This window comes from Diceros bicornis, chromosome 18 (assembly GCF_020826845.1).
Source record: "Diceros bicornis minor isolate mBicDic1 chromosome 18, mDicBic1.mat.cur, whole genome shotgun sequence".
In the NCBI taxonomy this organism is placed as follows: Eukaryota; Metazoa; Chordata; class Mammalia; order Perissodactyla; family Rhinocerotidae; genus Diceros; species Diceros bicornis.
The window spans coordinates 13,450,982-13,572,877 of NC_080757.1; the positions used below are offsets into that span (position 1 = coordinate 13,450,982).

The 121,896-nt window shown below is 38.6% G+C and overlaps 1 protein-coding gene across 1 annotated transcript; it reads left to right on the top strand.

Annotated features, from left to right (window-relative positions):
- The first annotated feature begins 14,272 nt into the window (after window positions 1-14,272).
- UBE2G1 (ubiquitin conjugating enzyme E2 G1) lies at window positions 14,273-121,575 on the top strand. The gene is made up of 6 exons (XM_058560028.1): window positions 14,273-14,619; window positions 84,922-85,024; window positions 95,591-95,688; window positions 101,595-101,773; window positions 106,095-106,217; window positions 118,534-121,575. The coding sequence occupies exons 1-5, from the start codon at window positions 14,574-14,576 to the stop codon at window positions 106,179-106,181; spliced, it is 513 nt and encodes a 170-aa protein (XP_058416011.1). The 5' UTR covers window positions 14,273-14,573; the 3' UTR covers window positions 106,182-106,217; window positions 118,534-121,575.
- Window positions 121,576-121,896: the final 321 nt, after the last annotated feature.

Below are 121,896 nucleotides of genomic sequence, written 5' to 3' on the forward strand. Positions count from 1 at the left end.
GCTAGGCTACTCGCAGGCAGGAGGCAGGACCACAGCACCCCTGGACACTTGCACAGTTAGCTCGCTTAGCAGTTTCTGAGCATTGTCACTATTGCTAGGATCTCTGCCGCTACTGCCTCTGAGGGCCTTGCCACCCTTGCCAGAAAAAGGGATTCTGCAAGGCCAATGCCTCCTTTCTCACCGCACTGTATCCTGAATTGAGGCCTGATGCGGGTGCCTCTGATTGGTGGTCAGGTTACACTACGCTTCTGGGTCCTGGCTGCAAAGGAGGTTGGGCAGGTAAGTCCTGGCATCTACCTTTGGGAAGTGGGAAATTACCAAACTATAAGAAGTGGGTTCAAATGATGCTGGGTGGCTACACAAACCACAAATCCATTACATGCACCAATCACCATTCTGAAACAGTTTTTGCAGCATGTGCATCACCAGATCATGAAGTTTCTAATCATGGTATATGCACACACACTTGAAGAACCTTATCTGAGCTTTTGCATCAACCTGGAAGAATGATGCCAAAAAACCGATTCTTCTGTTTTAGAGAGTAGTGATTTTTTCAATAACAAGAGTCTCTGGTCCATCACTTCAACCCTTTCACCAGTATCCTCAACTCTCCTGCCCACTTGTTTTTCTGTCATACCAGCCCTTAATCATCGCAACTTGCCATCTTCTCTGTGTCTACGTCTGGGCAAGTGAGCGCTGTTGAAAAAAATCACACCTCTGGGCAGATTTGTACCACTGTAAATTTATTCCAACATCAACTGGTCTCTCAAGGCTGCCTGGCCATCCGTCCTCGTTTCCCTAGTCAACTCTCTCTACTGTTCTCCTCAGTGGCTATTTCTTAGCCCCTCCCCACCCCCTTCCCAACTTACCCCCATGCTCAGCAAATGGCCTTGTTTCCCATTTCACCGAGCGCACAGAAGAGAACTCTCCCAGCCTCCTGCCCCCACACCTACAAACTCACGGGCATCCACATTAGTTCCTTCCTCCTTCCCTCTAGTTATGAAGGAAGAAGTATTCCCCTTCCCGTTTGAAGCCTACTTCTCCACCTGTGTCCTGGGGCATGCTTCCTCCCATTCTTGGGGACCCTGCTCAATTTATTACACCCTTGTTCTCCTGAATCTTTATCATCTTTCTTTATACTGACTCCTTACTATCAGCATTCCAGCTTACTCTTTTTTTTTTTTTTTTTTTTTTGTGAGGGAGATCAGCTCTGAGCTAACATCCATGCTAATCCTCCACTTTTTGCTGAGGAAGACCGGCTCTGAGCTAACATCCATTGCCAATCCTCCTCCTTTTTTTTTTCTGCCCCAAAGCCCCAGTAGATAGTTGTTATGTCATAGTTGCACATCCTTCTAGTTGCTGTATGTGGGACGTGGCCTCAGCATGGCCGGAGAAGTGGTGCGTCAGTGCGCGCCCGGGATCCGAACCCGGGCCCCCAGTAGCGGAGCGCGCGCACTTAACCGCCAAGCCACCAGGCTGGCCCCCAGTTTACTCTTAACGCCCTCATCCTGAAAGACAAACACAACCGAAACCCAACAACAAAAACTTCTCCTTTTGCCCCACTTTCTAGCCACCGCCTTCTATCTTTCGACTCCTTGATAGTCATATTTCTTGAAAAAGTCACCTATGGTCAGTCATTCCACACTCTGCTCTGGCTTCTACCCCAGCAACTCCATTATCAGCGTGCTTACTAAGATCAACAACAACTTCCTTGTTGCTAAGGCTGGCAAACACCTGAGACAGGTGAGAGGACCAGGGCTCAGAGGTGGGTGGCACCTGAGACAGATAAGGACTTCCTGGAGTCCTAAATACCCAGGACAGGTGAGGAGAGGTCAGGTTTTCAGTGAACTAGATCTTAGCAGGCTCTGAGACTCAAGTTCACCATTTCTGGCTACAACGTGCTTTGTGAGAAGAGCAGGAAGTGAGAGCTGAGGCCTGGGTTCTAGCTCTGGATTTATCTCCTCCTCCTTGGGAACTTGGCAGGCCCCTTCCCCTCTCCAGGCCTCAGTCTCTCTGATGGGACCATCAGGGTCACTGCGAGGAACCCAGCAAGCACTGAAGGTGGGTGGGCTGCTCTGGAGCCTGCAGGAAGCTTGGAGTCCTGGCAAACATTTCCTCTGTGGGACCCAAAGACCTTACACTCAGCACTTTCTGAAGGGACATAGTTCTCATCCCATTTTACGGATGGCAGAACTAAGGCACCAAGGGATGAAGAAGCTAATGATCATTTAGGGGGAATTGCAGGCATCTATGCATGCATTGTTACTCCACCACGGTCCAGAAAGGAACATGTTTGCTGCTCAAACCTGTGAGAGCAACTGGGAGGGTGGAGAGCAAGGTGGGGACATCAATAAAACTTAAGACCAACGCTGGCTTGCTAGCGATGCATACAGATCCCTCCCCCGACCTATTGCCCTGCCTCTCTTCTCTTTCAGTCAAACTTCTTGAAAGAGGAGAGACTCCTCTTTCAAACTCTGCAATGACTTCCCACTGCAAATAGAATAAAATCCCCTCCTTGCCTTGCCTACACAGTGTCTCCCCTCACTTCCTCTGACGTCACAGCCTGCCATTCTCTCCCCTCATTCATTTTGCACCTATCCCACAAGCCTTCTTTATGCTCTTACGTCACTTTGAGGCCTTCTCACCTGCTCTGCCCTGAATCATTCTTCCCCACATCATCACGTGGTCGCCTCCTTCTCACCGTTCAAGTCTCAATCCAAATGTCACCACCTCAGAGAAGCCATTCCTGACCGCCTTAGCTAAGGTAACTTTCTTGGTCATCCTTTCCTGATACTCTATTCTCTTCACAGCACTTGTCAATATGTGCAACTATCTTTTCAATTTGTTGACGTGTCTACTGACTGACTGTCAGATCCCACTAGAATGTACACTCCTTGAGGATTGTATGTTGTCTTTTTAATTCTCCACCGACTCAGCAGTGCCTAAAATAGTACCGGCACATAGTAGGTCCTCATAAACATGTGCTGTCTCACCTCCTCCACTACCCATGTGCTCCTCTGGCTTTGGCCTGTGTCATTCCTGACCCTGCGCTCACCAAGGTTCCTGATGATCTCTGTCACCAAAGGACATTTTAGTCCTTTCAATCTGTTTCATATTTAACCCCTATGTTGACCACTTTCTCTTTCTTGAAAACTCTCCTTCCCTTAACCTTTACTACCGTCCATTCTCCTGGTTTTCACCTTCTTTAGCTTCTCTTGAGACTTCTTGCACATTCCTTTCCCTCTACCACACCTTTCGAGGTTCATCTTCCTCAGGCCCTTTTATACTTCATACTCTCCTTGAACCACCATGTTCTTCTCTGCTCCACCTGTTTTTTTTGTATGTGAGGAGGATCAGCCCTAAGCTAACATCCATGCTAATCCTCCTCTTTTTGCTGAGGAAGACCAGCTCTCAGCTAACATCTACTGCCAATTCTCCTCCTTTTTTTTTTTTTTTTTCCTTTTTCTCTCCAAAGCCCCAGTAGATAGTTGTATGTCATAGTTGCACATCCTTCTAGTTGCTGTATGTGGCACGCGACCTCAGCATGGCCTCAGCATGGCCGGAGAAGCGGTGCGTCAGTGCGCGCCCAGGATACCAACCCCGGCCGCCAGTAGCGGGGGCGCGCACACTTAACCGCTAAGCCACGGGCGGGCCCTGCTCCAACTGTTTTGAGTATCATCCAAGTTTCTTCCATTTGAAACATCGTTTTTCTTTTATGCCTTACTGAGCTGGCCAGGATCTCCAGCAGAGTTGAATAGAAATGGTGATAGTAAAAGCAAAATAAACAATAACAATAAAAAAATAAATGGTGATAGTGGTGGACATACTTCTCATGCTCCTGTTCTTAAGGGAAATGCTTTCCAGGTCTCACTGTTTAGCCTTATGCTGAGGATTTTTCCGTAGCTATCATTTAATAGGTTAGGGAAGTTCCTCTCTATTCCTAGTTTGTTAATATTTACTGAAAAAAAGTGGAGGTTGAATTCTATCGGATGCTTTTTCTGTACCTACATGCCTCTCCTTAATCTTACCCTACCTTAATCTATTAATGTGGCAAATTACGTTAATTGATTTCCTAATGATAAACTAAACTTACATTCTTGGACGTATCCAACTTGGACATGATGTACTATTTTTTATTTGTATTGCTGGATTCAATTCACTAATTTTTTCCTTTAAGATTTTTGCATCTGGGGCCAGCCCGGTGGCTTAGCAGTTGGGTGGGGGCACTCCGCTACTGGCGGCCCGGGTACCGATCCTGAGCATGCACTGATGCACCGCTTGTCCGGCCATGCTGAGGCAGCGTCCCACATACAGCAACTAGAGGGATGTGCAACTATGACGTACAGCTATCTACTGGCGCTTTGGGGAGAAAAGAGGAAAAAAAAAAAGGAGGAAAATTGGCAGTAGATGTTAGCTCAGGGCCAGTCTTCCTCAGCAAAAAGAGGAGGATTGGCATGGATGTTAGCTCAGGGCTGATCTTCCTAGCAAAAAAAAAAAAGATTTTTGCATCTATATTCATGATTTATACTGACCAGCAATTTTCCTTTCTTAGAATGCCCTTTTCGGGTCTTCATATCAAGACTATGCTAATCTTATAAAATATACCATCTATCCTTTACTCTAGAATAGCTGTGTAAGATTAGAATCATTTGATTTTTGCAATTTAGTAAAACATATCAATAAAACCATCTGGGCCTGTAGTTTTCTTTGTAGGAAGACATTTACTACCAATTCTATTTATTTAACAGTAATGGAGGGCCGGCCCCGTGGCTTAGTGGTTGAGTGCACGTGCTCCGCTGCTCTCGGCCCGGGTTCGGATCCCGGGTGTGCACCAAGGCACCGCTTCTCCAGCCATGCTGAGGCCGCGTCTCACATACAGCAACTAGGAGGATGTGCAGCCACGACATACAACTATCTACTGTGGCTTTGGGGGGGAAATAAATAAATAAAATCTTTAAAAAAAAAAACAGTAATGGAATTATTTAGGCTTTCTGTTACTTCTTGAGTCACTTTTGATAAATTATATTTTTCTAGGAAGTTATCCATTTCATCTAAGTTTTCAAGTTTTTGGCACAGAGCTGTTCATAATGCTCTTATTATCTTCTTAATCCATGTGGTTTTGCTTCTTTTCATGCTTAATTTTATTTGTGCTTTCTCTTTTCTTGATCAAGTTTGCCAAAGGTTTGTCAACTTTGTTAGACTTTTCTTTTCTTTTTTTTTTTTTGGCTGAGGGAGGCCGGCTCTGAGCTAACATCTATTGCCAATCCTCCTCCTTTTTTTCCCCCAAAGCCCCGGTAGATAGTTGTATGTCATAGTCGCACATCCCTCCAGTTGCTGTATGTGGGACGCCGCCTCAGCATGGCCAGAGAAGCGGTGCGTCGGTGCAAGCCTGGGATCTGAACCCCGGCCGCCAGTAGCGGATCATGAGCACTTAACCGCTAAGCCACAGGGCCGGCCCCTGTTAGACTTTTCAAAGAACCATTTTTTGGGTTTGTTATTCTTCTTTACTGGGTTTCCTGTTTATTGTTTATATTCTCTGTCTTGTGCTCTTGTTTTTATTATTTTCTTATTTTGGGGGGTATATTTATTATTTTTTTATAACAAATTTATTAAGATATAATTTACATATCATGCAATTTACCCATGTAAGTGTACACAATTCAATGGTTGTTAGTATATTCACAGAGTTGTACAACCATCACCACAATTAATTTTAGAACATTTTCATAATTCCAAAAAGATTCTGTACCCATTAGTAGTTCCTTTCCATTCCCTTCCCTCTAACTCCATGGCTAGACAACAGCTAATTTGCTTTCTGTCTCTATAGATTTGCCTATTCTGGGTATTTTGTACAAATCAAATCGTATAATATGTGACCTTTTGTGTCTGGTTTCTTTCAGTTAGAGTAATGTTTTCAAGGGTCATCTATGTTGTAGCATGTATTAGTACATCATTCCTTTTTATGGCCGAATACTATTTCATTGTATGGATATACCACATTTATTTATCCTTTCATTAGTTGATGGACATTTGAGTTGTTTCTATTTTTTTGTATTATGAATAAAGATGCTACGAACATTTGTGTACAAATTTTGTGTGAACATGTTTTCAATTCTGTTGGGTATATACCTAGGAGTAGAACTGCTGAATCATATGATGATTATATGTTTAACTTTTTGAGAAACTGCCAGACTGTTTTTCACAGTGGGTGCACCATTTTATACTTCCACCAACCATGTATGAGGGTTCCAATTTCTCTATATCCTCCCCAACACTTGTTATTATCTGTCTTTTTGATGTTATCCATCCTACTGGATGTAAAGTAATGTCTCATTGTGGTTTTGATTTACATTTCCCTAATGGCTAATGATATTGACATCTTTTCATGTGCTAATTGGCCATTAGAGTATCTTCTTTGGAGAAATGTCTGTTCAGATCCTTTGCTCATTTTAGAATTGGGTTATCTTTTTATTATTGAGTTGTAGGAGTTCTTTATATATTCTAGATACAAGTCCCTTATCAGATACATGATTTGTAAAACTTTTCTCCCATTTTTGGGGTTTTCTTTTTACTTTCTCAGTGGTATCCTTTGAAGCAGAAAAGTTTTAAATTTTGATGATGTCCAATTTATCTATTTTTTCTTTTGTTGCATATGCTTTTGGAGTCTTATCTAAGAAACCATTGCCTAATCCAAGGTCACAAAGATTTACGCTTATGTTTTCTTCTGAGAGTTTTATTATTTCAGCTCTTATATTTAGGTCTTTGATCCATTTTGAATTAATTTTTGTATATGGTGTGAGGTAGGGGTCCAACTGCATTCTTCTGTATGTGGATATCCAGTTGTTCCAGTACCATTCTTTGGATTTATTTTGCTATTCTGTTTCTAACTTTTTATAATAAATGCTTAGCTCACTAAGTTTTCAGTATTTCTTCTTTTCTAATATGAGCATTGAAAGTTATACATTTTCCTTTAACTATTTTTTACTTTTTAATCTAAAAAAAATTAGTAAAATTAACCATCCAAGAGAGGCTTATTCTGTGGCTTCAAGAACACCTTGGCACACCACCCTGTATCACCGTCTGCCAGGTACGCAAACCCAAATTTAATAAGCATGGGCCTGTACTAGTCTTGAAAGGTTATCCTATTATTAATTTAATAGGATTCACTCGTTCATTCAACAGATATTTGTTGAGTGCCTACTGCATAGCATCATGACATTAAATTCTGAGAACAGAGAAGTGAAATAGAGTCCTGCCATGACAAAGCTTACTGACTTTTGAAAAGAAAAAAAAATTGCAATACTGCATGATAAATGTTAGGGGAGGAGATGTAATATCTGCTGGAAATGGGAAACATAGGAGTAAGATTAATTTTGAGATTGAGAAAGGTTTTCTGGAGGAAATTGCTTCTTTCAGGGATCTGAAAGATGAATTAGTAGGAGTCTGCCAAGTACTTAGCAGAAAACAGTGTTCTGGGCCATTGGAACAGCAAATGGAAAGACCCAGAGGTGTAAAAAAAAACTTGACCTTTTGGAGGAAGGAAAAGAAGTGTAGTGTGTCAGGACCAGAGAGCGTCAGGAAGAGGCACAGGATGAGCAAGTCAGGATGAAGCTGGAATTCCCAGAGAGTAGACTGTGAAGGGCAATTAAACTGTATCAGGGAGCTTGGACCTCATCCCAAAACAATTGGGAGGCCGCTGAAGAGTTTTTAGTAGGAGTGGTACAGCAGCAGATTTGCATTTTGAAAGTTTTGCTGTGGCTGCAGAAAATAGATGAGGAGAGGGAGAGTCAAGACCAGTGAGGTCTGGGCCGGCCCCGTGGCTTAGCAGTTAAGTGCGCGGGCTCCGCTACTGGCGACCCAGGTTCGGATCCCGGGCGTGCACCGATGCACCGCTTCTCCAGCCATGCTGAGGCCGAGTCCCACATACAGCAATTAGAAGGATGTGCAACTATGACGTACAACTATCTACTGGGGCTTTGGGGGGAAAAAAAAAAAGACCAGTGAGGTCAAGCCAGGAGACCCTTACGGAGGTTGTGGCAGTCACTCAGGCTTGGATTAAGGAGTGTCCACAGGAATGGAAAGGAGGGAATATTTAGGTCAGATGTGGGGGTGAGAAAGGGGGAGCACTAAGGATGACTCTCCCAATCCTGACCTTGGTGCCTGGGTACCACTGGTTGTGACAAAGCAGGTCTGGGGAGAAGACAATGAGTTCCTAACAGGGTTGTATGAGGTGCTCATGGGACACATCTCCACGGCCTTATCTGAACCTGGCTCTCTTCTAAGGACTTACTTTTCTCAAGGGAATGCTGTCTTCTCTCACATTCCATTGATCTCAGGGCCACAGGCTTAGTATCTTCTCTTGTTCCCCATTGCTGCTTTTCTCCTTTTCTACTCCTTTTCCTTCCTTAACCTCTAGTTCTTGTGAGGTTAATGCAATCTGCTGTACCACTTGTTACTCCCTTTATTGCTATTATCTGTGGATCCATTCACCAATGACTTTGGCTCCTGGTTCCAGCCAGGAGCTTCTCTTCTCTTCATCCTACTCCGGCCCTCATCCTTGGGGACTTAATTACCCATGTGGATGACTTATCTAGTGTTCCTACCTGTCCCTGCTTTGGCTGCCTCTCCCATGGTCACATGAGACCACCTCACCACTCATAACCATACCACAACCGCATTCTGGATTTCAAGCCACTCACACTGACCACCATTTCCTCCTTCCAGCTCACTTGCTTTAGTGTCTACACCAAACAATTCTTCAACCTCATCAAGACCCGGTATTTGTATCACTTTTTCACTATCCAACCCTATCCTCCTGTTTTCACTTCTTTCTCTTCTTAGCTTAGAAAATATACCATTACAACAGTCACTCTCTTCATACACTCTCAACAAACTTGCCTGTCTCCATCTCTCTCTCTGTTTACTTGACTGGCTAACCTTCAACCCTAAATGTACCCAAATATCAGCCTACTCCATGCCTGCACCTGAGTAGCTGAACACTACCAGAAGAAAAATTTGCTGAACTAGAACTACTGGTCCCAGTTTCGATTGATGGCCACAAACCTCATATAAGCACTCACCCCTGAGATCTCTATTTCCTTACCTTACATTCAGTCTTCAGCCCACTCTGCTCTGCCTGCTGTCAGCACCGCTCCATCAGAAGCCTTCTATCAAGGTCAACAACATCCCAGTTTCAAAATTCAGTGCACTCCTCTCAGCCCTCATCTTTCTCTGCTTCTCAGCAGCAGGTGGCAGTTGACCATTCCTTTCTCCTGGGAACATTGTCTCCCACCTTGGCTTTTGCAACACCACACATTGTTTTTTCTCCTTTTTCTCCACTCTTTCTTAGCCTCCATTGCTTGACCCTCCTCCTCTACCTGACCTCCAAATGTCTGGGTGCTTCTGGGCTCATTTTTAGGCTTAAAAAGAAAAATCTTATTACACTCTCTCCCTAGGAAACCTAATGCTGATCTCTCCAAAATTGTTGTCTATAGCTTTGCCTCTTCTCTGAGCTCTAGTCTTATGTACGCATGCGCTAATTTGACATCTTCGCTTGGATATCTAATAAACAGCTAAAATAGAACTCATCCGAAATAGGTCTCCTGATACTTCCCCAGACCTGTTGTTCCCTTCTCCCTTTTTGAAATCAAGCCAGTTATGCCAGGAGTCATAAACCTAGGAGTCATCTTTCCCCTTCACCCACATTTAGTCCGTCAGCAAGCCCTTTCTATTTTACTTCCAAAATTTATCTCAAATCCGTTCCTAATGCCCCATCCCCACACCTGCTTTACCATCCCTGTCCCCACCACCAGCTTCTGCCTCATCTTCCACAACAGCCTTCTGACTGGTCTTCCAGCAAACTCTTCTCTTTTCTATAAGCAGCAAAGGGAGTTTTAAACAACATAAATCAGATCACCCCCCTCAAGGCTTCCAGTGCAACTAAACTAAAATCCATACTCGTCGCTGTGGTCAACAAGGCCCCTTATAAGATGACCCCTGCCTGCCTCTCCAACCTCTTCTTAGCCCCCTTCTCCTCAGGCTCCAGTGGAGCCGCCCCACCCATGCTGACCTCCCTTCTAGTCTTTGGACAAGCCAAGCCTTTTTTTTACCTCAGGGCCTTAGAAGTAGCCATTTTCTCTGCCTGGAATGCTCTGCCCCAGAATCCTCAAATGGCATCTTCCGTTTCAGACCTCAGCCCAAATACAACATCTTGAGAGAGGACTTCCCTGACTACTTCATCTAGAATAGACTCTTTTCCTGAGTTATTCATTCACCCTATTTATTTCCATCATATCACTTATCATAATCCAATGCTGACTTGCATAACATTTGTTTACTTTTTACTGACTGTCCTCTCCCACTGGATGTCAGTGCCACGACGGCAGGGACTTGGCCTGCCTGGCTTACTCCCAGACCCCAGGTCTCAGAATCGCCTCTAGCTCATAGCAGGTGCTCAACACACATTTGTTAATAAATGAATATAGGGTTAGACAGTTGGGTGTGCATCTGGGCTGGAGATAAAGATTTGGAAATTATTATAAAAAATAAATCTTGGGCCGGCCCGGTGGCGCAAGCGGTTAAGTGCGCGCGCTCCGCTGTGGCGGCCCGGGGTTCGCTGGTTCGGATCCCGGGCGCGCACCGACGCACTGCTTGGTAAGCCATGCTGTGGCGGCGTCCCATATAAAGTGGAGGAAGATGGGCACCGACGTTGGCCCAGGGCCGTCTTCCTCAGCGAAAAAAGAGGAGGATTGGCGGATGTTAGCTCAGGGCTGATCTCCTCACAAAAAAAAAAAATAATAATAAATAAATAAATAAATAAATAAATCTTAATAAGCAAGGAATAGAAGGGAGCTTTCTTAGCCTGTTAAAAGGATCTATGAAAAAATCTACAGCATGAGACTTAATAATGAAACAGTGAAACAGTCCCTTTAAGAATGGAACAAGACAGGGGGCCGCCCCGTGGCTTAGTGGTTAAGTGAGCGCCCTCCACTGCTGGAGACCCGGGTTCGGATCCCGGGCTCGCACCGACGCGCTGCTTCTCTGGCCATGCTGAGGCCGCGTCCCACATACAGCAACTAGAAGGATGTGCAGCTATGACACACAACTATCTACTGGGGCTTTGGGGGAAAAATAAATTAAAAAACAAAGAAAATAATCTACAGATAAATGATTAATTTAGAGTTTAGTGAGGTTGCTGGATCAACATACAAAAGTCAATTGCTGTTTAAAATAATTTTTTATACACCAGGAAAATGCAGACTATCTCATTATTCCAGGCTTATCTCTAAATGTAAATGAAAACAACCATTATATCACCACAAAATTCACTTTGAGCATAGTGAATTAAAAAAAGAAAACACCACAGGCCGCCCCGTGGCTTAGCGGTTAAGTGCTCGCGCTCCGCTGCTGGCGGCCCAGCCCCGATCCCGGGCGCACACCAGACATACCGCTTCTCTGGCCATGCTGAGGCCGCGTCCCACATACAGCAACTAGAAGGATGTGCAGCTATGGCATACATCTACTGGGGCTTTGGGGGAAAAAAAATAAATACATAAGTAAAATTATTAAAAAAAAAAAAAGAAAACACCCTATAGACATACCAAGGCATGTTATCATGATCTTTAAAATATCAGATATAACAAGAAAATCCTAAGAATATCCAAGAAGAAAAAAAAATAGGCTGGGGGTGCCAGCCCGGTGGCATAATTGTTGGGTTTGCATGCTCCACTTCAGCGGCCTGGGGTTCACAGGTTCAGATCCCGGGCACAGACATATGCACTGCCCATCAAGCCATCCATGCTGTGGCAGGTGTCCTACATATAAAATAGAGGAAGATGGGCACAGATGTTAGCCCAGGGCCAATCTTCCTTAGCAAAAAAGAACATTGGCAACAGATGTTAGCTCAGTGCTACTCTTCCTCATCAAAAAAAAAAAAAGCCAGCTACAATGGAACAAGAATCAACAGCAACGTTGGATGCTAGAAGACAATGGACCAATGATTTCATATTCTTGAAGAAAAGTTATTTGATTTTAAACATAAAATTCGATACCCAGATAAAGTGGTATGAAATTACAGATGTTTAAAATTTTGGCATTTTTAGACATATAAGGACTTAGAAAATTTGTCTCAAATACACTTGTCAGAGTCATCTGATAATATGCTCCAGCAAAAGAAGGGAGTTAAAAGAGAATTATACTTGAGATCCAGGATGCAGTAGACTTAGCCCAGGAGAGCAGTCAGAGGGAATCCTAGGAAAACTTCTATGTAGGAGGCATGGCCCAAAGCAACGAGCCCAGATTAGAGAGGTAATATAGAAGCTTCCAGGAGAGAGATTTCCAAGAAAAAGGGCTTGATAGAATACAGTAGCAATGGGGTAGGATTGGGAGGGGAAAGATATTGATTATAATCAAGACACTGCAAGACAAAAAGTATAATTAGAAACTCTAGGCCAGAAAAAAATCTGTGTAAGGAATAAATATTATAATCCACTATAGTGTTTGGTTCTCCTATTCAACATTTACAAAGTCACAATAGTGTAAAAACTATTCATTGATATAACTAAATATGATGATTTAATGATATTAGGAAAATAAAGGATGGAAATAAGATAGTTAAATTCTTATTGGTTACAGCAAGAATAAATATATAAGGTCTAAACTGGATAAATCAAGACAAAGTACTATAAGTATGTCATTTAGAATAAATGAAGGTAACTACCGGAAGAAACTGCTAAAAGAGTAGTTAAAAGGGATTGCCTCTGGCAAGCAGGATTTAGGAATGGGGAAGGGGTGTGACAAAGCATGTTTCTTTTTTCCTGTAAGCCTTAATACACTGATTATTATCTATGTGTATTTACGACTTTGATAAAATCAAAAATTTATTTAAAAAGAAAGACTTTTGGTCCAGAAAGGAGGGGAGTTTGGTCCAGAAAGGAGGGAAATGGATTTTTTAATGGTAAAGCTAAGGAAGCTTCAGAGACTGCGTGAGCGCTGGAGTTTGCTTTGGGTGAGAGAGGAAGCTGTGTGGCAACCAGGCAGCATTTCTGATGACCCGGCTAAAGAGATCTCAGAGAAAGGGACGAATTACCCAAGCCTATTTGTGATTTATTTTCTCATTCTAAATAAATAGTCATTTTTGAACTTTATTTTTTCTTTTCCTTAAAGAGAGTCCTTCAAATTCCATAAACTTTAGGCTTCACAAAACCTAGGTTAACTCCCGAGGCGGGGGTGGGGGTTGTTATTCCAAAGAGTTCAGATTCACTCACAATGTTTATTTGTTCCTTTTAATTCTCTTTCTAGGGGGAAAGTGAGGGCAGTTTTTTCAGAAATTTTTATAATAAAAAAACTGTATTGGAACCTCTTCCTCCTCGGGCTTTTTCCCTTACCTGGAACTCACAGAGACTGTAAGCCCTTTGAGGGCAGGAACAGAGCTGTATTTCTCTGTGTACAAAGTTAATACATGTTTCATAAATATTTGTTGAAGAAAGATAAATTTGAGTGCCATGAGGAATTAGTCTCCCTTCTGCTCCATCTCTTTTTTGAGACTCTGTTTTATCAAACAGAAGGCTGCAGGAATGAGGAAAAGAGGAGGTAGAGAGGAGAAAGGTTGCTTCTCCCAAACCCTAGATCCCACACTTTGACTTGACATAATAGACGCCTTTCTGGACGACATTCTGAATTGTGTATACTGTACCCGATTTTGCTAATCTCAACTTCCCCTACTAATAGAGATTATTACTAACGATGCTTAAACATCTAGTACTATGAGATGCCGAACATTTTGCTTATTTCAAGACTCTTTGTGCATTCTTTCTGCAAAGTGAATGAACAGCATATTAAGCCTATTTTGGGGGTTTGCCTAAAACGGGACACACCAGGACTAAGTTCGGCTTTAACAATGACTAGCTCGCACACCATGTGTGGAGGGTTAGACCTTGTCGAGCGCTGGCCAACAGCTAGACATCTACTAGTTCTTTCGGCCCCTTCAGTGTCAGACCACCTGCTTCAACCCGGAGGCGGCGTCTTGACCCTGCGCGACCTCTTTGTCATGGCGTCTGCGGGGCGTCTACCACCAGAGGCCCTAGCACTCAGTCGGGCGTCGACCTTCCCAAGATGGCGGCGGTCGGGGCCACTGCGCGTAAGGGGCGGGACTCCGCCGCCGGGGGCGGGGCAGGGAAGCAGAGGGGTAGGACTTGCGGGCGGGCCGAGGGCGAAGTAGGCAGCCCCAGCGCGCCTGCGCGGAGCGTCCCTCCGCGCAGTGAGGCTGTGGCGGGGGAAGGTACCGGTGGGGCCGACGGGCGGGCTGAAGGAGGGAAGCGGACGAGCGAAGTCCCAGTGCGCGCCGCGGCGGCCCGGGTACCCTCCCCTTCCGGGCGCTGTGAGGAGAGCTGAACGGAGCGGACTCGCGCCGGCAGCGAGGCAGCGCTCCCGCCGCCCCAGCCCGGCCTCCCTCGGCTTCGGCGCTCCCGTCGCGGGGGCCCGGGTTCCTCAGCACACCCAGCTCCGGCAGCCCCCAGAGCCTGTCCCCAGCCCTTCGGAAGTCCCGGCGCCAGCCCGGGCCCTTGGCGGGGAGGATGACGGAGCTGCAGTCTGCACTGCTACTGCGAAGACAGCTGGCAGGTGAGCGGGCGGGCGGGCGGCGGGGCGCCGGCCGGGCCGCGATCGCGCGAGCCGCTGCCCGCCACCTCCTCCCCTCCTCCCGGGCCGGCGGCCGGACGGCCGAGGGGGAGCGGCAGCCACCGGCCAGGCCGGGTGCGGGCCTGCGAGGGTGGGGAGCCCGAGGCGCCGGTCCCGGCCGGGCCCAGCACTTCTTCCCCGGCTTTCGGAGGGCATTGGGGGCGGGGACGGGCCTGGCGCCCGGGGGGAAGGAGGGGAGCCTGCCCCCTCCCCCATTGCTCGGTGGGACATGGCGGGGGAGGGGCTGTGGGTCCCCAGCCCAGCCGACCCTCCTTAGAGGGGCGGGTCCCGGCTCAGGTGCGGCCGAGGCCGCCGGACCCTGGGGCTGAAGGGAGGTCTGGGCCCGGCCCGCGGTGAGCCCCCGGCGCGGGTGTCTGAGCGTTGGGCGGGCAGCAGGGCGAGAGTGGGCGGCGAGACGGGCCCCTGGCCCGGTGAGGCGCGCAAAACTTCTGCCCGGGCGGCGCCGGGTCCGAGGAGTTGTGGCCGACAACAAAAGCGCCGGCCTCCGCGGCCTCGTCGCGGGCTCGCGGGGTCCGAGAACCTGGCGGGGTGCGGGACGGCGCCTCGCCTGCCTCCGCCTGGCACGGGCTCCGGCTGCGCCGCCGGCTGGGGGAGGGTAGGAGCGGGCAAGAGGGGACGGCCGCTGGCTGGCCGGCGCCGGGCTTTGTGCTCGGAGCGATTCCGGCCCCCGCGCAGGCCTGCGGAACCGCGGGGCTGCGGCCTGCGGGCCCCGGTTCGGGGCGGCGGCCGGGCCGGCCTCCCCAGAGGTGCCTGCGTCCCCCTCCCCCATTGTCCCAGCCTCCGGCCGTTTGCGGCTTCCAGGTTGACTTTTTAGGGGGTTGGCTCCTACTCTGCTAGGACTGTGTGCGCGGAGCATGCGCACTGGAGACGTACGTGTGCGGAGTGTAAGGGGGGAGGCGGGTTGGTGGCTTCACAATGCCGCCCCACGTGCTGCCAGATTTAAAGAGAAATGAACCCGCAGTTACCCCTGCTGTCCAACGCCCAGTGTGTGTCCTTCTCAGTTCAGGCTTATCTTCACCTCCCCACTCTCTACGGACAGCAGTCCTAGCCCTCGGGAGAAGCCAAAGGCTGCAATGAAGAAATCTATTTTTGAAATAGATTTACTAAGAGTTTGAGGTGTTAGTTAAATCACCTTTATGGCTTCTTAAGGAAAAGGTTGTCAGCGGCTGTTCGAGATTGTATAATTAGGTTTATTATTAGACCATGAGCAAGCAGGTTTGGACAAGTATTAAAGTTCTAGATGCTCAGGGGGAGCGGCTTGACATGAAAAGAGAAATACTAGTGATACCTATGTCCATCAGGAATAATATATTGGAAAAGTAAAGTTTTAGATGCTCAGGGGGAGTGGCTTGACATGAAAAGAGAAATACTAGTGATACCTATGTCCATCAGGAATAATATATTGGAAAAGCAATGAAAGAATAACAACTTTATTGCGCCTTGTATTTGCAAACACATCTTACTTTTCTGTGTATTTTTTAGTTTGTTTTGGAGGAAGGAGTTAAAATGTTCTTTTGTCTCCCTGAGAATTCTTTAATCAGAATAAGTTTTTATTTTGTGGTGAACTATTAAACAGTATTAAAATACTAAATATTAAAATAGTACTCAACTCTTAATGGGAAAGATACACATTTTAAAAGGTGTAAAAGAAATTACGAAGTTACTAAGAAAGTATGACTAATAACAGTGTTAGCAGTAGCAATATTCAAAACTGTTTCCTACCCGTTTGTGAACCAGCTATAGACTTTGATAAGTCACTTGGTTCAGTTTTACACTCTTTTTTTTTTGACAAGATTAATCCCAGATATTGATGAAACGTTTCCCAAACCTCTTGATTAATGGTTGACTTTTTGATAAGGCACACTAAAATATACTTTAAGGTTGGAGGAGAGAATGATTTAGTTTGTAATTTTTCAAGCCTCATTATAAAGTTATTTAGCTGCTGATTAATTTTTCTTGCCTTCTTGATCAGAAACAATGGACTGTTCTTAATATTTTCTTAAAATTGTGAAGGATTTTAATTAACATACTGAAAATGTACAAAACAGTAGGCCAAGGCAGTGCATTAAGTGAAATGTAAAAATATCAAGTTTATTGGAAAGACTTAATAACTACATACTAAAAAAAAAGGCCCTGTTATATCTTCGCAGTACATTGTTTGAGCTTTGTGATTCTTCAAATATCATTTGAAAACAGGAAAGAATGGTAAACTGTAATCTCTTGAAAGCATTTAGAGTGAACTTTTGGAAGGCTTAACAATAAATGCTTTAAAAATCTTGAAATGTATTGAATTGAGTAGACCCACAAACCTGTAAGCCATTCTAACTGCTAGAATTTCAGAAACTTCCAACAGCAGTGGCCAACAATGGTTACATTTATTGAGCCCCTAGTCTCCCAGTCCTTAAGGATTTTACTAATTACTTGAGGGGAGAATTTATTGTGTGTGTTTTGTTTTGATGGTAACTGTAATGAAGAACCTGGTTACTTTCAGAGTTGAGCAGAATGGTTCCTTGGGTTGCAGAATTTCTCAGCCTCGGAAATACTGACATTTTCGGCCAGTTAGTTATTGCTCTGTGGGCCTATAGTGTGCATATAGAATGTTTAGCAGCATTCTTAGCTTCTACCCACCAGATGCCAGTAGTACACCCCCTCAGTTGTGACAATGAAAAATGCCTCCATTACCAAATGTCCCCTGAGGAGCAAAATCATCCTAGGTTAAAAAAATCACTGGTTTAAGGTGTTTTAGTTAAGATCATTATGGCTATTGTGAGGCAAGAAACACCCAAGAGGTTGATGAAATCAGATAGGTTGTGTATTTGTTTGTGGATATTATTAGACTCTGACTTATTCCTTTGCGAATTCAGCAGTGATAGTTCACCTTTTGCAGTGCATTATGCTGGATGCTAAGAAATGCCACAGCACAAGAGATAATTTAAACAATTTTTATTTTTTGAGAAGTTATTATAAGCACTGGTTAGGAATGCAAAGAGTACAAAAAGGTATAGTCTTTCCCCTGACCCCAAGTTCTATTCTTGGAAGCAACTATCATTGATAATTTCTGTGTGTCTTTTCAGAGATTCTTGTGTATATGGGCTGAGGACTGACATGCACCAGGCGCTGTGCTGAGTGCCTGACATGTATTATCTCATTTAATCCTGCCAAAAAGGAAATGGAGGCTTAGGGAGGTTAAGTAACTTGCCCAAGGTCACACAGATAGTAAGTGGTGCTGCTAGATTCATATTCAGGACCTTTTTTTTTTTTTTCTTTTGAGGAAGATTGGCATTGAGCTAACATCTGTGCCAATCTTCCTCTATTTTGTATGCGGGTCGCTGTGTCAGCATGGCCGATCAAGTGGTGTAGGTCCACCCCGGGATCCAAACCCTGAACCCAGGCCTCTGAAGTGGAACATGCTGAACTCAACCACTACATCACAGGGCTGGCCCCTTATGTTGTTGTTTTTGGTTGGCGTATTGCCTTCCAGGGAGCAGTAATTGATGCAATCACGTAATAGGGTTTTATAAATTTAAATATTCGAAGTTAATTTATCCAGTAACTACCAAAATGATTGGGAAATGTTCTCATCTTAATAAAATTTATTGTACAAAATAATACACATATCTAAGTGATAATTTTTAAACTTTAAAAAAATTTTTGAGATCATATTGGCTTATAACATTGTGTAAATTTCAAGTGTACATTATATTTCAGCTTCTGTATAGACTGCATCGTGTTTACCACCAATAGTCTGGTTTTCATCCGTCACCATACGTATGTGCCCCTTTACTTTGCCCTCCCCCCATAAGTAATATTCTTAAGGTAATCATAAAAAGATATTTTAGCCATTGGCAACTTAAGACCAACATTCTGCACTATCAAGGAAAGTATCTTTGAATTTAATGTCACAGACTGAAAGTAGTGCAAAGCTTCTTGGTGTTGGTAGTTAACTCTGAGAAAAAAAATTGGACTAATTGGACTTATTCCCTACTCTAACCATACTAAATTCTACTATATGACAAACATTTATAAGGAATAAGAGGAGGTTTTTTTTTTTTTAAAGATCACTTGAGGTTTTTTAATATTGATAACATAGATTTTCAGTAGTTATGTTATTATCAGCACCTGTCATTCCAGAGCTAGGAAGAAAAATCTCTTTATGCAATAACAGTAAAATAATTGAGCTTCTTTTACTGTAGAAATTTTGATTGTGTATTTTAAAGTTGTCTGGAAAATTCCCAAATCTTTGTCTACTTGGCTACCCATATAAGCAAGTTGTTGTGATTAGTTAGTTGTGTGTGTCTCAGACTTAATGTGCAATAAAATCACTTAAGAGTCTGTTAAAAGTACAGATTCCCCTGGCCTCATTTGCACAGAACATTAGTCTGTATGTCTTGACTTGGCCCAAGAAAACCCAGGTTTTTTTTTTTTTTTTCTGGTGCTAATGAAGATTGGCTCTGAGCTAACATCTGTTGCCAATCCTCTTCTTTTTGCTGAGGAAGATTAACCCTGAGCTAACTTCTGTGCCCATCTTCCTCTATTTTGTGTGTGGGACGCTGCCACACATGGCTTGAAGAGTGGTGCGTAGGTCTGTGCCCAGCAGTCAGCCTGCAAACCCTGGGCCACTGCAGTGTAACGTGAGCACTTAACCGCTACACCACTGGGCCGGCCCGGAAAGCCCATTTTTAAAGCAGCACTTTTGGTGACTGGGAAGCTGGTGTTCTGAGCCGAACTGCGATAGGTGCTGTAAACTATTTTTTTCCCCTGGAGGACCACCTGCAGGTAGCCCAGTTCCTAGTTTTTGTGATGTTCTGTTTCATTAGCAGCCCTGGTGTGTATAGGATATTCAAAGAATACTCTTTAAAAGGAAGAGTTAGAAAGATTTAATATTTCTTATTGGCCTTTCTAGAATATATTGACACTCTGACATACAGTTCCATTAACAATCTTAAACAAGCAGAAATAGAGTAATTAATTATTGACAGGGACCACCCTAGTGGTAGAAGATTCTGGCTGATGAGCATAATATTAATATTCTTAATATTAATAGTTGTTAACCCACATATTTAGAAATGGGAAGACAAGTCTAAAAGTAAATTTACATTGTATCAACCCGTTAATCGTTTAACAGTTTGGGAATTTTTATATCCAGAAATCATTACGCTATTATAGAAATAATGAGGCTACTACATATTGTACTGAATACACTGTCAGAAAAAAACACGAAGTAAACATTGTAGTTGAGGGAAAGGTGTTGGATAATTTATAATCCCTGTAGTGGAGGGAGCATCAAGGAATTATGCATCTGATGTGTTGTGTTACAGAATCTAAAGTACATAGTCTTATTTTGCAGTATATACGTATATCAAATCATTACATTGTACACCTTAAATGTACACAGTGTTATATGTGAATTATAGCTCAGTAAAGCTGGAAAAAAGTCTTAATTTTTTAGTGGATATGAATTGCCATTAGGGAGTAAATGATTTTTAAGTTGTAATTTCTCTTATTCAGTGACTATATTTGATAATACATGATGAAATTTAGTTTTTTATAAATAATGGTAGTTTAATTTTTGTAAATAAACTACTTCAGAATGAAATGTACTTTCTACATTAGTCTTTTATAATGGGTGACCTCACTTTCTAAAATACTGCTGAATATATTAAAATGTTGGAGTATATTCTACAATTTGTGGGTATTAGTATATTAGTATAATCTACTGCATTTACTGTAAAGTAGTACCAAAATATATAGTTTATATAAGTTAATACACATTATATTTGGTGAATGTCTGCATATAATTGTGAAATTTGATGCCTTGATTATTAATAGAGTGATCTAGTGTGGAAAATCTGAAAATTCATTCACTACCACTATATTATTGTTGCCTTTTGACTTCTTTTCTTAGGTGAAGAGTGTTTGCATTATCAAGATGAGTTTCAATCCTTGGATATTTGATCTTGGGTACTTCAGTGCAAGTTTTTTTTGAGGAGTGGTACGCTGAGTTGTGGTAAACTGTAGTGTGAATGTGCTCTTGGTTCAAGCAAGTAAAATACTAAGGATTCTTTTGTTTTAATGGACTCTGTTCAATTTAGGATGAAGAATTTTGTGTTTCTTAATTATTGAGAAATACTTTTGTTAGAGTTTAAAACACTAGATAGATGACCTCCAATGGTCTGTTTAATGCCGTCTTTAATCGGTTTGTAGGAAATAACTTTTCAGAGAAGAAAGCATAGTACAGGTATATGCTTATGGAAACAGTCTGGCAAGGTAAACGTAGTGTAGTTAAATCTGGTTGATGGCATTTCAGGTACAGAAAAGTACAAATAACAAAAAGCAAATACTTTACAAATTTTGGTAAGGAACGTGAATTTTTAGTATAAACAGATGAGAGTGTAAGAATAAAATGCATTTTTAGGAAATAAGATACATACATGTTAAAATATAGCATTTTAAACTTTTTCCTCTAGTGCAAGATAGTATTAGGCTTATTCAAGTAAATCAGAAATTTTTATCAGTGCTGTTCCATTGATAGATTTTGGCCCTCAGAGAAACTGCTGGGAAAAATACTGTAATTTATTGCTGTTGCTGTAGAGATGTATACCTCTTTTTATATTAAGCTCTAGAAAATTTGTGAAAAGTTAATTTTTGTAAGTGGAAATATTTTCCTTTTATTTATGCTTTATATCAATGTCTAATCACTTAGAAAAACTGCTACTGCTTCTTCTCTGCTTTTCTTAGACTTCTACACCTCTCCATTGGGTAGGGAAGGGATTTGTTAAAATTATAAACAATAAAGAACCTATTTAAATTTCTACCTCACAGCTGTTTTTGCTTTAATCTTGTAAAGCAAGCAATGCTTTTAACAAGCAATTTATCAAAAAGAAATCTTTATAAAATGTCCTTTATGTTAGAAGACACAGTTTTGATTTGCTTTTGAATGTGCTTAACACTTTAATTGTATTATCATTGTCTTATTCTTATGTAAGGTGTACTTATTAGAGTTTCTAATTCAAGACAAAGTAGTGCTAGGTGAAGAGTTTTTGGACATGGTGCCATAAGTGTGATTTATAAAAGGGAATATTGGTAAACTGGACATCATCAAAATTAAAAACTTTTGTTTGTGAAAGACAAATGAAAAGACAAGCTACAAACTAGAAGAAGATATTTGCAAAGATTGATCTAGAATATGTAAAGAGCTATCAAAACTCAGCAGTAAAACAGTCCATTTAGAAAATGGGCAAAAGATGTGAACATATTTCAGATGGCAAATAAGCAAATGAAAAGATGTTCAACATCATTAGACATTGGGGAAATGCAATTTGAAGCCACAGCAAGATAACACCACATACTTATTAGAATAGCTAAAATTAAAGAAAAATAATAACACCAAATGCTGACCAAGGGATGTGGAGAAACTTGATCTCTCATTCGTTGCTGGTGGGAATGTAAAATGGTACAGCCATTGTGGAAAATAGTTTGCAGTTTCTTATAAAACTGAATATGCACTTACCATACAATGCATTGGGTACACATTTGGGCATTTATTTCAGAGAAACGAAAACTTATGTCCTCATGAAAACCTATATGCAGGTGTTCATAGTAGCTTTGTTAGTAATAGCTAGGAACTGGAAGCAACCCAGATGTCCTTCAGTGGGTGAATAAACTGTGGTACATCCATACCATGGAATATTAAAAGAAATACACTGTTGATACAGAAAACAACTTGGATGATTTCAAGGGAATTATGCTGAGTGAAAAAAAGCTAATCTCAAAAAGTTACGTAATGTATGATTCCATTTAAATAAAATTCATTTTTTTTATTGTGGTAAAAAACACATAACCTGAAATTGACCATCTTGACCATTTTTAAGTGTACAGTTCAATAGTGTTAAGTATAGTCACATTGTGGCGAAACAGGCCTCCAGAACTTTTTCATCTTGCAAATCAAACTGTATACCCATTAAGCAACAACTTCCTTTTCCCCCTTCCCCTAGCCCCTGGTAACCACCCACCATTTTACTATTTCTGTGAATTTGATTCATGATACTTCATATAAGTAGAATTTGTCTTTTTGTGACTGGCTTATTCATTTAGCATAATGTCCTGAAGTTTCATCCACATTGTAGCATGTGACAGGATTTCCTTCCTTCCTTTTTTTTTTTTTTTTGAGGAAGATTAGCCCTGAGCTAACATCTGTTGCCAATCCTCCTCTTTTTGCTGAGGAAGACTGGCCCTGAGCTAACATCCATGCCCGTCTTCCTCCACATTATATGGGATGCAGCCACAGCATGGCTTGACAAGTGGTATGTTGGTGCACACCTGGAATCTGAACCCTGGGCCGCTGCAGTGGAGCGGGCGCACTTAACCGCTAGCCCACCGGGCCAGCCCCCCTTTCCTTCCTTTTTAAGGCTGAATAATATTCCATTTTATGTATATACCACATTTGATAACTCCATTCATCCATAGATGGACATTTGGGTTGCTTCTACCTTTTGGCTATTGTGATTATTACTGCTATGAACATGGGTGTGCAAATATCTCTTCAAAACCCTGCTTTCGCTTCTTTTGGCTACATGCCCAGAAGTGAGATTGCTGGATCATGTAGTAGTTCTATTTTTTTAAAATAGACTTTATTTTTTGGGCCGGCCCTGTGGCTTAGCGGTTAGGTGGGCGCGCTCTGCTACTGGTGGCCGGGGTTCAGATCCCGGGCGCGCACCGACGCACCGCTTCTCCGGCCACGTTGAGGCCGCGTCCCACATACAGCAACTAGAAGGATGTGCAACTATGACATACAACTATCTACTGGGGCTTTGGGGAAAAAAATTTAAAAAGGATGAGGATTGGCAATAGATGTTAGCTCAGAGCCGGTCTTCCTCAGCAAAGAGGAGGATTAGCATGGATGTTAGCTCAGAGCTGATCTTCCTCACAAAAAAAAAAAAAAAGACTTTAGAGCAGTTTTAGGTTCACGGCAAAATTGAGCAGAGGGTACAGAGATTTCCCATATACTCCCTGCCCCCACCACACACTTAGCCTTGCCCATTATCAATATCCCCCACCAGAGCGGTACATGTGTTAACAATTGATGAACCTACATTGGGTAATTCCATTTTTAATTTTTTTGAGGAACCTCCACGCTGTTTTCCATAGTGGTAGCACCATTTTACAATCCCACCAATAGTACACAAGGGTTTCTGTTTCTCCACATCCTTGTCAACACTTCTTTTTATCTGTTTTTTTGATAGTAGCCATCCTAAGGGATGTGGGGTGATATCTCATGGTTTTGTTTTGCATTTCTTTGGTGATTAGGAATGTTAAGCAACTTTTCGCATGCTTGTTGACCATTTGTATATCATCTTTGAAGAAATGTCTATTCACGTCCTTTATCCATTTTTAAATCAGGTTGTTTAATTTTTTTGTTAAGTTGTACAAGTTCTTTATATACTCTGTTTTTTTTTTTGTGAGGAAGATCAGCCCTGAGCTAACATCTGCCTATCCTCCTCTTTTTTTGCTAAGGAAGACTAGCCCTGAGCTAACATCCGTGCCCATCTTCCTCCACTTTATATGGGCCGCTGCCACAGCATGGCCTGACAAGCGGTGCGTCGGTGTGCTCCTGGGATCCGAACCCGGGCCACCAGCAGTGGAGCGCGTGCGCTTAACCGCTACGCCATGGGACCGACCCCTATATACTCTGGATATTAACCCTTTATCAGATATATGGTTTACAAATATTTTCTCCCATTCCATAGGTTGCCTTTTCACTCTGTTGATTGTGTCCTTTGGTGCAGAAAAGTTTTTAAGTTTGATGTAGTCCCATTTGTCTATTTTTGCTTTTGTTGCCTGTGCATTTGGTGTCATATCCAAGAAATCATTGCTAAGTCCAGTGTCATAAAGCTTTTCTCCTATGTGTTCTTCTAGTAGTTTTATAGTTTTAGGTCTTGTGTTTAGATCTTTAATGCATTTCGAGTTAATTTTTCTATATGGTGTAAGATAAGGGTTCAGCTTCATTCTTTTGCATGTGGATATCCAGTTTTCCCAGCACCATTTGTTGAAGAGACTCCCTTTTCCCCATTGAATGGTCTTGACAACCTTATAAAATTATTGAAATGACAAAATATAGAGATGGAGAATAGATTAGTGGTTTTCAGGGATTAGGGACAGTAGTGGTGTATGGCTATAAGGTGGTAGCATAAGGGATCTTTGTGGTGATGGAACAGTTTTGTATCTGACAGTGGTTACACAAATCTGCAGATGTGATAAAATTGCTTAGAGCTACAAACACACACACAGATGAGTGATGAAATCTGAATAAAGTGTATGGATTGTACAAATGTCAGTTTCTTCGATTTGATATTATAGTGATGCAGGATTGTATCATTGGGGGAACTGAGTAAAGGGTGTAGGAGACCTTTCTGTACTGTTCTTTCCATTGTCCTATAAATCTATGTTTTAAAATAAAAGTTTTTAAAAAGTCACTTGTAGCCAAAGCATTTTTATCAATCTTTTCTCTTGTAGAGAACTCCTTCTTTGAACAATTTCTTCATAGTTACAAACATAGCAACATAGTTGCCTTATTAACACTTTCAAGGAACAGGAAGTTGAAATAGAGAAATCTGTAGTTTGAGCTAGAAATTCTGTCTTAATTTTAAATCCTCATTTAAATGTTTTGTGCTGTTATTTGGAAAATGGAAGAAAGGATCAGTATAAAAGTTCATTTATTGAGCTCTTGTGTGCGGTTGCATTGAGAAATGCTGGACAAATGCAAAGATAATTGGTCTGGTAGTCTTACCTTGAGGTGCTACAGTTAGTAGGGGTTGATGGACATGTGAACAAAGTTATAATGCAGTGTGGTAAATACGTATATACCCCTTGAAGGAATAGAAAGGAACACTGAGGAAGGAGTGATTAGTTATGGAGGAGTACAGTGAGATTAGGAAAGTTCATAGGAAAAGGACTATATTTGGATACAGCAGAATCAAGATAACAGTTCTCTTAAGAGCATTAGGTTATATACTTTTAAAAAAATCTTTGCATTTATCAGTGTAGAGAAAGCAGTAATTAGAATTACTTGGCATGATAGAAATCTAAAGTTGACAGATTTAAAACAAATAAGTGTTTCTGCGAGACAACTAACCCTCTTGAAGATTTCCAAGAAAATAGTCTGAACATAGCTTTCAAGGGATGACAGCAGTTGGTAATTAAAAAAAAAATTATAAAGGACATAAGCCTGCTCACTTCATGGATATATAAACTTACTTAAAAGAGGAAGGAGGGCAGAAAGGAAAGTTAAATCATTGAGTGCCTGTCACATATTCTTCATGATCCTAGGACTTTCCATATGTGGTCACATTTCGTTCTCACAGCAAATCTTTGAAGTAAATATTACCACCTTTTTGAGATAAGGAAATTGAGGTTTATATTATATCTGGTAATTTCCCCAAGCTAACCCTGATGGAGCTCCCTGCCAGAAATAGGTCTGTTTGCTGATGAAACCTGAGCCCTTTCCTTATCAGTGGTTTCTTTAACATTTTGGGGGTTCTTAGACTCCTTTGAGAATCTAGTGAGAGTTAACGACCTCCTGAGAAAAGTGCACAAACACAGTTTGGGGTATAATTTCAGAGGGCTTTCTGATCTCTTGAGTGAAGCTCATTTATGCACATGTAATGCTGTCCCTTACATCATTCAGCGAATTTGATGCATGTTTAGTGTGGTAGAGGTAGAGTGTGCCGAAAGAATAAGATACTCTTCTTGTATTCCAGGAACTTGTAGTCTGCAGAAAATCCCATAAGGGGGCTGCTTTAAAGCGTGTATTAGAGAAAGTCAGGGAAAGCTTGCTTTTCTCTGTCTGGTTCATGGAGGGCTTTGAGGAGTTGATGGCATTTATGCCTGACTTTAAAAGGATATGTAAAATTTGATCACATAGAAATAGGGAAGAGGCCAGCCTGGTGGCGTAGTGGTTAAGCGCGCGCGCTCCGCTCTGGCGGCCCGGGGTTCGCAGGTTCGGATCCCAGGTGCGCACCGACACACCGCTTGTCAAGCCATGCTGTGGCGGCCTCCCATATAAAGTGGAGGAAGATGGGCACGGATGTTAGCCCAGGGCCAATCTTCTTGAGCAAAAAGAGGAGGCTAGGCATTGGGTGTTAGCTCAGGGCTAGTCTTCCTCACAAAAAAAAAAAAAAAGGAATTGGGAGAGTATTTAAGGCTGAGGAAAAAGAACAAGCAAGGCAGAAGGCTTGTGTGGAAAACAATTCAGTGTAGTTGGAGTATATGATAAACTGAATTAGTGGGAAAACTATTTGGAAAGGCTGGTATTTTTGGAAGACTTTAAAAATGTTGAAATATAGAGTTCTGTTTGAGGAGTGGGGGGAAGTGATGTGATCAAAGTGCCTTGGACTAGTGCTTCTCAGATTATCTGCAGTGAAAGACCAGTTTTAAAAAAATTTCCAATTCATTATGTAATGGTACTTTGAAAAACAATAAAAATGAATTATTAGAAAAACTGAATAAAGTAGACATAAATTGGAACCCATACTTTATGCTATTAGGTTCATCATATAAAATGACTATCAAATTGCTGTACAAGCTTTTAAATGCTTACTCTAGGCTTGCTGTGTCATGGACCAGAAACAGTTTGGTGGATTGGCACCAGTTAATGGACCACAGTCTGAGTAGCACTGCTGTGGACAGGGGGGAGAATGACGTTTAGACTACATTCTCTCTGTGAGGCAGAGATTTTTTGTTTTTGCCTGTGTGTTAGCTGACATATCACAGATGCCTAGAAGGGTGACTGAAACATAGCAGGCAATCAGTAAATATTTATTGAATGGATTAAAACTACCATATTTGGTTTTTTTCCCCTGAGGACTTAGGCACATGTGAACTAAATCTTTTAGGATAGAAAGTAAAACAATAGGAATACTTGCATGCAGTAAACATTTAATTCCTTCTATATGCCAGGCCCTAGGGATACAAGGATTCATGATACCATCCCTGGCTTCCCCCTCTCGTGGGGAAGGTAGACTTTTATAAACAAATATTGGTTGATAATTAGAATATAGATACTTTACCACAGTAGTATAGACATTCTTGCCCTTTTTTTGTGTTTTTCCTTCATTTACTTGTTTAAAGTATAGCTTTGACCAAATGACACTTGTGGGAGCACCTTCAGTGTCTCAGCAAGGTCCTTATTTTTCTCTCAAAGCAGTTTCTTTAATGGACAACTCTATCTACTATGACTAGTTTTTCTAACTCTTTATAATTTGTAAATTAAAGTTTTTTTCTCTCACCTTTTTAGCTTTTTTTTTTTCGTGGCTTCACAGTTTCTCTCTGGTCCTCTACATTAGCTACCTTAGGCTTCTTACCCAGGTGGCTGACCACATTTTCCAGAAGAGGAAACTAAGTTTAGCTTACTCACAATACCAGAACCAAGACAACCAGATTTCATTAATCTCTGAGCCTGTCCTTTAACAGTATTTAAATTAGACCTACATAGAGAATATAAAAATGTGTTGATTCAATTATCCCTTTCCTACTTAGGTCCTAGGGTGTCTGTGGGGTTGTATGTTCCTTTGATTTTCTTACTTTTTTGAGAGTGAATCAAATGTATTTAAAATACATGTCAGGTAACCTAAATCAAGATACGCTAGAGGAAAATGGCATATGCATGTTTTTTTTTCGTGAGGAAGATCAGCCCTGAGCTAACATCCATGCCAATCCTCCTCTTTTTGCTGAGGAAGACTGGCCCTGGGCTAACATCCTGCCCATCTTCCTCCATTTTATGTGGGACGCCGCCTCAGCATGGCCGGAGAAGCGGTACATCAGTGCGCGCCCGGGATCCGAACCTGGGCCGCCAGTAGCGGAGCGCGCGCACTTAACCGCTAAGCCACGGGGCCGGCCCTGGCATATGTATGTTTTAAAATAACTTTTCTAATTACAAATGAACATGTTGGTTGTAGATTTGGAAAAGATAAAACATATACATGATATAAACATCAGCCATCATTTTGCAGCCTCTGTTAACATTTGATTATTTTTCTTTTCACTGTGTTTTACCTTTTTAGTAAACTGAAATTCTGAAAGGAAGAACCTTTAGTGTTAAGGAGTTCAGTGAAAAGCATACTCTTTGAAGTTGAGTTCGTTCAAGTTTCTTTTACATACTTGATTCTCTTTAACAAACCTAATACAAGATTAAGAGTTTATTTTTTAAAATTTATTTAGCAAATAAATGACAGAAGTAGATTTGAAACCCAGGTCACCTTATTAACAAGACTACTGCTTTTTATACAGTAGCACACTGTTCATTAAACTCTGAAAACTTTGTGACTTTTGGAAGAGGAACTATTATTGCTTATGGTCTCACCTGATATTTTTAGCTCGTCTGTTTTTCACCTTCTGTGCTATAGGATTCTAAACAATTATTTATTTATTTTTTTTTCCCCCCAAAGCCCCAGTAGATAGTTGTATGTCATAGTTGCACATCCTTGTAGTTGCTGTATGTGGGTCGTGGCCTCAGCATGGCCGGAGAAGCGGTGCGTCGGTGCGCGCCCGGGATCCGAACCCGGGCTGCTAGCAGTGGAGCGCACGCACTTAACCGCTAAGCCATGGGGCCGGCCCAGTGCTATAGGATTCTAAAACTAAAATATCTATTTCAAAGCTTGTGTAGAGAGGGGTGTGACTCTGAGACCTTCCTTAATACTGTTTTACCTTGGGTAGGTAGAGGATAATATTTATCTTTTTTTGGTCTTTAGCAGTGCACAGGTGGTTTATAGTGTCATCATTAGAAGAGTGGGACTTGAGGCTGTGTTAACCTCTTTTTTCAAACTGCTGTGAACATTATGGTGTGGTAGTTCCCCAGGGAAATACTGTATTTTCAGTGTCTTCTCTGGTTGTTTTTACATCTCTCTTAGGATTATACCTTTGCTGCTGCTTCTACCCTTAGCATTTGCCTGGTGGAATCAGAACAAAACTGTTGTTATCCAGTTGGGTTTGTATTTAACTCTTGCAGGTGCAGCCGGGGCACGGGTGAGGGTACTGTGCTTCCTGCTGCCCTCTTCAGGGTCTAAGGCATATGGTATGGCTGTTGGGGAAGCAATGCCGCTATGATAGGCTTTTTTTTTTTCTTTTTAAAATAAGCTTTTAATTTTAGAACAGTTTTAGATTTACAGAATTGTAAAGATAATACAGAGAGTTCCTATATACCTGCTTCCAGTTTCCCCTGTTAACATCTTACATTAGTATGGTACATTTGTCAGAATTAATGAACCAGTATTGATACGTTATTAACTGAAGTCCATACTTTATTCAGATTTCCATAGTTTTTACCTGATGTCCATTTTTCTATCAAGGAGCCTATCTAGGATGCCACATTGCATTTAGTTCTCATGTTCTCTTAGTCTCCTCTGTCCTGTGAGAATTTCTCAGGCTTTCCTTGTTTTTTGTGTCTTCTGGTTTTGAGGAATATTGGTCAGGTATTTTGTGGAACATCCCTCAAATTGGGTTTGTCTGATGTTTTTCTCATGATTAGACTGGGGTTATGGGTTTTCAGAAAGAATACCACAGAGGTGAAGCGCCTTTCTCATCACATCATGTTGGTGGTACATGGTAACCACATGACAACCCTGGTGACGGGAACCCTGACCACTTGATGAAGGCAGTGTTGGTCAGGTTTCTCCACTGTAAAGTTACTGTTTTTCCCTCTTTCTACCCATTTCTTTGTAAGCTACTCACTAAGTCCAGCCCACAGTCATGTGGGAAGAAGGAATTAGATCCCGTCTCCGGAGGGGAGAATATTTACTTAAATGTTATTTGGAATTTTTCTGTAAGGGAGATTTGTCACTTCCCCCCAATTATTTGTTAATTCAATCATCTGTTCAGTGTGGACTTGTATATTTTATTTTATACTTTGGGTTAAAATCTGTATTAGTCAAGGTTCTCCAGAGAAACAGAACCGATAGGATGGGTATATATATATGTCATGTGATTAATTTGGACTGACAAGTCCAAAATCTGCAGGATAGCCTGGCAGCGTGGAGACCTAGGGAAGAGTTGATGTTGCAATTCAACTCCAAAGGCAGTCACCGGGCAGAATTTCCTCTTGGGGGAGGTCAGCCTTTTTTTTTTTTTCTTTTTTTTTTTAATTGTGAAATTTTTGTTGTACATCATTGTTTGTCAGTCATCAGTCTTTTTTTTAAATTAAGGCTTTCAGTTGATTGGATGAGGCCCACGCACATTATGGAGGGTAATCTGCTTTATTCAAAGTCTACTGATTTAAATTGTAATCTCATCTAACAAACACCTTCACAGAAACATCTGGAATAATGTTTGACCAAATACAAATATCTGGGTATTGTGGCCTAGCCAAGTTAACACATAAAATTAACTACATATTTATTTTGTTCCTTATGTCATTTATTTTATTCCTAAATTGTTCCACCTTTGGTCATTGAGAGTTCTTTCAGGTTGGCTCCTGTGCACTCATCCTTTTAGTTCTTGAGCACTTCCTTATTTTCTGATGACTACAGAAGTCTCAGACCTATTTTGTGTTTTCTCTATCCCAGCCCTAGAATCAGCTATTTCTCCATGAATGGTATCTAGAAACCAAGATCTGAGCCTTGGAAGTGCTTGTTGCTACTGGAATGTCATTACTTGTTTATAGGACAGAGGTAGGCAGTATGTGTATTTATACTAACCCAGGTATATACACATCTGTAATGTTTCTATGAAGTCATGTGTTGCTTAAGATGGGGATACATTCTGAGAGATGTGTCATTAGGCAGTTTTGTTGTTTTATGAACATGGAGTGTACTTACACAAACCTAGATGGTATAGCCTACTACACACCAAGGCTATGTGGTGCTACTCTTATGGGATCACCTTTGTATATGCGGTACATCGTTGCCTGAAATGTCAAGTGGCACATGACTGTATATCCATCTGTATATATATTAAGCTACACCTAGTTTCATGCTGATGTCTCTGACTCTAATAAAAGTACTGGAGTGTTCATTCTAGCCTTTCTTTCTTGTTTTTCTGTAACTTCCCTCTGACAGTGAGAAGCCCGACTCTACCATTTATTTAAAAGCAGTTTCAGAATTGTTAACCTAGATCCTTGTGGAAAACAAATTTACAACTAGAGTACAGCATTTATATACAGTTCTTTTTGTCCCTATCTTTTCAATTTATAGTCAAAACATTGATTTCCAACGTTACTTAGGTCAGCTGCTTCCCTCCACCCCCCAGCAACTCCTTCAGTGAGGTTATGTCATGCATTTGTAATACAGTTAGATTCATTTATCGTAGTCTTCATTCCATCCTCATTGATTTAAATTTATTTTGCATACATCACAGTTTATTCTTTGAGATATACATTTTTATGGGTTTTGACAAGTGTGTGTAATCATGTGTCTGTCACCACAAGACCATACACAATAGTTCTGTCACCCTAAAATTTCCCCTTTGTGTCCCCATTGCAGTCGACCACTCCCTCTTCCACCAATCCCTGGCAACCACTGATCTATTTTCTGTCCCTGTAGTTTTTCCTTTTCCAGAATGTCATTATGTAGCTTTTAGGGTTTGGCTTCTTTCACTTAGCAAAATGCATTTAAAATTCATTCACGTTGTTGCATGAATCAGTAGCCTGTTCCTTTTTATCACTGAATAGTATTCCATTGTATACTTTCCACAGTATGCATTCCATTGTACCACAGTTTACTTATCCATTCCGAAGTTGAAGGATATCTTGGTTGTTTTCGGTGATTATGAATAAAGCTGCTATAAACATTTGTGTACGGGTTTTTGTGTGAACATAAGTTTTCAGTTCACTTCGATAAATACCTAGGAGTATGATTGTGTGTTAAGATTGTATTTAACTTGATAAGAAACTGCCACATTGTCTTCCAGAGTGGCTGTACCATACATTTTATTTTAAACACAATACCATCTTAATGTATTGTTCTTCATCTTGCTTTTTCACTTAATATGATGTAGACATCTTTATGCATTGGTACATAGAGACTTATTTTATTTTTTTCAAACACCTACACAGTATTCCATTGTATAGCTAAAACATAATTCACTTTTTATTAAAACGGTCCTTTAAATTATAAAAATATTACATATTTACAGCAAAATATATAAGTTCTACCAAAGAGAGTAAAATGAAAACTAAGTCTCCGTCCACCACCATCCCTCCTTTTTCTTTCTCTAGAGGGGAATTTATAGTTCATGCTTATGGTTACCACTGTAATTTATATAATACCTCTTAATTCATGAATTTATTTAACTTCTCACTGTAATTTTTGTTATGTATTCGTAGCTTTACTAATGGTTGTCATTACTACTATTAATAAAATGATTTATCAGCCTTACATAGGAGTTCCTGCTATGAAAGATAAAGAAATTAGCTCACTTACCCTTCAGCAATTCCCCCCTTCTACAAATTTTAATTATTTTTATATTGTCAGAGTTTATAACCTTTCTCTTCCCTTTTATAACTGAAATGTCTTCTGTGTTTTGTCTAGTCTCAAAAAAGGAAAACCAGAAAACAACGTTTATAAGATTATGTTAATGTATTCATTATAATACCAAATAATGATTTTGGACCTGAGGATGAGCCGTAATTCTCATCATTGAAACTTTGCCTGTTGAAGGTAGAATCTTTAAGTATTCAAGTCTTACTTCCTTTTACTTTCTCTTAGTTATTCTGGCTCGTACCCAACCACCGTTTTTCTCCTATCCCATGTTGTCCTTTTTCTAGTATTTCTTAATTGGTATAAAGAGTGTGTGGGTGGTAAATTTTGAGTCCTTGCGTATTGAAAAATGCCTTTATTTTGTCCTCACATTTTCTGGGAATTGAATTCTGGATTGAAAATATTTTTCCCATGGAACTTTGATGTCATTGTTTCATTGTCTGTAGTGTCCAGAATTTCTTATGAGAAGATAGTGAATGAAGAATGACTCGTCTCAGTCTATTTTTGTTCCTGTGTAGGTACTTTTTTTGAAGTTCTAAAGGATTTTCTGTGTATTTGGAGTTCTAAAATGTTACCCATATATGTCTTTTAAATGTAAATTTTTTTCATTCATTGTTTTAGACTCTCAGTGGGCTTTTTTAGGCTGAAGGCTTAGTTCTGTCTTTAGCTCAGAAAGTTCCTCTTTTTATTTTTTTGTCATCCTCTACATTCCCCTCTGTTGTCTTTGGAACTTCTGTTAGTCAGGTGTTTGAACTCTTTAATCTCTTTTCTTTTCCTCTTTATCTTCATATTGTCCATTTTCTGTCTTGTTACTATATTGTGGAGATTTCCTCCACTTTTTTATTAGTTACTTGGTCTTCAGCTATGCCTGCTTTGTTATTTAGACTGGCGATTTAATTTTTCATTTTGTCCATTGTATTTCTGACTTCCAAGAACTTGGTCTCTCCTTTTTTTTTCCATAGAAGTCTATTTTTAATAACAGATTTATTGAGGTTTAATTTGCATACCATAAAATCGGTTCATTTTAAGTGTATTAGTCACTGTTTTTAATATATTTAGAGTTGTGCAACCATCATCACAATGTAATTTTAGAGCATTTCCATCATCTCAGAAAGTAACCTTGGGCCCATTAGCAGTAACTGCCATTTCCTAGCCCCACATCCAGGCAACTACTAATCTACTTTCTGTCTCTATGAACTTGCTTTTTCTGGACTTTTCAGATAAATGAGATAATACGATATGTGTTCTTTTGTGTATGGCATCTTTCCCTTAGCATAATGTTTTAAGGTTAATCTATGTTACAGCATATTTTGTTCATTGTTCCAGCAGTATTTGTTGAAAACACTATCTTCTTCCTATTGAATTGCCTTGGAACTTTTGTTGAAAATTCATTGACCGACCTATTGTGTAGGTCTCTTTGGGGACTCTGTACTGTTACATTGATCTTTATGTCTATCCTTATGCCAATAACATAGTTTCTTGATTATTGCTGTATAGTAAGTATTGAAATCACTTAGTGTAAATCTTCCAAATTTGCTTTTCTTTTTAAAAATTGTTTTGGCTTTTCAAGGTCTTTTCAAGTCAGTTTGACAATTTCTACAAAAAAAGTCTGTTGTGATTTTGAGTGGAGTTACAGTGAATATATAGAGATTAATTTAAGGAGAATTGGCATCTTAACAATGTTGAGTCTTCCATTCCAGGAACTTGGTATATCTCTCCATTTATTTAGGTTTTTTTTAAATTTTAGCAAAGTTTGTAGTTTTCCGTATATAGATCTTACACCTGCTTTGTTAAATGTATCCCTAAGAATTTCATATTTAAAAAAAAAATGCTCTTGTAAATTATTTTATATAAAAATTTATTTTCTAATTATTCATTGTTTATATGTAGAAATACAATTGGTTTTTGTATTTTGACCTTGTATCGTGCATCCTTGTTAAATTGAGTTATTAGATCTAGCAGCTCTTTTATATTTTCCTTAGGATTTTCTGCATACACAATTATGGTCTGCAAATAAACTTAGTTTTACTTCTTAGATCAGTATGCCTTTTGTTTCACTTATTACATTGGCTATGATCTGCAGTACAACGTTGCATAGAAGTGGTGTAGTGATTTTTTTCTTGATTTCATCTTTCTGAATCTGGATCATTACTGTACTCTCTTCTTGAACTCTTAGCTCCAGGGCTGCTGGTGGGTCAGTTCTGTATTTTCTGGTTGTCATACTGGAAGTTCTTTCTCTAACTCATTCTTTTAGCCCTTCCAATAATTTTGTAAGCACCCAATTCCTCATTAAGTTTCTTCTCCTTAAAACACCTAATGTATTTTCTGTTTTCTCCCCTGAATGTTGACTGATACACTTCTATTTACCATATGGATCTTTTTTTTTTTTTAAAGATTTTATTTATTTATTTTATTTCCCCCCAAAGCCCCAGTATATAGTTGTATGTCATAGCTGCACATCCTTCTAGTTGCTGTATGTGGGACTCGGCCTCAGCATGGCCGGAGAAGCGGTGCGTTGGTGTGCGCCGGGGATCCGAACCCCGGGCCGCCAGCAGCGGAGCGCACGCACTTAACCACTAAGCCACGGGGCCGGCCCATATGGATCTTTCTGAGGGTCCTTGGAGACAACTTCTTTATGGGTCAAGTAATAATTAACATTGGAGTAAAAAAATGAATGTGTTCTGGCAGTCTTCTTTTTAATGGTTTCTTCATGGTCTATACCATTTTGAATGAGCCAGATAGAAGCATTTTCTCCGTAGAGAATGGGAAGGCAGCAATACCATGAAGATGATATGGTTGTATTTTCTAAGAGTAGTTTAAACAAACAACAGGGGCCCTGCCGTTTAATTGTAAGTGCTTCTTTTAGTCCCTGGGTGTACATTTTTACAAATAGTTTAATTTGGAGAGTACAGCAGAAAGTAACACTGCTCAGGGCCAGCCCTGTGGCTTAGCGGTTAAGTGCGCGCGCTCTGCTGCTGGCGGCCCGGGTTCGGATCCCGGGCGCGCACCGCTTGTCGGGCCATGCTGAGGCTGCGTCCGACATACAGCAACTAGAAGGATGTGCAGCTGTGACATACAACTATCTACTGGCGCTTTGGAGGGAAAAAAATAAATAAATAAAATCTTTAAAAAAAAAAAAAAAGTAACACTGCTCAAAGCCAGACATTCTGTGGATGCTTTATTGTTTTATTTTGAAATGTTCAAGGTGGCATTTTTTTTTTTTTTGTGAGGAAGATCAGCCCTGAGCTAACATCCATGCTAATCCTCCTCTTTTTGCTGAGGAAGACCGGCTCTGAGCTAACATCTATTGCCAATCCTCCTCCTTTTTTTTTTTCCCCAAAGCCCCAGTAGATAGTTGTATGCCATAGTTGCACATCCTTCTGCTTGCTGTACTTGGGACATGGCCTCAGCATGGCCAGAGAAGCGGTGCCTCGGTGCGCACCCAGGATCTGAACCCTGGGCCGCAGCGGAGCATGCGCACTCAACCGCTAAGCCACGGGCCGGCCCCGGCATTTGGTTTTAACTGTCTTGACAGTGTTCTCAGCTAGTTACCTGAGCTGGGCTATGTGGGATAGAAATTTGCTCATTTATATATCGGAAAGGAGATTCAAAAGTTTCTAAGGCTAAATCGCTTTTTATTAGAAGTAGTCTCATTCTTCAGGTAAATATTTGAATGCTGACTTTAAATACTGTTGGGTTTAGGAGATGCTGGAAAAATTGCTCCTTATAGGAAGTACATTTGTTTAGCAGGGAAGACAGTCAAATTTGTAATTGCCGTAATATACAAGAATCATACAGCAGGAGGAGTTGGGGAAAACATCACTGAGGAGGTGATATCTAAGCTAAGACTAAAGGATATTTAATGGGAACTGGTTAGATGTTTGAAAAGGCCAGAATACTGGGGAAACTAAAGGAGGTCCAGAATGGTTGAGGGTGATGGTGGCAAGAATCAGTGAAGGGGGGTATTAAGCCATTTTAAGTATCCACTGGGATAGTCTTCTCTTTAGTCATAAGACCTCATTAGGGCTCTCAAGTGGATGTCTGCTCTATCCTAGGTTTACTCTCAGTTGGCCACATAGAATATACGTAACCACACTGTAGGTACTTGGCAAGTGAGTACAGTCTGCCATTTGCTGCTACCATATTCAATTCTGCCTAGATTAAACTATATTTTTTGAGGATTGACTAAAGGCTTTGCAGTTAATCCTTTCCTCTGGGGGTTCTTGGATAGATATTGTAGTCTGGAATTTCTTGAAATTATATTCAAAATTGTGTGTTTGGTGGAGGGAATGGAGGATCTGTCCGTTAATTTAGATTCTCTTAGGGTTTTGAAACCACCTACCTGCTGATTTCCCTTTACCCCCTCTCCCTGCAACAGATTAAGTATTGTTGTCTTGGATACCCTTAAATGCTGCTTCAGACTGCAGAGCCCTGGGCACCCACCCTACATAGAGGTGTCTTGACTGAATTGTGCTGCTGTCTCCACCTGTGGAGGTATGCTATCAGCAGCAGCCGTGTGAAACTAATTTTGGGTGTTGTGAAGATGTTACATTACAGTGTCCTTTTTAAGGGGACCTTTAGGAGTAAATTCATTTTTGTTGTTGGCAATGCAAATAATCAGAAAAATAATTTTTTCAACCTTAGTGGCACTTATTTCCTTTTCCATATCAGCAGCTAGAAATCTTGAATACATTGAACTAGTCCTTGATCAAAAATTAAGCTTATAGCTGAAATTGTAGGCTATTAACCTTGTGAATGTAGAAGACTCTAATATGCATTTTTATATTACCCATATTTCTGACTCCATTTAATGTCCCTACTTTGTTTCTCTTTTTCTCATCCATTTCTTTTTCTTTGAAAGTCTTGCTTTTTTCTTTCCTTTTCCACCTTGTTCTTGAGTTTTTGTTTTTTCTTTTTTCTCCCTGAAGCCCCAGTACATAGTTGTAGAGTTATAGCTCTTCTATATGGGACACTGCCTCAGCATGGCTTGATGAGCGGTGAGTAGGTGCGCGCCCAGGATCTGAACTGACAAGCCCTGGGCCGCCGAAGTGGAACACGGGAACTTAATGGCTAGGCCACTGAGTCGGCCCCTCATCTATTTCTAATTTATGTTATTTCATATTTTTTGTATCTCTGTAAAACATTTTATACTTGGGGGCAAGATAGGATATTTAAGAACAAACCATAAACCCTCTGTGTTTAGGAATTTCCCCTTTGGAAAATTTTCTTTTCTCTCTTGTTATGTGTTCCTTTCCCTGTAAAACATACTTTTTATTTGGGGGTTTTCCTTTTTCTCATCTCTGCTTAGTAAAATAAACTCATCCTTTAAGTTCAAATGTTTTTGCTGCTTAGGAGTCTTGTTCGGCACCTTGTCCCTTGCAAAATAGTTGTTCAAGGTTGTTGGCATTGAGAATATGTCTAGAGTAGGGCCTGGCATATTTTTAGTGAACTTTTTACCCTCTCTACTCAGTATTTTCTTTATCCTTAAGGCATTCATCATTTTGTACTTGACTGTGATTTTTATGTATGTGCCTGCCCTTGCCCCTTTGTCTGATATTAACTGGTCAGTCTACTGTTAGTATCCTATTTCTTAATCCCCATTTCCTTCCTTCATTCCTTCCTCAGTCATGTATAATCCTTTGTGGTGATTCTATTAAGACACTTGACAGAATGGTTCATGGAAGCCATGTGGAAGACTGCATGCTTGTATAGTCGAACAGGTATAACCATAGTGGTGTTTGATTGGTTCATGTTAGCCAGTATGGACATTCTGCTGGTTTGCATCAGGGTTCTTGAACTTAACTGATCCAATTCCAAAAAATAATCACTTGGATGAAGACATTAGTGTATATACTAAGTTGGTAGGAATCACAGAAATTGAATAATCATTAGGTTAGTTGATAAAATCAGGATTTAGAAAGTTTTCCAAAGTTGGGCAGAAAATTTGCTAAAATAATAGATAATAGTATTTGTCTTAAAAAAAAATAAAAAACTTTGCCGACGTGAAGTCAGGGAGACCTAGCTGAGCATTAGGTAGCTTGTGAGAAAAAGACCTGTATAGATCACCTTTTGTGTTAGTCAGAATAGACTAGATTATGCTGTGGTTAAAAACACACGCATGCAACCCTGAAATCTCAGTGGCTTAAAACACAAAGGTTTATTTCTCATTGACTCAGGTTGGCAGAGTTCTCTGCTTACTGAAGCTTATTCAGTAATAGTGCATCCACCATTTCAAACATTGCCAGAGAGAGGCAGTGTTTTTCTGGAGGCTTTGTTTAACCAACAGTTAAATGCTGTAGCCAGAAGTGAATGGAGGCACTTCCACTTACAAGTCATTGGCCAAATCTAGTCACATGGTGCCTCGCAACCACAAGGGGGCCAAGAAATGTCATCTTAATTGTGTCCTTGCAAGGGGGAGAACCAGAAATATTTGACAACAGCACTAATGACTACTACACTGTACTTGTTTGACGTATAGTAGGCACTCAGTAGATACATGTTGAATGGATGGCATTGTTTAAGTAGCTACTAAATTTAAATCTCTGTAAGGGATGTTAGAAAGGAAATTGCTGGCAGATTATATTAGAAGAACTAAGCAGTCTTTTTATTCTTGAATTTCTGCAGTTGTATTTGCTTCTTCATTAGTACCTTTTTCTCAAGCATCTTTATTTCTTTTCTCTGTTCCACCTTTCTTGACTCCTATTGAAAGTATAAGTTGTATAGATGAGACTGCAGTATCTTAACCTACTTTGAAGGACCATAAAACTGTTTGAGTTCATTGGCTATCTAATCCATATATTTAGGATTATTTCAGTTTAGGTCTGAATACAGTGTTCATACTTATTGTTGACTAGCATTAATATGTGATGTTCATTGGATTCGTATAAAGAATAACCTATATGCTACACGTAAGTAGGTAGAAAATATATCTAGGATGAGAATTAAAATTGGTCTTCACATTAATTGCAGTAAATGATATTTGTATTTTAAAGATAGTCATTTTTATAAAGAGAGTAAGTTGTATAGCAGTTCTGAATACTATATTGTTGAAATATCAATAGCAGATGTTAGCATCCTATTAGTAGTCCTAATGTAAAACTAGTTTGAAAAGTGTTCAAAGTGCCGTCTTGAATTATTCAACACCTTGTATTCAAATTATGGGAAATACCCATTTTATGATTTTGAATAGAACCATAGGTTGTTTTCTTAAATAAGGCTTGCTGTATTCTTCCTCCCTGTTCTCAATTTGAGTCTCTGAAATCTGTTCTATTTTTACTTGTGGATCTACATACTGAAGCCGTCTCTGATTTCGTGCTCTGAAGATCAGCAAGAGATCTTCTCTTGTAAGATGGGAATTGTGTAATAGGTGACTATTAGAAGAGTAAACAGGTCTTAGTAAGTCGGTAAACATTTACTGAGTGAGGTTTTCTCAGTAAAAGCAATGTTGTAACAAATGTCTCTTGGTGACTAAAGATATGACTAAAGATAATTCAATAATAAATTGAGAGGACTGGCTTTATTCCTGATAAGTAATTGCCAGAAGTAACTTTTTGTAGTATTGTTGAAACTTTATTTTCTCTATGTTTAATTTTTTAACTCTGTTTAAGGGGTCAATAAAAGTAATATATATGGAATATTTACAAATTGTTGGAAATATGCCAGGACTGTTGAATTAAAAAAACATTTTGCAAATCAGATTTTATCTGCATTTTCATTATAAAAGGAAAGTGAAACAGTGCTGTTTAAAGTTCAAATTGAGCAACATTTATATTTGTCAAGGCATTAGAATCTGCCTGGGCTTGGGTTGGAAAGATTATTTGATTATTTGTTAGAAGATTACCTTTGCTAAACATTGTAGGGAATACCTAAAGACACTTTTTTCCCCTCAAAGAAAGTAATGAACATTAAGTTGCTTGTTATAAGGCTGGGGCTTGTTTTTGTGTTTTTTTTTTTTTGTGAGGAAGACTAGCCCTGAGCTAACATCGGATGCTGATCCTCCTCTTTTTGCTGAGGAAGACTGGCCCTGAGCTAACATCCGTGCCCATCTTCCTCTACTTTATATGGGACGCTGCCACAGCATGGCTTGACAAGCGGTGCTTCAGTCTGCGCCTGGGATCTGAACCTGTGAACCCCAGGCCACCGAAGCAGAGCGCCCGAACTTAACTGATAGGCCACTGGGCTGGCCCCTGGGGCTTGTATTTCTGGCTGTCCGTCTGGTGCTATCCTTATACTTATTCTTTCTGGGTCTCTGGCCTAAAATGACATTATATCAGACTTTAATTATGAATCAATTTATTTTGCAAATCTGATGTAAAATTTTCAGGTAATTATGTTTTCAAGTTGAAGTTTGATTTACTTCTTGGGCACATGAATGCATATAATAAAGCAAAACTTGTTTGAATTTTGAATTGTAGAAAATTTCTAAAGGCAGGTAAAATGCTCATTCAGTATTTTTTCCCACACCTTAAAGTCTCATCACTTTTACTTTTTAAATTCTGGTTTGTCTGTATATTCATATTTTGTTCTTTGAAATTGGTATGCTTAATCCTGTATTTTTACCTAAGGTTTTCTTTTTTTTTTAAGTTATAGCATTTTTTTCCTCTGAGTTTTGCCTCTTCCCCACTCCCCCTTTTCCCCCTTAATCTGTGGCAAGGTAGACATATTAGGCTTGAGTGGAAAACCATCTGGAACTTTGATTATTAGTTGGATAGACAGTCGGGAATACTTTATATTGACAGTAGAGTAATGAGGAGAAAAAGGATAGATGGGAGATTTCAGGAAAATGGGCCACAGGATATGATAACATATTTATTACTATTTACTACTAAAGGAACCAGAGCTCCATGGAGAAATGGCTGATTCATCTGGGACTGGCAGTGTTTAGAGCATCTTGTTATACCAGAAAGAAAGAAAGCTATCAGAGATCACTGGGCAGGGTTCCCGTTGGACAAATTGCTCACTAGGACAATTTGGGTGTATAAAAAGAGTAATAATTGTGGATTAAAACATATCAACTGTGTTAAAATCTATGACTTCATAATACTAAAACCAATAACAACAACAAAACATCTTAATGGTCACCTTTGGAAGATGCAGTGGAACCAGTGTATTCTGAGGGCAAGGGAAAAGAATCAAGCATTCATCTTTCAAGACTTTTCTGGATAACCAAATAGTTGGTAAAGAGTTTTTCTTTATAATGGTATTCCAGCTAATAAATGAAGGAACAAAAGAATTAGAATATCACCATTGCAACCTATAATGAAATAGATCTAGGCAGTGATCACTAACAACTGCTAAAGCCGATAGGTGAAAGACTGACAGCACCTGAACCCACAGCTCGTGGGAAGAGGGACAAACCAGATATGTGCCTCCTGATGTGATGCAGTGGCACCACCTGTGAACTTTTCTTGCAAAAAATTCAAATCTGAATCTGATCAAGCCTCCAGATCTACCAATTTATAGGAAATAGAGGGTACAGAAGAACATTTCAAAGACACCATGGGAGGGATACAATCAGTAAAATCTAGAAGGAATTTCAGTAGGACAAGTGTCTTGGTTTCTTCAATAAGTGAGTGACAAGAAAAGAAAAAGGCTCAGAAAACCTATAAATTAAAAGAGACACATTAACCAAATACAATGTGAGGATCTTGTTTGGATGGATATTGATTCTAACTAACTAATTGTAAAAATAGTTTGTGGATCAAAAGGGAAACTCTGAACACTGGATATCAGATACTAACAAATGATTGTTAATTTTTCTTAGGATGTGATGATAATATTGTGGTTATGTTATAGAACTTAAATATTGACAGATAAAAGTATGACATGTGGAATTTACTTTAAAATCTAGGTTGAGGGAGTATGGGTGGGGATATAGATAAACAAGATGGGCCATGTGTTAATTGAATCTGGATGATGGGTACATGGTAGATCATTTTATTCTTCTACTTTTCTGCTGAAAATTTGGTAAGTTTTAAAAAAGGTCATGAAATGAAAATTTTGCCTTAATCTTTAAGATAAAAATGAGATTTGAAAGAAATTTTTAAATTTCTTTTTCTTTTTCTTTTTTTTTTTTTGCTGACGAAGAGTCACCCTGAGCTAACATCCATGCAGTCTTCCTCTGTTTTTTAGTATGTGGGCCGCCAGCACAGCATGGATGCTAACAGAGCGGTGTAGGTGTGCATGCAGGAACTGAACCCAGGTCGCCAAAGTGGAGCATGCTGAACTTAACCACTAGGCCATCAGGACTGGCCCTGAAAGAAATTTTATTTGGGGCTATTCATGGTTCTCTGTAGTTAGGATTTTTGGTTTTGTCAACTTCCTAGTTTATTTGTGTGCCTTGTGGTTGGCCTATGGATTTTTTTTTTTTTTTTTGTAAATAGCATTAAAATAATTTCTGAGACCCATTTCTTTTAATTTGACATTTGCCTCAGTATTAGGGCAAGCTGTACTGAGAATCTTTTTTCATATTATTGATTGGGCTTCTTGGTTATAGATTCTGTAAGGTACAAACTGTTATGTTGTTGCGTGCTCAGTGTTAATAGCAATAACCTGCTATTCTTTATTGCTTGCTTTCTTGTTATATGGTTTATTCCTCATATTAACTTGCTTTACTATTTAGGATAACCTTGGCTCTGCCTTCAGTAAAGGAAGGACTTAGTACTGTTTTATAAACTTGCTGGGGTACTCATGTATTTGTTTGCCTTAATTTTCTCTTTTGGCCAGTAGTCATTGCTATTTTTTCCCAGAGGCATCCCCAGAGCTTTAGTCTCCAGAGTTTATAGCTGTTGCAATCGAAGAGAAATTTACCAGTAATATATTTTTTTTCCTCTGGAAAAAAGGTTTGAAGAAGAGTATAGTGAAATCTCTCACCATCTTATATAGGAAAAGAGGGTTTCACCTTGTTTTAAAATTTTATAGCTTTTAAGTGATAGGATCATGTAAAAATTATCTTATATAGCACTTGCAACTTAAAAGGCTGACATACCAAATTTAATCTTCAAATTTAATTTTACAGTCATTTAACAAATATTTAAGTGCCTTCTTTTCTAAGCATAGTAGTACTTTGAAGAACAGAACATAAAATTCTTGCTGGCACAGAGTTTACATTTAGTGTGGGAAGACAGATAATAAACTAGATAATTAAGTTAAAATGTGGTGTGTTAGATAGTAGTAAGTGCCCTGGAGAGAAAAGAAAGCTGGGAAAGGGAATGAAAAGTTGGGGGTGGAGCATTGATGTCTGGGGGAAAAGCTTTCCAGGCATAGGGAATAACAAGTACAAAGGCTCTGAGGCCGCAGGAGAGGCCTGGTTTGTCAGCAGGGCAGCAAGGTAGGGGGTGGCAGTGTGATCTTTGTAGGTAGGGACTTTGGCTTTTACTCTGAATAAGACAAGCCAGTAGAAGCTTTTCAGCATAGGAGTGAAATAACCTGATTTACATTTTAATAGGATCACTCTTGGCTTGTGATGCTGAGAATATAGACTGCAGGGAGACAAGGGCAGAAACACATAGACTGGTTACCATTCTGGTGGCAGTGGAGACAATAAGTGGCTGAATTCTTGGGTTTATTTTCTAAAGAGTTTTCAGGATTTACTGATGGACCAGATTTTGGGGGGAGGGCTGTGTGTGTGAGAGAGAACATGTCCAGGATGCCTTCATGGTTTTTGGCCTGAGCAACTGAAAGGGTGGTGTTGGCATTAACTGAGATGGAAAAGACTGCAGGACAAGGAGAAGAGATTACCAGGGGCTCAGTTTTGAATATACTAATTTTGAATTGCCTATTAGACATTGAAGTAGAGATTAAGGACTGAGTCTTGGGGCATACCAGTATTTTTATTTATTTTTTTGTGTGTGAGGAAGATCAGCCCTGAGCTAACATCCATGCCAATCCTCCTCTTTTCGCTGAGAAAGACCGGCTCTGAGCTAACATCTATTGCCAATCCTCCTCCTTTTTTCTCCCCAAAGCCCCAGTAGATAGTTGTGTGTCATAGTTGCACATCCTTCTAGTTGCTGTATGTGGGACACGGCCTCAGCATGGCCAGAGAAGCGGTGCGTTGATGCGTGCCTGGGATCCGAACTCGGTCCGCCAGCAGAGGAGCGTGTGCACTCAACTGCCAAGCCACAGGGCCGGCCCCAGGGCACACCAGTATTAAGAAGTCAGAGAAATTACCAGAAACTAGGGAAAGAGTATGAGAGGGAGTGGTCAGGGAGGTAAGTGAAAAATCAGAATATGGTAGCCTGTAAGCCAAGTGAAGAAAGTTTCAAGGAGGGAGGGAGATCAGCTGTGTCAAATAGGAGGTCAGGTAAGATAAGGACCGATGACTGACCACTAGAGGTGAATGGTGACTTTGAAAAGTCAGTGGTAGGGGCAAAAGCCAGATTGATGTGAGTTGAGAGAATGGGAGGAGAGGAATTGGAGACAAGGAATGCAACTACTCTTAAAAGTTGTGCTGTAAAATAGGGGAGTAGAGAAATGGCACAGTAACTGGAGCAAGTGTGGGCTTGTTTTTTGTAAAGGTTGAAGAAATGGCACCGTGTTTGTTGATGGGATTGAATTCAGTAGAGAGGGAAGAATTGATGACACAGGAGAGGGTAGGAATTTCTAAAGCAATATCTTTGAGTGGAGGAGACGAGATGGGATCTAATTACTGCCCAGTTTGGAAGTCTTAGCTAGGAGCATGGGCAGTTCATCCAGAGTAACATGAGAGAAGGTGGAGTAATAAGTGTCATGGGCAGAGATTCAGGGAAGAGGATGGATCTGCGTAGAGTGTGGAAAATTTTAGTACTTACCTCATAGGATTTTTGTGAGTATTAAATAGGTTAATACTTGTGAAGGGATGATTATAGAATATAGTAAGTGCTCAGTAAGTGTTGGCTATTATTGTTATTATCACTTGTAGAGGTAACTGTAAACAATTTGGTATATGAAATTGTTAAGGTTTGTAATATTTGTTTATAAAGTTACAATGTTATTTCCATGACCAGTTTCCTTAAATCACTTGTGTGTGTGTAATATTCTGGAAATACTGGCTTTTCACTTGAGCCAGATGGATCAGTCAGTAATTTCTGGTTATGCCGTCGGTTGTTTGCAAAGATGCTGGCCACCAGAGGTGCTGGTCTCACAGAATATCAACTTAAAGCACATCCCAGAAAGACAAGATTTTCATAGTTCTAATCAGAAATATTGTAATTTTATGTGTTATGGTTTTGAAGGTGTTTGGTTTTCTTTAATATGTGAGTAAAAGTCCCTTTAGCAAAATTGTAACATTGTTTAATAGAAAATAGAATTCTTTTTTTTTTAAATTATTTTATTGAGCTCATATTGGTTTATATAGAATTCTTTTTATACTTTGTTAGGATAGAAGTAGCAGAGAAATCCGTATATATTCATATAAATTGTAATTGCAGTTTTGGGAGCAGTTGTAAAGCTAGGGCAGTTAATGTAGGAATATTAGAAGGAGAGTTGGAACTTGGAGATAACTTGGGAAATCTATTCAAACTCTCACTGGCTTTAGGTATATTCATATTTTGAAAATGAGATGGAGATTATTTAAAATCTGTATGTACATCAGTATCATTTTAGGGTGATATGGGGAGCTGCAAGGTGAAGGGAAGGTATGAATGAAGTCTGATCAGAGAGCCCAGAGCTTCTGTTAGAGACGTGGTTTCTCTGACGGAGAATCAGATTTGGTGATACAGAATCCTAGGTTCTGACTGGGTTGTTGGGTAAGAAGTAACAGAACTAAGGCAGATTTCGTAAGACAAGACTTAGGATGTAAAAACCTTTAGGAGGCCCTTAAATGATCTGGGAAAGTTGGAAACTAGAGAGAGGAAAATTAAAGAGGAGTTGATTTGAATCAAAGGCTGGTAACTGAAAAGAATTTAAAATGTACTGTTTGAAATACCTTTGGACCTAAATTCTTTTCATAAAATTATGCTTTCCAGCAACTGTCATTTGATAACTGAATGTTCAACATTTGAATATTCTAAGATATAAAATGTTTAGACATGGATCCTATAGCCTACGAAAACACATCAAACTAAGAGAAGTAATATACTGGGCCGGCCCCGTGGCTTAGCGGTTAAGTGCGCGCGCTCCGCTGCTGGCGGCCGGGGTTCGGATCCCCGGCATGCACCGACGCACCGCTTCTCCGGCCATGCTGAGGCCGCGTCCCACATACAGCAACTAGAAGGATGTGCAGCTATGACATACAACTATCTACTGGGGCTTTGGGGGAAAAAATAAATAAATGAAATCTTAAAAAAAAAAAATAAGAGAAGTAATATACCATAAGAAAGATAAAAGTTATGATGTTTGTGTTTTTGTAAGAGGAAGAGACTACCTTCGGTGAAAAGGCTTCATGGAGGAAGTAGCATTCTGGGATGGCCCTTGCAAACAGAAGATGGAAATGTTGGTGAGGATATTTCAGGTAACACAAAGAGTAGTGTCTGTACATGGTATAAATAATTCGGTTAAAATTAAATCCAAATAAATTTCTCAGAGCAGTTTTTTTCCCCCAAATGAATCCTTTGGAAGTTTGTGGGTGAGGTGGGTGGGAAAGGAAAAAGAGTGAGAAGGTGAAGCAGAAATAAGCTATAGTAGAGTAGTCAACCATATAAAGAAATTAATTTTTTTAATTATGAAAGAGAATCTGCTTGAAAAGCACAGGAATATAGAAATGAAGAAAGAAGCTGTAAGCACAGAGAAGAATACTGTGAACAATTTGCTATGTTCTTAGTTTTTATTTTATTTTTTTTAATTTTATTTATTTTTTCCCCCAAAGCCCCAGTAGATAGTTGTATGTCATAGCTACACATCCTTCTAGTTGCTGTATGTGGGACGCGGCCTCAGCATGGCCGGACAAGTGGTGCATCGGTGTGCGCCGGGGATCCGAACCCGGGCCGCCAGCAGTGGAGCGTGCGCACTTCACCACTAAGCCACGGGGCCGGCCCTGTTCTTAGTTTTTAAAATTAAAATTAATTTTATTAAAAATTGCGAGAAGACAGGCAAAGTCAAATTTTCTTGAAATAAAATTTCGTAACATAAATTTCTTAAAAATAAATGAGCACAGGACCCAGTAGAAAAATGGACAAGGGCATGAACAGTCTATTTATGGAAAATTGCAGATGGTTTTGAAAAATATTGAGGATGCTAGACTTCACTCATAGAAGCACAAATCAAACAAGTACATTGAGATACTCTTTTTCACCCAAACACAAGCCAGACCATCTTAATAGTGAATGAAGCTACCAATCCTCAAGTTCTACCCACAGCTCAGTTTCCATCTAGCCCCCCATTCCCTTCAGTCCTCTTTTAAATATGGACAATCAGGTTCTCTCAGATAAGGAAAAGAAAGCTTTCTCATATGCAAGAAATCAGTAGAGATAGAAAACAACTAGGAGGAAATATACCCCAGACAAGGAGAAGAAAATACTTTAAAAAGAAAAAAAAATTAAGTTAATAATGAAGATTAAGTTTGTAAACAGGAACAGAATTCTATAAAAAAGGAAAGGAGCCCTAAGAAGATAAAATTGAAGAAATCTTCCAGAAATTACAGCCCAAATAGGACACTGTAAAAGAGGAACAAGTACTTTCAAGAGGAGTGAATACTGCAAAAGTATTTGCAAATACTATGTGTGAATATAACTGATGAGAAATTTTTGAAAACTTTAAAAGTGTGGTGCATTAGGAGAAATTGAGTGGTAATTTTCTTAGTCATGTCAGTTTTTCTGCAGAATAAATTCCTAAAAATGTAGTTCAAATGAAAGGGTGAAAAATAAAGTTTAATTATGCCAAATTGCCTTCTATAAAACCTGTATCAATTGACATTTCCATCTATAGCTTGTTGGCTCATATCTCTGCCAACTCGGGTTAAAATTGAAAATCACTTTCCAATCTTAAGATATAAGTGATTTATTTGCATTTAGTAAATAGTGAGGTTGAACAATTACTCATGTATTTATTGGACATTTGTATTTACTCCTTTGTGCAGATGTTGGATTTAATCTCTCTCATTAATTTGTCAGTGCCCTTCACTTACTTAGGGATTAACCTTGTCGTGAGTGCAAATGTTTTCCCCTCAGTTTGTCTTTTGGGTTCCTCCTTCTTCCCCTTTTAAACCTTAAATTTAAAGTTTTTGTATGGTCAAGGTTCAGTCTTTTCATTTGTGGCTTCTGGGTTTTGTATCTGATTTAATACTTTTCCTAAACCAAGATTATAAAAATGTTCCCACTCCATCCTCTCATATTTTCTTCCTATACTTTTATGGTTTTGTTTTCTACATTTATTTATTTATTTTTATAATTTTATTTATTTATTTTTTTACCCCCAAAGCCCCAGTAGATAGTTGTATGTCATAGCTGCACATCCTTCTAGTTGCTGTATGTGGGACGCGACCTCAGCATGGCCGGAGAAGCAGTGCGTGGGTGCACACCTGGGATCTGAACCCCGCCACCAGTAGCAGAGCGCGTGCACTTAACTGCTAAGCCACGGGGCGGGCCCATAATATTTTAATTTAGGAAGGCTGTATAGCATTAGAGGTTAAGTGCCTGATCTCTGGAGCCACGTTGTGTGGGTTGAAACCCCAGCCGACATGTCTGTTATCTAGCTTCTCTGGGTTTATTTCCTCAGCTGTAAAGTGGAGATAATAAATAGTTCTCAGCTCACAGGCAGGAGTGGTAATAAGTCAGTAGGAACTAACACTCATGTTGTGATGTACAGGTTGTGAAAATATTTACCCCTTCCTTGGCTATTACCCTTCCTCCTTGTGATCTAGCCACTAAGGGGTAATGTGTACCGCCAAAAGAGGGCGTTTAGGATCATGCTCTGGCATAGCCTGGCTCTGGCATCCTTCTGATGGGTTGGTGACTGTTCTATACCTGCTGTTAAATATTTTGATCCTCCAGCTCTTCAGATTGTTTTGAGAGTAAATGAATTGGTGTTACGTACATTGCTTATTCTAGATCGGTGTCTGGCATATAGTAAATAGTGTATAATAGTGTTTGCTATTATTATTTAAAATTTTTGTTGAGAGTATTTTCTATGCTATCTATGCACCGTTGGCTTCATGAAATGTAGGACTTTCTTTTCTGGATAGAGTTCAGTAAAGGAATTACCTTTGAAATGACCTGTGAATTACCTTTTGAATTTACTATGAAAATGTTTGGTGCTGGTGTTTGGAGTGGTTGGGGAGATAACTCTGACAACTTAGTTCTTTGGAGGTTATTGAGGTGTTTTGTTTGTTTTTTTTTTTTTGCTCAGAAGGATTAGCCCTGAGCTAACCTCTGTGCCAATCTTCCTCTACTTTATATGTGGGTTGCCACCCCAGAATGGCTGATGAGTGGTGTAGGTCTGCACTCGGGATCCGAACCCGTGAACCCAGGCCACCAAAGCGGAGCCTGCCGAACTTAACCACTATGCCACAGGCTGGCCCTGAGGTGTTTGTTTTTTAATTCTACTTGATTTCATTTGACAATTTGTATTTTTGTAGAAAGCCATCCATTTTACCTACATTTTAAAATTTAATAGCTTAAAATTTACTGGAAACTTATTTTATACTTACTTTGGTTTACTCTGTATCATCTTGTTTCTTCTTTTTCAGTTCTAATTTTATATAACTGTTTTTTTTAAGTCCAGCTAATGGTTTATCTGTTTGGTTTTTTTCCTTCCCATCAAAATGCAAGATTACTATCTATAAAAAAGATATGTTTATAAAACTATATATACCAAAACCTTCAAAATATATATTTGAAGCCAAAACTTTAAAGAAATACAAGAAAACTTTTCGGCATAAATAAAAATAAAAATAGAAGCAATCCTATTTATGCTCCTAGGTTTTATTTTATTTTTATTTTTTTATACATATATTTTTTTCCCCCCAAAGCCCCAGTAGATAGTTGTATGTCATAGTTGCACATCCTTCTAGTTGCTGTATGTGGACGAGGCCTCAACATGGCCGGAGAAGCGGTGCGTTGGTGCACGCCTGGGATCCGAAGCAGGGCCGCCAGTAGCGGAGCACAAGCACTTGACTGCTAAGCCACGGGGCCGGCCCAGCTCCTAGGTTTTAGAATTAAATCTACTACTTCAGTTTTCTAATTGAGTGACTTATGAATTTCTTCTTTTATTCTGATTTTTTTTTAGTTTATTCTGTTTATTTTCTAAACTTGAGTTGAATGCTTAATATATTTAATTCTTGATCAGTTGATAGTGGGTCTTCCTCTGAGTATAGTTTTATTTGTGTACCAAAGGCTTTTATATAGGCTGTTTTTATAATTGTTCTAGATAATCTGTATTAATTTTGATTTTCATCTTTGAATGCAGTAGTTTGTGGAGAGAGAGTACATAAATGGTCAAGTCTCCTCCACTAAGAGGAGTAGTTTAATTTCTTCATTATCAGATTGTGGTCTCCACTATTTCTACTTTCTTAAATTCTGAGGTGTTATGGCCTAATAGATGATCAGTTTTTAAATTTGTCCCATAGGGATTTGATCTTATCCTGTCGTATGTTCAGCCATTTTATTATTTTGTCTGTTTGATCTTTTGGGACTGAAATGGTGATTGCCTTCTATTTTTATTTCTGCCGAGTTTTCTTGTATTTCTTTAAAGTTTTGGCTTCAAATATATATTTTGAAGGCTTTGGTATATATAGTTTTATAAACATAACTTTTTTATAGATAGTAATCTTGATCATTACGAACAGTGATCCTTTTTGCTACCTTTAATGCTTCTTTACTTTGAATTCAGCTGGCTTTAGAAGAGTGTTTATACTTGCGTTGTATACTCTTGTCTAACTTTTTACTTTTTTTTATTATAATTTTTTTTTTCCCCCCCAAAGCGCCGGTAGATAGTTGTATGTCATAGCTGCACATCCTTCTAGTTGCTGTATGTGGGACGCGGCCTCAGCATGGCTGGAGAAGCGGTGCGTTGGTGCGTGCCCGGGATCCGAACCCGAGCCGCTAGCAGCGGAGCGCGCGCTCTTAACCGCTAAGCCATGGGGCCGGCCCATAACTTTTTACTTTTAACCTCTCAAAGTCTTTGTTCTAGGTTTGTCTCATGTAGACCCCATGTAGTTGGATAAAGGTTAGTCTTTTTAGACCTAATCTGAGATGCTTTTAATCATTTACATTAATGTTGTATGTTTGGTTTTGCTTCTGTTAATACTCTGCTTTTTTCGTTGCCTATATTTTTGCTGGGTTTTCTTTTTTCTTCTTTAAATTACATGGTTTATTTTCTTTATTTGCCCTCCCTTCTCATTTTGGAAGTTATGTATTGTATTACATTATGTCTAAGGTACCATTGATTGTAAGATGCCTCATTATTTTGACAATCACTAATATGGTTAAGCTGTGTCAAAGAAACTCGGACATGCTGTCGATTGTAATATGCATGCTGACTTCAAATATACTAAAATGTGAAAAAAAGTGCATCTTAGAGTAGATGAAATATAGTAGTTTGTTTAAGCTCTGTGGCTATTATTATAAAGCTGTAGCTTTAATATATTTGAATCTATTATGTTTATCAAATATATTTTTCTGTTTGAGGAGTGGTTGTTTGAATGCTCTGTTGTTGGGGTCCTTGTACATTTAAAAAGGTCTGTCAGTGGCTTTCACAAGTGAAGTGATATTTCGGCTGGTTATAGAAATTTTGAGCTCCATTACCTTCACCTTAATAGCCAGTAGACATTATTCCATTATCTTCTGGCATCTAGGGTTACTCTAGAGAAGCCTGGGGCCAGCCTGACTTTTTTTTCCCTTTGTAGGTGACCTACTTCTGCCTGAGTATTGGTAGAATTCTTTCTTTATCCTTGAAGTTCAGTAACTTCATCAGGATATATCTGGGTCTTGGTGTGATTCTCTATTATATTTTCCTGTTACATGGTAAGCCATTTCAATCTGTGATTCAGGAATATTTTCTTATATATCTTTTAATATGCTTTCATTTTTATTTTTCTTTCCTCAAGGAACATCAGTTTTATGATTGTTCATCTTCATTTCCTGTCTTTCATTTTATTATTTTTCAAAATGTTTCTACTGTGTTCTTTGTAATTTTCTTGAGATTATCTTTCATTTCATAAATTTGTTTTCATCAGTATCAGATCTATTACTTCTTTAGTAATATGATATAGTTTTCATTTTACCAGTGACTTCAGTACTTCATTCAGTTTTATTTATTTATGTCTGCGAGCTGCCCTTTCAACTTGTCTCGTTTATTTCCCTCTTTTTAAAAAAGCCTTTACTTCTTGTGGTAAAAACAGGTAAAACCACATTGTTTTTGAGATGACTAAAACCAGTTTCAAAGCAGCTAATATCAAAATTTATTCTCCAGGAACACAAAATAAGTGATTAATAAAATTGTCTTTATCAAGTCATGCTGTTAGATGTGTTTTATTAATGGCAGGAAATATGGAAAAGCCATTATTCATTTGCAGGCTTAAAGATATTTCTTTTTGCAGTTGGATAAGCTTTTGTATGCAGTAGAAATGTTTTTCCCATGTATGCTTTTGTGTATGAGGGAGAAGTGTTCAAGGACCCTTTTCCTGTTAATCATTGAAAATCTATTGAAGTTTTTTTTTATTCAGTGGGTTGTAATGTAGCCTGGAAAAAAAAAATTCATTGAAATCATGACCGAAGAGGCTCTGTCATCCACGTGTGCCACAGTAGAAGACTTGCTATGTGAATTTCCCCGAATGCCAATTTGCTCCTTGTTTTATTCTGAAGAAATGAGGGTGATCAACAGTTGCCCCTTGATCTCCATTCAGGGTTGAAGGAAATAGTGAAAATTGTGAATGTTACAAATTGTGGTCACTGAGAATGAGACTTTCACTGTGACTTATAAAAAAAGGTACAAGACTTCTACATTTTAAAGTATCTTAGCTGTTTAGGGAATAGATTCTCTCCCTTTTTTTCCAAGGATGGCTAAGATACAGGCATTCTTTATGTTACTGTTATGTTAATAAAGGTTATTTTAATTATTTCAGTGGGCGTGCATGTTCAGTATGGCACAGTATGTCAGCAAAATAATTCAGTTTTGTGAATAGCCTGAAATTACTACTTCAGAGTCTAAATCATAGCTTATCCTTATAATTAAAATTACCAGAATTTCTTAAGGGTTCTAAACTGTTATGCCTGATTACCAATAATGTGGCATCTTCCTGAGATGATATATATATGTATATTTTTAACTAATTCATTGATTAAACAGAAACTTACTTGAGGGCCTACTACATGCCAGGGACTGTAACAGGTGCTGGGGCTGCACCAGTAAACAAACAGGAATCCATGCCCTTTTAGAGGTTGTATTCTAGTAGGGGTGGGGGAGATAAACAAAATTAACAGAAAGTTGTAGAGTGCTGGAAGTAAAACAGGGAATAAAATAGGGAGTGGGTAAGAGTGTGGGGTTGTAATTTAAAACAGAGTGGCATTTGAATAATTGAGTTAGGTGAGGAAGTGAATCATGCAGAGGGTACAGCAAGCACAAAGGCCCTGAAATGGCGACAGACTCCAATGTTGGAGGAAGATGCAGAGCAGTTAGCTGAAGCTAAGTGAATGAGGAAGCAACTAAAAGGTTGAAGAGATATGTTGGTTAATTCTGAAGGACATTTTAGGCCATCGTATAGGCCATTACTCTGAGTGAGAACTCAAAGCCCTTGGAGTAGCAACATGATCCGAATTCACATTTTCACAGATCACTCTGGCCTCGGGGTTGAGAGAATAGATACAATAAGAAAGAGATTTTATCTAGTACCTTAGGACACATTTATGTAAACATTTATAACTGAAATGAAAGCTTCACCAACAATATCTATTTTACTTTTCCTTTATATTAGGAAAAAGAGGTGCTGCTGATGTCCCACTAGATCTATTTCATGACTGCATCACTTACACTTCAAAAACACTGCTAAATGAGATACAGCCTCTGCCTTAGTGGGAAGGAAGTAAAACATAGAGTGTTGTATATTAAAGGAAAAAGAATAAAAACTTAAAATCAATATTAAACACACGCTTAGCTTAAAAAAATTGAGTAATCAAATATCAGTTATACAAAAGGCCTAGTAATGAAGAGCCCCACTCCCCCGAGGCAACTATTTTAAGAAACCTTGTCGGTTCAGATTTCCTGGGGCTTAACTCCATGTTTCTAAATAATATGCTTATAGTGTTTATTTTTTGGTTTATCAACTTTAGACATTCTCTGTTGACTTCTTGCTATGACAGATGTTTTCAGTCCCACTTCTCACTACTGACCTTCCTCGTACGACGGTCACTGAACTGGCGCCTCTCTGGGGTTCTGCCCAGAAGATTAGCCTTCCTCCGCTGCAGCCCCCTCTGTGAGTATTCTGCTCTTCTGCTCCCTCCACTCTGCTTAATCAGTTCACATATTTCATCTGTTTTTCATCTTAGAAACATGGGCAATCTACCTACTCTTTTTAAAAAATATTTTTAATTAAAAAGTTATTTTAAAATTTCTATAGAAAAATTTATTAAGTTGTTAGGAAGGAGAGGAGATAAACACCTGCTCATACTGGCACCTTGAACTGGAAGATAGATTAGAGGTTTAGGCCAAAGATTTTTGTTTTTTTTGAGATTTTATTTTTTTATGTGTAGTGTGTGTTTTCTAAGAGTTAAATATTATTTATAATATTTTATCATTTTAAAACAAATTGTAAATATTTTTCCGTGTCACTAAAGACTCTTTCAAGGCATTTTAAATAGATGTATAGCATTCTTTCATATGCTGGCACTATAATATTCCCCAAATTATGATTTTTAGGTTGCTTTTGAATTATAAATAATTATAAATTATTTAAATTATAGCTACTGCTTCTGTGGATTTTTCTTATGAAAAATATTTACACATAATCTTTGATTATTTGTCTTAGGATAAATATCTAGGATGGTCATTGCTGAATCAAAGAAGATAAACATTTTTTGAGGTTCTTTTTTTTTTGTGTCAGTTTTATTAGGATATAATTGACATACAGCACTGTACAAGTTTAAGATGTACAGCACAATGACTTGACTTATTGTGAAATGATTACCACAGTTAAGATTAGTTAACATCCATCACCTTATGCAGTTACAAAAAAAAAAGAAAAAAAATGAATTTTTTTTTCCCTTGTGATGAGAATTTTTAGAATCTATTTTCTTAGCAACTTTGAAGTATACCATACAGCAGTGTTAACTATAGACATCAGGTTGTATGTTGCTTTCCCAGTACTTACTTATCTTATGACTGAAAGTTTGTACCTTTTTGAGGTTCTTAATAAACATCAGCAATTGCTTTCTAGGAAGGTTGTGCCAGTTTTTATTCCCACTATCATTGTATTAGAATGCCACTTTTTACTATGTTCTTAATACTGTCAGGGACTTATAAAAATGTTTGATTCTGCTAGGTAAAAAGAGAATAATTTTATTTTAAAAATCCCAAAAAAGTTGAACACTTTTTGACAGTTTTGAATTTTTTGTGTGTGTGCTGGTTGTTTTAAAGGTTTGTAAGAGCAGTTGTTTGCCTTTTAATTTTTTTATGGCTATTTTGACGTGAGGAAATTTTTTTTAGTTGTGCAATCTATTAGGCTTTTCTGTGTTTTCTTCCTTTCCTTTAACACTTAGAATGTTTCCTATTCCTCAAATCAGATAAGACTATGGAAAGTTTGAAGATAGCTTTGAAATGGGCAGTGAGGAGAGAAACTTGTGACAACAGTTGCTTTAGAAACAGTTGGACTTTGGCCTTTGGCTTGTGTTGAGAAAAATCCATCATGATAATTTAGATTTTGGATTGTTGCTGCCCCTAAGTATGATCAATTGTCTTTTGCTATAGGGGTGTTAAATTATTAGGCACTTCCATGAAAGTACTTTATAATGTGCAAAGCTTTTTAGATAATGAGATATTGTTAGTACTAGTAACTCATTGCTCTGGGTAATCTGGCTAAACTAGTCTTCCCACTCAAAAAGCCATGATACTTAAGCTTTCTTTTAATGTGTCATGGAATGTCACCAGGGAATTTGTCACTATTTGGCATAATTCCATTAGGAACTTCTACTAGTGATAGTTTTAGTCCTCTTTGAGGAAAAATTAACTTAATTTTAGACTAAGAGAACTTTACTGACATTTTAAGCTATTTATAGGTAGCAGTATATTATAAAAATGTTTTTAAAAAATACCTTTTAAAAAGCCTAAATGGCAGTGGACCCAGGCATCATATTAAAAAAAATGTTATATTGAGAAGAGAGAAATTGATTTGTGAATTGGCTACGAAAGATAGATCAGTATTATTTTGAAGGGATCCCTGTTTTTTATGGTTGTTGAAATCCTTAACCATTACAAAAATGTCTTGAATTTCAGTGTATTTAAACTCATAGAAATAAATTCCTATTTATGAGAAGCTGATTAATTGTAGAGAGAGAAAAATCTGTTTCATTTCACCTGAACACAATTACTTAGGGTTTTGGTGTATTTTTTTCTACAACTTTTTTTTTTTTTTGTGAGGAAGATTAGCCCTGAGCTAACATCTGTTGCCAATCCTCCCCTTTTTGCTGAGGAAGATTGGCCCTGGGCCAACATCTGTGCCCATCTTCCTCTACTTTATATGTGGGATGCCTGCCACAGCATGGCTTGATAAGTGGTGCGTGGGTCTGCATGCGGGATCCAATCCCGTGACCCTGGGCCGCTGAGATGGAGCGTTTGGGCTTAACCACTACACCACCAGGCCCGCCCCGTCTCCAACCTTTTTAATATGCATTTGTTTACATATTTCGTAATCATATGTATGTTACTCAGTAATATAAACATTTTCCATTTTGCTACACCGTTGTCTTGTCATTTTTAAGGTAGCACAAGAGCTCATCAAGTGGCAGTCCCATAATTTCTCAGACTCTTTTTTGAAAAAGTGTTAGTTCTGATTTTTCATGTAGGTGCTTAGGTTCCTTTATAAATATGAGTAAATATGTAAATAATTTCAGAGTTGTCTCATGGGTTCTTGGTACCTCAAGCAGATAAGTTGTTCTGTAGCAGGAGGAAGAGTCGGCATTGATATAGAGGAATGAAACTGAAGCAAAGAAGTAAGCCTGACAACACCCTTTTATTTTGTTTCACCACCTTCCCCTCTGGCTAGTAGTCAGGGCACAAGGCAGTGAATTCAGACCAAAATCTTAGGCTTTACTGTATCTCTTGTTAGCTAAAATATTTGTTAATTCACTTGACATTTATTTTGTTCGTTAAACCACCCAGTACAAGGAAGAGTTTTTTGGTATGCATAAGGTACTAAAGTGCTTTTGCAAAAAAAAAAAAAAAAAAAAAAAATTCAGTATGTCAGTATTTTGAAGAGTATAAAATAATTGCAGCTTGTATGTTTACTTAAAAAGTTATTTTTTTGTGAAAAGTATTTCTAGTTTTCTTGGTTGTTTTTTTGATCAAGACTAATTTACCTTCATCTTCTGATTCTCAGCTGGGAGAACCAAACTAGCCATTATTTTTCTAGTCCAGGCTTTGAGTTCCCACTCTGTAAAAATGATGGCTCACAACATGGTGGAATTTGATATTCTGTCAAACCTAGGAAGTCTGTGGTGATCCATTTGGAGATTTTTCTTATATCTGTCTTTAACAATGACCATGAGGGTATTGGCTTACTTGTACCTCACAAGACTAAAGTGAGCCATTCATCTAGGAGAAGCTCTATAGCAAACAAAGGAGAAGGGATTCTCACGTAGGAAGAGAAGGGAAGATTTGTTTTCAAAGGTCACTTATATTAAGGCAAGTATAACAAATGTCTCATCATGTGTTTGTTTGGCTGGACTGGCTGCTGAGTAGTATATTGAGAAGTTTAGAGATTGATTATTAATGGTGTCTTCCTTGGGAGTGATTAAGAGCAATGATATCCTCAATTTGTACTTGAGGATCTGTCACACAAGGAAGTAGGAAGATGCTTGGCTTCCATTTGATGTGCTCCACATTTAGCTCATTTGTATATTGAACTTTTTTTGTTGTTGTGATAAAATACATATAACAAAATTTACCATTTTAACCATTTTCAAGTGTATGGTTCAGTGGCGTTAAGTACATTCAGATTGTTTTGCAACCATCACAATTTCCAGAACTTTGTCATCGTCTCAGACTGAAACCATCTATCCATTAAACAATTATTACCCATTCTCCCCTTCCCCCAGACCCTAGTAACCACCATTCTACTTTCTGTCTCAATGAATTTGACTACTCTAGGTACCTCATACATTATAAGAATCACACAATATTTGTCCTTTCACTTACCATAATGTTTTCAAGGTTTATCCATATTGTAGCATGTAGCAGAATTTCTTTTTTAAGGCTGAATAATATCCTATTGTATGTATATACTACATGTTTACCTATCCATCTGCCAGTGAATACTTGGGTTGTTTCCACATTGTGGAACCTGTGAATAATGCTGCAATGAACATGGGTGTACAAATATCTGTTTGAATCTCTGCTTTGAATTCTTTTGGGTGTATACTGAAAGTGGAATTGCTGGATCATATGGTAATTCCATTTTTAATTTTTTGAGGAATTGCTTGCTATACTGTCTTTTAAAGTGGCTACACCATTTAACATTCCCACCAGCAATGCACAAGGGCTCCAATTTCTCTACATCCTTGTCAACAAGGATTTGTTTTTACTTTTAAAAAAATCATAGCCATCCTAATGGGTGTAAAGTGTTATCTTGTAGTTTTGTTTGTTTGTTTTTGGTGAGGAAGATTAGCCCTGAGCTAACATCTGTTGCCAATCCTTCTCCTTTTTCTGAGGAAGATGGGCCCTGGGCTAACATCCGTGCCCATCTTCCTCTACTTATATGTGGGATGCCTGCCACAGCGTGGCTTGCTAAGCAGTGTGTAGGTCTGTGCCTGGGATCCAAACTCTCCAACCCTGGGCCGCAGAAGCGGAGCTCTCGAGCTTAACCACTACACCACCGGGCTGTCCCCATCTTGTAGTTTTGATTTGCCTTTCTTTCCCTAATGATTAGTGATGTTGAGTATATCTTCTCATGTGCATATTGGCCGTCTGTATATGTTCTTTGGAAAAATGTCTATTCAAATCCTTTGCCCATTTTTGAATTGGATATCTTTTGTTGTTAAATTGTATGGATTTTGTATATTCTGGATATTAATCTCTTATCAGATAATGTGATTTGCAGATTTCTCCCATTCTGTGGGTTGCCTTTGATGCACAAGTTTTTAATTTTGATGAAGTCTCATTTATCTATTTTTTTCTTATATTGCCTGTACCCTTGGTGTCGTTGCCAAATCTAATGTCATGAAGGTTTTCTTCTGTGTTCTAAGAATTTTATAGTTTTAGCTCTTATGTTTAGGTCTTTGATCCATTTTGAGTTAATTTTTGCATACAGTATAAGCTAAGAGTCCAACTTAATTCTCTGGCATGTGGGTAGCCAGTTTTCCCAGCACCATTTCTTGAAAAGACTGTCCTTGCCCCATTGAATGGTCTTGGCACCCTTGGCGAAAATCATTTGACTATATATGCAAGGATTTATTTCTGGGCTCTTGTTCTATTCCATTCATTGGTCCATATGTCTGTTTTTATGCCAGTATTACACTATTTTGATTATTATAGCTTTGTAGTAAGTTTTGAAATCAGAAAATGTGAGTCCTCCAACTTCTCTTGTTCTTCTTTTTCAAGATTGTTTTGTCTATTGCGAGTCCCTTGTGATTCCATATGAATATCAGGGTGGGTTTTTCTTTTATGCAGAAAATGTGTTTGAGATTTTGATAGGGATTTTAGTGAATCTGTAGATCACTTTGGGTGGACTTTTTTGTATGCTTGAAGAAAAGATTCAGTTGTTTTAAAGGTCTCTCTCTTACTTTTCAGTCTGTTTCCAATGTTTGTCTTTTTTACTCTTATGCTATGTAGTAGTATAGTATGTGTGTGTGATACACGCAGTGTATAACATGAGCAGTTTAAAGAGTTGTTATAAAGCAAGATGGAACCACTACCCAGGTGAAGAAGTACTTGCGTGACGTTGTAAAATCACTCAGCTAGCGTGGATAATCAAGTGGTTCTGTCAGCCAAAGTCAGAAAACAGAACCATGTTACTCAGGATGTGTTAGGAAGAATAGTATATTGGGTATGTGTTATTAGCTAGGGGTGATTGGAGGCCTGGGGACACAAGACAGGATTTCTTGGAGCCTGGTGGTGTGGCTAGATTAGGGAGCCTTGAGTGCCTAAGTCTGAAAGCACTTTGCTTTACAGACAGTTAGTTAAAGAGTCTAAATTTGTAGTCTGTTTTGCCCAGGAGTAAGAGGGAATGGGATTAAGAGTAATGTAGCTAGAAAGCAGTACCTGTTAAAGCTGAGTCATAATGTAGTAAGAATTGAAGCTATTTTGAAACCCAGTGTAAGTTGATCTGGTTGTTCCTAATCACTACTGTCAAACTCCAAACTCCTTTCATGATTACAGTCAAGTGTGATTGTGCATACAGTTGAATCACCTAGATTTAAATGTCATTTTGGCAAACTATAGTGGGAGGTACTGAATAAATATTCTGTAAGTCAACAAATGCTATATGAAATACATGTTCAGCATGGTTCTTATTTGAAAGTATAGAGTTTATACTTAGGGTTCATATGGTGTAGTAGTCAAGTGAGTTTTTGCATCTCTCCCTCCCCCAAATAAATGGCTTGAACATTTTACAATATAGTTGAGTTATAAGGACAAAGGTAAATTAATTTATATAGCTAGAATATAGCTAGAATGTGTTAAATTCGGTAATATTAAAATGCCAGAGAGCACAGATGAAAAAATTAATTTACATCCCTGGGAAGGTTTTTAGGAGGATCTGACATTTGAACCAGCCCCTTAAGATTTGGTAGGCTTTCAACAAGCGAAGGTAAGGGGCTAGTTGAATTACTGTTTAAGGATAAGGGATTGGCATGAACAGAAGGGGGAGGATATGGTTTAGGAGTCGTTCAGTGGTTGCCAGCATGAGTATCACTGTGTGTGTATTCAGGGGTGGGGAGACTGTATCATAAGAGATTAAGATGGAATAGTTTATTTTGAAGTCAGATCCTAGAGGACCATGAGTGGTGTGTTAGTGACCAAAATTGTGTCTAAGAAAGATTAATCTGGTGGCAGTGTGTAGGTTGGATTGTTGGGGAAGACACTGGAAGTAGGGGTATCAGTTAGTAGGCTAGTTGGATGTAAGGGGTGAGGAAGAGGGAGCAATAGGTAATGATAGCCAGGTTTCAAGGTTGGGTGACTGAGGAGAAATAAAGGAAATAAATCAAGTGGAAAAACAGGTTTGGGAGGGAGGATGAGTTTAGATTGAGGTCCTGGTAAGACATCTACTGGTGGGAAATGGATTCTGAAGCTCATGAGAAGTAAATTTGGAAGTAATCCCCTGTAGAAGGTAGTATTTGAAGCCTTTGGTGCGTGCAAGTTCCTAGAGAAGACTGTTGAGCAAATGGAAAAGGGCAAATGATGGGATATTCTTGGATGGCTATGTTTGGAGGGCAGATGGAGGAAAATGAGCCATTAAAACACAGAGAAGTGGTGTTCAGAGAGGGAGGAGAAAACTAGTAATGAAAGAGGAGAGTCGCCAAAGCTGGAGGGAGGAAAGTCTGAAGGGAAGGAGGAGTGTAATTGATAAGCCCAGATTGTATTTGGAGTGTCAGTGCTTCAGGGAAGTAGAGGATGAGAAAGGATTGAGATGGAGCTAGATTTTAGAGGGAGAGTTTGTCTGAGAAGTTTGGTTACATGCCATGAGAGAGCAGAGAATCAGAAAGGCTTTTTTATTGTGGTAAAATATGTATAACATAAAATTTACCATTTTAACCATTTTGAAGTGTATGGTTTAGTGGCATTAAGTAGATTCACATTGTTGTGCAGCCATCACCATCATCCAGGTATTTGAGTAGGGAAAATGATGAGGTAAAGTGTTGCTTAAATATTTTTTGGTTTGATGAGTTATTGGACTATTGTTTTTCCCATCTTATTCAAAAAGTGATTTTATAGTCGCTTGTGGGGATTCTTGGAATACCTAAATGTCTACATGCACTCCCACGTGAAGGTTTTGTAAACTACCACCCCCCACTCATGCCATATCCCTATCCTTCTCTCTCCTCTTACCCTGCTTTTTCTTTATAGAGGATATGACCACTTGATATACTGTATATTTGTTTGTATGTCTTTCACCACCAGAATGAAGGATCCTTGAGACTGTTTTGTCTTGAGAGCAAAGAGAGCAGGGACTGTTTTGTTCATTGCTGTATCTCCAGTGCCTAGCACATACTTAAATACATTTTTGAAGAAATGAAAAAGTTCAGACAAGTTGACATCAATTAGAATTGAGTGCAAAAGGAAAAAAATGGATAGGCACAAAGTATTTGTTAGAATAAAAATACATACTAAATAATTCTGTGTACTTATTATTGCTGGTATCAACTAGCTCTTTTTTCCCACAGCCAAAGTGTAGAGGCAGATTTGATCAGTTACATAATTTATGGATAGATAAGATAAAAATAAACCACACACTCTGAAGAAGCCTAAGTATTACTGAGATCAGAAAATTATTTCTCCTGAATGCTTTCCTTCATAAGGAAGGTACTGTTTGAATATAATAAATAACATCCTCAAAAAACATCGTTATCAGGAAATACGGAAGACAACCTTTCAGTATAGGTGGAAAACAGTTGGGATAGTTTTAGCATATTTTAAGATTAAACCTAGACTAACGATGTTGACAGTAGCAATGCTAAAAGTTGATGGCTATTAGAGACATTTTGAAAGGAAGAAATGTCAGGGATAGATGAATAGATGGATCTTTACATCGAATGGACTGGCAGTAAATGAAAGGAATGGTCGAAGATGGTAAGTCTTGAACCTTGCATGATTGATTCAGAAAATTGGGAAGTTGAGAAAGGAAAGAATATATAGGATGAAAATGAACTCAGCGCCCCTCCTGCCATGGAAATAGCTTTATTTTCTGATTATAAAAGTATTATATGCTTTTTAAAAAGTATCTCCTTCCCCAATTTTTTCCAGAAAATACTAAAGTATATTAAAAAAAATTCCATATTTTCTTAAGTATTGTATTTTTTTCAGAGTATACCAACAAAGGGTTTAGCTTAATATCTCCTTCAATTTTTCTATATAAAAGCAATGTTAGCCTGACATTTTTTCTTATCTTCTGAAATGAAAGTATAAGATGGCTTTCATTTCCTAAAAAAGATCTGTTTTCATCAGGATTACAAATTTGCTTTCCAATATTACCATCTTGATTAATTGTTTTCTGCAGTTCACTGGGGAAAATTTGTTATAGCCTCGCTAACAACAGAAGCTATTATACCAGTGAATTTAATTTATTAATTCTTGCACTGTTCTTAAACCTCTGAAACAATTTAGGACTTGCTTTGTAATGCAACTTTTCTGCTGAATCCTGTTCTTCCTCAATTTTCACATTCTTCACAACTTTGAAGATGCTAAATGCCTATTATTATATCCACACAGTGCCTATTGGCATCTATGCTGATTATGGTTATAAATCTGTTCTACAAAGTATTTCTCTACTTTTCAGAAAAACACCATGCCATGCCCAAGTCATCAATGTTACCTTCATTTTCCTTTCTCTTGCATAGAAACAGTCTTATGTATGGTAGAGGGCGTTGTGGTCGTAGTCAAGCTCTTGTCTTTTGGTTTTGTTAATAAGCCTTATCACTTGCAACTTTTTTGTTTGAATGTAAGTGCTTTTCTAGGCCTCTTTCTTAGGCTCACCTGTATTTTCGCAGGACATCCCATTTTCTTTCTTTCTTTTTTTTTTTGGTGAGGAAGATTAGCCCTGAGCTAACATCCATGCCAATCCTCCTTTTTTTCCCCTTTTTCTCCCCGAAGCCCCAGTAGATAGTTGTATGTTATAGTTGCACGTTCTTCTAATTGCTGTATGTGGGATGCGGCCTCAGCATGGCCGCACAAGCGGTACGTCGGTGCGCGCCCGGGATCCGAACCTGGGCCGCCAGTAGCAGAGCACGCGCACTTAACCACTAAGCCACGGGCTGGCCCCCATCCCATTTTCTTAGAAGACATTTTTACTTAATATGGAGAAGATCACTGTAACATACAACATGCCTTTCAGTAATAATTATATTGCATGTACGCCATTTCTGATCAGGTAGCAGGGTTCTCTCCTTTTGCCAATGTGATTATTGTGAAAAAAAGCACATACAAATAAAGTAAACAGCGATTAGAATTAGAGAAACATAATTTTTTGTTGTTGTTGTTGTTGAGGAAGATTGACCCTGCGCTAACATCTGTTGCCAGTCTTCCTCTTTTTTCCCTTTTCTCCCCAAAGCCCCAGTACACAGTTGTGTAGCATAGTTGTAGAGTTGTAGCTCTTCTATATGGAACACTGCCTCAGCATGGCTTGATGAGTGGTGAGTAGGTCCATACCCAGGATCCGAATCGGGGAACCCCGGGGGCTGCCAGAGCGGAATGTGCAAATTTGACTGCTATGCCACCCGGCCGCCCCCTACAGAAACATAATCTGTTAGTACCACTTTAGGGAAAGGTTTGAGGAGGAGTTCAAGGCATGATGGGGCGATATACCAGAAAGTGAATTAATAGCAATATATCACTACTATTTCCAGGTAGTAATCACACGTGTTATTCTCTCTGGAAGAAATCATGGATCAGAACTGGCATGGTCTGCTGCTTAGATTATTTTTTCTCCCTTTGGCAAGAGGGGGATTGGGCCTACTTAGAGGAAGTAGTGGAAGAACCAGGAATGCATATTAAACTGTATTTTAATATGCGTTTCTGAGTTAGAGCATCTTACACTTGTATTACCCATTCCAGTTTACTTTGTGCATTGCCTTTTTTTGTATTTGTTATGTGAATCCACTTAATACATGCACTAAAAGTAGATTAACTCTTGCTCATATGTTATTACTTTTTTCCTGTCATTCAAGTAGTTATATTTCTGTGTAGACAAAGCTGTCATTCTGACTTTTATGACTTTTGAGTTTCATGTCTTGCTTAGTCCAACCAAAGGATAAAAAAAATACTAAAACTAAATTATTTTAGGGGCCGGCCCCGTGGCATAGCGGTTAAGTGTACACACTCCGCTGCTGGTGGCGGGTTCGGAACCTCGGGCGCACACCAATGCACCGCTTCTCAGGCCATGCTGTGGTGGCGTCCCATATAAAGTAGAGGAAGATAGGGACAGATGTTAGCCCAGGGCCAGTCTTCCTCAGCAAAAAGAGGAGGATTGGCATGGATGTTAGCTCAGGGCTGATCTTCCAAAGGAAAAAAAAAAAAAACATTTAAAAAAAACTAAATTAGTAAAATTGGTATTATGTATAATGTGATATAAGTTTTGGACTTAGTCCTCTGTTTCCCAATGGACAATTGTATAAATTCCCAAGGAGCCTGTTTTGTCTAGCATGTTCTGTTGATCTGTTTATTCTGGTATTTATCCCACTTTGTTTTAATTACTCTATTGTAAAAATTATAAAGCTTCTTGTTTCATTTTGAGTCTATTATAACCCTGACATCAAAATCTGGCAGAGCACAGAAACACTCTGGACCAATTCCATTATAGATGCCAGCATCCTCAGTAAAATCTTAGCAAGTTGAAACCAGCAGAATATTAAATGACCAATGGGATTCTATTTAGGATTGCTAAGATAATGTATTCCTGTTACTACTAGTATTGTACATTAATACGTTAAAGAAGAAACAGTCTCATGATCATGGATGAATAATAATATAAACATATGTTGAAAAGGCATTTGAAAAAATTCAGCTTCCATTCTTGACCTTTAAAAACAAACCAAACAAAAAAAACCCCAACTTAGAACCCTAGGAAAAGAATGAAACTGCTTTAATATATGAATAATAGTTGTTGGAAATCAGCAGTAATTCTATGTATATTTAAGTCAGGAGTAATAAAAGGATGTATATCACTACTGTTGTTCGTATTTTTTGGTGATGTTCTAGCCAGTGCAGGAAAAGGAGACAAAAAGCAAGACACAAATAATGGAAGAAAAGAAACCAAATGATAAGTTGCCAAACAATGATCTACTTTAAAAATCCAGGAGAGTCAACTGAAAGTTAGAAACAAGAGCTAAAACAGATATCTGAATATGATATTTAAAAATTTATAATTTTATTTAATGAATTAAGAAGAAATGAAAATCTTTTAAAAACAGGTAAATGACAAGAACAGCATGTCATTTAATTGTAATTAGCGTGTAAAATAAAGCTCACCTCACTAATAAAGTAACAGTAAGTTATATTTTTCCTACCCAATTAGAGTACAAAATGTTATTTGTAGCTGTAGTGAATTTAAAATAACTACAGATAGGGAGTTTACTAATTAAAATTTAGCACATAACCGCAATGAAATATTTTAAACTTTGGGGTGTATTTTAAATCTATATCAGCAATTTAAAAAACATCTGCTAGGGGCCAGCCTAGTGGTGCAAGTGGTTAAGTGCTCGTGCTCTGATACAGCGGCCCCGGGGGTTCGCAGGTTCGGATCCCGGGCGCGCGCAGACGCACTGCTTGGCAAGTCATGCTGTGGCGGGGGTACCATATAAAGTAGAGGAAGATGGGCACGGATGTTAGCTCAGGGCTGATCTTCCTCACACACACACACACAAAAAGTATACTTAGGATAATTTTGGGCGGGCCCCATGGCTTAGCGGTTAAGTACGTGCGCTCCGCTGCTGGCGGCCAGGGTTTAGATCCCGAGTGCGCACTGACACACTACTTCTCTGGCCATGCTGAGGCCGCGTCCCACATACAGCAACTAGAAGGATGTGCAGCTATGACATACAACTACGTACTGGGGCTTTAGGGGGGGAAAAACATAAATAAAAAATAAATAAAAGTACATCTGCTTAAAAAAAAAATCTGCTTACCTGTTCTTCATTTATAAGGAAGGCTGTGAAAGGACTTTCTGCTTCGAGTGCAAGGAAGCACACGATGGATATGAATGTCTTACCTTCTGGAATGTTTTCGTTGATAATTACAAACTAAATTTGACTAATCTAATCATTCAGGTTGATAATGCACTAACGTGTAGCTGTTTTTTTATTTAAACAAAAGCGTTACAGATGCAGCAAGAGACTTTGACTTTTGCACGCCAGCGTCTCAGATTTGTATAATGTAATCATTGGCCACGGTCGACTTAAGTAAATGATGAGAGTTTCAATGTTGTAAATGTCAGGTGCATTTGGCTCTAAATCACACACAGCTCTGTAACTTTGAGTTTAGAGTTTATCAAGGAAGTGGGAGGAGGTAGGAGAGACACCAATGGGGAGGGGATATTACATGGTTCAATTAATGTGTTATGCTAACCGTCTGATGGCATCTATATATTACTGCATCTCATTTCTTTGTGAAATTCTTTTCTTTCACCCTTTTAAAGCCAGTGGAATGCAGTTAAGCCAAACCACCAGTTAGCATGGAAAATATTTTCAGTTGGCTTTGGATCCAGATTCTTCCTTAGTTTGCCTTAACAACTGCTTACTTTCCATCTAGGTGGTCAGTGCCCATCTACCTCTAGCCTCAGTGCTTCTTACTTTCTTATTTTCTGGATTTAAATTTGGCTTTTCTATGTATTGCTTTAGGGATCTGCTCTTCCTGTCACTTGGAAATAGTCTGCACGTTTGACTGTCAGTCAAACATTTTATCTGGGCTTTGTGTAATATTTGTCTTAAGTTTTTATCATAGCCATAGATCCATTGAAAAGCTAGTAGAGACTTTAAAACACACATGTGTGCGCGCACACAGTCAACTTTTATTTTATGATTTTTTTTTTTTTTTGGTGAGGAAGATCAGCCCTCAGCTAACATCTGCCAATCCTCCTTTTTTTTTTTGCTGAGGAAGACTGGCCCTGGGCTAACATCTGTGCCCATCTTCGTCCACTTTATATGGGTGGCTGCCGCAGCATAACTTGACAAGCGGTGCATCGGTGCGCGCCCGGGATCCGAACCGGCAAACTCTGGGCTGCTGCACCGGAGCACGCACACTTAACCGCTTGTGCCACCGGGCCGGCCCCCATGAATATTTTTTAAAAGACTCACCACCAATAAGTTCTTCTTTCTTTCTCTTTACCTAAAATAAGCCTTTCCCAATCATAAAAACAAATATTGTAGAACATTTGCAGAAATTTAGGGAGTTTAATTTTTAATAATTTATTTGGGATTCTTTCTTTCTAGGTGCTCTACAACCAATTTAGAAATTTATGCATGTGTACAACAAATGAAAGAATGGGACTATCAGTTTGGGTTATTTTAGTTTCTTGGTAGATTTTAAGGTGAGTTAAACACTTCTTAAGAAAATGCTATTGTAAGCAGGTCTGAAACCAAAGCCAAGAATTCAGTGCTGTAGTGGAAAGAAGCAGTTAATTTGGAGTTTGATGACTTGCCTTCAAGTCCAGGATCTACCAATAAATAGCTAGCTTTCAAATCTTGGGGAAAAGATAGATTATTTAATAAAATGCCCTGGAACAACTGGCTAATCATATTGGGGGTAGGTGTATGGGAGCTAGATTTATATCTTTGTGTTTACATAAATTATAAAAGGATTCTGATAGTTATTGAGTGCTTACTATGTGCCAATTGCTAAGTTAGACACTGTGCATGCGTGAATGTATTCCTCCAACAGACCTTATGAAGTAGACACTGTTAGCCTCATTTTACAGATGAGGAACCTGACCTTGGCCAAACAATTAGCCAATAGTTGAAATAAAGCAAAAGATAAGATCATTAAAAGAAAGCCACCAAGAATATTTTACTCTGGGATTGAGGGAGGAAGGCTTTTCTAAGTGTGACAAACCAAAGAGCCATGAAGAAGACTGACTTTTTTACAAAAAACTTTGCTTGAACTTCTGTTCAGGAAAAAGTGAAAATTTAAAAAGGTAAATCAAGAACAGTTAAAAACAAAAATGGCAGTTATAAGGAGCCATAATGCTTAAAAAGCTCACCCAAATCCATATGAAAAAGCTGTATCACTTAACGTAAAAAAAGGCAAAAAACATTAATAGGTAATGCATGTAAGAAATATAACTTGTTGGGGCCTGCCCGGTGGCACAAGTGGTTAAGTGTGCACGCTCTGCTGCGGCGGCCCGGGGGTTCGCCGGTTCGGATCCCGGGCGCGCACCGACGCACTGCTTGGCAAGCCGTGCTGTGGCGGCGTCCCATATAAAGTGGAGGAAGTATGGGCATGGATGTTAGCTCAGGGCTAGTCTTCCTCAGCAAAAAGAGGAGGATTGGCATCAGATGTTAGCTCAGTGCTGATCTTCCTCACACACACACACAAAAAGAAATATAACTTGTCGATGGGAAAAGGATAATATCCCATGTTAGCAAGGCTGTAGGGAAATAGGTACCTACAGTGTTTCTGGGAATATAAATTAAAATAAAATTTTTATGGATGATATGCATGTTCCTTTGACTCACAGTTACAGGAGTTTAGATTCTAGGTATAACTTTCACAAATGTACAAGGACAGTACAAAGATGTTTTGTGGCAGTATTATTTATAATTGAAAAAAACGTGTGGGAAGGAACCAAGTGTCTTATGTTCATACCATACTTAAATGACCATAAAGTATAAAATGGTATGATCCTATTTTCTGTACTATATGGCGGTATACTCAAAATCTAAAAGAATGTACAGCAAATTGTTAACAGTGGTTACTTTTGGAGGATGAAAGGTAGAGTGACTGCTTCCATTGTATTTTCCTGTGTTATTTTAGAATAAATTGCTTTTTTCAAGATTAAAAAAATCAAAGTACAAAAGAAAGTTGAAAATACCCTACCACTTAGTAGTAGCCATCACCTACATTTGATGAACATCATTCCAGATACTTTTTTTTTTTTTTTGTGAGGAAGATCAGCCCTGAGCTAACATCCATGCTAATCCTCCTCTTTTTGCTGAGGAAGACCGGCTTTGAGCTAACATCTGTTGCCAATCCTTCTCCACCCCCCCCCCACCCCCGCAAAGCCCCAGTAGATAGTTGTATGTCATAGTTGCACATGCTTCTAGTTGCTGTATGTGGGACGCGGCCCCAGCATGGCCGGAGAAGCGGTGCATCAGTGCGCACCCGGGATCGGAACCTGGGTCGCCAGTAGCGGAGCGTGCGCACTTAACCGCTAAGCCACGGGGCCAGCCCCCCAGATACTTTTAATGCATATATGCTTGCAGAAATGTGGAGTTAATAATGTGCATACCATTTATAAATTTTAAATTGTTTGCATTTGACTGAAAGACAAAAATGAAAACTGCTGATACTATTGAAAACATGATCAAACTACAGGTAGATGTTTATTACTACAAGACGAAATGAATTCCTAAGAGTCCTCAAGTTGAGAGAAGAAAATTATAAAAACCTCTGAATAGTTTTGAGTCTTTTTTGGAAGAATCCATTGACTTATTGATAACCAGGATGAGAGAATACGCACATACATATATTCCTTCTTCTCTTCTCCTGACTATATATACACACACACACACACACCCCCACACACCCACACCCACACCCACCTTCTTTTTGCTTAGTCCTATTGTTATGTTATCAGGATTTATAAAATATTTTTAAAAGTTAATAACCATTTATAGTTGTTTAGTTTTAGTTATATATTTAAATGAGGTCAGTAATTACACTGGTCTTTTCACTTTGGTGTTTCTACAGAATTCTTTATTTTGATTATTTCCCAGCGGTTATTTCAAGAAGTGCCACTTCTTAAGTCCTTAAGTCCACAATACTTGTGAAGGCTTATTGCCATCCTATTTCCAATTCTTCTTTAGGTTTCACTTTCTTTGTATCACACTTTTCCTCAAAATTCTGTAATTATTCGTTTACTATTACTGTTACCTGTGTTGAATGTTGAGGCTAACCTGATTCTACCTGCCCATCTATATTTGACTTGCTTTTTTTCTGCCTGGATGCCCATGATATTGTTTATCTTTAGTAAAGCTCAGTACCTCTCATCTGACAGATATTTTGGTATTGTTTATTTTGTACCAGTTTTTTCCTGGGTGTGGACTGTGTTTTCAACCTGCATTTTAGTTATTTATTGTAGGCAAGTTTTATATATTTATTGTATTTATGACATTTTATATTCTAATTTCTTCAGGAATACCAATTTAACTTATATAAATTTCTTTTATCTGTATTCTGTTCAGCTATATAATTGTTTATCTTTTCATTTAAGGTATGATTTCCTAAAGTTATGACCATGATTTTGTGTGTGTGTTTGTGTGTGTGTGTGTGAGGAAGAGTAGCCCTGAGCTAACATCTGTTGCCAGTCTTCCTCAGCAAAAGAAGCTGACATCTGTGCCCATCTTCTTCTATTTTGTATTTGGGACGCCTGCCACAGCATGGCTTGATCAGCAGTGCATAGGACCTCGCCCAGGATCCGAACCTGTGAACCCCAGGTCTCCAAAGTGGAGCACGTGAACCTAACCACGATGCCACCAGGCCAGCCCCAGTGATTTGTTTTTTTTTTTTTTTTTAAAGATTTTATTTATTTATTCCCCCCCCCCCCAAAGCCCCAGTAGATAGTTGTATGTCATAGCTGCACATCTTCTAGTTGCTGTATGTGGGACGCGGCCTCAGCATGGCCGGAGAAGCGGTGCCTCGGTGCACGCCCGGGATCCGAACCTGGGCCGCCAGCAGCAGAGAGCGCGCACTTAACCTCTAAGCCACGAGGCCGGCCCCCCATGATTTGTTTTTAATTGGTTTTTTTTTTTTCCAAAAAATTTTTTCATTTCTAATATGGTGGTAATCTCTGTTTGTTTTTTGTTTAAAGTTATGACCATGATTTGTTTTTAGGTTTTTTTTTTTTTCAAAAAATTTTCTTCATTTCTAATATGATGGTAATCTCTGTTTTTTATTTCTATTTCTTTTCTAAGCTCTTCTAGCTTGTCTTTAAGGTCTCTCTTGCTTTATAATGTCTTCTTTAAAAAAGAGATATTTCTGTAATTTCTTTGAGACTATTTTTCTGAAGGCTTCCTGGGTTTTTATATGTATTATTAGGTGGTTGAAGTGAATTGGAATGGAGATTCAAGAACCTCATCATCATGCTAGGAGAATTTTGATTGTGAGGCTATTCGTGCAAGTGATGATACAAGGGATAGTTAGGAAATGTTAAACTTCGCTTTGAGGTTGCTGAAACCATGGGAGTAGGTGAATACAAAAGAAAGCAAATTCCGTGTATTGAACTGTGAAGTAGAGTAATTTACCTCACCTTATTGTGCAAAAACAAGTAGATAAGGAGATTAGAATTGTTAGTAAGTAAAAGGAAGCTGGTTTTTGAAAAATTTATACCCAGAAACCTCAATTTAATTTGAGCAAAACTTAAGAAAATCAGGATGAAGTAAAGTGGTTAATGATTCTCACCCTCAGTTGATGTCAGTCGGAATAGAGTTCTCCCTTCACCTATTGTGGGGGTGGGAGGTGGTGATCATACCCTGCCATCCCTGCTGAGAACCACTTGTATCTCCTGGGTGATGTGGTTGAGGGTAAAAGGAAAGTTGAGAACCACTGCTATCAAGTATTAGAGGGGAAATTGGCTGGAGACCAAGTGGGATGTAAGCTTAAAAATTTGACTCTTTGAGTGGAGAAAAAGGTACTCTTAGTTGGAAGCAATAGAAATTGAACTAGAATAAGTTTAGACAAAAGAAATTTGACTCTTAACCAAATTTGTGGAAGAGGGGTCAGGAATGGTACCAGGTGTAAAACTAGAATTCTGTTAGGACCTCTCTTCTTGTTGCTTACTTTTGCTTATTTAACTCCATTTTGGCTTCATTTTCACATTATCAGCTTTCTCCTTGAGATTTGAACTGTGGCTTTGACATTTCTCAGGCATTTATATCATAGCTTCCCCATGGGTTGGGACTCCCCTTCTTTAAATCCACTTTGAAAAATCCACCCGAAGGTCTCATTCTCTTGGTTTGAGCCAGGTATTCATTGACTCATTCTTATGGCCCAGGCGGATGGGGGCTTTGTTTTGCAGCTACTACTAGAAGCAAACAGTTGGATGTGATGTTTGGAGGTGGGTAGTATTTCCCAAAAGAAGTGTTTAAGGTATGGCTTGTTCTCGAGATTCTAAAGAACATTTTTTCTGTATTTCTTTTATAGCCTGTAGTCTAATGAATAATTTTAAAGGAAGAAAATGGACAACTAACATTTATTGTAGCCTAAAATGGACAGTCTTTTGCATGTATAATATCTCTCATCTATCTTGCAACACTGCTGTGCGTTTTACTGTACTTTACTGATGGGGAAAATGTGACTCAAACAAACAAAAAAAGAAATGACTCGTTTAAGATGATAAGGCTAGTGAGAGAGTTGGCCTTTAGACCCAGGTCTGACTGACATAATACCATGCTGTGCCCAAAACGATGGCCCAAATTTTCTATTGTGAAATGAAATTCAGAAGTCCTCCAAAATCTTGTCTTTATCAAATTTATTTCTTTTTTTTTTGAAGATTTTATTTATTTATTTTTCCCCCAAAGCCCCGGTAGATAGTTGTATGTCGTAGATGCACATCCATTCTAGTTGCTGTATGTGGGACGCGGCCTCAGCATGGCCGGAGAAGCGGTGCGTCGTGCTCGCCCGGGATCCGAACCCGGGCCGCCAGCAGCGGAGTGCGCGCACTTAGCCGCTAAGCCACGGGGCCAGCCCAAATTTATTTCTGAAAAATAGATGAGACCACAAAGTAGGTTGAAGTTTATATGAACTATAGACTATAGGGTCAAAGCATAACAATTTCTGTACTGTGAGGAATTCCTGCTGTAGCAAATCTTGGCAGAGATGTGTGATGATGCTACTGTGTTTAAGCACAGGCAACAACATATTTAGGACTTAGTGTTGAAGAACCCTTAGATAAGTATTTGAAGAGGGTGTTAGTAAGGTGAAATATTGCAGGTAGCCGAACCTCCTTGGGTGTTATTTTAGGAACGTGGTCCAGTATTCTGCCAAGCAAATCCTTTCAGAACCATATTGGCAAAATCTTTGCAAAATATGGTCTCTGACCTCTTATGCTTCTCTGCTCCATATTCCTTATGTTTTTGAAGCATGGTAAAAAAAATCATCTGGGTTGAAAATGTTTTAGATTAGGAAATCGGATAGCCCCAGCTCTAGCCTATGGCATAGTATAAAGAAAAAAATTCTAATTTTAAGCAGACTTTTAAAGTTTACCAGAAATCTGTAAAGATGATTAAATTGATGCATTTTAAAATCTGTAAAGGAAATATAAATAAACCTTTGCAGTTGTTGCTGATACATTACTTTTTTCAATATTGATTAATTAATGGAAGCTTGAAGGAAACGAATGTTTTCCCAGTTAATTTTGGTGATTTGGTTTGTGGCAATTTATATGTTTTAAAGTAATAATGGCAATTTATTCCTTGGATAATAAGGTCAAAATTATTTTGACAAACCATTTCAATATTTAGGAGAAGTAATTGGATAGTGTCTGGGTAAAGGGTCTATTTGTGATTTCAAAAGTTCAAAATCAAGCCAGTGTAAAAATAATCCCTTTACAAAAATGCCCCTTACAGCCAGCTGTGTGTTGTATAAATAAACTTGACAGGAATGCACATTCCCCGGAGTAGGAGACCACAACCACCATGATACAAAGGAAAATCAGTGCTAGGCTATAAATATCAGTTTGTATTTGGCTTTGCAGGCATTAGACTTAGTCTTGGCAAAGTATATTTACAGTTAAAGTAGCTTATTTCCTTAATAGTCATGTATAAAATGTCATATAGTTGAGTCTTTGAACGTTGTTATCCTGAGGCCTCGTATTGTTTGCTGCAGCTCAGTGAAGTTTTATTTTCACGTGATTGACAAAATATTGTAAAACATTATTTTAGACTACATTAAACTGCTTTTTTAGCATTTTTTTAAAAAACTTTTATTGAGAAAAATTTTAAACATAGAATAATAGCAAAGTAGGCTAATTGATATAATGAATCTCTTTGTGCTCACCTAGCCTCTCAACAGTTATTAGGTCACGACCAATCTTGTTTTTTGTTTTTTTTTTGTGAGGAAGATCAGCCCTGTGCTAACATCTGCCAATCTTCCTCTTTTTTGGCTGAGGAAGACTGGCCCTGGGCTAGCATCTGTGCTCATCTTCCTCCACTTTATATGGGACACCGCTACAGCATGGCTTGCCAAGCGGTGCGTCGGTGCGCGCCCGGGATCCGAACCCGAGAATCCTGGGCCGCCGCAGCGGAGTGCGCACACTTAACTGCTTGCGCCACCCGGCTGGCCCCCCAATCTTGTTTTTATCTGTCTCTACTCGTATCCCTTATGATTTTAGAACACATCCCAAACATCATCATTTGTCTGTAAATATTTCAGTATCTCTAAATATTTAAAAAATGGGGGTAAAAAGCCAACACATTACTATTACCACACGTAAAAAAAATAACAATAATTTAATATTATTAATATTATATTAAAATGTTAATATTATCTAATATCTAGTCAGCCTTCAGATTTTCACTTGTGTCATAAATTTTTTTAAAGTTTGTATTCAGTCCTCTTTTTTGTTCCCCTTGCGATGTATTTATTGAAGATTCCGGGCCTTGCCCTTTAGAATTCCCCGCAGGGTAGATTTTGCTAATTGTGACCCAGGGATGTCCTTGAATGTGTTTCTCTGTCTGTGTTTTCTATCAGTTGTTAATTATACAATTGGGGCTTGAACAGGTTCAGGTTTGTGAGTCAGGTGACATCACGTCATAAGTGTTGGTTTGTTTATTAGAAGACACAGAATGTCTGGTTTTCTTTCTTTTTAAAATGCCTAGATTAAAAGGGCAAAATGGCAATGTTTCAATTATTTTTCACTTTTCAAGTGGACTGTTTATATAGAGAGATACCTCATTTGATCAAATAGTAGTTACTATTAGATTACTTGGCAATACAGTTTGGGAAGAAAAGGAAGACTAAATTTTGGTTCTTTTGCTTTTTTTAATTGGTTTTCAAAATAACAAAATGGTTGACTAGCATCCTGTAATGGTGATTAGTAGTTTTTATTATTGTTTTTAATATCACTGTTTATAAACTTTGTGTTGTTAACTGTTGATACTCAAATTGTCCCATATTTGGCCAGTAGGAGCCTCTTCGAGTTGGCTGAATCCTTTTAACAAGACCACAGTGTATTTGATAGCTTCCTTTGTATCTGGTATATATGAGATGAACCTAGAACATTTTCTGCCCTACACCTGGAATCAGCCATTTCTCTGAAGAGCCCTGGTCCCTTTCAGTGGTAAATTATATTTGGAGACCATATTCTGGGCACTAGGGATTCTCATTGCTACGGGGTTGGTCATTTTTTCTAGACCTGAAGTAGACAGAGCTCAGAATTTTTAAAACTATATCATGAATTCATACTGATACTTCCAATTCAAATTCAGGACTGTAGAGTTTTACTTTTCGTATGATCTCCTCATTTTCTTTTAGTCTTATTCTTGAATAATGACTCTATCATAGCAAGTCTGCTCATGCATTATTTTCCATTACTTATACCTATCCAAATCATTATTCTCAAGGACATTTCCTTGTCCTTGGTTTCCTTTTTACTCATGGGTGGTAGACCACTCTGGCCCACTGTGGTTTCCAGATTCATAGCATGCACAATCATCGAACAATCATATGACACTCCAGGATATACTGAGTTTTAAAAATCAAAGTATAACATACATCCAGAAAAGTGCATAAATATTATATATAGCACGCCATTACCAGCATCCCAGAAGTCTGTTTCATGTTTCCTCCTAGATACTACTGTCACTTCCCCTTCAAAAGAAAAAGAAAAAAAGATAACTGTTGTCCTGATTTTGAATATTATTGATTAGTTTTGCCTGCTATAGAACTTTAAAATTTTGTTTTAGCATTCATGATTTGTGGGAAAGAGAGCTCTTTCTAGCTCTTTCCAACTCCAATTGTGTCTAGGTAGCATTCAGAAAAGTTGTATCTTCATCTTTGTCACCTTCAGAACTTCTCTGTAATACCTTAGGAATATAAGTAAAAACCCAAACCTGGGCACTTCTTGGTTTAAATATTTGTCTTAAGCAGGCTAGATTTTTGTGTTTGTTAGCTATTCCCACCCCCTTAGCCCTCCATTGTATTTGTACCCTTTGCATCTTTCCCCTTTCTTTTGATTTACAGGAACTCTCTTTGTATTAAGGATGTTAGACTTTAATTATTATGTTGCAAATATTCTCTCCCAGTCTCTCATTTGTATTTAAACTTTATTGCTGTACTAGATTTAAAATATTTTGTGTAGTATAACCTGACTGTTGAATTTTGTGTCCTGCCTAAGGCCACCTTCAACCAATGTTATGTAAAAAAAAAATTCTGTATTTTCTTTTTTTTTTTTTAATTTTATTTATTTTATTTTTTTCCCCCAAAGCCCCAGTAGATAGTTGTATGTTATAGCTGCACATCCTTCTAGTTGCTGTATGTGGGACACGACCTCAACATGGCTGGACAAGCGGTGCATCGGTGCACGCCCAGGATCCGAACCTGGGCCGCCAGCGGTGGAGCGCGCACACTTAACCGCTAAGCCACGGGGCCAGCCCTGTATTTTCTTTTAGTTAAGTTATTTTTTTTATTTATTTTATTTTATTTTTATTTTTTCCCCCAAAGCCCCAGTAGATAGTTGTATGTCATAGTTGCACATCCTTCTAGTTGCTGCATGTGGGACGTGGCCTCAGCATGGCCCGAGAAGCGGTGGTGCGTTGGTGTGTGCCCGGGATCTGAACCCCGGGCCGACAGCAGCAGAGCTTGAGCACTTAACCGCTAAGCCACGGGGCCGGTCCATCTTTTAGTTATGTTTTGTTGTTTGTTTATATCTGTAATCCATCTGGATTTGATTGTAGTGTGAGGTATCCCTGTCAACATTTAAATGCAGATAGAATGTTTAAACATCTTTCTTTGGTCTTTCCTATGAAAAAACCTATTTGAATTTTATCTACCTATGGCTACTACACTTTTTCATCCACAAACTTCTAGAAAAAGTTTCCACTCATATTTTTCTACCTCACCTTCTTTTTGTCAGCTCAGTGTTGCCTGCATGGCCTCTGCCTTACCTTTACACTGAAACTACTTATGCCTGGAGCAGCCTTGGCTTTCTTTTTACTGAACCAAGTGGACTGAAATTTTGACCTCCTCTTTCCTGAGCAGTGTGTATTTATCATTGTTGGCAACTTTCTCCTTGAAATGTGTCTCCTTTGGCTTCTTTGATATAGCTTTTTGCTGGTTTTTGTTTTTGCTTTTTTTTTTTTTTTTTTTTGGTGAGATCAGCCCTATGCTAACATCTGCCAATACTCCTCTTTTTTTCCTGAGGAAAACTGGCCCTGGGCTAACATCCGTGACCATCTTCCTCCACTTTATATGGGACGCCGCCACAGCATGGCTTGCCAAGCTGTGTCGGTGCGTGCCCGGGATCCGAACCGGTGAACCCCGGGCCGCCGCAGTGGAACGCGTGCACTTAACCGCTTGTGCCACCGGGCCGGCCCCCCCTGGTTTTCTTCTTACTTCTCTGTCTTACCCTTCTTGGTCACTTTTGTAGCCTCTTCTATTTTTATTCCCCAAATATTGGTATTCGCTAGAGTTAATTCAGTTAGATCCTCTATAGTTTACACTTAGGCTCATCCTTGGATGATGCCATCCATCTTAAGACTTCAGTTATCAACAATATTCTGATAACCCCCAAGTCTCTATCTTTAGCTCAGATTTCCTTTTAAAACAATGTATTTATGCCTGTTAGGCATTTAAAACTAAATGTATCATCATTTCTTCCCCTCACCCCTCAAATCAGCACATCTTCTTGTATTTCCCATTTCGGAGAATAAATAGACTCTTATCCAGTTGCTCTGCACAGAAACCTGTTTGTCATTTTAAAAAATTGAGGTAAAATTCAAATAACATAGAATGAAAGAATTAGGAAAGATCATCAAGTATAAGGAAGTGTCATTAGAGACTAAGGCCAAGATTATCCACACCCTTGTATTCCCAGTTATTATATATACAGGTGTGAAAGCTGGGCGGTGAAGAAGGTTGATGGGGGAAAACTTGATTCATTTGAAATATGATGTTGGAGGAGAGCTCTACGGATACCCTGGACTGCCAGAAAGACAAACAACTGGATCCTAGAGCAAATTAAGCCTGAGCTGTCATTGGAGGCAAAAATGATAAAATTGAGACTGTCCCACTTTGGGCACATCATGAGAAGGCAGGATTCTTTGGAAAAGACGATAACGCTGGGAAAAATAGAAGGCAGCAGGAAAAAGGGAAGACCAAATATGAGGATGGATTGACTCCATAAAGAAAGCCATAGGCGTGAGTCTACAGAAGCTGAATAGGGCTCTTGAGGACGGGACGTTGTGGATATCATTCATCCATAGGGCTCCAGGAGTCGGAGTCGACTTGAGTATGCGGAACAACAAGCCTTTTTAAAGTGTACGGTTCAGTGGTATTTAGTGTATTCACAGTGTTGTGCAACCACATCATTTGAATCTTTAGTTTCAAAACTTTGTGATCACCCCGTAAAACACCCCCATACCCATTAAGTAATCATACCCCATTTCCCCCTTCCCCTATCCATTGGTAATCTCTTTTCCACTTTCTGTCTCTGGATTTGCCTTTCCTGGATATATCATATAAAAGGAGTCGTACAGTATGTGACCATACATGTCTGATTTCTTTCACTTAGCTTGATGTTTTTGAGGTTCATCTTAGTTGTAGCATATATCAGTATTTCATTCCTTTTTATGGCTGAATAATATTCCATTGTATGTATATACCATAATTTATCCGTTCATTCGTTGATGGACATTTGGGTTGTTTCCACCTTTTGACTATTGTGAGTCATGCTGCTACATAAACATTTGTGTACAACTTCCTATGTGGACAGATGTTTTCATTTCTTTTGGGTATATACGTAGGAGTGGAATTGCTGAGTTATATGGTACTGTATATTTTGCTTTTTGAGGAATTGTGTGTCATTTTTTGACTTATTATTTTAACCCCCACATCACCAAGCTTTTGGTTGATTGATTCTGTCTCCTAAATATTCCTGTTTTCCATCATTATTTTCACTACCATATACTAAGGGTACACTTTTCAGGATTACTTTAATAGCTTCCTTTTTGGTTTCTTTGTCATCCCCATGGCCTTATTCTATGTCATCTCTCACACACTGCAAGATTGGTTTTTAAAAATGTAAATCTCATGAGGTCATCTCATTGTTTTAAAAACAAAACAAAACAAAACACAAGCCCTTCAAAGGCTCATCATTGCCCTCTGGATGAAGTCCAAACTTACATGGCTTACAAAGGCTCTTTGCTGTCCAGCTTCTGACATTCTGTCTAGTTTCAACTGCATGCCGCCCCGCTTTGGTTCTAGCCATATACTCATCTCTGTATTTCAACTTTTTGTATATGCTCCTCTGTCTAAACCTTGCACCTCTCCCACCCAAATCTTTTGTCTTATTTCAGACGTCTCCTCTCTTTTTAGAAACCTTTTCTGTCTCTTCATGATTATAATGTGCCCTTCTTTTGTGCTCCTCCAAATTGCTGTACTAATGTTGGAGCATTTACTATACATTGTAATTGCCTGTTTATTTCTGTGGGAATCAGGAGATGATAGTCAAGTGCCAGGTGATATAGTACAGACTAAAAGTATAATTAATAGGAATTTAGCAGAAGTCAAAAGAAGATTATTTGGTAAATTATTTAGGGAAGGCCTCATGGAGGAAGATGGTGCTTGAACTGGACTTTGAAGGAAGCATTCATGAAGGTATGGTAATCATCTGCCACCACAGGTAGATTAAACCTGTTAAATACCTGTGGATTTCTAGACCTATGAAGATCCATGCTAGGGGCAAAAGCCATGACAATAGTGAGATGTTGGACATTCCCTCAACATTGCTTTTGCGTTAGTTACATGAAGCAAGCGTTGGACACAATCAATCCTGTAGAAGGAAAGCATGGAAAGAATGTGCAAGCGATTTTAAGAACTTATGGTGTATTGACAAAAGTGAGAAGCAAGGTTGTACTTTATGGGAAGTGTAAGGAAGTTTTCAAGGGTAATTTTGACCACACGTGCTAATTTCACAGCCTTCCTAACTACATTTATGAAACTCCACTGGACTTCTGATGGAAAATGCAACAACTAGGTGATTTCTGGGTAAATTATAGAATCTTCCGTAAGACTCTCGTATACAGTGTTGAAGAACATGATCTGAGTAATATAATAGTGTTCATTTAGGGGCCCGGCCCCATGGCTTAGTGGTTAAGTGCGCACGCTCCGCTACTGGTGGCCCGGGTTCGGATCCCGGGTGCACAGCGATGCGCCGCTTGTCTGGCCATGCTGAGGCGGCGTCCCACATAGAGCAACTAGAAGGATGTGCAACTATGACATACAGCTATCTATGGGCTCCTTGGGGAGAAAAAGGGAAAAAAAGGAGGAGGATTGGCAATAGATGTTAGTTCAGGGCTGATCTTCCTCAAAAAAAAAAAAAAATTAGTGTTCATTTAGAAAAAGGTTGGAAATGAGATAACTCAGTGTAGAAAATAACTGCTCATATTGCAGTTGTCTGTGCTCTACCCTATCCCTCAATTAACAGTAAAAGTGGAACTTTCAGCTCTTTTCTAGTATGTCTGCAACGTAGTTGGCACTCAGTAAATATTTACATGCATAAACAAAACAACAAGATTAAAATGCAATTCGTACCTTAATGTCTTTGCATTCTCAGTATCTTTTTTTTATATCTTAGAATAGCTATTTAAAAGTAAAAATGCGTTCCTTGTGTTTTGAAATACAGTGCTGATTTAAAAGTATTTGTAAAAGTCTACTTGGCCTGTTAGACAGAAATATTAGACTTAAAAAAATCTCCCCTCAAATTTTGAGAAAAGAAGCCATTCATGTTTAAATATAAATAAACTTGCACTTTTGGCTCTTTCTGTGTTTCACTGGCGTTTTAGGGTGTTAAATCCTAGTTGTTGAAATGACACCACCTCTGATTCTTTAAAAAATTAATATCTTCTCAGTTACTAACACACTTTGTTCAGTCTTTTACAGCACTCTGAGTTGTATTACACTTTTATCATTAGACTGAGCTCTTTGAGGATGATGGCAGGAATTATATGAGAATTACAAACCTGTTCAAAGTCCTAGCAAGTCGTTTCTTTTTTTTTTTTCTTTTTTTTTTTAATTTTTTTCCCCCCAAAGCCCCAATAGATAGTTGTATGTCATAGTTGCACATCCTTCTAGTTGCTGTATGTGGGACGCGGCCTCAGCATGGCCGGACAAGCAGTGCGTTGGTGTGCACCCACCCGGGATCCGAACCCGGGCCGCCAGCAGCGGAGCGCGCGCACTTAACCGCTAAGCCACGGGGCCGGCCCATAGCAAGTCGTTTCTGACTGCTCCTTTCTTGCGCGTGCTTTGTCCCCACTTCTCAGTTTGAACCAATTAGTGCTCCCCATTTGAGCTCCCTGTTGGCGATTCATATATATATATATGTGTGTGTGTGTGTTTTTCACTATCATGATTGTGGCAATGGCTTCACAGGTGTATACATATATCAGTATGTATCAAATTATATAATTTAAATATGTGCAGTTCACTGAATGTCACTCATACTTCATTAAAGCTATTTAAAAAATTTTTTACATGATGCCCACTATCAATAGGTCATTACTTTCTTAAGCCCTGTGTCTCCAGAAACCGTTCAGACCTTGTACTCCTTCTCACCTGCTCCTCTGAGGTCCCCTCTTGGGCCTCTGTCCCCCAACCTCACTAGCCCTTTGCCTCTGTTCTTGTCCCCAGCCTCCATCATGCATATCACAGCACTCTCCCTGGAAGAGAAAAATCTCATGATGCTACTGCCGTTCCTGTAGAGTCCAGCTGTTGTTCTTAAGTCATTCCTGTGTTCTGGAATCTGGCCAGCAGAGAGATCAACGCACACAGGCAGGACAGATGGAGCCTCTCCTCTCGGTGTGCTGAGTCTCATGGGCCACACATGAACACCAACCGTAGATGTGTATCCCAAAGATTATAGAGGACTTGTCAAATAGATATACAGATATTAGTGTAAACGAAGGTTGGTTAAGCTCAGCAAATTCCAATGAAAAGGTATTAGGTACTCCATTGTTTCTGCAAGTGTACCCTAAAGGAGATAAGAATGACCAGAAGTACTGGTCTGATTTCCCTCTGAACCAGAATCTCGGGGGGATGGGCTTGAATATCTGCATTTTAACAAGCTCCTTATACTACTACAGGGCAACCTACAATGGTAAAAACCAAGCTGGAAACCAAGGTAGCGTAAGATCTGGATAGTTTGCTTTACCCATTGCTTCCTTGTGTTGTAGAAATTGTTTTGGCCATCAGGTAGCATTTTGCTAATGGATTCAGGTATATCCATTTAATAGTTTAGAATTTATTTATTTATTTATTTTTTAATTTTATTTAGTTATTTATTTTCCCCCCCAAAGCCCCAGTAGATAGTTGTACGTCATAGTTGCACATCCCTCTAGTTGCTGTATGTGGGACGCGGCCTCAGCATGGCCGGAGAAGCGGTGCGTCGGTGCACGCCCGGGATCCGAACCTGGGCCGCCAGCAGCGGAGCGCGCGCACTCAACCGCCAAGCCACGGGGCCGGCCCAATAGTTTAGAATTTATAACATGTGTATTCAAGTTCTGTAATTTATTTGTTGGGTGAAAATTATGTGCTTAAAAGTTTTGATCAAATTTTTCTTTTTCCACAGAACTCAACAAAAATCCAGTGGAAGGCTTTTCGGCAGGTTTAATAGATGATAATGATCTCTACCGATGGGAAGTCCTTATTATTGGTCCTCCAGATACACTTTAGTAAGTATATTGGAACGGATATCAAAGTGGAGCTCTTTTTTTTTTTTTTTTTTTTTGTGAGATCAGCCCTGTGCTAACATCCGCCAGTCCTCCTCTTTTTTTTGCTGAGGAAGACGGCCCTGGGCTAACATCCGTGCCCATCTTCCTCCACTTTATATGGGACGCCGCCACAGCATGGCTTGCCAAGCAGTGCGTCGGTGCGCGCCCAGGATCCGAACCAGCGAACCCCGGGCCGCCGCAGCGGAGCGCGCGCACTTAACCGCTTGCGCCACCGGGCCGGCCCCAAAGTGGAGCTCTTTTAATTAATTGAAATGTAAACTATTTTGGCAAACTGAAGTGAAATTATTTTTTAAAGAGCAGGTGAATGGCTGTGTTTAGTATCGTTTGTACTGAATGATCACGTCTAGGATTTTTGTGTTCTGCTTGAAACTCTAGTGTCTAAAACTTGTTGCTTTCTTAAATATGTAATAGTTTCAGAAATTTAGATATTCTTGATACCTGGAATAAATTTATTACAGAAAAGCATCTTTTAGGCAAGGTTATACATAAATATATTTTTCACTTGTATCCCAGAAATTGGATTAGTTTTGGCAGAATGGAGGGAGAAGAAAATTATTTATTGAAAAGTTTCTCCCTACTGCCTTTCCTTGTGCTTACTCTGTCTTGACCCCAAAGGGAACATTATAATTTTAAAGATAAGGTTTTACCATTCTTAACACTTTATCAGTTTAATTAAAGCATAGTATTGTATCTGGGAGATTTTCATACAGAGCATAGTGTACATATCAGTGTCTTAAGCAGGCTGGAAAGAACTGTCAAGATCATCAATTTTAGTGATTCTCTAATTGGGTCCCCACAGAATATTGATCAGAATCAAGGTGTTCTCACCCTAAAATGAACTATTGGTCATCTTTTCCCTGTTATAAAAGTGATTGTTACAGTTAATCACGTTTAATTAATCACTATTAACTGATGTAAAGATAGAATGTAGTGGTATCAAAGAGCAGTAGGAAAAGAGAGATGGAATTTCTTAAATATTTTATGTAATACATTTCTAGATTCAAAGACCACATTCTTATTTTCTGCTCTGAGTGTTTCCAGACAAACTTATGAATATTTAATGTTCTATAAAATGGATCGTGACTACCTGATGCTAGTGACTGGTTCAAGTTCCATACTTTTTATAGAAGTTAAAGTATTGGAAAAAAGGCAACGATCTTCTCAAAGCCACACAACTGAGGGACAGCAGGGACAGATCTAGATGTGAGTTTCCTGGAGACTGCACTTCCTCACTCAACTGTGGTCCTTGATGGTACTAAACAGGCAAGAGTTTGGATACAGCAAACTTTTTTTTTTGTGAGGGTCAAGTAGTTTTAGGTGTTCTAAGATGGTAACTCCTTTCCCTCCCATAAAACACCTGATGGAAGAGAAAGTTCAGAGCTACTTCTATACCAGAGCAAACTGGTATATGGCATACAAAGTTGAGCTGTATTATGGATTTTTGGGTTCTCTATAGTCTGAAAAGGTGATTTATATTTTGTCACGACTCTTGCCAATCGAAATTTTTGCTGATATATTTCCCAGTGGTATGTTCGTGTTGGTAATTGTCACAAACTAAAATAACTCAAGTTTGGTCATTCCACGATGTTAGTTTGGTGGATAACAGTAGCCATTGAAAATCATCCTAGAGGTATTCCCCCACGACCTTAATATTATTTGAAAGCAAGTTTCTTATCAAATTTTGCACACAAAACCGTACATACAACCTGATTTATGAGCCTGATGAAGTTCAGGTTTATTCTTCTAGGTTTTTCAATCAAAACACGTTGCATGAAGGTTTACTCAGGGGAGTCATGGCGACATTCCAGTGACAGAATCTTTTTACTCTTACAGTTGATATGAGATAATGAGAGAAATTCTTCTAAACTGGTGTCTATATAGAGGATTGGTTAGACATCCAGGCTTGAGCTCCATCTGTAAGGACCTCACAGAATTCTTACATTTTTCATGCACAGGTGGCAAGTATCTCTAAATATTGTTAACTGGTCCATATATATATAATGTACCTTCAGCTTCACCAAAGAGAAGCATTTTTTAATACTCATACTAATTAATTAACAGGCCATTTTTAGGGGGCCAGCCTGGTGGCATAGCTGTGAAGTTCCTGCGTTCTACTACGGTGGCCTGGGGTTCGCCAGTTCAGATCCTGGGCGCAGACCTACACACAGCTCATCAAGCCATGCTGAAGCGGTGTCCCACATACAGCAACTAGAAGGATGTACAGCTATGACATACAACTATCTATTGGGGCTTTGGGAGGAAAAAGGGTGGAAGATTGGCAACAGATGTTAGCACAGGGCCGATCTTCCTCAAAAAAACCAAACAAAACAGGCCGTTCTTTCCACCAGTGAAAACCTTGTTCTGGCCTTCAGTATACATTTAAAAAGTGCTGGCTGTTGATCTGAGAGGTGGATAGCAGAAGTATTTGTGGCATCTCCTCTGGAGTGTGGACTTGGTGATGAGACAACTGGCAGCCACTTCCATACTGTCCCTTCCTGATGAGAGCATTGGCGGCACCTGGGCTCTAGTTTAACCTCAGTGCCACATGTACTTTGAACATCCTGTGAGTAGTGAAGCCTTAATGCAACTGACAGACATTATAATAATCATCCAAAATTACCTGGATATGATTCCTTTTTATTAACAACCTTTTCTAAAATTCATGTGCTGGAAGTTATAAAATTGTTTTTAAAGCCCTCAAAAAAGAGATTTAAGATTTATTGAGTCTAGGCCATCCCTTTTGGCAACTTCCTACTTAGGATGATTGCAAAAATAAAAATATAGCATTACAGTGGCATTTACACTACTCATTCATGTAGGTCTCAACTGTTTTTTGAGCATTCTTAAGCTAGATGCTGGGAACATGACCTTGAATTAGCTAATAGTCACTGCTCCTAAAGAGTTTACACTTCACTTGGCAAAACAGATCATTGCATAGTCATTTAATTCACTTTGAGGACAGCCATGATAGAGGTGGGCATGTGGTATTATGAGAACTCATTGGGAGCATGGCAAGTTTTGAATGTGTCAGGGAATTTTTCCCAGAGGAAGAGATGTCTAAAGTGGGAACTGAAGAGTTAGTAGCTGTGTTAGTTAGTAGGCTTTTGGCTACAAGCAACAGAAATCTGACTTTAAATGGCTTAGAAAATAAGGAAATTTGTTGTCTTGACAGTGGTAGCAAAATATGTACAGCAGTTTTGAGCATTTCAGAATATCACCTAAAGGAAGAGGAGAAGGTAGTTTCTTCTTGTGTTTTATGTATTTCTTATGCAATGTAGAAACTAGAAACCTTTTTCTTCTGGAAGCTGTCCAACAGACTCTGCCTCTTGTCTCATTTGTTGGAATTGAGTCACTTGCTCATTCCTTACTCAGTAACTGGCAAGATGAATGAGATTGCCACAGTTGGTTTAGATAAATTATTCTGGGATGAAAGAGATTTTGGGCTGTCAACAGCTACGGTAAGAATTGACTAGACAGGCATTCTGGCAATGTCGGTGAGAGGTGGGGGTAAATGGAAGGGAAGCTAGGGAGTAAGCATTTCATAGGGAAAACTATGTATACATAGGGCTTGGAAAATAAGGGATGGAACAAGGTATGGCAACTGAGTAAAGTTAGTATAAAGAATTTCAAGAAGTGAAGTTGGATAGGGAGTTGAGAGTTAGTCGAAGTTTATAAAACACTGTTAAAGAGTTTGGATTTATCTTTTGTCCTGAGGAAAAAGCACAGCCATTGAGGAATTTTATATCAGGAGTTACCAGTTAGGTTTATATTTTAGAATGTGCATCAAATTACTAAGTATCATAATTTTGGGATTATGAATTTTATTTTCCTTCAGTTTAGTTTATTGGTGCAACAAAAATATATTTTTAACAATATTATTTAAAAAATTTTTGTCTGTAGTGTAAAAACTGGACTGGAAATTGAGGGCTGACCATGGCTGCCTTAAGTAGGGAAATCAGCCTTTGCTCAGGGGATGGAGAGAGAGCACATGTGCCAGGGCAGGGCCCTGAGAAAGGAAGAGGTGGTTAGTCGGGAAGGTATAAGGAGAGGAAAAGTTGTATAGAAGTAAGCTTTCCAAAATGCTACCGAGAATCAAGTATTTAATAGGGTTTGTAGATTTAACAGTAAGGAAATTACTGGTGTTCTTGTGGTTCTTTCAGTGGAGTGAAGAGGGTAGAGGCCATCTTGCAGTTGTTTAAAGAGTGCTAAGGGAGTGACTACATAGACCTTAAGTCTAAATAACTAACTGTCTATGAAGAGAAACAGAGGCTGGTAATGGGGTGGGGCGGTGCGGGGGCATTGAAAGTAAGTTAATGTGAGCTTAGATAGTACCCAAACCCAAGTGATTAATTTATTTAGGTTTATGTAATTAGATCATTTATGTATTAATAGAAAGAATTAGTACTGTACTGAAATTCTTGAAAAGCTGGTGTGATATTTCATGGTGGCATCTTTAGCCTTCATTTAGTCATTAGAGCACACTTCACACTCTTTACAATCTATGTAATCAGTAATGGTATATTCAAGCATTACTTTATTTGAGAATGATAGTTGCCATGAGTATTAATTTAGCCACTATATTTATCTTCACACAGTATTAAATTTTTCTTACTGCTTTGTCCATTAATTAATCTTTTTAGTGCTGTTAAGAAGAGATTCTTTTGTGTGTGTGTGTGTGTGTGTGTGAGGAAGATCAGCCCTGAGCTAACATCTGATGCCAATCCTCCTCTTTTTTCTGAAGAAGACTGGCCCTGAGCTAACACCTATGCCCATCTTCCTCTACTTTGTATGGGACGCCGCCACAGCATGGCTCGACAAGCGGTGCGTCGGTGCGCACCTGGGATCTGAACCGCTGAATCCCAGGCAGCCGCTGCAGAGCGCACGCACTTAACCACTTGCGCTACCAGGCCGGCCCCAAGAATAGATTCTTGAGGCTGTCTTTTTATGAAAGACATTCTGAAACTGGTGTGATCTACCTGGTTATTTTCAGACTATTGATTATCAAGTAGTGTGGATAGCCACTCATATCCACAAAAAAAAAAATTTCATGCAGGAGTGGCAGTAGGTTTTTAAAGAAAGTTTAGGAGACCTAGATATCACTGTGTAATTATAAATTCTATAAATTTGTACATATTAGCGAATGGTAAATGTACACCTTCTTTTATCTCTTATTCTCTTTTTCTTTCATTACTAGTGGTCTGTTCAAGAACGGCTTTATTTTGTTTTCACGACTGGCAATGGTGTGAAAAATTGGGAGAATCTTAAGATTACAGTCATGCACTGCATAATGACATTTCGATAACGTCGGACTACATATATGGCGGTGGTTTCATAAGATTAGTACCATATAGCGTAGGTGTGTAGTAGGCTATACCATCTAGGTTTGTGTTAGTACACTCTGTGGTGTTCGCACAATGACGAAATCGCCTAACGACACATTTCTTAGAACGTATACCTGTTGTTAAGTGATGCATGACTATATATGTATTTTGTAGTATTGCCTTACCTTGAGTGGATATAAAAAATGAAGAGTTGAGGGGCCGACCTGGTGGCACAAGCGGTTGGGTGCACGTGCTCCACTGCGGCGGCCCGGGGTTCGCCGGTTCGGATCCCAGGCTGCACCGACATACCGCTTGGCAAGCCATGCTGTGGCGGCGTCCCATATAAAGTGGAGGACGATGGGCATGGATGTTAGCCCAGGGCCAGTCTTCCTCAGCAAAAAGAGGAGGATTGGCAGATGTTAGCTCAGGGCTGATCCTCCTCACAAACAAAAAAAAAAATGAAGAGTTGGCTAACCAAACTCTGATTAATATTCTTTTACAGTAACAAAATTCTTTTACATTTCTGTTTAAGACTTAGATGTCCAAGTCATATATTCTGTAATGAAATTTTGGAGGGAGTAAGCCTAGTGCCTGCATTGCTTAGAAATCGATTGATCAGTGGCAGTGCCATGTCCTTTATCATTTAGTGCTCAAGAACATGGGCTTTGGGGGCTATCTTTGTTTAGCTCCCTGACTCTACCACTTTTATTAGCTGTGTGACATTGAACAATTGCTTAAACTTCGTCTTAGTAGTTTCATTTCTAGGGTAAAAACCCTATGCCTAGGAAGTGTTCAGAACGTTCAGTGTTGTGTTGCTTGTAATAGCAAAAAAATTGGAAGCAATCAAACATAAGTGTAATATGGCAGATAAAAGGAATGAATAAGAGACAGGTATTGAAAGGAATATATATAAAAGAACTATGTTGAGCAAAATTTCGGACAGCAGCATACAGTGTATCATTTAAATAAAGCAAATGTGGTAGAATGATAGGATCTGACAATGCAGAATGGTGGGATCTGATCCTTGTAAGATTTTTATAATTTAATACAAAAACAGGGAGGCCTCGTGAAAAAAACTTGAACTAGGCCTAGGTTTCTCAACCTTTTCGTATGTGAAACTCTTGGTCCTCTTTTTTTTTTTTTTTTTTTTGAGGAAGAGTGGCCCTGAGCTAACATCTGTTGCCAATCTTCCTGTTTTTTTCTCTCCCCAAAGCCCCCGGTACATAGTTGTATATCCTACTTGTAGGTCCTTCTATTTCTTCTGTGTGGGATACCACCTCAGTATGGCCTGATGAGCGGTGAGTAGGTCTGCGCCCAGGATCTGAATGGGTGAACCCTCGGCCACCGAAGCAGCAGGCACGAACTTAACCACTGCACCACCGGGTCAACCTCTTGGTTCTCTTTTTAACGTTGTGCTAGTAATTGTACTATTAGTATCTGTGATGAAGAGAACATATAGTGGAAAGGAAGATATTTTTAATTCACTGATCATTTTTTTAATAAACTTTCATATTGCTCATTGCAGTAGCATCTTTGTATATTTAGTGAATTTAGTGAAAAGTAGTGAATATGTGACATGTTAATGTTTAGTCTACAATGTTTTGTACCCTGTGGGTTTTTGAGTTCCTCTTTGCTAACTTGGCTGTTCACTAGAAGTTTGCACCCACAAATTGGGACTGCTAATCTAGGCTTTTAAAAAAACAGGTAGGGGCCGGCCCTGTGGCTTAGCGGTTAAGTGCGCGCGCTCCGCTGCTGGCGGCCCGGGTTCAGATCCCGGGCGCACACCGACGCACCGCTTCTCTGGCCATGCTGAGGCCACGTCCCACATACAGCAACTAGAAGGATGTGCAGCTATGACATACAACTATCTACTGGGGCTTTGGGGGAAAAAATAAATAAATAAAATTATAAAAAAAAAAAAAGAAAACTTTAAAAAAATAAAATAAAAAAAATTAAAAAACAGGTAGGATTTCCACAGGTGAAAGAGATGTTAAGGCGTCCACCTATAGGAGAAAAGCTGTAAGGAATAGCATGATTGGTTCAGAATGGGTGAGGGCATTGCAGACAGAGTGAAAGTTATGTGTTTTAAACTTTTTAGGATAGTCCTATTAATTAAATTTGATTGAAATTTTAAAGGTTGAAAATAATTTGAGACTAAGGCAAATTTTTATGATAGAGATTCCAATCAGCTAATATAAAGTTTTTAAGTGGATCTAATCAATCAGAATTAAGGGACCTAGGAGAGCTAACTTAATATCGATGAATAGCCTTACCAGTGAAATAAAGTGTATGGGTTTTGTGACAGCTGTTCTGATGTCCTTTTATATAGATTCTTGGTTGTTTTCTGTATTTGTGGCTTTCAAATTTTTTTTTTTTTACTATAACTCCTAATCAGAAATATTTTACATCATGACCCAGTGTGTACTTATCTGTGTACATTTTAGTGAATAGAAACATATGTAGGTTATATGACTGAAACAAACTACTTGTGATAAGTGTAAATAAAATTCCAATGTTTTCTATTCTGTTCTTATTTGTTTAAGAAGATGACTGGTGGCGGCTGGCCCCGTGGCGTAGTGGTTAAGTTAGCATGCTCTACTTCGGCGGCCTGGGATTCATAGGTTTGAATCCCTGGTGCAGACCTACACACCGCTCATCAAGCTACTCCTATGACAGCATCCCATATACAGAGTAGAGGAAGATTGGCACAGATGTTAGCTCCGGACCATCTTCCTCAAGCAAAAAGAGGAAGATTGGCAATAGATGTTAGCTCAGGGCCAATCTTCCTCACCAAAAAAAAAAAAAAAAAACAACAACCCAGACTGGTTAGTGACTCACTCAATTGGTTTTGCAGCCCCAGTTTGAAAAAACAGTCCATATTATTAAAATGTCCTAAGGCCAATTTTGGCACTAACTTACACAGTTGGGATAACATAGGCTGAGAAGATAGACCTATCTCTTATCAGTGTAATGCGCTCTTCTCGACAGCTATTCCAGTCTCCATTTCCCTCAAGTCATCATGTTTTTTCCCCTTCAATAGATAATCTTAAAAATTATGAAAATTATGGCTATAAGGCAGGCATAAAATTGGTCATTTTTCTTCCTTTCTACCCCTGGATACCTGTACTACATTCAAACCATTTTTCTTCCTGTGCAAAAGGAAAAGATGTTCCTTGTTTTTCTTGGTTAGGCCCATTACTACCCTATTTTCTTTCTTCTAATTTCTCAGCTGTTCTCATCTTTCTGCCAGCACCTTCTCATCTCCGTGCAAACAAATTAGTTTTTTTCTCCTCTTTTAAAGCCTTTCATTTGCACTGTTTCCCCATCTAGTTACCATCTTGTTTAACTGTTAAACTTCTCAAATTGTCCTATTCATTATGCTTGTACTTTACCACTCCATTCTTTCTTTAATCCTTTGCGGTCTTTTTCCTATTGCTTTTACTAAAATTGTATTATCAAAGTTACTTTTTATACTTGGAGTCCAGTGGCCTTTCTTAATTATTCAGAAGTATTTGATATTAATGATCTACCTCTCTTTTTTAACTCCCCTCCATCTTTCTTTTATTATCAGAAAAGGGCAATAAAAATTAATAAACTTGCTTGTGATTAAAAATTCAAGCTATATCGAAATGTGCAAAGCAGAATGTAAAAGATCCCATAATCCTGCACTCCAGAGTTAACGATTGTTATGTATTAGTGTCATGTTTCCAGACATTTTTCTATTTTATATAAACATACTCCCACTTTTTCTTCTTAAACACAAATGAGCTTATTCTATAAGTACTTGTTTTTTCAAATTTAATGATATATTGCTCATATCATTCCAATACTTATTATTGATATTGTTCTTGATATTTTCCTCTGCCACTAGAAGGGTTAAGTGCCATGAAACCAATGATCTCTATGTCTTGTTCTCTGTTGTATCGCATCAGTAGATAATCAGTGTATATTTGTTCAATGAATGAAAACCATTTAATGAGCTGGGAATTCCATTTCCCACTGATCTGAAACACAATCATATGACCCTGCTCCAATGGAGCATACCTCAAACAATAAAAGAATCAGTTGTGCGTTTTGCTGTTGCAATAAAAAAGTGAAAAGAGGTCAATATGATAGAGGGACACAGTGGCTAGTTAAGATTGGGTAGTCATGTAAAATCTTTCTTAAGAGGTAACATTTAAGCTTGAGTTCTGAATGATGACAAGGGGAAAAAGGTATTTCAAACAGAGGAAAAGAACACAAGGCAGGAACTTAGTCACTTTTGTCCCATGAAGCTTACTTGATCTCATTGGTTTTCGTTGTTAACATATACAACTCATTGTATTGTTTTGATAATTCTTCAAGACTAGTTCCTCAGTAAATTGCATTGCTCTGGAACTGCATTATCTAATACAGCAGTCACTAGCTACATGTGGCTGTTCAAATTAAAATTAAGTAAAATTAAAAATTCAGCTTCTCAGTTGCACTAGCCATGTTTCAAGTGGCTAGTGGCTACCATATTGGACAGCTTGAATATAGAACATCTCCAATGTGCAGAAGGTTCTGTTGCACCACACTACTTTGGAAAGTCACTAGAATATAAATTCATTGAGAGACTTGATACTTTGTTCACTGCTGTACTCCTAGTGTCTGACAGGTAACGGCTGAGTCAATATTTATTAAATAATGAGGTGAATAAATGGATGGATGAATAGAAGGTCAGCATATTTGTTCCCAGACAGGGAACAACAAAATGTGCATAAGCTCTGAGATGAGAAAGAGCTTGATGTGTGTGAAGAATGGAAAGAAGACTGGCTGGAATAGGAGAAGAGTGATAGTTTGAGATCAATATAGAGAAATTGGCAGCTTGACCCCTATAGGCAGTGTTAAACCTTCTGAATTTTGTTGTAAGTACAATGGGAAGTGATAGAAAGGTTTGTAGCACAGCAATAATGTGATCTGATCTGGATCCCTTTTTTAAGCTATTTCTTTCATTTTATTAGTGTTTTGAGAGTTTAATAGGGTGGTAGGTATGACAGTTTATTAAACTGGGTATTCGAGTAAGTAAACTGTCTTCTTGAAATCCAGGTTATTCATTCACTTCATTTATAGTGTTAGCACTAGCATCCTTGTTTTATGTTGGTTTTAATTGTCTACTTACAAGCAGGAATTTATAGGCAAGAACTTGTTTTTGTTTTTTTTCCAGTGAAGGTGGTGTTTTTAAGGCTCATCTCACTTTCCCAAAAGATTATCCCCTCCGGCCTCCTAAAATGAAATTCATTACAGAAATTTGGCACCCAAATGGTAAGTTTATCTAGTTTTACTTTTACATTTGCAAATATGATAGCCTGTCACTGAGGTTTTCAAGGTCAATAAGAAAGATGTAGTTCTTAATGAAATTGCTTTGGAATTTTTGTACTAAGTTCGTAGTGTTCATTAGGCACATAGCCTTGTATTAGATTCTTTAGAAGAAAAGGAGAACAGAGATCATATGAAAAAAATAATTTTTGATTTACTTAGTTTTCATCTCTTTTTGAGACTCTTGACGTTCCAAATTAGAGGCAAGGTTGGTGGGTGATATTCAGCATTAATAGAGCTCTTATAATGGAGGAGATAATTTCCAAGGTATTAGGTGAATCGTTGGCTGTTACAAAGAGCATAGAAGTAATTAAACTTGGATTTTTTTTTATATTTTCTCATCTTAGCTGTTAGACCATGGGCAACTCAACTTTTTTATCTATAGTCTTAGCTTTAAAAAAGGAATGTCCTACCTATGTCACAAGTTGACTGATAGGGTCAAATGAGATAAAAATACTGTATGTTTTAACCTTTGGAAAGCATCCAGTACAGCTGTGCATGAAATGGTGACATTGACTTTTTTACCCAAAGACGTGCTACCGTTTAAAATCCACTTTGTAAGCCAAAGGTTAGGCTAGATAAGCTGTGTTTATACTCAGTCTCCCTGAACTTTTGGCCTTGTTTTGTATGATAGAGCTTGCAAGGATTTCTTCTCTAAGTTTTTTGACTATCGGTATCTTGTAATCAGAGTTTTCTTAGACTACTACACTAATCTGCATTCTGCTTCTCATAGTCAAGACTCTTTTGGTTGCAAGGAAGAGAAACCCTTATATGTGAGTTGAAGCAAAAATTAATGAGAGAGTAATGGATGAATGAACAAATGAAAGTTTCATTATAAGGATTTCAATGGCTTGAAGAACAGATGGGTCTTATGAGAGACTAGAACTGGCAAATGGGAAACTATTGGGAACCAAGGGAGTCACCATATTTCATTGCATCTAAGATAGCATTGATCACAAAACACACAGTTATTTTTAGTACCAGTAAGGGGGGAGAAAAATATCTCAAATAATTTATTTGTGGTAGAATGCATTAACGATAGTCATACAGGGTGTATGGATGCATGAATTGATGATGTCTGCCTCTTGTTGCTTTGACATTTCTCTCATCTCTCCTAGGCTTTTGGCAGTTTCTCCTACCTTCACTTGAATTATTTGATTTGTAATAGGCAATCTTTTTGCACCTATTTCTGAAGAAGATGTAACAAAGCTTCTGAATGTTGGCTCCACTACAAATTAGCTGTGTAACTCTAGGCAAAGCCTCTTTGGGCCTTAGTTTGTCTGTCTGTGAGAATTAAATGAGAGCATATATGTAAGCAATACATCGGACTTCTCTTCTGTTAAGAGGAAGGATAGCAATGGCCTAGGTAGTTTAAGAGGACAAATGATGAAATGAGTGGATTTTTTTGTTTTTGTTGTTGTTTTTAAGTTGAAGAGACTTTTCATTTTGTGGGCTATAAGGGAGAAGGCATTACAGAGTGAAATAATTAAGACTTGATTTGAGAGATGGGATAATTTGTGAAGAAAGGATAGCTGAGGAGGTGATGGGGCAGGGATGGCAAGTACAGAAAGAGTTAAGAAGGAATGAAAAGTCATTCTGAAATAAGAATGAGAAGAAAAGCAAGCGTTTGAGTATCTGCTAGGCACCGGAGATAGAAAGATGATTAATGATTTATGGGCTCTTTCTTTAAGGATATCATGGTCTATATAAGGGAAAGATAGACACATAAATTTAATGGTGAAACTGAGAGATGACAATGATGTGGCTATAAAGGTGTTTGGTAGCATAGAAGAGGGAGTGAGAGAATGATTCTTAAGAGAATATGATTCTTGAACAGAATTTTGGATATGTAAATGCCTGGCTTGAACTTTGTTCTTTAGGCCGTGGGGACTCATTTAATGAGTTTTAAAACTATATACTAGGTTCATCTTGACTATATTTCCTTTTAGAAAGAATACACTCATGGAGGAAGGATTGGACGAGGAAGCCAGACTGATAGCCAGGAGATAGATACAGGATTATATCAGTGGTTTCGGTAAGAGAGAATGAAAGCTTAGCTAAGAGCAGTGGCAGGAAGGAAAATTTAGTTATTCTCACTTGTTGACTACCAAATGTGGCTGGTAATGGAGAGGTAAGAATTTAGAATTGACAGACCATTTACAAAATAATTATAGAATCAAAACCACAGTGAGATACCACTTTATACCCACTAGGATGATTATAATCAAAAAGACAGATAATAAACAAGTGTTGGCGAGGACATAGAGAAATTAGAACCCTCGCGCTACTGGCAAGAATGTAAAATGGTGCAGCCACTTTGGAAAACAGTCTGCCAGTTCTTCAAAAGGTTAAACATAGTTACCTTATAACCTAGCAATTACACTTCTAGATATATAACTAAGAAAATTGAAAACATATGTCCACAAAATACCTGTACATGAATGTTCATAACAACTTTATTCATAATAGCCAAAAAGTGGAAACAACCCAAATAGCTATCAGTTGATGAGCAGAAAAAGAAAATGTAGTATATCCATATAATGGAATGAAGTACTGATACATGCTACAACATGGATGAGCCTTGAAAACATTATGCTAAGTGAATGAAGCCAGTTACTAAAAACCACATAATATATGATTCCATTTATGTGAAATGTCCAGAATAGGCACATCTGTAGAGATAGAAAATAGGTTATTGGTTGCCTAGGGCTTGGGTGAGAATTGGGGGGAAAAGGGGAGTGATTGTTAATGGGTACGGTGTTTCTTCCTGGAGTAATGAATATATTCTAAAATTGATTGTGGTGATGGTTCTGCAACTCTGTAAACATACTAGAAACCATTAAATTTTGCACTTCAAATACGTGAATTATATCTCAATAAAACTTATAAAAATTATAGGGTAAAGATTAGTTTTGTGTGGCTTAGTGTATTCAGTTTTGGACTTGTTTTTCTTGAGGTACACTTGCCATATCTAGTTAGATAATTAGATAAAACTAGTCTAAGGCTCAGCAGTGAGCTTAGGGCCTTGGAAGTTACTGGCATCAAGATGATAGACAATGTATATCAAATCATCACATAGTACACCTTAAATTTACACAATCTTGTATGTCATTTATATCTCAATAAAGCTGGAGGAAAAAAAGATGTTGGGTAACGTTGTGATATAATGAATGAGGTAATTTACCCAGGGAAAAAATGATTAATGTTGGAGATCAGGATGACGTCAAAAGTATGACCAAGGAAAAGGAAAACTGGAAAGTGACTGAGAGAATGGCTTAAAAATAGTGTATCACAGAAGCCAAGGGAGGAAAATGTGGCCAGGAAGGTGTTCTCAACAATATCAGTTGTCTTGGCCCAGAAGGGTTGACTTCAAAAGTGCCCAGGAGATTATGTTCTCCAGACCACTTTGTGAGAACAGTCATAGCATTTTGATGTGGAACAGAAGCCAGTTTACAGTAAGGTGAAAGAGAAAGAGTACCCAAGTAGGGAGTAAATAGAGATGAAGGTAAATCAGATTTTCATAATTTTAGATGCATAACTTCAAGAGAAAGGACATAGCTTGAAGGGTATGCATGGTTCAGGTAGTTTAGTTTTAAGATGGAAGAAGAGATGTATTTTCTTTTCAGTAATTGATGCTGAGACTGTTGGCTAGCTATTTATGGGAAAATTGATTTAGAAATTTTCTTCACACCAAACAGCAAAATGAATTAAAACTCTAAATAGAATAAAAAGTTTCAAGTGATTTTTAAAAAAAATAGTAGTGAATATCAGTTATCTGCTAGTTGTTAGGGACAAGAATTTTCTAGTTTCAAAAGTAATAAATATTGAAAGACTAAAAACAGGAAAGAGCAACGGCAACTAATTGCAGTATAGGATTCTTAAATGGATCTTGTATCAGGTAATAAGGCCAGCTACAAAGAATGTTATTGGGGCATTGAAATTAAAGGAAAAAGTAACAGGGAAAAATTAAGAAGCAATTTGGCAATAAAAAACTAAACACTGAATACATAGATGGGTAAAGGATATGAACAGACATTTGACAACAGAGGAAATATGTATTTTTTTTTTTTTTTTTTTGTGAGGAGATCAGCCCTGTGCTAACATCTGCCAATCCTCCTCTTTTTCTACTGAGAAACACTTGCCCTGGGCTAACATCCGTGCCCATCTTCCTCTACTTTACATGGGACGCCGCCACAGCATGGCTTGCCCAAGCAGTGCGTCAGTGCGCACCCGGGATCCGAACCGGCGCTGGCCCTATAATTTCTACACATGGAAAAATTTCACCCCCAAAAGCATTTAGAAATGCTAATTAAACTAGATTTTACCTATGAAATTGAAAAATTATCAATAAAGAAAAATCTTAATTCTGAGTGAAGAGACAATGAAACTGTCATCTCGTATATTGCCAGTGGAATATACATTTTAAAAGTAATTTGATAATAGGTATAAAGCCTGAAAACCTTTTATTCTAAAAAATTAAACTGTATGTATAAAATGAACTGAGACAAGGTTAAAAATTTAAAGATGTTAGGTTATAAGGAAAACAGATCTTAAATTGATTCTCTCTGATAGAATTCTATACAAACATTTTTTTTTTTTTTTTTTTGTGAGGAAGATCAGCCCTGAGCTAACATCCATGCCAATCCTCCTCTTTTTGCTGAGAAAGACTGGCCCTGAGCTAACATCTATTGCCAGTCCTCCTCATTTTTTGCTGAGGAAGATTGGCCCTGGGCTAGTATCAGTGCCCATCCTCCCCTACTTTACACGGGTCGTTGCCACAGCATGGCTTGGCAAGCAGTGCGTCAGTCCGCACCCGGGATCTGAACCTGTGAACCCCAGGCTGCCGAAGTGGAGTGCGCAAACTTAACCGCTATGCCACTGGGTGGCCCCCACTTTTTTTTTTTTTTTTTTTAAATCAATTACTTTGTGGCTTGGATTTTAAAGTAATTTTATAGAAAAAGGGCCTCCATTTCATTTCATTCATGTTATTTACATTGATGAATTTTAAACTGGCAATATGCCATGTTCCTTTTGTGAATTTGAGTATCCTCCTTTCCTTGAGAATATAATTATGCCTTTGTGTGATTTAAAAAGTACATTATGGGGACCAGCCTGGTGGCACAAGTGGTTAAGTGTGCGCGCTGTGCTGTGGCAGCCCGGGGTTTGCTGGTTTGGATCCCGGGCACGCACCGATGCACCGCTTGGCAAGCCATGCTGTGGCGGCGTCCCATATAAAGTGGAGGAAGATGGGCACGGATGTTAGCCCAGGGCCAGTTTTCCTCAGCAAAAAAAGAGGAGGATTGGCAGATATTAGCACAGGGCTGATCTTCCTCACCAAAAAAAAATAAAATAAAAATAAAAAGTACATTATGATGTTACTTCTCAATTTTTTCCATAGGAAAGTCTCTGGACCTTTGACTATCACCAATTTAAATTAATAAGTTAGTGGGAAAACTAGGAAATCATTACATAGAAACTCAGTTCTGGTATTTGGACCACATACTTTCTACAAATGAAGAACAGCTTCAATTGTTGCCATTTACTCACTCCATTGTGTTTACTACATGTAAATGCTAGGCACCATCTACACGCCTAGGTATCTTGAAGTTTTGCACAAATGAAAAAGATAGCTTACATTCCTATTGGGTTTGTCAGATAGATGGATCCTATTTGGTAAAATCTGTTGTCTTCCTAAAAGGTTAACAGGTTCCATTTGGGGAATTAACTTCTGTTTATAGTTGGTGTTTTATACAAGTACTGTGGGAATCAAGGCCACGTCTATAATAGATATTTATGTATAACCAAATTATTTTAAATATTTTAAACAGAATTCTTATTTTCTAATTTTGCAGTTGATAAAAATGGTGATGTATGCATTTCTATTCTTCATGAGCCTGGAGAAGATAAATATGGTTATGAAAAGCCAGAGGAACGTTGGCTCCCTATTCACACCGTGGAAACCATCATGATTAGTGTCATTTCTATGCTCGCAGACCCTAATGGAGACTCGCCTGCGAACGTTGATGCTGCGGTAAGGTGGTCACATGAGCACATCTCCGCTCCCCTTTGATTAAACTTGATTAGAACTACAGTATCCTGGCTGGCTGGGTGGCGCAAAGGGTTAAATGCGCGCACTTCGCTGCGGCGGCCAGGGATTCGCCGGTTTGGATCCCGGCGCCCACCGACACACCGCTTGGCAAGCCGTGCTGTGGCGGTGTCCCATATAAAGTGGAGGAAGATGGGCACGGATGTTAGCCCAGGGCTAGTCTTCCTCAGCAAAAAAAAGAGGAGGATTGGCAGATGTTAGCACAGGGCTGATCTTCCTCACAAAAAAAAATAAAAAACAACTACAGGGGCCGGCCCGGTGGCGCAAGCGGTTGGGTGCGCGCGCTCCGCTGCGTGGCCCCGGGGTTCGCTGGTGCGGATCCCGGGCACACACCGATGCACTGCTTTGGCAAGCCGTGCTGTGGCGGCGTCCCATATAAAGTGGAGGAGGATGGGCACGGATGTTAGCCCAGGGCGTCTTCCTCGGCAAAAAAGGAGGAGGATTGGCGGATGTTAGCACAGGGCTGATCTCCTCACACAAAAAAAATAGATAAATAAAAAATAAAAAATAACTACAGTATCTTTATATGTGTATTTGTGTGTGTGTGTGTGTGTGTGTGTGTATCTATATATCTATTTGTATCTATCTATTTTTCTCCTGAATCTGTATAAAAATAAGTTACAGACATAACAAAGCTTCGCGAATACTTGAACCTGCGTCTTTTAATAAGGACACTATCTTAGATAATACTATTGTTGTCGTACCTAATATCAAATTTCTATTAAAGTCCATATTTTTATTCCTAAGTTTTATTTTTAAAACTTTCACATCTACAAAAAAGCTGCATTAGTTAAAGAAACATTTTATATGCTTTACCTAAATTGACCAATTGTGGAGATTTTACAACATTGTGGTTTTTTTTAAATTGATATAACTTATAACATTGTGAACTTCTAGTTGTACGTTATTGTCAGTCACCATATAAATGTGTCCCGTCACCTTTTTTTTTTTTTGCTAAGCTGTTTGAGAATACAGATATCCTAACTCTTCACGCTTAAAAACTTCTGCCTGTATCTCCTAAGAACAAGGGTATCCTTCCATATAAGCATAGTAGAAGTCTATCATCGATACAGTACTGTTATTGAATATACATATATAGCTCATACTCATATGTCTCCAATATTGTTCTTTGTAGCTGTTCTTGTTTTTGAAAATCCAGAAATCTAGGAACCCACATTATATTTTGTATTCATGTTTTATTACTCCTTTAATCTAGAATAGTCCTAGTTCCTCAGCCTTCTATCCTTCCTTGAAAAGCCTTTTGTTGTAATTCTTATTCTTGGAACTTTTGTGAGTCTATATAAAAGCCAGGAGATTAAATTCACCTTTTTTCTTGGGTTATTTCAAACCTATTAAAACTTGCATGATATCTTATATGTAGAAAAACACTACATAGATAACCCCTTTATAAATCTGTAGCTTTGAATTTTTGAATTTAGTAATCGAATTGAAGTAAAAACTGGCAGAAAATCATTCTTTATATTTAGTGCAAATAACATAAGAGGCGATAAGGGAGAAGAGATGATAGTTTTTAAAAAATCCTGTAGAATCATTTTGAGAGAGAACTAATTACTGTTTCGATTTTTGCTCAACTCTCAGCTCTTTTTATTCTTTTTGAGGAAGACTAGCCGTGAGCTAATAACATCCGTTGCCAGTCCTCCTCTTTTTGCTGAGGAGGACTGGCCCTGGGCTAATGTCTGTGCCCATCTTCCTCTACTTTACATGGGACACCGCCACAGCATGGCTTCACAAGCGGTGTGTCAGTGCGTGCCCAGGATCTGAACCTCCGAACCCCAGGCCACCGCAGCGGAGCATGCGCACTTAACTGCTATGCCACCGGGCCGGCCCCCTCAGCTCTCTTTAAGAAGATCAGAACTGACAAGTTGCGTTTTAATCTTCATGAAGGATATATTAAGAGCAAATACTTGAGAATATGAATATGCAAAAATTATTAACTCCGCGGAACAGCTGAGTCCTGAAACAACAGAATCTGTTGAAAAAGTAAAGTCATTCTCTTGATGTCAAACATTTCCATAAGGGTAGAAATGGGCCTTACTATGAATTTGAAATATGCAAACATGACTTCTAGTCTGAACACCACACATTGTGCAATCTGTATCATTCTTTTTCTTGAAACCCACTGCTTTTTTAACCAGTTAGTTAATTTTTAAATGATTTAACCAGTTAGTTGTCTCATATTTAAACCATAGCTTTCTTGTGAACAGTTCTGTTTACTTTGCTTATTTTCTGATTTTAACCAGTTTTCTGATTTAACTAGTTAGTTGTCTCATATTTAAACCATAGCTTTCTTTTAGACAGTTCTGTTTACTTTTCTTATTTGCTTTTCCCTATTTCACTGTATACCTTTTATCATATTTTCGTATGTTCTTCTAACCTCTCAAGCACTGATACATAGACCAGGAAGGAGATCTCTTTCCTGGATCCCTCCATCCTTTGGCTCCAGATTAGATTGACTTAGCGTGCTGCTTGGCTGCTGTCCTTGGATTCCCCTTTGTGTTCTTCTGAATTGGATCATATGTTTTCTGGATCCTATTTCTTTTTCTCTTGGTTGACTTATTCCTCTTGCTGTATTTCATCCTAGAGTAATGTTTTAGAAAGGATGTGTGGGAATTAAATCCTGGGTCCTTACACGTCTAAAAGTGTTTTTATCTTGCCCTTAGACTTGATTGACTGTTTATAGAATTCTAGGGGAGAGAATCAAATTTCTACAGAATTTATCTTTTAGCATTTATTGTTGCTGATGAGAAAGTTGATGCTAGGCTTATTCTTCTCCATTTGTAGGTGCCCCCTCCCTCCGCGAACCCCAGGGCACTGCAGCGGAGCATGCGCGCTTAACCGCTTGCGCCACCTGGCTGGCCCCATTTTTTTTTTTTTTTTTTGATATTAAGGATTTATACCTTTAAAAAAATTCCAACATGGTCATTTTAATAGAGTCTCAGGAGAGCAGAGATAAACATATGTGTTTTTTGCTCTATTGAATTCATAGGTTCCCCATTTATAAAATGCAGATGACACCATCATCTCTCTGGTCATCCACAGTGTGTGGCATAGTGGATTCAACAAATGGTGGCTATCTTAGCTGGTGTCTGCTTTGGAACCATCATCTACCAATCTATCCTTTACCTAGAAGTCTTTCTTGCCCAGTCTTGTCTTAGTTACCAGAGAATGTCAGTCATACTATATAGTCACTAAACTCATTCCCACCCCTCTGCCATTGACTTGGATCTTTTTTACTTCTTATCTACATTATTGTAATAGCTTTCTACCTGATCTCCCTGCTCTCAGTCTTAATTCTGTCTGCTGAATGCTATTTTTAGGTGATTTTTTTTTTTTCTTTCCCCCTTTGCTTGGAATTACCCTTTTCTTCCTTTTACTTAAAAATGATAATGAGGTAATTACAGACTTCATGACATTTTATTCATAAATACTTCAGTGAACATCTCCAAATCTCTGTACATGTCAGCATTATAGTTTATATCATAATTTATTGTAATGATTAGCTTTCTAGGGTGCCTTGCTTAGAGGGCAAAAATTGTTTTTCACATCTCTTCCTCTGCAAGGGCAAGAATCGAAGATTTCTGTAGTCTTTGCTGTCTCTAAATGATGTTATTAAAAAAAGAAAAAAAGGGCTGGGCATTTTTGTGAGAATTTCTTGCTATTTACATGCTAGGTAAAATCAGCTCTGTTCTCATGTGAAACTATGCTGGTGCTGTTTTGTGTTCCATTTTTATGCGCCTGGCAGTGATAGTGATACTGTCCCTGTTGTTCCTCCCCACCCCCAATTTGAAATTGTAGTCAGTATCACCTCTGTATGATGCACTCCACCCATCTACTCGATATAGGAGGAGGCAGTTTTATGTGTACTTTATTTTCCGCTTGCTTCCAACAGGGAGAGTTGGTAATCCTTCAGATAGCCTGAGTATCTTATTTGTAAATTGTAGCTTTCTTTTTAGTGTAATACAAAACTGTTAATGTTCTTTATGGCCTTTTCCTGTTTTGAAGAGCATTTTGTCTGGGGAAGTACTTTGCATAGGGGAATTCTGCTCTTACAACCCAGCAGAGTGCCTTGCAAAAGTATTTTTTGACTGCTTTTCTACCTTATCAACTTTTTAACATTTTAAAAGTGTACGTATTACCAAAGCATTACATTCAAAATTAAAATTAGCATTTGAGATTATAAGAGGAGTTTGCATAAAATCACTTGATATTACTTTTATACCTACAGAAAGAATGGAGGGAAGACAGAAATGGAGAATTCAAAAGGAAAGTTGCCCGCTGTGTAAGAAAAAGCCAAGAGACTGCTTTTGAGTGACATTTATTCAACAGCTGTAACTTCACTTATTTCAGGGTAAGTTCATTTTAAAAATCATACTACTCTTTTGCCTTTTTATAAATGTTATATACGTTTCTGGAAATTGTGTGTTTTGGGTATTTGAATTGCTTGTTTTCATTGGCTTCATTTTTTAGTGGTAGTATCCAGTAGTCTGCTGTTTCTCAACAGAAACAGTGTGTAACTTGCTTTTTTCTTTAGTAGACCCAGTTGGTTTTAACTAAATATTCTATGTTAAACCAGTTAGTATGGTAGCAGTCTATTTCTGTTCACTGATGGTAAAACTTCTAATGATAAAGTACTTAATTTCAGTTTAGTTGCTTCCATTTTACCTTTTGGTTTACCATCTTGACCACTGCTGGGCACGGAAGTTTCTTATATCTTCTCATACTATATTTTGTGTGGTAAAGAATGACTTAAATTTTTGTTTTCTAATTTTTTTTAAAGAATTATGTTTTGTAATATGCTGGCAAGACCATTAAACATCTACCTTTCTTGTTTTAATTGGTCTTTATCTCCTTGTTCATTACTGATAGGGCCAGCAGGAAAAATTTCCCTTTTATTGTATACCATCTGTCCACAAGTTTAGCTTAAGTCTAGCAAGGAGTCAAAGACAGAAGGCACCCATCTGATTTAGAAGAGGACATGGTGTAGATGAATTGGCCAAATGTGTGACATTTAAGTTATTTGGGTTTTTTTGAGATAATAAAAACTATTTATGAAATGTAGCCTCTAAAGAATCACAATTTATGTATGGTACATCCCTGTACCTCCCATCTATTTTAAGAAAAAGAACTTTACCATTACCTTTTACATCCCCTAATATTCCCTTCCTTTATCCCATCTTTTTCTCATATTCCCAATTCTGTGTTTACCATTGCTTTTTTCATAATTTTATCAAGTTTGTATTCCCAAACACTGTATTGCATGATTTTGAACTATATATATATGGAATTATAATGTATGCATTCTTTTGTGACTTTTATTGCTCAGCGTGATATTCTTAAAGTTGGTCTAATGTTATGTGTAGCTATATTTCATCTGTTTTTACTATTATGTAGTATTTCATTAGATAAGTTACCTCTCTACTCTTGATTCTAATTGCAGTTATTTTCTGATTTGGAGTGGGGTTTTTTGTTTGCTTTTGCTATTATAGAGAATGTGGCTATCCTGTTTCTTGCATATATACTACAAGAGTTTCTCTAGGATGTATACCTAGGGGTGGAATCGTTGAGTTAAGGGTATATGCACATCACTTAGACTAGATAATGCCAAATTGCTTTCTAGAATGTTGCATCTATTTATACTCCTATTGGCAAGGATAGAGATTCCATTTGCTCCATATTCTCTCCAACATTTTATAATATCAGACTTCTGCAAAATTTTTAATCTGAAGGGTGTAAAATGTTATGTCATTATGGACTTACTGTGGGTTGCCCTAGTTACCAGTGCAGTTGCATATCACTTCATGTGTTTTATCATTGATGTTTCCTCTGTGAAATGCTTGTTCTGGTCTTTGGACTATTTTTTTTTTTTTTTGTGAGGAAGCTCAGCCCTGTGCTAACATCTGCCAGTCCTCGTCTTTTTTTTGCTGAGGAAGACTGGCCCTGGGCTAACATCCGTGCCCATCTTCCTCCACTTTATATGGGACGCCGCCACAGCATGGCTTGCCAAGCGGTGCGTCGGTGTGCGCCGGGGATCAGAACCGGGGAACCCCGGGCCGCTGCAGTGGAGCGCCAGCACTTAACCTTAAGCTTGGGCCGCTGGGCCGGCCCCTGGACTATTTTTAAGTTATTGATTTGTATTCTTGTCAGTTCCCTTTCTTTATGGTATCTTTGGATGAACATAGGTTCTTTATTTTAATGCAATTGAATATTTTAGTTCTTTCCTGTATGAATTTTACTTTTTGTTAGTTTCTTCCCTGCCATCAGAAAACTACTATTGTATATTGTCTTCTAAAAGTTTTATAGTTTTGCCTTTCATATATGGGTTGAATCCACTGAAATTGATTAGTGTATGATGTGAGGTAGAAGTTCAACTTGACCCTCCCACCGCCTAATACGTAGCTGTTGACTACATCATTTTTTGACAAGTCCATCCTTTCACCACTGATATAGTGTCGGTTATGTTATAAAATTACATTTCCAGGTATGTGTTGATCTTTCTGACCTTTCTGTGTTTCATTGGTTGGCTTGTCTGTCCCTGAACCAGTATCACACTGTCTTAATTTTTATTTATTATTTTTATGCTTAAAAGCATCAAATGCAAAGGTACAAATCAGAAGTAAGGCTAAGATCTATCCACCACTCATTCTGTTTTCATGTTTGATATCTCTTGTTTCTGAAAAGACTCATATCTACTTTTAGATCTCTTTGTAACAACCTGAAATGGGGAAAATTAAAATTACTTTCGCTTATCACCAGATATAACCATAACCTTGCCATCGTCAAATTATTTGTTTTTCACCATGTTTATATCTCTCCTGTTTATTTTTGCTACTAATCCTTTCCTTAAATCTGATACCTCCCTCACATCTAGTCAGTGGTCCATGGCTTTTCCCTTCTTTTGACTCTTGCTTTCCACCACCTTAGATCAAGTTCTGGTTACTAGACTATTGCTTTTGTCTGCTGATATTGAGCATCTTTCATGCCTGCTTGCACTTCATCCTGGATATTTGTCTTGGATACAACTGCCACGTTAGTCTTCAGAAAGCTCTCCTCATTGCATTGGTTCTTTTGTGGGTATGACAATATCTTAGGAACAAAAAACACCCTCAGGGCTTGTTTTTCCCAGTCATTTTCCAGTCAGAAAAGAGCTTGGCAACAACAAAGAATTGAAGAGAAACAAAATAACAAATATTGAAGCCTAAGCTTATATGTGATTTTACCTTATAAACAGTACTTGATAAATTTAGGAAATAGCCAAGAATTTTATTGATAGTATATTGCAAATTAATTAAATAAATAAATACTAACGCAGTGTCACAAACAAATTTTGTAAGGGATTATATATTATCTCCTTTGCTAATGGGATTAGAGTTAATTTATACTTGATCATAACATACACTTGTCTTTAAAACATATTTATCGAGACTAAAGTTCACTTACCAAGAAGAGAGAGGCAAAAAATAATGTTGAATTAAAATACCTGGGGCCGGCCCAGTGGTGTAGTGGTTAAGTTTGTGCGCTCTGCTTCAGTGGCCTGGGGTTTGCAGGTTTGGATTCCGGGTGCAGACCTATGCACCGCTTGTCAAGCCATGCTGTGGCGGTGTTCCATATAACGTAAAGGAAGATGGGCACAGATGTTAGCCCAGGGCCAAGCTTCCTCAGCAAAAAGAGGAGGCTTGGCAACAGATGTTACCTAGCTCAGGGCTAATCTTCCTCACACACACACAAAAAACAACACAGAAAACCTCCTTGCATAGAATAGCTTAATTGAAAAACAATATAATGTTAATGATGAAACTAAACTAATAACTTAAAGGGTAAGGAAGCAATGATTAGAAATCTTGACTAACATAGGTCAGCATTGTTCACACATTAGTAACAAGCATCGTTTTTTAAAGTTGCAGGTACTCCAGATATATTCATACCTGCACGGTAATGGCTTTGCACTGTTGTGAAAAGGTGTGGCAGCTGGAGTTCTTGATAGAACAGAATTTTAAATGAAATTAATACACTTATTTTTTGAATGATTAATTTTAGTTGCTATTCCTAACTTATTATGTTACTTATTAAGCTCAGGCTTTTGTGTAAAAAATTATAGTCCTTGAACTATGTGTTTTCCATTGATAAGAACTGAATAAAGGAATTTGTAATTTGTTGTCATTTTGTAGCTCATCAGGAGGATCTTTTGGCCCACCTATGGGCAGAGACAAACATTCTTTGGGAAACATTGATTAATGAGGAATTAACACAGACTTCTTAAACTAGCATTCAAGTACCCAGTATTGTCTATTGTGTATTCGTTAAAAGTTACTAGTAGTTTCCCCTTTGCTCAAATAGTCCCCCTCTTTCTTAAATGCATCTCACAATTTGCTCAGCAAGCATTTGAGTACCAGCTATGAGCCAGTTCCCAGACCAAGGATCTGGTATGTGTCTACTTCTTTTGCCACTTGTTGAGATGAGGTCTGTCTCAAATTTCACTTCTTTCATGAAGCAATTGCTCTTCGCCCCCACATTCTTCCCTTTCTGAAGCACTGTAGCATTTAGAGTCTTAACTTTCAGTCATTTATGAATTTGTCTTACTCCTCTCATAAAATTGTCTTATTCCTTTTGTTAAATATAATATGACGCATCTGAGAAATAAAATGCTCAATAAGTACCTGAACCCAGTCATCTGTTTGGATTACACTACAAGTGAAGTCATTTGAAAATTGGATTAAAGGGGCCAGCCCCGTGGCTTGGCGGTTAAGTGCTTGTGCTCCGCTGCTGGCGGCCCGGGTTCGGATCCCGGGCGCGCACTGATGCACTGCTTCTCTGGCCATGCTGAGGCCGCGTCCCACATACAGCAACTAGAAGGTTGTGCAACTATGACATACAACTATCTACTGGGGCTTTGGGGGAAAAAATAAATAAATAAATAAATTTAAAAAAAAGAAAATTGGATTAAAAAATCATATCAAAATCCATGACTTAACTAATGTCTTCTAAAAGTGGATCTATGTTTTACTTATTACTTGATGCACAGAGCATGGTATGATGTAGGATTGAAGTGCCTACATAATCTTTAAATGTCATTGTCATTACATAATTTTTATACTTAAGGCTCTACCATAGAAGCCTGTTGCCTTGTAGCAGATTTAGCCAGCCTGGCGTATCACTCAGACTCTTCTCAAAGGCTAGCTTTTTTCATTGCTTGTCAGCATGCACTTCCTGAATATCCTCAGTATCTTGAGTCATGTGGAGGATGTACATGTGAAATAAAACCCACAATAAGCACTTGTAAAATGTACACTCTTATTTGGATTGAATGAAAAGTAAATTTAATTTTAAGTTGTTTTTAAAATATCTATATCAAAATCCATAACATACAATGTTTTCTAAAAATGGAAGTATTACGTTTGATGTACTTGGCCTAGAATTTCATTTTTTTTTTAATTTTTATTTATTTATTTTTTTCCCCTAAAGCCCCAGTAGATAGTTGTATGTCATAGTTGCACAGCCTTCTAATTGCTGTATGTGGGACGCGGCCTCAGCATGGCTGGAGAAGCGGTGCGTCGGTGCACGCCCGGGACCCGAACCCGGGCCGCCAACAGCGGACCGCACACACCCAACCGCTAAGCCACGGGGCCGGCCCCTAGAATTTCTTTATTTCACCTTTTTTTTAAAAATTTTACTTATTTATTTATTTTTCCCCCCAAAGCCCCGGTAGATAATTGTATGTCATAGCTGCACATCCTTCTAGTTGCTGTATGTGAGACGCGGCCTCAGCATGGCCAGAGAAGCGGTGCGTCAGTGTGCGCCTGGGATCTGAACCCGGGCTGCCAGCAGCGGAGCGTGTGCACTTAACCGCTAAGCCACGGGGCTGGCCCTCACCTTTTTTTTTTTTATTGTGGTAAAACCCACGTAACATAAATTTACCCTCTTAACAATTTTTACGTGTGCATCACAGTATTGTTAACTATATGCAAATTGTTGTACAACAGATCTCTAGAACTTTTAGTTTTGCATGACTGCAACTCTATACCCATGAACAACAACTCTCTGTTTCTCTCTCTCTCTCCAGCCCGTGGCAACTACCGTTCTACTTTTGTTTCTATGAGTTTGACTTCTTCAGATACTCAAATAAGTGGAATCATGTAGTATTTGTCTCTTTATTTCACTTTTTCTTAGTGTTTATGCTTTGTCCTATATAAAGATTATTAATAACCTTATCTATCTTCTAATTCAGGTGTGGGATGGGAAGAAGAGAGAGGAAAAAGGTAGAAACAAATCTTCACTTTCCCACAGATCAACAACATAGCCATATTCTATACCACTAGAAAAGAAGACTCTTTTTGTTCTGCATGAAGGCTAGAGAGATTGTGTTGGTTCTCTATTGCTATGTTACGAATTACCTAAGATTTAGAGGCTTAAAACAACATTTGTTATCTCGTAGTTTCCATAGACCTGGGATCTGGGTATTATGACTTAGTTAAGTCTTTTCCCTCATAATGCTGCAGTCAAGGTGTTGGCTTGGCACTGCAGTCATCTTAAGGCTCAACTGTAAGAGGATCTGCTTCCAGTTTCACTCAAATGGTTGTTGGTAGGATTCTGTTCCTCACTGGCTGTCGGCTAGAGTCTTCCCTCAGTTCTTTGTCATGGGGGCCTCTCCATAGGTCAGCTAACAACATAGTGGTTGACTTCATTAGAGGGAACGAGTAAGAGATGGGAGAAGATGAGCTAGATGTTGTGAATGTTATGGTCTCCTGCCCAGAGCAGCAATCATACCGTAGCCTGCTGGGAGTGTTGCCTGCTGATAACTCATAAGTGAGTTGCTCTCTAGGAATTGTCCTCAGGTAAAAGAGATGACTTGCCCAAATTAGTCCCCTTTCCTGGGGGTCACCTGCATCCAGTGACTGGTTGATTTGGGGAAAGGATGAGTTGGTACAAAGGCCTGGACCACTGGCTCTCTTTTCTCAATTTGGGAATTCTCTGAAAGGCCATTCCAATGTGGGATTGACTGAGGCCCTTGTTTCAACTATCCCCTCAGTTAGTTCATCTCCTTCTGCTTGATCCTCTTTCCCTTTCTTGTTTTTGGAAGCACTTCCCAGTAAACTTTGTACAAATCTCTGCCTTAGAATCTATTTCCTAGGGAACTTGACCCAGGATACTAGGCATTGTGTAACCCATCACAGTAAGATAGAAGACTTTCTACCTTACATAGTTGCAGATGTGTGTACGTGATCCAGAGTCATTTCTCACAAGCAGGAGTATATGTGGCTCCATATATATGGCTTCTGTGCCTCCAAAGCAGCCATATTCTCTCCATTGCTTATTTGAGATCACATTTGGGGTGATTATCACAAGAGGACCACATCCTTGCTGGGTTTCTATTCAGATCATTTAAGGATTAGCCTCCACATCTCACCCATATCTCCTTAAAATTAAGGCTCCTGAAATGTTGAGCCTTTTTGATCTTCTGTGACACAATAAGATTATGGAGAAAAGTGAAAACTGTACCCAATCTGCTGCAAGGATTTATCCCTTTCACTCCCACTGTTGCAGATGATCTATAGTGATCTTGTTGACTGAGGCAGGGAGGAAGCTTAGCTATCCCCAAAAATGTTTTAAAACATAAGACATAAATATGAAAAACAAAACTATTAGAACAAAATAAAGGAGAATATCAGCGTAGAGAAGGATTTATTAGGCATAAATAACATACCCGTGAAAGGAAAAAATTTGATAAATTTGGCTATATCAAAACTGAGAACTGGACCGGCCCCGTGGCTTAGCGATTAAGTGCATGTGCTCCGCTACTGGCGGCCCGAGTTTGGATCCTGGGCACGCACTGACGCACCGCTTCTCCGGCCATGCTGGCCGTGTCCCACATGCAGCAACTAGAAGGATGTGCAACTATGGCATACAACTATCTACTGGGGCTTCAGGGAAAAAAAATAAAATAAAGGACAGAAGTTATAAAAAAACAAAAAACTGAGAACTTAAATATTATGACAAGACGAAATAAAGAAAAACAAGTGACTGTATAGCTGATATTCAGGATTTCTATCTAGAATCTACAACCAGCTTTCTGCAATTCAATAAGAAAAATATCAGCACAAAGGAAAATGATATGAATAGATAATAAATAGAAGCAGAAAGAAAGCTGATTGTTATGCATGTGAAGAGTAACTCAACTGCATTTGTAATCAGAAATACAAAGCTAGTGGGGCCAGCCGGGTGGTGTAGTGATTAAGTTCACATGCTCCGCTTCAGCAGCCCAGGGTTCGTGGGTCCAGATCCCGGGTGCAGACCTGTACACTGCTCATCAAGCCATACTGTGGCAGCGTCCCACATACAAAATAGAGGAAGATTGCCACAGATATTAGCTCAGGGACAATCTTCCTCACAAAAAAAAAAAAAAAGAAACAAAGCTACAGGGAGATAACATCAAATCCATCAAGTTGTCTAAAATCAAGATATCTGAGAAACCCAAATGCTGGTAAGGATTGGGGAAATGGTGTACTTGAAATACCGGCATAAGTGAAGCTGTTCCATCAGCATTGGAGAGCAATTTGGTAATATCTAGTCAAGTTGAAAACATATCTTGTGATTTAGGTGTATAGGTTAGAGAAACTGTAACACATGTGTATGAGAGACGTATACAAGGATATTGCTTGCAGTTTTGTGTGTCATTTTTAAAAGGCCCATCTGTAGAATTGATCAATTGTGATTGATACAATGGAATATTATCCAGCAGCTGAAATGCATAGTATAGACTTAGAGTTATATATAAGCACCTGATTAAATCTCAAAAAACACAATCATGAGTAGGAAGAACAATTTGCAAAAAAGAAAAAAACAACATAGAGTATGTTACCGTTTATGTAAATAAAAAAGTAAAACACACCATATTATTCTTCATAGCTATATGGTAGACAAGTTTAAAAAAACCAGAGATTTGAAGAAATTAATATAATTGGCAATAATGCTTAATTTTAGGGCAGAGGAAGGGGGACTGGGAAACAAAGGGGCTTTGCCTTTTTTCCCTTAACTGTCAGTCTTCAAGCACATTTGGCTCATCTTACCTCTCCACAGAAAACTAAATTGTAAAGATGCCAGGGGCTGCCTTTTAGAAAGGCTTAATTTTAGTTTTGATTCTTAATCTCTGTAGCATGTGACACTAGCGATCATTCCTTATAGAAGTATCTTCTACTCTTACCCATAAATATCATGGCTCTCTTGGTTCCTTCTAAATGTGACTGCTACCTTTCGAGTTTCTTTACTCCTTTGCCTACCTTTTTATTGTTGCTCCTCTCTCTCTCTCCTCACTTCTCCCTTCTTATTCCCAATTGCAGGAATAAAACCGGCATTACAAAAATTCGGAATATAGAAACTTCTAGAAGGAAAAGTAAATCTCTTTCCCATCTTAGCCGCCTAGTCCTGCTCAAGGGTTTAATCTTTCTGAAATCTAATTCTCCTCCCAACACACATGTAACACTTAAGTGTGATATATGTGTCTGTGTGTACAACATAAGTGTATACATAGCATACATTCTGTCCCTTTTTTTAACATTGTCTTTTGATATTTTGTTAGCTCAAAAATATATATCTGCTTCCTTTTTAACAGTTGCATATTATTAAGGTTTAAAATTTATATCTCGAAATGAGAGGTAACACCAAGAAAGGTGACTGTGAGCTCTTACCCTAGCCACCAAAGAGCTGTTCATTTAGCCAGTTAGACCAGGCATTAAAAAAGTAAGATTAAGCCACATTATGAGCTCTAGTGGGAGTAGAAGCAGAACATGGCTTTGAGAAGTCAGCACGTGACTAAATATTGAATGGTTAAGACAGAGGTTGGACATAAAGCTGCTGGTGAGATTGGAAGTCTCCAGAGTAGAGATAAAGACTCATTTGGTGTAAAGAGTAGTACTTACTATGGCCAAGGACAACATCTTGCACAATATCCACATTTAGGGAACAGAAGGAAGAGACGGAGACAGAAACATGGGCTGATTGGTCACAGGGAGGAGAGCTTGGAGAGTAGTGAAGTATTACAGACCTCAGAAAGGAAATGGGTGTGGATGGTCACTAATGCCATGGCATAAGAAAAAGAATAAGAATAGTTCATTTTTGAGGGAAAAAGCCAATGGATTGGTAATGGGGGGAGAGGAGTTGTCTAGTAGTGTACTAGATGGCAGTGTAGGATGAATTGGAACTTTTGGAAGCATCTGTGTGAAAGATAATGGGGAAAACTTCCTTGATGCTAAGCTGTTTAACTCACGGACTGCTTTCACTTAAGAATGGTTGAGATTATTGGAACACTTACCCCTGAGTGAGGAATTACTTTTATTATTGTCTTTAACATAAAAAAAGTGGTTTTTCTCTGCTTTGTATTTGTAAGGCCTTTTAAAAAGATTAAGTTGTGTAGCCACATAGGAAATTAATGATTTGATTCTAGTTTTAGAAATAAATGAAACAAGACATTTTCATCCTTTAGAGATTGAACATTCTCCAGATTTGTAGGTTAAAAATCAGGAATAATTAAGAGAAAGTTTGAGGTAAAAGACAGATACTTAAATTATTTCATAAAGACATACAGTTGATATAATTTCAATTAATACAAAAAGTGTGTGATTTTTAACAAGAGGCAGATATATTTTGACTTAGAAATGGGATATGCTTACAAAAATATGAAAGACTTTCAGGTCAGTGTCTTTTATTTAGGGTGTTATGCAGGTAGTTCAGTTTCACATTTGTCTTTCTAGGGAAAAGAACAACAAACTTGCTTTGTCTGTACTGAGGCCTTTTCTCTGTTTAGCATATGTTTTATTCAAAGGAAGGAAAATAGATTTTTCTATTCCTGCTGAAGAAGCTAATGCTATTTAAAGCTGGATCCCCACTGTTAAAAGGCTGGATTGCCTGACTTTAGGTGTTTAATGACTTTCCATAGTCAGTCCTCTCTGGAGTATTCTTCTTTAAAACCTCACACGGAAACAGTTTTTAAATGATTCTTTTGTGGCCCTGAAATTTCTTATTCATATCACAGGGGAATGATTACTGAATGTCCAAGCTCTCTATAGCCAGTTCTCTTTTAGCCCTGAGAGATTAATTGGCCAGGGATTAATTTGGGTGTCGTATAGTCTTTGGAAAAACATTCAAGTAACATTACCTAAAAGTTACAATGCCTATTTCATAACAATGTCTCTTAGTTTCAGTATATGTCTTAAGATTTTCTAATAAAATGTGTGTGCACGTAGGTGTATCTGTGTGCAAATGGTAGAACCTGACTTTGGTGAAGGTGATGTATTCACATTTGGTGTATTCAGTGCTTTGCTAGGGACCATTTACATTGATTGGTACAACCCCTTTGGAAAGAAATTTAGCGGTAGTTCTACCTCTGAGGAGCTATCTTAGGGAGGTAGTCTAAATTAGGGAAATAGGCACATGTAGGGCCACAGATAGGCCCATAGCTTGCTTTCTACCCACAACAGCTTTGGTATGGTTGAATTTGGGTGATTGTAAGATTGGTAAATTCATTCAGGGCTTTAGAAGAAGACCCACTGAACTTTTAACATGTCTAGTATGAATTAAATATCTGCCATAACTCTAAGTACATTTGGCTTCTTTGTTAGGAGTTTAAAATTATATCCCTTGAGTTCATCTTCTGTTCAAATTCTTTGTGCCCAGCATTGTGCATGGCTGATGATACAGGTTTCTGGGTTTCTGAAACACTTGATCTCATATAATAGTAATAGGTGTTCTCCTCTCTGCCTCCCCCTCCCCCCTACATATTTAAAGCACACATTAATATAACAAAGTCTCTGAAAAGTCCAACCTTTAAATGATACTTTTTTTTTAACTTGAACCTAGTGTTTTCCTAACTTTTTGAGCAAGAAACTCTGCCATTTATTAGCTGTGTGACCTTGTTTCACTTTTCTCTGTAAAATAGGGGGAAGCTCCTTCATATAGTGATTATGAGCATTACGTGAGATAAGTTTGTAAAGCACTTAATACACTGCTTGGCACATAATAAGCAATCAATAAGACGGTGGTTGTTTTTATTTAGATGTGGTTCTTGACTTGTAGGCAAATTGAGGACATGAGACCCCAAGATACAAAACAATAAAAGACGGTAATTGGGATAGAGGGTCGGTTATGGGAGACTTTATGGAGAAAATGGGTTTGGACTGGACCTAGAGAGTTGGATAAAATTTAGCAAGTTAAAAATGTGGCAATCTTAAATTGTTTCTCTGAATATCCTTAAATATTTGTAAATTCCCAGATCACTTAACTTTTAAGTAGTTGTTCTGTTTTTGACTCTAGATGTAATATAAATTGGAAGATATTTGGAGTATTGAAAAATCTAAATTATAGCTGTACAATAGAACTTTCTGAGCTGATGGAAATATTCGATATCTGCAGTTCAATATGGTAGTCACTAGCCATATTGAGCACTTAAAATGTGGCTAGTGTGACTGAGGAGCTAAATTTTAAATTCTATTTACTCTTATTTAAATTTAAAGTGAAATGGCCATATGTGACTACCATATTGGACAAGCACAACAGTGAGCTTAAAATGAAATTAAGGATTTGTTTCCAAAGAAATAGAATACGAATGAAAATTTCTAATGAAGTAATTCTTTTGAAATTTATAAATTCTTTATATAATGCTGTTTGTTTTGTTGTAGGTCTCCAATTGAGAAACATGGCACTGTTTTTCCTGCACTCTACCCACCTATTGCTGGACTTCTGTTGTAACAAGTTGGCAAACACTGGCTGGAACTGGGCTGCAATAAAACATGCCAGTATCAGTGCTGACAAGAGCCTAACAAGTGCCAACTTACCGATGATTACGCATTTTGAATTCTAATGAACTGTTTTAACCTTCAGGAAGAATTGTAAAGACCTGTACATAGCACAACATGATCCGGATAATATATATACTATTCATGTACATCCACAAATACACCTTGTACCAAATAATGCTTTCTTGTAGTAGAATAAGAATCGTGTAAATTCTAAAAGATTTTAGCAGGTTTTCTTTCCCTATTCATTGTTTCTTATCAGTTTTAAAAGACTCCTTAAAGCATGTCAGATGAAAAGCAATTAGGATTAAAAGTTTCCATTTAATTTCCTTTAAACCATTGAGGCTTCATTAAACTCTTTTCACTTACTAAACTTTTGTATCTTCTTTGTTTTGACACACTCCCCTTTGCTTTTATTTCTTCTGTCTGCCAGAAAGTTTTCAAATCATTTAGTTCAAATACTCAAATACTTAATAAGCAACTACTTGATTTTTAATGATGACTTCGGAGGAGTGGTCATCACTAGGTGCTTTGTCCTTTTTGTATTCTAGTTGCACCCACCTCTTGGATTGGATGTAGCAATAACATTTTTTGGCTGTTGAGAGCTCTTGAACTCGCTCATTATCCCAAGAACTACAGAGAGTTGGTTCTGGATTCAATTTATTGAAATATACCCCAAACAATACAAAATTCTGATTTGGTTTTATTTTTTGTCTTCCAGTTACTTAATGTTAAGGTTGGATGAATAAAGCATGCACAGCTACAGGCTTTCTACTTAACTTCTGGGTTTGCTATTAAAAATGCTGTTCACCCTCATATCCTTCTCCTTAGCCTTTCATATTTCTTTGCCTCTATTCTTCTATACTGCAGATTTTTCCCACCTATTGTACAAAGAAATTGCGATGTATATTTTCATGTAATTTGATTTTGGAATTCTGTCACCTTATGTAGTGAGTTCTTCCAAAATATAATTTTTTTCCAATAATTGTCAGTTGTTGGCTTTTATTGTATTGAATGAAGGTTATACTGAATGCCAGAGAAGTGCAGTTTAGAAAAATCTCAGGTTGATTCCTTATGCAAACAAACTTAATACTTGAAAATCACATGGCCGTGGCAGTATATGTATTGGGCTGTATCTAGATTCTTACATGAATCTCAAAGTATTACAGGCGTGTAAATGCATTGCTATTTGACATGTAGATTCTGTCACTGACATAGTGCACTTGGATTTTATTAGTGTTTGAGCATAAGTGTATTTCATATCATAAGTTTTCTGAAACAACTTCAGGAAATGGTAAAATGAGCATTTGCAGTGTTAACGGCAGGCCCAGGTTCCTCTATGTTTGCTGTGAGGTTGGTATTGGGAAGTAGTCTTTGGTTATGTAAGAGACAGAACTTTGAGATAGTACCAGATGGGACATGGTGTTTAATTGTGAGAATCAGTGAGAATTGGTGCATCACTGTTCTGTGGGGTTTGGAGAAGTGCTTTGGCAGAAGAGTGAAAGGATTCCTGCAAGTAGTCCAGTCCTCTACAAACTTTACATGTCCTTTTTTAAGCAGAAGTAAAATGATTGAGGATGTAGTCACAGTAGAGAGTGATTTTTCTAAATCACAGTCTGTTCTCCCCCTGAAGCATTATAAAAACCCATAAATGTGTAATGACTGAATGTGAAAATTGTCTGATTTGATTCATTGCAGCCCAGTTTTCTTTAAGAACTTCGTTTGTGATTTTATTTTTTTCAAAGACTAAAAAATTGTTGCCCCGAAGTGCCAGTACTGCACACCTATCTGGGACTTTGAATGCAATCCCTTTTAAATCTGAAATTGTTCATGTGGTGGTTGCTCGTGGCAAAATGGAGTCTGAATTTTGCTCTCCTATTGCTGTAAGTCTGCTAGCAATCTGTTGAGTTAAAACATGGGTTTGACTCTTCAGGGAGTAGCAAATGACCTAGGAACTCAGGGACAACTATTCTTGAACTTTAAGTGCCACTTTAATGCAGTTACTTTGGTATAACCATGTGTTTTTTAGGGCTAGACCTAGGGGAGTAGAAGGGAGAGCCAGGAATGAGTGCATCTCTCTTTACACTGCTTTCCACCTAGTGCCCTGACTGTGCTACATAGGGAAACACAGGCCACGATAGATGTTTGGATTTCTTTTCCTCTGTCAGAGGTGTCATCTGTGCCTTTCCCAGTGTTCATCTGACAGTGTGAATTTAAATGTGTCTACATTTGATATTAAACCACACTCACGTGACACTGATCCAGGTGGCTTCTGTCCCACCAGTGCCTCATCATTAGTGTGAGGCAAGTCCTCTCTGCTTTAGGAAAAGGATTTTTCTCCCTAACTTTGTGCCAACTATCAACAACATCTACATAGTCTTATGGACTGTAGAACTATTGGCTGTTTCCTAAATTTATTCCAGGTTCTTGTGAAGGCTTACAGATTTCAGTCTGTGCTCATAATGGGATGGATGATCTCAGTGGCTTTCTGGCCTCTTTTTGTGAGTTTGAAATCCATATGAGGTTGGTTTTCTTGTCATTATAAGGTAATATCTTTGTGAGGTTATTCCACTAGTGCTCTGATCACTTGGGTGTCATAGTATCTTTAATGGCCTTCACTCTTGTTTGTGAAATTTTATTTTATATGCTCACTCACCCTCTACAAATCTGCCCATTTTGGGTTGTGATGCCTGTGTATTTTTGCCCGTCTGGTCTCCAGTTGGTGGAATTACCTTTTTGTACTGCCACTTCTCAGCATCTTTGAAATTTGACATAATGTTGCTTCATTCCAGTTTTTTTTAGTTCTGTAATTTGTTGATTGTATTTAACTATGTGAGTTCTGTTGTGATGTTTACTGTATTGTAAAGCACCTCGATCATGTGATGGGTGCTCTATAAATCAATAAATGATGACTTAGAGGCTGTATCATGAGCTATTTTGGTTTTAGGATGCAGGTCTCAAAAGCAAGTTGTGGGATTATTTCTATATGAACAGCACATAGTACCAAAGGGTCCACAGGGGAACCTTGATCAAGATTTTTAAAACTTCATTTAAAGAAGGGAATGAAGGTGGAAAGTTTACTTCCAACCTGACATAATGGTCTTAAAATTTCCAGTACAGGGCCAAGCACCATTCTTAATTGGTTTCTGTGCATGCTGATTTAGAACTTTAAATAAAATGAGCACGTGTTAGAGCATTATTGGAGATTTTGTCTTTGGCCTAAACTGGCTTTACCATAAAGATAAG

What these genes read in the sequence shown, in the direction of transcription:
- UBE2G1 (XM_058560028.1), top strand. Translation starts at nt 14,574, where the DNA reads ATGACGGAGCTGCAGTCTGCACTGCTACTGCGAAGACAGCTGGCAG. An exon ending in ACTGCGAAGACAGCTGGCAG is followed by an intron (nt 14,620 to 84,921) that starts GTGAGCGGGCGG and finishes CTTTTTCCACAG; the next exon opens with AACTCAACAAAAATCCAGTG. An exon ending in AGAAATTTGGCACCCAAATG is followed by an intron (nt 95,689 to 101,594) that starts GTAAGTTTATCT and finishes CTAATTTTGCAG; the next exon opens with TTGATAAAAATGGTGATGTA.